Here is a 144,179-nt window from a genome sequence, read left to right as displayed (position 1 = left end):
AGGACTGCTTTTTTGGTTCAGAGGAGTCTTCTGGCTGAATGTGTATCCAGTTACTTCAGTTTACAAAGCCATATCAGAAATCTATAAGCAAATTCTCTAAGAATATTGACAGGTTTTCTACTTGCTTTCCAAAATGTCACTGGAAGGTAAAAATGGTATCTAGTAAGTGAACTTGATGACCTCATATGTCCTTCTGAGCCCCAAAACTGATGTTTTAGTATTCAAAACAAAAATAAAATAACAAAACAAAACAAAATAAAATAAAACCCAACTTTTTTTGACTGCCTAAGCTGAGCACAGCTATAAAGCCTGAACTCTTTCTCACAGAAGTAGGTTTTTCCTAATGCAGTAGCAAGTCAAGATTCAGGAAGACTGAGGGGGTCTCCAGAGACACTAAGCAGCCTGGGTGATGATGGCAGATGAAGTTCAGACCTGGCAAAGAGCATGGTGCCCTCTGGCAGAAGAGAAGAGTTTGAGTTACTTCATGATTCTTCCACAATCTCATCTGCCATCTGCCAAATTACCTGTAAACAAGGCCAGCCCTGGGTGAGTGGCAGTTAAGTAAGGCAGCTGACCGCTGGGTGTCCAGGAAAATGGCTGGTCATGTTGCTGTAGCGCTGCACCTTTGAAAACCAGGTCTAGCTGCTGCTGCAGCAAAAGTACTATGGGACAGCAGTTATCACTCTAAGGAGCTAGTCCCTCTTGGCAGAACTAACTGTCGAAGTCTTCTGTCTCATCTGCCATAAATGTCCTCCACTGTCACCAAAGTCAGCAGATGCTCAGCTACTCTTGCTGTCCCTGTCCCTGCACATCGGTGCTGGGCTGGTCCTGGTTCCCATCCGGGCTGCCTGCAGTGGTGAAGCTCCACTCAGTTCCCACTACAACACTCAGGAAGAAGATGTGGCTACACAAACGGCTGTACACATGACTCGTAAGTATGCATAAATAAGCAGATAGAAAAAGCAGAATTGTTTTAACATTTGAGGAAATTCTGTACCCTTGCCTGAAATATTGAATTCAGTTCTGCTCACATTATCTTTGTAAAGGTAAAAGCAAAATGATGGGATAGGTTAGTGTGTGTTGATTTTCTGTTGCCCTACTGTTCCATTGCTGCTGATGTTTACCTGGTGCAGGGAATTCACAGTGGGTGTAAATAATTTGATTAGATGTGTTTTGTACTTCCTTTTCAGTGTGTAGGGCAATACTGAATCAGCCCAGCTGATTTGGATGGCTAAAAGTGTACTCCTAAGAAAGGCTGACGCTTGTTCATCGGGCTTGGACAGGAGCTCAGACAGCAATCCTCCTGTTACAAAGCATCTTGTTCGTAAAAAAGTTTCATGAAAACTGAATGTTTTTTGTCAAAAGGCGATTGTGTGAACTTCTGTTCTTCCCAGTTCCATTTCTGATTTTTCTTCTATTTTCAAACAAAAAGCAGCCCAGATTATCTTTGCATGGATGCTGCAGGAAAACATGTTGCCTTTAAAATTTCCTGGAAAATATGTCCAGTGCTCAGACTTCAGCCCAGTTTTTAAACTTCTTAATAAAATGGGCTGAGGTATAACCTGGTCCGAAGCACAGCCTCCCAGGGAGCCTAGCTAGAATAAGGTGGTTGGGTTTTTTTTAAGCCAGATTGAGGTTTTAAAACTAGATTGGTTAATTTAAACTAGACTGGGACCAGCTTTTTGCCAGCCTCAGCAGTTCTGCCACACCTCAGGACCTTTTATCAAATCTGTGCCTCAGCAAATTTAAATGCTAGTTTAACTGCAGTTGTTAGTTAAATGACAGTTAATTACATTCTTGTAGCTCAGATTAATCGCTGTAGCATATGAGTACCTTACACATTGGACAGGATGTATCTGAATTGTCTCTGGAAAAGCTGAGTCAGAGCAGCAGGTTTTCTCTTCAATGTGGAACCACCTTTCTGTCCTACAAAGGGCAAATCTGACTCTCGAGTACCATCCTCAGCCTCAGAATGTGGATTAGCTGGGCTGGTCATTGGATTCCCAGGGGAAGGATCAAGAACTGCCTCATGACACACAGGAGTGAAGGCCACAAAAGTTGCTGAAGTAGCATTATTACATTAAAAAGGTGGGGTTTTTTACTATTATGATTGTGCCAGTTCCTCCCACAAGCACCAGACAGGAAGAACACCCAAATCGTCCTAGTCCCTGTGTAAACTCCAATCCACCTCCTAGAAAACTGCAACTTAAGAAAGTTTGCAGTTGAATTATATCAAGTGATTGCTATTTAATTTGAGTGTAATGGCTTTAGAGCAATTGCACTGAAAAACCATCTATGCAAACTATTAATTCATATTTTCATTTATTTCATTTGGCAGTTTGTTTTGCTGCCTTCTCCTCACCCAGATTTATCAGTAGTCTGTCGACCCTCAAAGAGCATTTGAGAAGTGGTACAGTTTTGGCAAGGGCTAAATCCTAACAGAAGACTTTCTGAAACTCACTGTAAATCTCTCCGTTCTGTTGCTCTACAGACCCAGCTTCACCATCTGCCTTGCGAATTGCATTTTAGTTGCGGTATTTCACAAGTTTTAAAATATGGTTATTACGATCCATAAACCGGCTTTCACAGAGATTATTAATTAAGTCCAAAATAATGTACCGACGTGCTTTGTGAAATATGGCTCAAAACATCACAGTACTGCTGCCATTATAACCCATCTGCATAATATTAGATTGGAGCGCTTAAAAGCTGTAAGTTTTCTGTTTGTTGCAGGGGGGAGGTTTGTTTTGTTTTCCCTTGTAGCAGTCCAAGAAGTAAAACCTGGAGCCTTAAAGTCAGGTGGATGAGATAAATTGAAACGGATCTTATTGCTCCCAAACACTCTCCTGGAAATAATGGCATCTTGACATTTTATCAGTCACTCATGCGGTCATTCTCAGCGGTATCAGCCAGAGCTTGAAGGATAGAGCCGTAAAGAAAGGATTGTCAGCCATAAACATTCCTCAAAACCATGAAAGCCACAAATGAAAGCTTAAGTAATGGAGGACGGAATACCCTTGATATTTCAACAATTACCTGCAACAACAGGCTTTGTTCAGAGCCCTGGCCATTTTTTCAGAAGCCTTTAGTTGTCATGGCCAGAATAGGATAGGGGAGGGAAAAAAAAAAAAACATGAAAAAAAAAAAAGAAAGAAAAAGAAAAAGAGAAGGATCGAAAGCTCTGATGTGAAAAGATAAACTTGAGTGGCTGCATATATAAGGAAGTCTATGGAAATTTTTCTTATTTTTTAAATCAAGATTTATTGCCAGATATTAGAATTATTAGGCTTGTAGTGAGATACTTTTTTTTTTTTTCATTTTTTCTCCAAGAGATCATTAGAAAGACATTCATGCTGCTGAGCTGTTACCTCTGTGGCCATTTCTGATGTCAAATTATGGAGGAAAAAAATGACACTTGCAAGCACATGGCAATTGAAGGAGCTTCAGTAACAGACAGAAGAGAGCAATTGGGAAAGCAAAAGTGAATTCAACTTCATTACACTTTGGAAAAGTATCATATTTTTGTGGAGGACAAAAAAAGAAGAAAAGGTAGTTTTAAGTAGTCTTTGTGCCATTATTTTAGGAATTTAGAGTTCATAGAAACTAAGTAAAATGTAGCGCTTGGTATCCAAGTCAGCCCAAACTCTGGAGGCAGCAAACATGAAAGGTTAAATGCTCTAGAAATTGCATTTGTAGAGTTTCTCAACTTAGGAGATTAATAGTTACTCAAAGCAATGGATAAATATTAGCAAAGGACCATTAGCAGAGAAAAACACATCAGTGAATCAGAGCTCCCCAGCTTATCAGATCAATTTTAAACAGGTTTATCTTGGACTTTTCTAGCACCTTAATGAGGAACAAATTGGTTTTTTACCCCTTTTTGTTTCCTGAGCCTTTGTTGACTTTTTGATGTTACCTACATACAACCATTAATATAAATGGGTCAGTGGCATAAGAGTGTTAATTCCCTCTCCCCCGCAGGTTCCTGCATACAGTCGTTTTATAAAAGCTCCCTTTTATTACTCTGCTCATGGTCACCTGAAGTTTAAGAACAAATGAGTTACTGTTGTTTAGTGATTCCTACTAAGGGAGAAGAAACGAAGCAATGAATGGGAATAAGACCAGAAACAGGAGGCCAGCGCTTTTTTTTTCCTTTTTTTAATATATATATATCTATGTAGGCAACAGTATGAACAGCTAAGTTAGAGCTTGTACACTAGTGTGAGTGAGCCTGTGGCCAGACAGAAAAGAATCACACCCTGTGTTTGCAAGCAAATAGCGAACACAAGCAATTAAATAGGAAAGCTCCATTTTACCTTTCGAACCTGCGGGGCGGGGGGGGACATAGGGACGGGAATGAAGGAAAAGTAAGAGATAGTGATATTTGAAATACAGTTCTTGTTAAAGCAAGAAAACACACTTATTGTACTTTATTAACGATCGAGAAGAGAGCAAAGCAAGGGCACTCTTTCTTAACTAAATTCACTTGCTTATGTGTAGAAATCCAAGTCCATTTGAAATACCCCAGGACATGCCCCTGGCCTCTCACTGCCATCTCAGAAAACTGCAGGTCCCCATAAATCCTTGACCATTTCTGGCACTGTGATGCAGATCTCTCAAACACCCAAGATTGTCTCAGATGATTCAAAGCACCCAGGGGAAAGAAACTAGATGAACTTGGAAAGCTAAACCTTCCAAGACACGCAAACACTTGCCTCTGGGCCAGGCATCTCATTGACTATTGACTTCTGTGGGCTTCAGATGACATTTGGCACCTAAATGCTTCTGTGGAACTCACTGTAGGATCCTTTTCCCTGGGGTACATCTGTCTGGAGTTCATATCATTGTTCTGCAAGCTCGGGGCTGGGTTTTGCTGCTGACCAACTGAATAAATCCTGACGATCCATTACCCACCTTTGCTTTCATTTGGCATTGTATGAGTCTGGTTTACTTAAATTGCTGTCTGCAAGGCTGAATTGTTCTATGTCACTGTTAACGGAGCCTCAGTCTTCTTTGGACACTACCAAATTCTGAAGTAACAAAAAGGTTTTCCATGCTTTTGGATGTTGAAATGCAGGTAGTCATTCTGGAAGGCTGATGGAAGCTCTTTATGCACTGAGGTGTCTGTGAGATGGAAAGTAGTTACTCCGTGGGCCTGTAAAGTCTCGTGGAAGAACATGGCTTCACCTCCATCAGCATTTGTATGTCTCTTAGATGAGGTACATCATGCAATCGCCTTCTACCCACGGACCTCACAGACTAGGGACATCTACTCATTCTCCTCCCTCGATCCACGGCTACAAAAACCTGGTAGGTTCCTGCAAAAATCTTATATTAGATGAAGTAGAATTCTTTTACCAAAAATTCCTCACAGTCTTTGACATCAGTAGTTGGTTTTATACATGATTTGGATGTACAAGTTCTAACAGGATAATGTAGGAAGCACTTTTTGCACCAATTGCAGCTGACAAGCTGATCCAGCTGCCCTTACACTTTTTTCTTATAATCGGAATTGTCTGAGTTCTGCAAATAATGATGACGGCAAGTTTAAAAAACTTCTTTTGGATTCATATATTCATCCCATTTTCATGACAAAACGAGGGCTTTTTGTGTGAATACTTCATGCTTTTATAGAGGAAAGAACAGAGTTACCATGAGGTTAAGTGTTGCAGTGTGGGTCTGAGCAAGTTGAAATACAGAATAACATTTCTACTTCCTCCAATGAAATATGCATTTTATCTTCTATGAAGACTTGTTTCTTGCTAGTCTCTGTCAGCAGGAGCCATCAACATAATAGTGTTTTGCTGACCTGTGAAAGAGCTTCTGGTAACCACTACTCAAGTGCTCCATTAAGACAGAATCATTTAAGCTGATTCCATAACAATGTGAAAGTTTTGTAAAATGAGGTTAGGAGGTTGATGCATTTTATATAACCAAATGCAACCATTTTGGGCCTGAACTTGTGAGCTGCTCTATACTTTCAACTCCCATTAATGTTATAGGCATGCTCAGCATTTTATGAGATCAATATCAATGAATCCTAAAATCTTAAGATAATGTTTTAGTTACAGTAATAACAATGAAAGTGCACAGGAATATGAAGACATTTTCAAAATAAAATAAACAAAACACACAGTATGTTTACTTGTTACTGATGACAGTTTCTAGTTAAATCCTTGCCTTGCTTTGCCTTGCCTCGCCTCGTTTTGCCTTGCTTTCCCTCCTCCTTAGTCTAGAATACCTCTTAGAGAACCTAGTGAAGTTAATCTGATTCATGACTTAATATATTTTTGACACTTTTCACCAACAATAGCCAAATATAGTATGTACTAATAATTACTGGGGAGCTCTAGTTTTTATTAAGTAAGTACAACACAACAAAGCCAGCCCATTAAACATAAATTTAAGGGCCAGTATCCAATGCAGATGAATGAGATCAGAAATCTAGCCTGGAAAGAATCCAGTACAGTTCTCTGTTTTCTCAGGAAAGTTTATAATTTAGTCCCACATATAAATGTACGGGACACTGTTTAAAGCCTTGTTGAGTCTAGGTGACTCCAAGAGGAGACAAGCTGCAGAACTATATTTCTGCAATAGATACAATTCTTATCTTTTCCAGGGTAAATACATTCATTTCTAGTTTGTCTCTATCAAAAAGATCTTGTTGATACTGGTAATGCCTATGACACCTGAACCCATACGGGTTTAGACTTCTTCTGGAAGATGTTCAAGATCATCCGTTCCTACTGACTGCAGCTGGCCTAGACAGACTCCACCAGCCACATCAGAACTAGGATGCCTTCAAAATTAAATTCCATCTGTGTAAGTAGAAACATCACTGCTAAGAAGCAAGTTAAGTAATAGTTTGTAAGAAGTTATAGACAATTTCCCAAACAAATTCACTCTCCTCTTGAAACTCCTAGGACTTGAACACACAAATCACTCCTCTTTCTCAGGCTATTTATCATTTTTAGAGGCTATAAATTATACACACCAAGCACCAATTTTATACACCAACAACCATAACAATGCAGTTGCAAAACAGAACACTCTGAAGGGTACGTTCCCCTTTCGAAAAGGAAGAGAAAGAATAATAATGGATGCCTAGGTCTGCAGTAACATTTTCCGAAGATCTCAAACTGGTTATAAAGGGGCCATTAACCTCATTAAACACCTGTGAGACAGGAATCTAGCCATTATCTTCATTGCTTTCCATGAAGGGGGGCGCAGGGGGGGAAACGTCTTAAGTTTGTATACCTTAAGGGGAAGTTTGCAAATGTTTTTCACTCTTGCTATGACTGGTTCAGCTTCAACAGTTTTAAGCAAATTCTGGAGCAATGTATTGATTGTTCTGAGCCAAGATAGATTACATGATATATAACATGCTGACAGCAATACTGGATCCTAACACTGATCGACTGACTGTTGTTAGTATTGCCATTAAGCTAATTCATAGGGTGGAAAGGTTATCCCACAGAAATCAAAAGTGTGTATCAACAGTTTCTTTCAAGCCAGGGATTCACTGATGGAGTTTGGGGTCTTACACTGCCTAGAAAAAAGTATGTTTGGCTCTTGGGAAATTTATCACACAAGTTGGAAGTGGGAAATCACCCTCAACCACATGACAAGGGGGACATCCTGAGTGAAGTGGGGCAACTCGCAAACTCAGGGATGGAAGCATGAAAGCTTGGAGACATGATCTGCATCTCAGTTTTCCTTTTGGCTATCTCTTGATGACTCCCACTTAGCCAAGAGCTATCTCCTGCTAGTCACTGAGCAGCTACTATGAGCTGGGATATATGTCAGGCCAGATATAAGCTTTCATGCTTGGCATCTAGCTAGAAATGCCTACCACTGAGCTTAGCAGCCTGAGTTTTCGTTATATTCAGTGGTGATTCAGACAGCAGCATAATGAGAACTATTCAACCCAACCCTAAAGTGGACAGTGCCATTTCCTTACCTGTAGCACACCACCAACAGCATCAGCTAGTTCAAGAACAGCTCTTAAGACCCCATTGACAGCACTGTAGCCACTGCAACAGACATATAGACCCACAGCACATACGGAAGTATTTACATCTAGGGGTCTGAATCTAGAGCTGAATCCCACCTTGGACTGGCACTCCTCTTGTCAGGTTTCTATTTTTTCAGATACTGTGATGCCAAAGTTAGCTGCCTGAGTCTTGTCCTGGGTGCTTGCAGTCTGTGTGACTTTTTGTCCCCTGGTTTTGCTTTATTAACAGCATTTTTTTACAATGTTTCCTGAACGAATTGGCCTAGGGAGGCTCAGCTGCTTACTCAAGGTCACCAGCACAGAAACAGATTCTGAATCTCCTGCATCTTCTGTCCCCAAATCACTAGGCAAAGCTCCTTCTCCTGGGGAAGAGATGTTTTCCATCAGAACTAGCTTATTTTACAGAGAAGCCTCCTCTGAAATCTCTCTCTGGTTGTCTACAGAGGCTGGTTTTCTCCATCTGAAAATCACTCAGCTCAACTCTGACACTGCCGCCTGCTCAGGGAGGTCATGCCATATTGCATCTTGCTTATCTTTCAACTTTGATGCTTTCTCTTTCTTTAGTACTACAAGTAGTTGGTTACAACTCCTTAGGAGGTCACAGATATGCTATATTCCCCTAGAAATACTTAAACTAATAAGCCATTTCCTAGATACCTGGACTTTAGGTAATATATAGGTTCAGACAGTACTTATGAGGAAATTTCCAGTTTTTGTTTTGCTTCATAACCATTATGAAGGTCAGCCTTTGTTCGCCCTTGTTACAAATTAAATTTCCTGATAAATGTCAAAATTGCAGCATACACAAATGTCTGTTGATTTGTTTCATCAGTTTGGAGCTCCAGAGATACATCCTACACGGAAAGGGTATTAAGGGAGTATGAATAGTGTTGACAGATGTGAGAGACTGGTTCCCCACACTCCAGCATAGCTGTGGTGGTAAGAGCTGTACATGCCATGAGTCAGAGCATCCCTGAAGTGCTAAACAGGCAAGCAAGACAAAAGACGAGAAAGGAAACGTCCACAGAGGCACTTGGCCAAAGTTATAGGATAGGTCAAGGGGAGAATGAAACACGGATCACAAATCTCTCAGCTTGTATTAAGTGTTCTTGCCACAAGGTGAAGTATGAAAAGGACTTGTTCATCTACCTTTACTATTTCAGTGCCTATGACTAGATGAGATTCTCCTACTCTTTGTCCAGACTAATTATACAGTTTTAAAGTTCCTGAGGTTTCTTTTGAACTTTCAGAAGTCAGAATGAGATGCAAAACAAAATGAACCAGGAGAAGGAAAAACCATTTGCTTTACCCTTACTGCAGAGATGTTCACAGGAAACATGTGTCACCCGCTGATTTTCCCCAGGGAAGGCTACATCATAGTTTTGCACTGTGTTCTTAAATAAAAATGAACCTGCAGCCTACACACTCTGGTTTTCTCCCTCCCACCCCTGAAATGCTTGTAAAACCCTAAAGTGTGTAGTTTTTGCTTTTTTAAAATGCTTACCTGGGATATGATTTCAAGTCTGAGCTGTGCTTTGCCTGATCTGGAACTCACTTTGCCAAAAGGATGCAAACAAGAACTTATAAGTGCTGACAGTTCTCCAAAGCCACTTCCACAAATCCTTCTCCAGGGACAGATAAATAATGAAACAACTCAATGGGAAATAACGCTGAAGCATCTCAGCCCACAGAACCACAGGATATGCACCAGACACACATGGGTGAAGGCAGAAACACTGAGAACATATAGTAACACAGATAGGACTTTGGGAATCCTCATGCTTGTCTAGGCTAACTGAAGCGTAAATCTGGAATAAATGGAGCAACAGTGATGGAAACTGTCACAACAGATTGAGAACTAGACTCAGAGCTCCTACCATCTACCTACATGATAGGAAAAATCTTTGTCATCTCTGTATCAAGGCACATTTCTTGATATTTCTCTTTCAAATGCCTACTCTGCCTGTTTTAGCAGTGCTGAAATGCAAAATACTCATATTTTCCACAGCTGACTCTCATTCTGTTAATTCAGTTATGCAAGACTTGACCCAAATGATTCCTCTCTCTTGATTTTTTTTTACTGCTTTGCTGATATTTGTAGGCAGTCTTTATGTCCGAGGCTGTCAGTGAACTGAGTTTGATCAGGCAAATTTTTACTCCCAAGACTGTGCTGCTGAATTAGAATGGTAGAGTGTGCTCTCAGCTAAGTGCATTAAGTAAAACAGCATAACAGCATGCAGCATTTTAGATTTGTAGCCTACAATTTCCCCTCCTGCCCAGAACTTATCAGGGAGATCTATTAACATCCTGCAAGCACAGGATTTTTCCATTCAGTTACCATTTCCTTTCCTATTCATTACTAACATGCTATTAACCATTTCAACCACTGCTGAGCATTGAGCTGATGTTTTCAGAGAACTATCTAAAATGGTTTGAAGACTGCCTTCATGACTGTTAAGTATTTTCTTAAATATCTTCATAACTACTATAAGAATAATTTTTTCCTTATTTAGTAGATAGTTTGGGCCCCTGCATTATAGAGGACCATAAACGGCCATGGACCCAGATATAATCTCTGGGACTTCTCAGACACATTAGGGTCTCCAAGACTGATTATTTAATGCTTGTGATTGACAGGATTGACTGCAGTTTTCCCTAAGCAAAAGACAACTGGAAGACCTTCAGTCTTGTGCTGCAGTCATTAAGTTGCTCATCCTCCTCTTCTCCCCATCCAAGAGTTGTCTGTTGACTGCACTCTTATCTTCTTAGCCAGGAACATGGCTCTGATTTGAGACAATGTCGTCAGTGGCCCAATTTTCTATCACTGGCTTGAGATGTCACACATCCCTCTTAGTTATCCAGTACCATTTTTTTTTCTCTCAGAATGGCTATGGAGCAAACTGTAGGTTTCTTTCTAACCTGATACCTGTTGTCCTTTGGGAGTTTTTCTGATTTTTATGCAAGACTGCAGTGTCCCGCTCAGATCCACTTTTAACAACAGGAAGTGGGAGAGGGTCTTAAACCTCTTAAAACCAGCTTAAAAGGGAAACGCTTTTCATATAGCAGCTCTTCAGTTTTCATATGGCTCTTGCTCATTGTGCTTTGATCCTATTGATGCTGAATGTTCTCTTGCTATACCTCAGTGTGATATAATGGAAGGCACGCCATGTGGTAGTCTGCAGAAAAGTCGATTAAACTAGCAGACATAAAACTGCAAACAGCTTTTACGCGTCACTAATGGACTGGGACCGCTTGGCTTTTATGATAGCTCAGAAAACCTTACACACCTGAGGTGCTGTAAAAATGAGTAACAGTTAAAAACAGGAAGAAATGTAAAGGACAAGGTGCAAAGCTAGATGGCTTTTGGCATATAGCTGTTCAACAATGTCAGACCATGGTCTGTTTACTGGTACAAACAAAATGAGCTCTCCTTCTCATGGGATAATTGCCTTTATCCCAAATGTACCCTGGAAACCCAGTGATCAAAAATTTTACTGTTAACGGAGTCCCTTTCCATCTGCTAAAAAGAGGGAATGGTTTTGGTCAACAGGGACATTTAAATTGTAGGTTCAATGTTTGGCTAACTAAGGATGTGATTTGGCACCTTCCTCCAAGTAAGCAGAAATTCTGGTCATTAAATAGTTCTCCACATCATGTTTAGTTCCGGCTAGTACTGTCTTTTGCTTTCAGACCCTCAAGGTTTTTGCCTCATCACCTTGTTGCCACATGTAAGATCTGCATGGTGCTGTTGTCCTTCTTAGGGTCCAGGACTCAGAAGGACAAAAGTTCTGCAAAATCCTTTTCTCCTATCCTCAACTGGCGTACGCATGGACTAACTCTCCAAGGTGAGCTTAACAAAGCAGTATCAGAGAAATGACAAATTGCTATAAATAATGCTGAATACTGCAAATCATATGCCTGAAAAATCTCTTGATCATTAAACAATAGAAGATGCCTTCTGTAAAATAAATAAACCATGAAAGGAGAAGGCAAATCTGCAATTTAAGATTAATATGGTCTGAACAGTTCAGGAAGATGTTGGCCAAACGTTAAGATATTCGGTGTGTCACAAACATTTGAAAGATCCTGTCCCCAAAGCAAAGCTGAAGTAAGGTCTGACACCTGACTCATACCAACAGGGAAGACAGAGAAATCTCCAATGCTGGCTCAACTAGGCAGCAGACAGCAGGGTTTTTTATGGCAAAATCTTTTGACTATCATAAATTTTCATGCTCTGTACCTGGATACCATGGTGAATGGCGATAGATTAGATCCATTTGTCATTTCTCCCTGAGTCATTGCATTAAAGGAACGTGACACTTAGCAATCTAGTCATGAAAAAATAAAAACTCTGTGATGTCTTATTAATATTCCTGCACATAGTTGGGGGAAAAAGTTAACTTGCAGATAGTACAGCTCAATTAAGTGGAAAACACACACCCAAAAGAAAACCCAACCGTAATTACATAGCCTTGACCTAAAATGAATCAGGTTTGATATTAAATGGTTGGGCACCAAAATATATATTCTATTATTTTTTATCTTGCTGTGGTAATTAATGTAAGAAATGTTTCATGCCAAGTTAGCTTTGCCTATAGTGTCCTCAGATTAAAGAAAAATGGAAATACCATCTCTATCAGAGTTGTTGCACAGTGTTCTCATCCCCTAAAGGAAACCTAAGCTTTGCTGACTAAGAAGACTTCAGCTTTTGATCATGAGTTATTGGATATTGACCCATCATTCAGTCAGGGCTGCAGACTGACTGTCCTGAACTGAAAGGGCTGGAATCAGATCACATCCATGGGGAACAGCTCTCCCAGCAAAATTTCCTTCCCATCTAAATCAAGCCTACAAATAGCAACTCACGTTTGTCAGACATTCATCAAATGTGACATGCTTCATGGAGCCAGGCCACAAAAACACAGGAACCTGTCATAATAACTTCATGCAAGACAGCAGACAGTCCTGATGCTGTATGACATGCCAGGTAGCAGATTATTGTGCTTCCCAAACAGGTGAATCTAAAACTCAATCTTGTAGAAGGAGAAATTGTCACTCATAAATTGAAAAAAAAGACTATTTGATCCAATTAAAATGTACATTGATTACTGTCAGGCTGTAGAAATGCTGACACACAGGGATTGATCCTGCTTGGGGATGTCGCATTAAGCAGCAAGCCCAAAAACTAGAAGTTATTGGTCTTTCCAAACCCACAAGGAGTAATTGCTAAACCCAGGCAAAAAAGTTCTCCAAAGTTAGATATCTCAGCCTATCACTTAGAAGCTCTACTGGTTTGGGCAATGATGATCACTATTTTTGTTATTTTTCAGTACAGCATGCTACAATTTAGATACTTCAGTACACTATCAGCCTAACTGATGATCCTTGTACAGTAAAGAGCAGTCTGCAAGAGCAGTCTGCAAGACTTGGGGCTACAGAAGGACCTCCTCCGTAAAAACACAGCAGACAAGATGTGATGAGCAGGGGTAGTCAGTGTCTATCCAAGACCAGCTTGCCTCAAGACTACAGCAGGACTGCAGGTCTTGAGAAGTAGCTGAAATCAACAGTGAAAGAAAAGTAAAATAAGACAGAATGTTTCAAAAAAAAAGGTGCTTTCAATAAAACTGCCTCCTTTTGAAAACTAGGGAATAGCTTTGGAGAAAACTATTTTCCCCCTAATTATTTTTTCCCTTTTTAAGTGGACATTTTCTCCCTCCAAGATTTTTTTATATCCTTCTCTTTTTAACTGTCCCATTTTTCCATAGAAGAGAGAAGAAATAAAATTAGGAAAATGAAGTTACAGCTGAACACTTTTAATAAAACTTCCATTAACAAAAATCTCAAATGAACAAAAAATAGTCTGATTTGGAAACTCAGAAATTTTAATGAAAATAAAATATTTTCTTTCTTGAGTAGATTTACTGGAAAACTCCCATATCCATTAACGTGTTCATTCATTTTCTTGTCCTAAAAGAAAAGAAAGATGAATGGTCTTAGTTGGATGTTGGCTGTTTTTTTAAAGCTTGTTTTCCTATATGCCCACGTGCCAACTTGATTATGTGTTGGGAGGAAAAGCCAAATAAGCATCTAAGTGTAGATAAGTCCAAAGTGTCTGTGCTGCTGAGGTAAAAATACAATAGATGAGGTCTCCCAGTGAGTGGTTCAGGTGCCCGGTTGAGTCTGGTAGTGTCACATATGTGGATGTTTCAGTGCCAAAGACAGTATAAAATGATACCTGCATTTAGGTACCTGAATGGCCCTGTTGGATACTACTCAGACTGTATCCCCTTAAGTAAAATTACATTGATTTTCCTTGTATCAGTTCATTCACCTTCACAAAAAGAATATTAATATCTCTTGTGCATCACTTGGAAAATTCTATTTAATCCATTGACAAAATTATAGACACAAAATATTAAAACACATTGACCTATCTATCTAATGTATTGATATATTTTAGATCAGTAGATGAAGCTATATACCAGGAAAATATTCCAATTGACTGGCCAGAAGGAAAGTAAAACTCAGCCTTCCCCTGGAAGAAATCATGACTGCTCAACTGTGTCTTATATTCTTTAGCACAATGGATAACTGCTATAGTAGGTAATAGTTTATAGTTGATTTTTCAGGTAAAACAATAGATGTCAGTAGTTTGCTGATAGAAATTTTTGCCCTTTTGATGGTCAGGTTGAAAATTACCGAGACAGACATTTCACTGACAATCTGCAACAGTACTATATGGCTAGAGACAGGTAACAGTGCCGTCCAGTTTATGTACACCTAGCAGTCTGTGAGCTAGAACTTACAAACCTTACAAAACTGCAAGTCACCTTGGAAAAAACTCCACGTAGAACTTCGCACAGGCACATTCTTCTTAATACAAGACATAAAAGACCTTCTATACTGTGACAAAAAATTAGTAAAAAACCCGCTGGATTATTGACAATTTGCAGCTGGAATGAGGTGCTTTATGATTAATGCCCTGTGAGGAGGGTGCTGTAAACAAAACATTACTTTGTATTGCAAATAAATGGGACTGCTAAGTACTGTGCAAATCCCCCCAGGTACCAACCGTCCCTAGCTCTGACAAAAATGCATTTGCAGAGCACTTAGTGTCAAGAAATCCCGTCTCTTGGTGCCAAAGGGTTAAGAGTCTCTCCAAATCAGAGGATAAACTCATTAAAATGGGCCATTACTGGAGGAAGAAGAAGCCCCAAGACTCCTTCCCCATTTCTTTGCTGGGTTAGCAGGAGGAACCAAAGAGCATAATACAAGTTTGAGTGCACATAAAACAATAGTAAGCTCTATGAGGAGTGAGGATTCCAAAGTAAATAGAATACTGAAAGTCAGCAGAGGCAAAAGTTAACTTAATATAAAATACTTGACCCTCAGGTAAGGCATTAAGATGCTGTTTTGGCAGCCAGAACTGATAGCAGACTTGCTGAAAGGGTATTGGCTTCAGAAAGAAGACAAATACAATCCTAATCCCTTTTTCCTGCCACATGCTGGAGATGAGTGAAACCCAAGGGGGAAATTCTTATTACAGCAAATAGGTGCAAGTCCAGAGGAAAAATTAAGTCAACTTGACAATTTACAAATTTCCTTTCAAGCATGAAAGGTGGATGAAAACAGAAGGTTATTTTTAAATCCAAACCACAGTATTTTGTATCTGTTAATATCACTGCCAAAGAATAAGGGACACAGGAAAAGAGTTCATAATGAACCCAAGCTTCATCTCACTGGAACGAAGCCAGGACAAAATAACTTTTGTCAGACAAGCAATATTAGAAAATCTAATACAAGGAAGAGACATTTTTCCTTCTTCCCATCAGGGGCAGTGAGACCTGGCAGTTTATCCACAGCTTTCTGGGTGCAGATGCAAACCAAGGTAAAATCTGCTTCTCCCTGACTTTTCCGGGGTAAGGAATACACAGCACAGTGCTCCTCAGAAAAAAAGGACATTCCTTTGCTGTTTGCTTAATGCCCCTCCTGATTTTTTCCCTTGCAGACAAAAGAGGATTAGGTATAATCAAAGTTTGCCATCAGCATACCTGCACTATTCCGCAAATGAAAGACCTTGAGCTTTGTGGAAAATACCCATACTGTTAGGTGGGCATCTGCCTAACTCTCGTGGACCTTTAACTTGTTTTGAAATGCTCAGGCATACCAGGACCTAGCAGTATTAAATCTTGCTTTGTAGGTGGAAAAATTGCTATCCATGCTGTATTACAGTGAAATGATTGTACAGATCAAATTATATCCTTTCCACTACATAGAGCTAGATACTCTCTGATCCTGAATGTTGGTCTCAAGTACTCCTATCTCCCCTCTGACACCCAGCAAGCTGCACTTCCACTGTTCATTTGGGGGTGGGAAATACCCCCCTTTCCAAATGCATCGTGGTTTAGGTTTACATCAACACAGGCATGATAGTGTCAGTGAGGATTATACCCAGGGCCAAAATAGCTAGTTTGGGGATGAAATGCAAACTTCTGAAATAATATCCTTTCTCAATGTTCAAACAAGTGGTTGCTTGATTTTTTTTCCCCTCATTGTAGAGCCAGATGCCTCTTCCTGCTAAGTGAGGAAATCAAAGCAGACCACTCTACTCAAGGGGCTGCATGAGCTCTAGGCACATATTGTTGCCACAAAAGTATGCTCTACAGTGAGAAAAGATCTGATGCTGAGGAGCAGAGAAATGCCGGAGGAAAAGAAACTGCATCTCAGGGACTGGAGGAAGGAGTTTTGCCCTTCCTTTGTAGACTGTAGAGGAGCTGAAGTCAGGTGGCAGATAAGGTGAGAGAATTGGTTTGGAAATCTGCTTTGTTGCTTCTTGCAGAGGTCACCCAGGTGGAGAAACATGCCCACTCCTAAGGGCAGTCTGTGAACTTAAGGCTGAAGCTGTGGAGAGTTTTGCAGAGATGATTGCCTGGAGGAGAGAACATCAATTAAAATTCTGAAATGGAAAACATCACGGAGGCTCATAAACAGACAACGTTTAAATGCCTCCATCAGCAGATATGCTGGATTATCATTTGCTACCTCAGATAGCAAAAGGATGGCCAGCCAATAAATACAATAAAAATATCATGCCCAACCACAACAAAATGTTACTGGAAATTTCCACCGCAAGAGAGGAGTCCATCTGGTGGTATATTTTAATGATTTTCCTCAATATGACTTACAGTTGACTTACAGCTGAATATAATACATATGTAGCTTAGCTAGCATGATGGAGTCCAGTGTTATATAGATAAAGTTAATTACATAATTGCGCTGTAATGCTATTAATGTACAGAAAGCAGTTGCAGGATTGGGGCCTAAACTGTTACCTCATGCAAACTTTCCCCAAATCCCAAATTATTCTATTTGAAATACTGCTTTTCTTTGACAGTATCTAATTAGAGAATTGCTTGGTGGAGAGATCTATATGAGTGTCTATATGACTATATAAATATTCATATAAATAAACATATAAATATCTACAGATGAATATATAAATATCTTTACATAGAGAGATTTGAATAAACATTAAAATACATCTTGGTTGCAGCAATGTCAACAAAATTTTAACTAGGATGCAGAACAAAATTCCAATTGGTTTGGTTTTTAAGATTTGTCAGCACAGATTCATCCACTCTAATTTTATATATTTAGTTAATAGCTGTAAATTAGGACTTGGTCACCCTTGAATTTCTCTATAGTTAAGAGAGAGAAAGAGAGGAATATACTCTTTGAGAAGGTGACTCTTTGGGGAAGAACCACCCTCTGGGGGGTGCCTATTTAATCCCCTGCCTAAGCAGCCTATGTAGGGTTACTTCTTGTTTAGCACACTGGCTAAAAAGCTGGAAGTTGAATGTGGTCCCTGGTTCCAAATTCCTCGATCAGCCAAATAAAACAATTCCTCTCCTTATATGGTGCAGATTAGTAGAAAGGTGTTTGAAGCCAGTGAACTTAGTCTGATTTGCACAGTGGTTAGCCTCATCTTAAGGCAGACATCCAAAGCTGCTGACATCAATTCTAGAGGTGTCAGGCTACCATGACTAGCCTCAGACATTAATGTTATAACTTTTTGACACCTGAAGTTATGTAGAATCATAGAATCATAGAATGGTTTGGGTTGGAAGGACCTTTAGAGGCCATCTACTCTAACACCCCTGCCATAAGCAGGGACATCTTCAACTCGATCAGGTTGCTCAGAGCCCTGTCCAGCCTGGCCTTGAATGCTTCCAGGGATGGGACATTAACCACCAATCTGGGCAACCTTGGCCAGTGCTTCACCACCCTCATAAAAAATGTCCTACTCATATCTAGTCTGAAACTATCCTCTTTTAGTTTAAAACCATTACGCCTTGTCCTATCACTACAGGCCCTGCTAAGAAGTTTGTCCCCACCTTTCTCATAAGTCCCCTTTAAGTACTGGAAGGCCGCAATAAGGTCGCCTCACACCCTTCTCTTCTCCAGGCTGAACAACCCCAACCCTCTCAGCCTGTCCTTGTGGGAGGGGTGCTTCAGCCCTTAGATAATTTTTGTGGCCTCCTCTGGGCCCGCTCCAACAGGTCCATGTCTTTCCTGAACTGAGGACTCCAGAGCTGGATACAGTACTCCAGGTGGGGAGAGATTACATGAGATGCTCCTCTCCCTCCTCTTTGCACTATATATATGTTTCCACTCATCTGGGTGGATCTCAGATTTCCTTGAAAAATCATCTATTAAAATTCAAGAACAGCTAGGATGAAACACAGTGTTTTTTATCAATTGCTAACAACACTGTATAGTTCAGGAGAGAAAATTACTTAAGCCTGAGCTAGACGCCTAGGCTCCATCACAGATAATAGGAAGAGGTAAACATCTTCAGAAGGCAATTAATCCGCAGGCTCAGTCTTGCTTTTGGTAAAATGGAAGTCATTTTGGAGTGGATATGAAATGTAGGACTGTCTTGCAACAGTGATAAACATAGGGAGAGGTGCTATGAGACAAGAAGAGTGAAGATAACAGTGCAGCTGCTAAACATCTGAGCTAGGAATGTACAGGCTAGAATTAATCTCATGCAACTTCATCCACTTAAAAGATCATCATCAGGTCCAAGTTAATTATCTAGGCTCCTTTCTAGTTGTTGGAGAAAGATGGAAAGACTTGAGGGTCTATCTACCTTGTATCCACTATTGGCAGGCTGAAACACCCATGGCTTTTGCCAGTGTGTGCCATCAACTTCAGTAAAAACCTTGATAACTAATTACCAGATGCCTTACTTTTAGTCAACTGAAGTGAGGTGAGAGGATTTCCATACCAGATATTTCCTATGGAGTAATCTTTGCTTAATTTAACTACTGAGTTGAGAATTGGCCACAGTCCCTTCAAAAATTCTTCTATTTTATAGGCTCAAGGAACGTAAGGCCTGGAAAAAGAGTATTAGCTCACCTAATCTAACCACTTCCATATCATCAGCTATTTACTGCCACACAATTATAACTGTACTAAACCCATGCACTTGGTTTTGCTTAAAAATCTGTATTTGACTATATTTACTTTTCAGTCTTGAACTGAAGGCATCAAAAGCAAGAGAATTCCCCTCATCTCTGTATTTTGTTCTAAGAGTTAATTCCCTTCTCCACTGCAAATCTGCACCTTTTTCCCCATTTGAATTTGCCTGGCTTCCAGCCACTGACTCTTGTTAAGACTTTATCTTCAAGATTCAAGATTCTTTTACAACCCAGCATATTTCCCTTAGGAGGCAACTTGCACATGGTCACAAAGGAAATATATAACAGAGCTAGGAACCAAACCTTAGACTTCGAAATCTCAGGATAATGCCCTGATCATCAGCTTATCCATGCTGTTGACAGCACTTTGGAGAATGGGGATGGATAATGGTTATTAATGCAGCATGCAGAAAGGGTTTACAGGTAAGACTGTGAGAAAGGACAGTGTTACCTCTGTCTTTTCCAGTCACGCACAGGCCACTGCGTTGCAGCCGGGGGACGACAGAAAAGACCTGGTTTTAAAGGACAGAAATTGCTCAGGAATTGCTCAGCTCTGTACGGCTCTGGCCCCTCACAAGGCAGACTGTTTCCTACATATCTGCTTCAACCTGTTGCTAATTAATAGCAAATGCTGCCTTGATTGTCCTCTGACTTTCATGGACCAGATGATGCTATCTGTAACATTGCAAGAACCAGGTGCCCATGAACCCAGCATCCCTCCTCCTCCTCCAGCTTCTGTTCCTGACACCCTGAGGTTATTGTGGCAAAGACCCATGAAAGCCCATGCAACTTTTATGGAAAGTGGCAAATTTCATTTATGAGACACCACCTTCCCCCTCCCTGGAACTTCACCTTGCTGTTATGAACTGAAGCTCTGCTCTCTGTCTGCTGCATCCCCACATAAAAAGAAAATTGTTTCTCATAAATTACTTCAGAAATGCACATTGCATGTTAATTGTAAAATAAACAGTTTAAATTCATTTCATTGAGCACAACATCAGAAAGAAAATGAGCCAACTGCAGTAGATTATTTTTGTTGGATAGGTTTCAATCATCTTTACTGGTGCCCTTCATTCTTCTCCTGATTACCATCACTAAAAACCCCCATAGCAAATTTCATCTGAGTATCTAAAAATAGAGATATTTATAACTTGGCTGTTTTTGTCTCACATCTCTCCTCCCCCTTTCCTCCTTGCATTTTTGATCAGACTTATTTCAGACCCTGGTTAAATATGTGAAACACCCACACAAGGACTATGTACGAGAGGGGAATCTGGGGGCTTCATGACCTTCCTTTCTATCTGTACTGTAGCTGGCTGAAGGAGTAGTCTCGGTCCATTCCCAGTTGCTCTGCCAGGGGTTGTCATCCCATGAGACTTACTCTCTCCACTGGTTATGCAAACACTGCCTACCATCATTCAGATTCAGCCAAGTTAGTAAACACTTCCTAATTAGAGCAGTTAAACTAACCTAGTTGGTTTTCTTTAAAGAGAGAGGGGAGCAGACAACACAGATACCTCATCCGGCAGGCCAGCAAGAGCCAGAGTGAAGAGATGGGGTTGAACAGGGAACAGCAACTTCTTCAGCTAGTGGCACTACGGCCACAGAGGTGTGTGATCAAGGTCTTCGTGCAAGTCCTCATTTGGAACAAAACTGGCATAGCTCTATTGACTTAACACTGACAAGGAGCCAGCTGATAAGGTGGATGCAAAAATAGCAAGTTTCACAAGTCTCAGAGATGGATGAATGTCACCTTTCTGAGTTTCTCTTTGATCTTTTGGTTGACATCCCAAAAATTAAACAATTCATACTGAAGCCAGGAGACTACACCTTGAGCCTACACGATCACTTTGTAGGATGTAAGTCATACCTTAAGGCACAAGATAACTTGAAACTTAGCCCAGGTTTGTTTAAAATTCAGCTCAGGTTCATAAAACTACAAACCTCAGTGAACCCTGTGAACTTGGCTCAATTTTAGGGTTTGAACAGTCCAGATCTAAACACATTTAAAATTTTTTTTTCTTTCAAAAAAGAGCCTGGGCAACAACTGAAAGCCTTGGGAAAAGTTTCTCTGCATAGGAAAATAGCTAATGCATCAAGTTATGGTTTCTTAATGGCATTCAATTAACACATCACCGTTGTTAGTTGATTAAAAATTAACTGTGAATACACATTTAACATTTAGTACTTACAAATGTTCCTTGATTTATTAAAATTGTCAGGAGTTAAGGAGTCTTGGGATAAGCAAGGAATATTTTCTTTGCCTATTTTGGTAACTCTGTAATGAAGCAAGCAGCTTTTAATAGAGAACTCAGACTTGTTGAAAACTTTTCTGTAAAGCACATTATAAATCATCCTTCACATATTAAATACTTACTTTGCTCAATCCATGTTGTTTGTGAAAGCAGGTATCAGCTAGCAGCAGTTGCACTAGACGAAACCCCCTTTTTCAGGAGTGCAGCTGAACTTCCACTTGTTTGTGTTTGCTAATAGGGAATCCTCCAAACAACACTCCCTTCTTTGGAACAACCTGATGCCTCATCCTGGGGCGGCATCAGCAGAATGCCACCATGGAGGTTTTCCACACTGACTTACTGGGTTGCAGTATGCCAGCAGATGCCACCACGGGCCTTTTGCTGCATGGCATCCCAGTGCCAGCGCTAAATCAACAGGGCACGTGACGACACCCCCAGCCTGTGGTCAGTGGCAAGCAGGAGGAAAGCCACGCTCAGGAGAAGCACAGCCACGTGCTGGACAGTGATGTGCATTCTCTGCACGGATGGTTTTTGAGAGACCGGCAATCCCACCCAACCTCAGATGTTACTTTCTGGACCACCTCTGGCAGACCTGTCAGTGCAGCCAGCCTGTATTCCCTATCATTTCACACCAGTGTAGTTCCTCCTCTTATGTGTGATCTTCCTAAATTTGGACAGGTTAGTGCTGATGCTGTATACAGAGCCGACTCTGACTGCACGTGCAGTTACTGCAATCACATGTTCAAATAGACATTTAAGCCTCTGAAGAAATATTTGTACTCTCAGATGTGGCTAATGTGTTTATTGAACCAGGTCCAGGCAATGACAGGCATGAGGACACTGCGGAAATAGAAACAGTCCAACCAAGAAGTAGCAATAGCAGTGCAAAGTGCTCACATTTCAGCTAAAGAAGTCGGGGGAAGATGACTTTCCTCCTACCTGAGCACTGACATTTCAGATCTGCCTGCTTTAGTCCCTGATTGTGCTTCTCTGATTAAGTGTGTGACATATGGATGCAGATCAGAAAAACAAGACCCCTACAACGTGAGCATTTGGTCATCCTGCTTGTGAGATGCTGACAAAAGTCTTTTAAACACAGAAGTTGGTTTCCAGCACTATAGTTTTCTGGCTTTGCCATCCCACATTGCTCTACCTTCAGTATAACACAGATACAGACAAGAAAATTTAAAAAAAAAAAAAAAAAAAAAAAAAAGAGAACCAAAAAACAAAGCTTGGAAGCACTTTATATCACGTCCCTCCCTGACTTGCTCCCAGGGAATGCAGCAGTGTTTTTCCCTAGTTCTGCACCTAATGAAATTCTTGTCGTGATGCAGGTATTAATCTGATTATTTATTATTTGCATTAGTATGATACCATCTGCCCTTCCCTCCCCTCTCCTCTCCTCTTCCCTGCATGATTAGGGATCTATTGTGTTGAGCAAGACTGGTACTGTGTTAAGAAAAGGTTGTTATCCCGGTTTCAAGGAAGGGAAGTGAGCTGGGGAGAATTTCATGATTTAGATGGAGTTTGCTGAAGCACAGTTGAAAGCATCTTATCCATTTCTGTGGGCTCTGGATCAGCCTCTAAGCATAAGCCTGCTCTGCATAAGACATCAATGTGAGATAGAGATTTAAATTGCCTCCAGAATAGCTGAGTGCCTGCACTGCAGTATTGCTGCCTGAAGAGATACTGGCTCTGGCTGCAGGAGCAGACTGGCCACCGTAGCTTGGTGCTGGTAAACTGAGGTCCTGCAGCCTCCTCATTCAGAGCTGGCTCAGTGTACAGCGCTCCAGGGTATATCGACCAAATATGACCACATATGCCCAGGATAACCTTCCTCAATTCACCCAGGAAGCAGTAAAATGAGAAGATAATGCTTCCATTCATAAACCCTACTTTACCACTGTCCAGTCTTAAAGTACATCTGCCACGCTGATAAAACAGGGTTCAGGATGAATCCCAAATCAAGGTATAGCTTCCGATTTTGCCTTTTCTCAAGTCTTCTGCCATGTTTCGTGTGTCTTTATTAATTTCTAAAGGTCCAGTTTGTCCAGTAATTATGTGACAAACCATTCCCTAGAAAAAGGATAAGCACCGCTTTATGATACCAACGGTATAACGCCTGAACGCTCTGGCAGAAACGTTCTTTAGTTCTCATTTTTAAAATGAAGAACTTTCTATCTAGAAGTTCTCAGATAAGTTTTTTAAGATATCTAGACACTTGAAGATACTAATTAGTGGTAACTTGGAGTTAAGGAAAGATGCTTATGTCCTGTTGCAGTTACGGGAATTAAATATGTAAAAACTTTTGAAAATCTTCCTTGGTATCTGCCGATCTTTCGTCTAAGCATCCTTGAAAACCTGAATCTTGTGTACGCTTAAAAATGAGATACCATTGTGCATGTCTGACACTCTTAACTGTGGGAGTACTTCGCTAGCATTACTTACAGCCTACGATGCCCCAAGAGAAAGCTAGCACTAATGTCTCCTGTTGCCAGGCAGGGATGTTGACTTATGGTTAAAAGTCCATAAGCTGATGACCAGACTGACGGAGCCTCTCCAGGTACACCCTACTCTGTTTACTAGACTGGTCTCATCTCACCATCTTCCTACATGAACCACATTTTTGCTGTTACCGGCATTTACTGCTTAAGTCTGAGCCTGACATTCTTCAAGAAAATGAAGGGAACGGGCTTACTCACCCCAATGCTCTTCATGTAACAAGTATGACAGAGCTTATATGCCTCGGAGACAGAGAAGGATCTACCCAGGCAACAAAAAAAATCTCACAGAGAAGCAGGTATTTGTCAGGTTGTGAGATAAAAGGCTCATCTCCACACACAGAGAGGAGCACAGGGCATAACAACGGGGAGGGGGGAACCCGACTAACTTCAGGGGAGAAACATGCCCCTTGCCTCTCCCAGGGCTGCCCCTGGAGACCATCACCCCACCTCTCTGGAGCAGCTCAGGGGAGGGATCAAGGTGGTTTGGGAGAGCGAAACATGGGAAAAATGAGGGAAAAGGGGATAAAACAGCCAGCTGTGTGTAAATAGGATTGGCCAGTGCCCTTGTCTGGATCCGTGGGGAGATGTGCGCGTGCGCATGTGTGAAGGGTGCGTGCCAGGTGTCTGTCCCCCTGTACAGCCCTGGAGTGAGGCTGTGGCCTCAGAGCCTCCCACGTCCAGCTGCCAGCAGTGTGGGGGAGGCTGGGACCCACAGGCAGCTCCTGGGCAGACTGAGTGTCTGAGGCCAGCTACTGGGGGATCCGTATTTTACACGTAAGTGTATATTTTGCACTGACAGACTTTCCCCCTGATCAGCCAGAGAGGGGACACGATGAGGCTGTTGGTGCTGATTGTTTGTGCAAGTGCTCGTGTCTGTGATCCGTATGGATTTAAATACATCTATACATAAATATGTATGCTGTATATGTGTGTGTGTGTGTGTATGCCTGTTGGGAATACATGCTGAGTCTCTCTCCTGGTTGGACCTGCGACGTGGGTCTGCAGCAGCCTTGGCTCTGTTGGGCTGCCAAATTCAGTCTTTCCCTAACAATATTCTCAAGCCACTAAAAAATGCAGGAGTGCCATATGCTAACCTGTAACAAATTCAGTGATCTCGGTATTCAGAGTCAGACTGTAGAGGTTTGGAGAGGCTACTATATCATACCGCTCAGTTTGATAAGCTTCACCAGCCAGATCCGAGGAAGGGAACGAGAAAAGGAGGTACCTTTGGACAGGCGTGCCAGGCAGATGGACAGGGGAGCCTTTCTTTTCAGCTGAATGATCCCAAGCACAATTGCATGGAACAGTTTATGGTGCAAAAGGAAAGATAATAAGAATCTAATGTGGAGGAAATTTTCAGATAACAACTGTCTTCTCTCTCTCTAGAGGCTGATATTGCTTGGTACTTTCATTTTCTGATACTTTTTACATCCAAGCTGACTGTGATCTCTCTTGATGAAGGCACCGAGACAAATAGCAGTTGGGTGCCTAAATATCTCTGAATATCTCTGTGGACCTAGCTCTGACGACCCTGAGCACTCGAAATTCAAAATGGGGTTAGATTCCTCCAGCTGCAGAACAATAACTTTTATAGCCCTTTTCCCCAGACAGTCTCAAAGTCTAGAGTTTGAGACTATAATGAGAAGTTTAGAGCCATTGAAGTCTCTTATTTCATATTCACCTGAATGAGGACAGCCTGGAACCTGGCATATCTCACTTTCTGGTTAAATAGCTAGACCTGTTTTATCTATGAAAGGGGCCTTGACTGAAGTAAGGCCTTGTGCTGAACTTGAAGGCATCAGGGATGGTTCAAGTTGTACCTTTCAGATTCAGAGGCTTAACTTTACCTAATTCCTGGATCTCACCAATATTTAGGCAGGAGTTAGCCACCCAATACACTGTTTAAATTTAAGGATGCCCAGAGTATGTTTTCAGGATAAAAGTATGGACACCCAGAGGGTTTATAATTCCCATGGATTAAGCAGTTGAAAGGACATGTGGTTTGGATGACAATTTGAGACTGTTTGGCACCAAAGTCCTTCTTCAGGACTGGTCCTGAGATGCATCTGTAAGCAACAGAGCAGTGAGCTTTGCAGGCAGTTTGCAATTAGAAAAATATTTCATCTCACCTAGTTTTTCCCATTTCACCGGGTAGCACTGAACCTGGAGTCACATGGAGTCACCTGGGTTCCCTCAAGTGACGGGGTAAGCAGTAGGGACCCTTCTTCTGTAACCTAATGCTTCTTCCCTCTCTTTACCCGATAAGAAGGAACCTGGATGTTCAGCTTAGACTAAGATAAGGGAAGGCAGAAAAGTTGACTCTTGCCTCACACAATGCTCTTTCTTCCCAGAGCCCTGTCCTAACCTGCACTGAGTTTAAACCAGAGAAAACTTTGGGAACTGACCACTCATCGCAAAATCTTACTGTATAATTGGAAGATGTTCACTGGAGCAATATAGCTTGTTAATTACGGAGCATTAAACATACGAGGCCAGATTTTGACATCTTGACAATGATGGCAATCTTGTATACAAATAGTCCTGTTGCAATAAATTGGACCATTTGTGCAATGGGATCTACCCAAGGCTACGAGTGACTCAGTGTGAATCCAAATCTGACATCTAATATTTATAACAGGGGACTAGATGACTCAGGGCTTCGTAACAAAACACAGAGTTTTTCAGCCTCCGGCTACCTTCTTTAATCTCACCGCTGTCAGCCGTGACAAAAAGTCAGCACCACATGACAGCTGTTCAGAGACATCCTAATGAGCGGGTGATGTTGGAGGTCCTGGTGGACATCACCCGGGAAAGCGGCGCTAAGCCCGGGCCTCCGCGCTGGCAGCCGCAGCAGAGGCGCGGCGGCCTCCAGGTCAGTGTCGGAGCATGTCGGGTGGCATAAAGAAACTGGCACCGCCGCAACTCCTGCAGCATCTGCTCGAGGAGAAAGGCACGTCTCGGCTCTCCGGGAGCGGTGAGGACAGAACACCCCATCAGCATGCACAACCAAAAACAATCCCCCCCCGACAACTTTGGCTCACCAGTGAGGCCTAAACCATGTATTCTACAGGGAGCGCAGCAAACCCGGAGACCATAATTAAAATATGTTAATCTATACTGGGCACTTACCCATGGATAAACACTTCCATTTGGCACAATTTCCCGCAATATCCTTCTGAGATTTGAGACTGATCTCAGAACCCCAATCCTTTCCCTTTTAACATTTTGGTCTTACTTTTGTGCCAAAAAAATGAGAAAATAGAAAAAATAAAAAAGAAAGAAAAAAGAGAGAAAGAAAAAAAAAAAAGACACTTGTTTTCATCATAAGCTTTGTAATTCTAGTTCATTTTTACTGGGGGTGGGGGAATGCTGTAGCTAAGCTATGTGTTCATTACAGCCAGGGGGGAAAAATGAGGTTGGCTCCCAGTTTTGCTTATGTTGTTAAAAGAGCCTCTGAAGCTGCAGTTCTGGAACAGGTCTCCTCTTTCTTTGAAAGCATGCTGTTTGATAGACTGTCATTTGTCCCCTCCTTTCAGAAGAGCCAGCTGGCAGCTAAGTGCTAAAGCCAGTGACTTGCATGTGTTTTTCTGACATTTAACAAATGGGAACAGCTTGCAAATCTGCATTAACTCACTCTGTCTCACAAATAATCATCGGCTACGCGGTGTAGACATTCGGAACATTAGCGCAAACACAAAAGGGAGCAGGAGTCTGTGGGAAAAAACAGTCAGCAAATAAAAGATGTTTTATTAAGGGACAGATACAGCTTTTTGGTTCAGGTGGAGCGTTTGGATATAGATACTGAAGGTGGGGGGGCGGGTGGAGGTACGAGAACGCGTGGTGAAGGGAACTAATCCTCTCCCTCTAACCGCAGGGGAAGCTATCGGATTTGCACCTGAAATGAGAGCTTCTTTCACCTACCATTCACAAGTGTTTATCAGTGGAGCATTTTCATTTTGCAGCCACCACCTGAGATAGTCTGAGGAAAATACAGAAAGTGCACCCAATGCCAAGTTGTTTCCTCATCAGTGCTTCTGTGTGGGAGCTTATGGATGTCCCCGAGTTTTACTCTTTGTAAATTAACATAAGGGTCTGTTACTAGGATAATGAATACTATGGGATGGTTCAGGTAATAAAGGAGCACAGATAAAACCAACATATGATCAGTTCTAAAAATACAGCAAGCAAAACATTTACCTTCTAGGCTTAGGTCAGAGATTTGGACTTTTCACTTGAAAAATAAATGGATATTTAATTCCTTTAGCCTTTCTGAAAACTATAGCCACAGCTTTTAGGGAGTGAAAGAAAAATCCAGCTGTTAATTCACCTTAACTACTCTTTTCTTCCCCTTTCTGGGGACTAGGAAAGGCACAACCCCAGGTAACAGTGTGGACTTTTTCCTCTGCTCTAAAAAACTCCCCTTCCTTGGTAGGTTCACAATTTTGTAGGTTATATGGGGAAGTGAAGTACACGTAAAATGATGGGAAAGCCTCATGTACAGGCTGTATCTGTTTGGGGTGATCACCTTCCTTTGTAATAGCACCCAGGCCAGGACTCCAGCATTTCGATCAAAAGACCTCTCTTGCCGAAGCTAAGGACCAAGTCCTGTGCCTGGGAGCTGTCACAGACTCATGGCACCTGCAGGCGCATCTCCTGAGGCTGTGAATAGTGAGCTGCAGCAATAGACTTGGTCCCCCTCCTAGTACAGAAGAAAACCACCACAGCTGAGTGGATGCTGAAGCAGGATATGTGATTTCCGGGCAACACCTGATGGATTTGAGTGCCATTAAAAATTGTTTTTCTAAGTGGGCAGGTACGGTACTGATAGCTATGAAGGAAACATGCCTTGGCTGCCTCCGTGTAGCACACTAACATTTCAGAAAATATCATTCAGTGTGAATGCATTCGTATTTCTGAGATAATTTGACCAAGAGGAAATAAACTATATACTGTAACACTTTGCCCCTGAGTTATCCTGCCCCAAGCTAGCTGCAATTTAAAATATTGACTATATGCAAGTTTTTAACTAATGCCAAATAAGCCTAGGATCAAACCTTGTGCCAGCTTTTCCAATAGGCAGGATTCAGCAGCCCATAAGACTCCATGAGGACACAGCCCTTCAGGAATGTGCCTGGCCTGTAGGCAAAGCCTTAGTGTACTCATGAAATTGTAGACAGCTGTACTCTTCTACTAGGAGCAAAAGCAGCCCCATACTCTCCTGGGTGTGCCCTGTGCAGCTTAAGTGCTTCTTGGTGTGCAAAACCTGTCTCAGAGAGAGCAGCAGAGTCATAGGTGCTGGCTGGCTCTATTTCTCCTCACCTGAACATCTGCAGGCATGCTTTTTGGCTTTGGGGGGGTTAAAGACAGTATTCTAGGCAAAGCAGAGTTATTTTTTATACTCAGCTTTGTTCCCCCCACCCTTCTCCCACCAAATATTTAGCGTACTCGTAAAAATCATCTGGTCATTCAAATCAACTACAGGAAGTTCAAGACCACGGATGATAAATTATACGCACCATCTCTAATTACTCTGTCATCTGTTTTCCCGTAAGTAGCGGGCAATTTCAGTGAAGCCTTAAGTAGGGAACTCAAGTCACACTTCCTTATCACATGTGCACTGTAGTGTGTTTGCCTCTCTGAAATATAAGAGCTGCCATTTTTCCTGTAGCATCAACATTTCTTTTCACTACATCCCTCTACCTCCTTCTCTCTTTCCCTCTCTCTCTCACAGCACTTGGCAAGTTTCTCCCTGACAAAATGTCCATCTGTAAAAAATAAACAGAACAATAACACCTCATAGGCATGATGTAAGTGTTGCTTGGGTTTTATTTTTGTACGGATATTTATATATTTAATTAAATACAGTCCTGGCAGCTTTGTAATTGCTTAAGAGTATTCTAACAAAAGCCTAACTGCTGAAGTGGGCAGAATTGTATGTTCCTTCATTTTTCTTGCTCTCCTTTAACGTATTCTGTGCAGTGCAGCAATGAGTGTATGATTTACTATTGTCCTGGAACAATCTCTGCAAAACCTTACCTTTGATTCCCCTCACCACCTCTGACTGTTCATATGCACAGCTACACATTTTGTATCTGGAGTGGTCTCTGGGGAAGATCGTGGATCAGATTCATCCCTTGTATATCTTCCCTGAAGTCAGTGAAGTTTCATCATCACAGACGAGTTTGGCCCCTTCAAGCAAAGCTCTGCAGTGGTTACAAGAGGTATATGAAACAACCCAAAAGGTATTCCCATCCAGACTGCGAAGCAGCAGATCAGACAGACAGATGGAGCAACAGACAGACAGGAGCACAGAGGATTTGCTCTGAGAGGAAGGAACGGTAAACACTTTCATGGTTGAGCTAGGAGCAATGCAGTTCTAGAAAAAATTTTGGAAAAGAATTTCAGGGACTGGGAGGCAAGTTGCAACTAATGAAATACAAGTTGGAAGAAAGAGCAAAGTGTTTTCAAGCATGCTTACATCAGGTCCTATGCCTTAATTCCCTTGATGTTAAGGAACACATCTGGCCAACAGATACCAGTGTGCAACTTCTGAAGACGCTGTAGTGCATCTTTATGAAACACCACAGAACAAAATAAAGACTGCCCAGACGTTTACTTCTGAACAACTTTGCCTCTAGAAAAATCAGTAATTCCCAGCCAGCAGCTAGTCAAACTCAGGAACTAGAGGGCAAAACTCACATTCAAAGGTTTTGCACATGGACTCATTGCCAAAGCCAAGTCCTTTGGTGCAAACCCATTACACAAGAGGAAATCTCAGTGATGAGATCAATGCCACAGCTATTCCTGAAACTCTGTTTTTGTGAAAAAAGTTCCTGCTCACAGGGGCTGCCATGCAGCTAATGAATGGGCTTTGTCCTCAGGAAGAAATTGTCCTGTGCCCAAGGAGCTTTGGATCAGGCCCAAAACTGTTAGTTTTGTCACAGATAAGCAGAGAATGATGAAGAAGCAGACAGAGGCTCACCTTTTCCTAAAGAAAAGCTAGACCTTGGTAACAAAGCCATTCCCTACTAACTCTCTGGTTGTTATAACATAATAACATTTTTAGAAGCACCTTTCCAACCTTAATATCATTCATGGTTGTTTGTATAAAGATATAGCAGGATTTTTTGCTCTTTTTTTTTGTTGGATACTCAGAGATACCAAACAAATATTTGGAGGTTTTAGAACTCAATGGCACAGAATACCTCTGAGACAAATCATCTGAGATACTTTTAGAATAGATCTAGTGGCATTATATATTTTTTTTTTTAAAGAATAAGAATCAGACTAACCATTTCATGTACATTAAGCAACAGTATTGATCTGCACACCTTCAGGGACAGTTTATAGGCAGAAGAGGTCAGGAAGAAATGCTCCCCATTGCATAGCCAGGGGTTCGATGGGAGGAACTACAGGGAGGTATTTCTTATTCAGTCTCCTGGAAACTCTCACTGACCTCTCCAGTGCTCCTCCTTGCTGTAAAAATTTACATAGGGAATGAACACAAACCACACAAGCCTGGGATGTAATGGGAGAGGTCACCCAGCACAGAGTGAATAACAGTTTTGAGTCTTAATGCTTCAAAGTTGGACTGAAAGTCCAAAATCTGCAGCCAAGGTACATTGTCAAATTTCCAGGTGTCCACAGCAATATCATTCCTATAGATGGAAAATTATCCCCTAGTCACTTTTGGAAATAGATTTGCCTTTCCAGAAGCTACAGCTGGAAAAAAGGAAGCAGCTGCAATTGAGCTATCTTTCCTCTAGATCCTGCTCCCTATCTCTTCCAGCCTTTCCCCCAGAAAACATAAAAATTGCAAAAAGTCAAAAAGAAACACACAGACATTTATTAGTGTGTGGGCATGTGTTTGCATGCATGTGAGAGAGATGGGGAGAGGATTCCTGCCCCAGAAGTGTGATTAAATCCAAGGAAGGTTGATAAAGGATCTACTGTACTAGGATGTATTAAAAAAGAGAGTTATTGTATCTTCCAAACTGATCAAGGTGATAAAGTAACTGATCACACAGAAGAACTGCTGGAACTGCACCCAATTCTACTCTATGAGTAAACAGAGTCCTGTGGCTCATTCAAGGGGCCATAAATTTAAGCATAGTATTTCAGGTCTATATCTAAAGAGTGACAGAACCTCATATCTCCTGATTCATCCAGAAAGAATGCATCATCTTTTTGTACCAATCTAATCAGGAACACTTTTGCCATGTCCATTTTTCTTTTTAAGTCAAAAAAGGCACAGAAGAGATTTAGTCTTTTTTTTCTTTCTTTTCTTTTCTTATTTTTTTTCCTCCTCGATATGGGGAAAATAAAACCAACCTCGACTTCGCTAAGCCTCTGACACAGGTACCCTGACTATACCCTGTGCTTTAAGTACCATCTAGTGGTTAGAAATATATTTGCATTTCTGTTGGAGGATCTTTGGATTCGGGTTTCTGCATCTTTTAGAGATGAACTAATCTCCTAATTTTCTGAAATGAAATAAAAAGAAACATTCTTCCAGTTATTACTCTTCCCCTCTTTTTAAAGAAAATAAAATCTTCATGTCTTTTTACCAACCTTGCCTCAGTTCAAATGGGAGCACTGCAATATATAGCAACTTCAGAGAGAAAAGGGCTCAAGAAAAATGTAGCTGTGGCTTTTTTTCTTTTACAGATAGAAAATAAATGTCAATGCATGATCCTTCATTTCCTTAAATTAAAAAAATCAATTCAGTAAGAGCTCAACACATACGTCTATGAATATGCATTTGAGAATTGGTCTTCAATTTGAACCATTTATTACTTTTGAAAGTATTGCTCCATCTATCTGTCTGTCTTAAATTAATATCTCTCTTTGTGTGTTCCCCTTTCCATATTGTCTGCCATCTGTTATATGATCGCTGAGAGATAATGCCTGGTTCTCTTGTTTGATGAGTTATCTTGCTTTCTGTTTCAGTGGACATTGGTTACATGTACCACAATGTTCCTCTCCTGATACCAGCAAAGTTACTCCATAAACAGGTAAAGGTGACCTCCTCCTTTCCACCAAATCTGTGTGATTCTTTCCTAGAATAAGGGTCCAAATGTTAGTTATGTAAGTCACAGCCAGTCACCTTAAAACAATCATTTGGGAGAAATTTGATTTTGTACCGTCCCAAATCAAGCATTTATGATAGATTAAGTGAAAATGTTGCTTAAGACACTTGTCTTCTCCCCTGATTACAGAGGGACCTCATCAGTGCAGGTCAGGTGAGGCCTCTGGACCATGATTGTGTTCCTTGCCATCAACCTCCAGCATTGGCTGAGCTCCCCCAGGCATGAAAGAGCCTTCAGGAGACCTGCCCTCTCCCTGACCAGCAGCCCAGGGCCAGAGGGTACTACCAGCAGCTCAGACAGCCTGAGGTCAGACAGCCTGAGTTGAGTCCTTGCGTGCCTAGGCTCTCCTTATGTGCAGGGGAGACCTGCCAGCGCATCCCATGGAGCCAGGGGACAATGCTGCTCACCCAACAGCAGGCATCAGGACTGCTCCAATAGCTCCCTAGGAGCCACCAAGGGAGGCTGACTAGCTCCTTACCAGCTACAAGGACAGCTTAAACACCAGCCTGGGCATAAACATCCCTAGGTGTCTAAATTCAAGTGTTTTACTTATGCACACTATCCCACTCAATACTTTGTCAGCTAAAATTTGTCAAGACAAATTCCTCCATGGAAGGTTACTAATTTCACCTTGTAAGTCTAACTGGCAAGTGATGTGAGAAAAATAAAGACAATAAAACATTTATCATTCTCACACTGCCTCAGCATGGGTTATTACCCTCTCAGAGTTTGTCCCCACAAACATTCAATTTGGTGTTTGTCACAAGTGATGGAGCAGGATCCCATAAAGAAGGTCCTGCTGCTGCTGGAAATGTTTCTGTCCCTGGTTCTCACTCCCAGCTACTTATTCTGTTTCCCCTACACTGGATATTTCCAGCCAGAACTGCATGTAGCCATAGACTAACGCTGGCGATGCCAAGAATGTGTGCATGGGAGGAATTCTTATATGACAGTTTAAAAGTCAGTTAAGTTCCTAACTCAGAAAGGCAAGAAACCTTTAACAACTTCCCATTTGACAAAACTCAGAGATTACGCCTTTTCCTGTTAGAATACTGCTCATGCTGCTTATATCATATATCATAAATTTCTGCCTAATGTTGAGCTGTGAAGTTTCATCCTAGAAATTCTGCTGGAGACATTTTGACATGAGCACAAGATTTATTGCTGGGCAGCTAGTGAATCCGATGTCTGTGATGACAGATATTCTTTTTTCAAATTAGTATAATGCCACCAAAAAAACCAGGATCAACCTTAACGTCCCCGAAGCCTTTTTCTGTGCGTTGCAGATGTACCCACACGCAGATTTCTGAGGAGTCCCCACCACCAGAAGCAGCACCATCACATAAGGTTATCAAGCAAGAGAAACGTACATGTTTGTTTTATCAGGCAAATGCATTTTGCCCGCAGGGGTGAAGGGCAGGAGGGTGTAGTGGAGTCCTGGACTGAAGCTAAACTACTGGGGAGATCTTGCTCTAACACTGGAAGATATTGCACATCTGTGCGCTAAAGCACATTTATGTTACGTTACCCAGAGCGGATAGTTTATTACGTATCATTACCTCTGAACAACAGATAATCAATTTGGATGTGTCCTTATTTACCTGGACAAACACTGGAAGGCTATGCAATTTAATGGCCTAACTGTTTGTTAGAACAAATAGACCTATTCAATTCTGATATCACAGTCAATCTGACGGTTTATAGCTGGTTGGTTTCTGCTTTCGAACTGTGAAACCCTGATTTGTTTTCAAGGTGTAAAATTAGCAGTAACATTTTCACATGCTAACGGATAAGTCCCTTATTGAAACATATGACTGCACTTGCTCATTGCAGAGTGAAAATAGCCTTGCTCAAAAACCCAGCACAAAGCCTGTGGCCTGCCTGAATTTCACATAAGCCCTGATGTGATGCCAGGTGTGAACTGCCCAGACACCGCCTGTCTGCACAAGAGTAAATTTCAACTATTAATTTACAGGATGAAGCGGGAGGTTTTCTGCTCATTATTAAATTATACTATTTGTATACAGCTCTGTAAAGCAGCAATGGGGTGCTTGAACCGAATGTGGGCATTTAAAACAGTAGTTCTTCACTTCATCTCTGAAATGATTAGCCATTGTAGATCATTCCAAACACTGAAAAGGAGTGTTAAATCACGTCCTCTCGGTTTAGCAATATATTCCACCTTGTAATCACACCACTGTAAATAAGCACAAGGTTAAAAATTAAAGAATATGAGATCTCAAACCTCTGCCTTTAGATCTTAGAAGGCAGAAGAGTCAGAGCAACGTATAAGGAAAGGAAAAGCAAGAAGAGGAGAAAATGCATTTTACCTTATTAATGTGTTGGTTATTCTTTCTGTTCAGCTGGGTAAGCCAGACTAAATCCTCAGAATTAGAAAGCCAAGCTAGATTTTGCAAATATCAAAGTGGACTTCAGTGAGAGATTTGAAGGTGGAGAAAGGAAAAGTCTGGCAAATGAAACAGGCTGCAGATGTGGCAGTTCCAGTGAAACGCGTCAGGCCTATAAATCTGCTTTTTGGCCAGCACAGAATGAGTTGCTGTTTCCAGTACAAACATCACCTTGTCCAGCAATATCCCAGTATTAATCTGCTTGAGAGACCTACCGGAGTTTGGACTTCCAAAGAAGATGCTTATTAGGACACACTGAAGTGTCCTAATGTGGAGTGTATGTGATAAGGAGATACTCCAGAATACATAGTGATGTTCGAAGAGGATGCTTCAAAGTGGCAGGCGGATACTTACAGCACTCTCCACCCAGAGTACCGCTGTACCCAGCTATGCAATTTATCTGTACTTACCTGCATTTTCCATTGTTTTTCTTTAGCTTGAGTATCTTCCTCCTTCCAGGGATTTCCCTCATGAGGAAAGGTAATTAAACACTAATAATGACGTGTAACAACCACCACCCTTTGGTTTAAAAGCCCAGGCTCTTTTAATCTCTCCACATAAAACAGGTTCTTCATTCCCCTGGTTATTTTAACAGTCCTTCTCTGTACCCACTCCATTTTGGATTTGTCTTTCTGTGGCCATTAGTGCCTCCAAGTTCCTGTTAGAAATTTTTTGTACTCACCTTTCCTTAGTTGCATCACTTCAGCCACAGACACCACACAACTTCTAGAAAGCCCAGGTCTTTCACATCTCAGTAATAACGGATGACCTCTCTATTCAAGTCAGAAATAGCTACATTAAAATTCCTCCAAAGCTTCTGAATGATATCACATAACTTGTTCAGAAGGGATCCTATCAGCAGCCTGAAGGAAAGATCCACACCTGACACGATGTTTTGATAAAAGTCCATCTACATCTTGGTTATCTTACCCTTGTCTATGCTGAGATGGATTACTTTTTATTTAATAAGTATTCCCACTTAAATCACAGAGATTGAACATAACAATTTGCTGAATTGTGTGTTACTTAATGATCAACCCGTAGAGAGCAGATGCCTTATTAGATATGTTGCATGCCCCTCAAGGAGGTTGCATGTGACAAGTAAAACTGCACAAGACACAAGGAACACAACACACCAGTAGCTCTGACTCACACAGGAGCATCCATGAACTTCATTGCCTTATTCAATTTCCAGTGATACCATTAACAACTCTGTTTAAAAGCCCCATCATCTAATAATACAGCTACTACACACTGACACTTAGATTTTTCCATCACAGAGCTTCAAAGCACTCTGAATCACGAGTATTTTGCTTACTCTACTAAAGCCTTAGTTTTTTTGTTTTCAGTTCCTGAGATAAGTGATCATATTTGTCAATCTTTTCTTGAATTTTCAATTGAGGGTTTTCATCTAACAGAAGACAAAAAATCCCACAGCTAATCCTCCTCCCTCTCATTGCCATTATATTGTATTCTATTCTATTATGTTATGTTATGTTGTATTTTTTAATTATCATTGTATTATATTTTCATTGTCATTACCCAACACAGATTCTTTAGCTCTTTTTACTAAGGCTTCTTGCTTCAGCATATCTGTGAGTGCCATAGGAAAGGCTTTTATTGGAGGTCCTGAATAAACTTCCAGAAACATTTTTGGACCGGGGTGCTATGAGGATTTATGTAGTTATTGCCAGGGATTCATCTTTAAATTAACTGTGCCTTTATAGTACTAAAATTCTGCTTTTTCATTAGTGACATAGCTTAATTGCTTCACAATCAGGGAAAAAAAATTAGAAAGAAGAAGAAGAAAGAAAAAAAGAAGAGTAGCAAATACCTGCCTGACTTAACCACATTAAGCAGCATGGTGCAGAATATAACTTAACAGTCCAGTGAACTGTCAGTGGCAGAAGTAATTGGAAATTGGTGGGATAGTTCTTCATGTGATTGGGATGGGAGTTTTTCATGCCTATTTTTAATGGGCAAATAGCTCTCAGGGCAGCTTCATATTCTGTCATTAATTTGTAAAGATCCTTTATAATGTAGAAAAGTTAAGATAGTAAAAAAAAAATTCCAATTACATGTTTAATGACTTGGCATTTGTGGTAATGCTATCTTGCACTAATTCACCTGTTAGAAAACAGTCTATCTTTTAGCCCCTGGGGTTAATAGAGTGCAAAAGCCTGGTCTTATCAGAGGGTGGGAGAAAAGTGATTAATTTTTTCCTACAAATAAGAAAGAAAAGCAAGAACGACAAAATTGATTATGAGCTTTCAACTTGCTTTTTGAGCTTAGACTATTTATTAAATATCTTTTTAAAGAAAATAACAAACTTCTAATTGCTGGTGTCCATCTGGCCCTCAGTATTTTGTAGAGAGGCATGGAGGACTTCACGCCCTTTGTATCCAACAGGAGCGACCACTGGAGTGAGGCATATACCCATATCGTGTCGTGGGGCTGCAGCAATGATGCCACACAGCCTGCCCTTGAGGTCAAGGCCTGCTTCATTTCTATATGGAAATAGGATCCATAATAAAAAATGTGGTTTTATCAGTGAATAGGTGGATGGGTGGATTTATCCTGTCCTCAGCTGCATACTCATAACTACACTGAAATCAACAGCAGACGCTTAAATGTAACTAAGAGCAGAATTCATTCCACAACAGCAAAGAAATACAGTTCATGCAAATGTCCACGTTCATTTACATGTCTGTCTTTACCAGCACTGCTGTATTTGCACCCTACTCTGGACAAAAGGCCTTCTAGGCTGTTGTAATGAACCATTCCATTTAAAACATTTAAATACTCTGTACTGTAAATTGCATATTCTAACTGACTGCCCTGGTGTGAATTTCTGAGTCCATTGAAAGGAAGAGAGGCAGCATTCATGGTGTTTTTGCAACATCTTCCTTTGCTTAACACCAGATTTGTCTGTGTCAAGGCTAAACCAGGATTAGCAGCAGAAATACTAAATGATGTTAGAATTCATGCATTCCTGTCTACCCTGTGTAGAACACGGGGATGCTGGCAATATCAAAAAAACCAAACCAAAACAAACAATTGTCATCAGTCCAATCTCTAAAACTAGGAGTTTCGCATTAAAGATAAGTGCTGTCTAATGGCTGGAAAACAAGCCCAGGAATCAAGGCTTATCTCCCCTGTTCCTAACACAGCTCGTGGTTCATCCGTCAGGAGCTAATGAAGGCTGAATACTGAGCATCCAGAATACTGAAATCCAGTGATTTCTTCCGGAATTCTGTAACCTTGGGTTTTCTGAGCAGTCAGCCCATACAACTTGCTCCTGAGCCCTTTAGGATTAATTATGGCTTTGTCATTAACTTCAGCTGGAGAAGAAAACACTGAGCCTTATATCCCCTGTACCTCAGCACCTCCCATCTGTGGCACAGAAGCAGCAAAACCCAGCACATCCTAAACATTTTGGGCATACCTGGTGGCTACAGAACTAACACTTGCAATGTGTCCTTTCATGATCTGGTGGTTAATGAGAAAACACATAAAACTCGTATTAGGGGTGGGATACACCTCATTTAATATTAGCTTATAAGGGCAGTGTTTAATATAAGTAGGTCATCTAGGATCCTTTTACAACTTTGTAGGAAAACAGGATTGCAAACAGTGGTACATCCCAGACTCACATAATTATTGAATGTAAGTGTGTTTATATTGCTCTTAAATGTTACTGTCTCCTTCCCTTGACTCTAAAGCAAGGTGAGGCTAGCTTAGACAAGGTAGAATAATTTACCCTACAATAACAATCTAGTGCTAAAGAAAACCATCTTTTGCTTACAGCTTGAGGCCTGATTTGTATTCAGATGCTCTGAAAATGGACTCCTCTGTAAGTGGATGGATGGATGGATGGATGGATGGATGGATGGATGGATGGATGGATGGATGGATGGATGGATGCATGGATGGGCTAAATTTTGCCTCTAGATGCATGGTCAAAACTCATGGTTTTGTGTTGTGTGTTTTTTTTTTTTTTTTTTAAAGTTCCTATTATTGTTGCTTCTTGTTTGGAACAACCTAAAAGAGATGTTCAGCTACTTTGGGGAAGCACAGGGTGCAGGTGAAGATATGACCCACTCTTATAAAAGAGTCAAAGTTGTTTTCCCTAAGTTAGTTGAAAGTGATGTGCCCTCATTCCCATGGCAAGGAACATTTCCTTTAGTGCAGCTGACAAGTTTTTCAAGGTGTTTCTGCACATCCTGTAGGGAAAGCAAATTGTCATCAAAATTGAAAATTCAGAATATGTTTTTTTTTTTTCCCCTGAAGGTCCTTAGGGCTCTTGAAATGCTAAGTAGAAAACTGAGCTCAATGCATATGGAGGAGATTTTCATATTTTAAAAGACAGACAGAGTGTCAGCCGGCAGACGCAGCAACTCCAAGAATCATCAAAAAGGCAGAAGCAGAAAAGTTTACTGCTTGTTCGGCGGACACATTATTTTAGCCTGTGTTCTGCAGATTGAGAGGCAGATTGCCTAGGGTCAGAGGGTGACCCTGCCCTGCAGCAGGAGTATTATTTCTTTTTTTTTTTAAAGTGCAAATTTACATTTGGCTGCAACCTGCCTCCTTAATGATGGATCAGCCTTTTGTGCAGGTATAAGCTCTGATTGATGGGGCATAGGGATAGGAGAGGAGAATGGAGAAAACAAGTTTATAAATTTGACATAAGATTTGAATCGCAGCAGGAACTCTGCCAGTCTCCTTAGGCATAAAATTGGACTGGCTGGAGATATGTACTGCATGTGTGATGTTTCAGCACTTATTGCTTTCATTATATCTTTACTTACTCGGTTAACAGACTACTGAACTTGCAAAATCTGTCAGACTGGATTTTTTTTAAACAAATTTTATGATGGGGGAGGGTGAGGAGGAGCTTGAAAAACCTGAAAATTACATACCAGATCTTCATCTGGTGTAATCCAATATCATTTAATTGATTTTGCTGGAGTTACACTGATTTTCTCTAGCTGATGACCTGACTCAGTATTTTTGTTTTGCTTTAGCTTTTTTTTCCCTTCTGAATAGGCTGTGTTGACATTTCATGTTTCCTATGATTATTATTCCTTCCCTATTTTTGTTTTGGGAATTATATGGCTTATTGACTAAACAGCATTAGAAAACTAAAGTTAATGGGCCAAACTCTTCCCTAGTGCAACTTTATTGAGTTCAAGTTATATAGGGATGAATGAGTTCAGGGACTCCTCCAAAGAGGGTTATTGCACAGGCTGATTCTATAATAAAAGGGAAGTCCACAGCTTTTTTGTCATTTCAATGGAAATTAAATGTTGCAAGAAGCCCGGTGCTTTCATCTTCAGCTGATGTGATGAAACCTGAGGGTACTGAGCACAAAAAGGTAAAATCATACCTCGTTTTAATGGATTAGAACAAATCCTTTTAATATTATCAAGAATGCATTTAATAATACTCCTGTTCATGTCTACCTATGCCCTGGAGCACTCTGAGTTGTATGGCCAACCAGAACGGCCACCTTCTCCACCATATCTCTATCAATGGCAGCTGAGGGAGGGGCCTACTGAGCGGTATGAAGTCTGTCCCAGGAGCAAGGTGACAGTCTAAAGATTTGACTCCTTAAAATAGCAGAAATGCAGCACCAGTCTGGATCAGGCTCAGTGAAAACAGACTCCTATGGACAGGACAGAAAAAGCAAGGTGTTTCCTAACCAGGAGCGTTTTGGGACAACCTTCTTGTGGTCTTAGTGTAGCTGAAACCCTTTTTGTTTGTAAAGTGGAACTTGGTGAGACAGAATGAAAGAGTTGGTGCTGGTAATAGTAAAAGATAGGACTGAATATGTGAAAAAATGCCTGCATGTCCTGGGTTTCTCTGAGCACAAAAATGATGCTGGTGTGCTTGGACATAAGGTTGGGGAAACAAGAACCTGAAAAGCTTCTTCAGTGGCAGTGTCACTTATTGAGAAAAGGCCTGACATGCACTAGAGAGAAAATATTGTACCTTTTACAGCAGTGTTTACGAGCTAAGTCCTGTAACAGCAAAGTGCAGTAGAAACGTAGAAGACTAATGACATCTTCCTCAAAGCACTCTATTCTAAAACTAACAGTCGTTAATTACAGAAAAATATAAAATCAACTGGGAAGTGAGTCTTGTTAGGTAAAACCTCATTGCATAAACCTAAGTTATTGGTGTTCTGAGTTTTCAAGTTGTGTTTTATGCATGGCTTTTTGTTATCTGGCCAAGCTTCCAGAGGGCCACCATTGTGAGAGCCTCAGCTCTCTACAGGGGTATATGCTGCCGGCTGAACATTCTCTGTTAGACTTTGGACATTTGCTCCCTGAACAATATGGTCTAGATGTGAATGTTTTCTGAGCATGTTAGAGGTACAGCTTTGTTCTGAGGCTATAATAGTGAGAAGTATCATGTTTTGGACCCAAATTATACTAATAGGTTTGAATTTAACTCCAAATTAATGTAGGTCATTTTATATCTAACTATTGTTTCACAAGGGGGCTTATAAAAAAGATGGGTACAAACCTTTTTGTAGGGCCTGTAGTGATAGGACAAGAGGTAATGGTTTTAAACTAAAAGAGGATAGTTTCAGACTAGATATGAGGAAGAAATTTTTTACGATGAGGGTGGTGAAAGACTGACATGTGTTGCCCAGAGAGGTGGTTGATGTCCCATCCCTAGAAACATTCAGAGTCAGGCTGGACGGGGCTCTGAGCATCCTGATCAAGTTGAAGATGCCCCTGCTCACTGCAGGGGGATTGGAGTAGGTGGCCTCTAAAGGCACCTTCCAACCCAAACCATTCTATGATTCTATGGATACTTCAAATTATTCAGTATCTGCAGTATATGAATCAGTGACATTTTAATGCAACTACAAATAAATGTAAAACATACATTTGGGGAAAGGAAAGTTGTTTGCTTTTGTTAAACCCCATTTGTATGCATTTTTAAAGGAAATAAGATAACCACTGTGTTAACCACCTCCCCATTGTGGTTCTGAAGACCTGCCTGCAATTGCAGTATCCTAACAGCAGAAACTCTCTTCTGTCTGTCTACCATGTAAAGTCTTTCTCAGGATATTACAAAACAAAAAAAGGCAGTTGCCAATTCAGTTTTGTTCCAGTTCTTTAGTGACTGAAAATCATTAACATCTGACAGATGTCTTAAGAGTTATGTATAGTTTTTCCTTGCTTCAGTCCGGTTTCTAGTGGACAGATGTCCACATTCACAAAAGGCGAAACAAAGTAAGTCTGACAACACAGCTACCTTCAGCAACTTTGCTGATAGTCTTTTTCCAAGAATGTGGGACCTGGCTGAAGATCTGAACTGATCAGTCCTCTTGCTTATCATGGTAGTCCCATTAGCAGAAAATAGATGGTGTGTGAGGAAGCAATGCTGTCCTCTGCAAGATGGTATGTATTCCTTATCAGGATTGAGAGGTTACATATTTCTCTGAGGCTATCAATCGAATAGGGACTGTGAATGATACTTTCACTTCAAAGCAAGAAAAATAGCTCCATTCCCTCCAAAGAGAATCATGTCAGCAGCAGAGTTCTCTACTGCTCCCACAGCTTGCTCGATGGTTCATCTCATCAGGCTTCTGGGACCTGACAAACTATCGGACTGAAAAACAGAAAAGAGATGGGAGAGATTTTAATGCATGAGCAATGCAATGAAGAGTGTCAATCCCATGATTGCTATAGGTTTTCCAATTATAACAAAGATAAAATATCAGAGACTAACTAAATCTAGATGCAGCTAGCCAGTTTCTTATACTCTTCATGAGAAAAAAACAGAATAGATTTCTCTTTGTGTACATGTATTGAAAAAGTTTGTAAATGCTTCTGTGTGCTGAGTTAAACTGATGTTTCAAGACCAAGCACTCAGGTAAATGTCAGGCACTACATGAATGTGTGTTTGGGCAGCGCTGTGGCAGAAAGCCAGGGCCTCTCCCACTGCCCCAGCCAGAGGGCAGGGCAGGCTGGGGGACAGCCAGGGTAGCCCCAGCCCTGGGCGTGAAGTAAACCCATGGGGATGGGCTGAAGCCAGGCCAGGACATCCGTCCAGGAGTGGGAGTCAGCTCAGTGGGGCCCATGGCTGGGCCAGGCAGGGTTGTGGTAGAGCAGGAGACAGATACCTGTGGTGTTGCTGAGGAATGAATTCCCCTAAAACAGGGTGCTGTGCCATAAGCAGGGGAAGCTGGTGACCATTAAGGCCTATTAGTCTGTCAGGTCCCTCTCAGCTTCCCAAGGGAGAGACAGATCCTCTTTTTCTGTTGGCACGATGAAGGTCAGAGTTCACTTCACAACGCAGTTGGAGCATCAGCAATCTTGACACTCTGGTTCACTTCCAGAACTTGTTCCTGCTATCACATATATGCAGTTGCCTGCGCACTGTGTATGCTAGTTTGCTCCCAGACTCCCTTCTGGAATGCACTAATTAGTCCCCTTAAAGAAGTAGAGTTGCCAGGATAGTTTGCTGCAGGGTGTGCTGCACATCACCAACACAAGAACAGACCTCCCTTGTTTGACACCCGGTGCTTGGAATAATCCTGCCCTACTTCAGCAGGCCACCAACACTCAACCACCACAACATGCCTGCATGCCATGCCCTAGATGTCACACTATAAAAACTTTCCATCAGAAGTTCCTGCAGACTGCAAAACAACCCTTACATTTTAGCAGGCACTTTGAGCTGGAAAACATACACAGAAATAACTGTCTTTTGGCCACAGGAATGGTCACTGAAGTTTAGAGAGGAGACGGACCAAATATTATTGCAGTTGGGATACAGACGGACCAGTGTGCAGCGGCCAAGTCAAGACAGGGTAGATGTGAGCTGTATGTGCTACTTAATTCATGGGCATCAGCCTGCGTCGGCTGGTTTTAGCAATATAGGTGTTGCCATGAATGCCGAGTGCCCTGAAGGATCCTCAGAAGTGGTAACAGAGAGTACATGGGATAATGCCCCCTTATCTAGCTCTGCATCTGGTCCGTACCAAATGGCTCTGTTCAGCTTTAATATGCTACCTCAGTTGTAGGAGTGTGGCATGTCCTACAGACGCTGCACCCGCTCAGACATCTGTCACCTCCGGCAAGATCTGTGTCAGCACTGTAGGCAATGATCGCCACACATGTATGGTATGTTCATCACTGCATTTTCAAAGTACTTTAGGACCCTTCAAGGTGAAAAATACTCTTTCCTCCTGCCTCTATGGCAGTATTAGAGAACTTATAAGGTTATTAATATGACAAAGTAGTATGAAGCCACGTTTTTGATTGAAATCGCATTTTTTACAATTTTATTGTAAAAAATGTCTTTCCTAAACATTTTTCTCCTCTTTTGACTCCCACAGACCTGATTTACTTCTTTAGTTAGACACACTGGTATCTGAGAAAGTTGGGAAATATACCACTTCAAAAACTTTTTTTAGTGCCAGTTTCAGAGGTCTTCTGTAATTTTTTCCCTTAGCTTCTTTTCTGATAAATAAACAAAACTTGAATAATGAATTTTTTAATTCATGTCTCTGTAATGGTGAAATCAATGGGGAGGTTATTTAACTGATACTAGTAATTCCATTAATTGAAAAAGGATCCAATTTTTCTGGGGACAAATAATACCAAAACAGGTACACACACATGAACGCACTTGCTGCTTACGTACACACAGAGATACACATTGCTTAGCTTTAAAACTGTGAGATTTATTTGTCTTTGAAATTTTTACAGTTTTATGTTTTACTTTTTTGCCACAGCCCAGAATAGCAATAAGTTTGTTTATCTTTGTTACAGAAAGCAGAGATTTTATGTAGAAAACTGGGCTGGAACCAAACTAACAAACAAACAGAAGCCATCAAAAATTACAAGGCAGGCAATAAATGAATGGCAGCTGCCAGAGCTGTAGAAACTATAAATGAGATCAAAAAGTGAAAAAAAATAGGATAGAAAAAGCTGGAGAAAAGATCACTTTTTTTTTTTTAAAAAAAAAAACCAACAAACAAAAGTTATCTTAACATCATCTGTGCAAAGGAATTTGTTAATTTAATTATGTTTAAATGACATTTTGCATTTGTGACATATGCCGGCTTGGCAGTGCTGGAAAGCAAAGACTTAATTTTAGTGATATATGGTTCTGCATCATGGCGTCTTCCAATTTCCCAGTTGTTTTGGAGAAACAGGAAAAAAAAGACCTCCTGGCCATAGTACCCAAGGGGGGAAAAATAGCATTGAGGTGAAATAGTCCTTCTTCCCTTAAAGAAGGGTTCTTTCCCTGCTTCGGCCTCTTTCCCCATTGCTGCTGAATTTCAAGGGAAGAGAACTAGCTGATGATGTGTCCTTCCACCCATTAATGGTTCTTGCTGTGAAAATGGAGGAGAACATGCTGGTTCCAAATGACAATTATATTTTTTTAATATGAGCAGCGCATGCTGGGCGAGAGCACCTATGTCTTGGCGCTTCCTCAGGACTAGTGTTAGTGTTTTGTACAGAGTTACACCAAAACAGCACTTTTTATACTTTTGTTCAGCAGAGGTGAGAAGTTCAGCAGCTGTGGTGGATCATAAAACACAAACCTCCTCTTTAGTTAGCCCCAGCTGCTTTGCCTACATAGACAGAGTAAGCGTAGGATAGTAATGACATGTATATTTTTGTTACTTAAAAGAGCCTGCAATCCTTATTAACCCTTGAAACACTAAGGATTGTCTATAATCATAGAGTTACTTACAATATGTAAGTTGTGGGTGATTTTCAGTTGCCTGTGTTACATGTCGTCCTTCTTTACTCACATTTTACAGTTTTGTTTTCTGTTAGGTGATTGTCACTGATCACCTACTGCTGTTGACAGCTCAGGCCTCAGGAAAAACATAACAAATGAGCAAAAAATGCTCCCAAAGTAAACGTGGTGAGACTCGAGATAAAATCACCACAATGAGTTCAGCAATCAACCTGCAGCGTCCATGTCCTGCACTGTTTGCTGCACGGTGGCAGAAGATGACTGCCATTTCTACCTGGTCTTCTTCAGAGCTGCCTACATAAAGCAATTATTAATTCTAAAATTACCCAGTGTGTGACCACCCCTGGAAAAACATAATCTATACAGTCCATAAACCTCACAGAAGTAGCACCCGCCTTCCAGGGCACGGAAGGGTTTTGGAGATGAGGGATTTGTCTGCTGCGTGGAGAACTACAGCCTGAGGAGATAGTGGGAAATCTGGGTAAACTGCTGGAAAACGGAGCAGGGGCCAGAGCCCTGACGCCGTCACACATATCACGCTGGAGGCTGCTCCCTCTCCACCCTCGGGGGTAAACCCGCCGCCATCTCGCACCCGACTGCGGCAGCGCCCATCTTGCTATGCCTCTCGCGGAAACAGCCATCTTACGTACTGTATCATGGCGGCAACCACGTCGGTTAGGGAAGACGTGGGCGCAGCCATCTTGGGGCCGCCCACTCGGATGATCTCAGGCTGACGGCCATTTTGGGAAAGGGCTCTTCAGTGTGCTGCGGTATCCCCAATCCTTCCTCCCTGAAGCGAGATGGCGGCGGCGGCGCATGCTCAGAGGGAGGCGGCGGCGCGGGCGGCGCTCATGCCCGCTGGGCCGGCTACTGTACTGGAGGGCTCGGGCGCCGCTGAGGGGGCGGGCGGGGAGCGGCGGCAGCCATGGGCGAGACCGAGAAGCTTTATTATGTTTATAGCTGCGACCTGGATATCAACGTGCAGCTCAAGATGTGAGTGAGGGCTCGCAGTGTCCCCCTCTCCCCCGCGAGCGGCCGGGGCTGTCCGTGAAGTGGCCCGGTCCCCTCCGGCGCGGGGGAGGCTGGGCCGCCCGCCCGCTCCCCGGATCTGCGCCGGGTCCGCACGCCCGGCTGCCCCGCGGGAGCCCTGTTGGGCGGCGGCGCTGGCGCTGTCCTCCCTCCCCGATAACACCGGGAGCTCCTGGATGCCGCCGCCGCTGGCCGCTTCCCTCGGGGCGGACGGGCGGAGGCGGCCTGAGGGCGCCCCCCGCCGCCAGGCCGGGCCGTGGGGCGGGGACGGGCAGGGGGCCGCAGGCCGGGGCTCTAAGCTCCTCTCTAAGCGTTTGTGGCCTGAGGTCCTGTAGTGCGGGCGGTGCTCCGAGGGAGGGAGGGTCAGATCGCCAGGTCAGCGTTAGTGTCTGTGACCAGCTGTCACCTGCAGATGTCAGAGCTCACCCCTCAGCGTTAGGGGAAGGAGATGAACCTGCACACTCGTTCCTACTTGTTTGCATGCTCCTTGGAAAGCAAGGTGCTCTTAGCGGGTTCTTTGTTGTAGGTAGATCAGGTGCTGCACCATGTTAGTAAGTTCCTAACTGGGTGTACGCAAGCACTCTGTTGAAGCTGGTGCTATCACGTGCTGGTGTATTGGTGGTTCGTTTTTTAATTTTTAAGTTTGGGATTGTTGTGCATCACAGCAATGGGGTGTTTACATTTGTGGAGGAGGGATGTGGCTGGCTGTAATATGTAGTATACCTAATGTTGCTACTTTAATGTATCTTGCACCTTTTTTGAAAATTGTGGATTCTTATTCAGGGATTGTTTAACCTCTGAATGAAAGATGTTGTTTGAAGTCAGATGCATGTGTCCTCGTTGCCAATTCATTCTGCCTAACAAAAATGTAACTAGTGTCTTTTTGTGCATCAGAGTGTATGTCATCCTGGAATGTGCTATGCTAGTTTCTTGCAATAAACTTGTCCATCTACTCTGAAGTGTTTTTGTGGTACTGATAGATTTATGTTTGCTGGAAGATTGATCTGACATGTTTTTCCATCAGCACCACAATTCCTTTTTTGTTTTCACATGTACATCCACAGTCAGAGATTTAATGTAAATGATTGTTCTAATTGTGTTCTAGCTGAGCCTGGAGAAGTGCCATTGATTTTCTCTAAAACTAGCATCCTGCAAATTGTTGCAGGGATTTAATCAAGTTTGATTTGGATAGTCTGCTTAGTTGGGCTTTGATTTATTGTTGATTTGAGAGATGACTCTCAGCCAAAGCCAGTCATATGCTTTACTTTTCATACAGCTTAAAAATAAGTCTTTCACATCATAGTTGGTTTGTTTGTGGTTTTTTTTTCTTGTTCTGATTTTTTTTAAATAGTATTTGAAGCACATGTAGTCTGATGTTTGTTTTGGTTTTTTAATGTTAGCAGCATATGTCATCTCAGTCCTGCCCTGCTTGGGGTACCTCATTTGATGCTCTCTGAGAATCTACAGGTTGTACTCGAAGAAATTAACTACACTGAAAATGTAAACAAGTAATTTTTCCCTGCTCTTCTTCCCCCATACCTAAATCAGTATTTGTTCATCACTTCACATCCTGAGTTCCTCTCTGGTATTTGGATTTCACTACCAGCCAGTAATGCAAACAGGATAGTTGTAATACTAGGTAATCTAAATATAAGCTATGGAAATACAATAGGATTAAAATAAATATTTGTTTATTTATTTTTTCTCCTCCCCTCCCTTCTTTTTTTTGACTCCCTACATAGAGGCAGTCTGGAAGGTAAAAGAGAACAGAAGAGTTACAAAGCTCTCTTAGAAGATCCAATGCTGAAGTTCTCGGGACTGTATCAAGAAACTTGCTCTGACTTGTATGTAACTTGTCAGGTGTTTGCAGAAGGGAAGCCTCTTGCTCTTCCAGTTAGGACTTCCTACAAAGCTTTTAGCACTAGGTGGAAGTAAGTGGCTGCCGCTTGATTCATGTTCCTCCCAGTTACTGGGGCATCATGTTATATAAATAAATGTATGTTTATTTTTATTTGTGTCAAAAAGATTTGTTTTCTATTGTTTACTTAAGGTCTCTGTGTAGTTATCAAGTGTTGTCCTGTCAGCACAGTCCCAACCTTTTTATGTAATGGGTAGATAATAGAATTGTGATTTTTATCTAACATGGCTCACTACTTAAAAACCTAGGGCCTGGACTAGCGCACTTTCATACTGTTTACTGGACAGACTGATCTTTGGTATTTAGTCGTCAAACTAGGGTATTTTTACTTTGGTCTCTAGCCTTTTAATCATGCTCAAGACAAGTATTTGAATGGTTAAAGCCCAGAGGAAAATAAATAGCCAATCTGCCCATAGAAATTCATACTCTAAGGAGAATTTGGGCTGTATAAACTAATACAGAGTAACTTGAATTCTGAAGCTTTATAATTAATAAAAGGTGTTTCTCTGCAGCTGGAATGAATGGCTGAAACTGCCTGTGAAGTATCCAGACTTGCCTCGCAATGCACAGGTGGCTCTGACCATCTGGGATGTGTACGGACCTGGTAAAGCAGTTCCTGTGGGAGGAACAACCGTCTCACTCTTTGGGAAATATGGGTATACTGCTTCTTTTTCCGTGGTGCATATTTGAAGCTCCCTTGTGAATAGTAAGGCGACAGTGGTTGTTAGAGGTTTTTTTGTGTTTGGTTTCTTTTAAATTTTTTGTAAACCAGGTTAACAGTTCCATGTTTGAAAAATCAGATACGTGGATGGTTTATGCTACTTCTTCCTGAGTGTAACTTCATACATGCTACAGTGTTGTAAAAATAAGACTTCTCTTGTATAACGCTAAAATGTAGGCTTTTTTTTAGATCTGTAAGTTTGGGTTTTAAGGTAGGAAATGCTGAAATCGCTTCATATTTATGTTTTTGTAATGCATGGGTGCCAGTACTGATTACTTATCATATTGATTTAATTGGCTTGCAATTGGGCTGTTAGTGCAATATTATTTATTAGGAATAAAGTGTAACTCAGTAAATAAGGAATTTTGAAAATTCATAATCTGTGGTCCAGTAGAAGCAGTTTAGTAAAACTGTGTGTGAACACTAAGGTGGGAAGGATAACAAGTGTGCTGGAAGGTGACAACACATAAAAATGATCTTGACTAAGTGCAGAGGAGACTAAAGGAAAAATAGAATGCAGTTTAAGGAAAAGTATGAAGTGCTGGTACTTCTTGTACTTTTTGGTTGTAGTTAGATACAGAATGGGGAGCAGCTGCCCAGAAAAACAGAATAGGTTTGGGTTTTAGAGGGAATTTTAAGTTTTGCAAGATGCAGCATCGTGATACTGTTGTGAAATGTGCCAGCAACATTGAATATATGCATAGTCTACAGGTGTGTGTATCAGGGACAATGTTGTATCCTCCTCCTCCATACTTGTCCACTATGCTCAGTTCTATATAACTGACTTTAAGCAAGTTGCTGACTAATGGCAGCTTAAGAGACTCCATATCACTGAACGTCTAGGAAATAGGTGCGATGGAGGAGGAGTAAGGACTAGTGCAACTGAAGAAAAGACCGTAGAAACACCTTTCTAGTACATGGGTAGCATTTTAAAATGGGAAGAAAGAGTCTTTTCTTGTCTTGTCAGTGGATGAGAAGTAATAAGGCTAAACTGAAGTGCAGGGAAAGTTTAGGTTAGCATTAGGAAAGCTGTTCTAGTGACACTCGAATGCAGAAAATGACTGTAGAGAGAGGTTGTGTCTGTCACTGAAGATATTGCTTTGACAAAAAGATTGACATTGCCTTAGGGCAGAAAATTGAAATGGATCAATTGGACTGTGCCCCAAAGACTGCTGGTAGTTTTTAAAGTGGTAGAGTATAGTTCCTGGAAAAAGATAAAATTTTCAAATGAAATTTACTTTTTTCCAGATTGTGTGGCCTGGGGGAAATAGACAGAAAGCAACTAATAATTTCAAAAAATTTTTATTTACTTGTAAATGGAAACACTTGTAATAGTATTCCACAAAGTGATGTGTAAATTCAAGGTCAGATGGTTCTTCTAATCAGTATTTCTCATTTTTATTGGTTGAATTTTTAAAGTGTTCCTTCCAGGTGTATTTACCAGAAGTTGTTAGAGTTAAGTGATCACCTCTTACGGGCAAAACTAATGCACTTGATTTCCTGGGGCATCTTTCCTAGGTAGATCAGCACAAATATGCAGGAAAGCAGAGATTTGCAGAGAAAAGGTGTGGTCAGTTACCCTGTGAAGTTCTGTTCATTGCACAGTTTCAATTAACAATTCAATTTCAAGCACAGATAGAGAAAATGGTGTGTTGTGGGTGTGTTTTTTGTTGTTGTTTATTTTTTTTTGCATTTTTTTTCTATTTTTGTCAGCTCAGAAGGCTGTTTTTTATCAGTTGACCTTCAAAGAAAACTTAGGTAGTTTTTTAGTTGAATTTTTTCAGACTGGCAGACCTAAAGTCAATATTCTAAATTGCAAGTCAGGAGGGATACTTTCTGCTTTATTACAAATAATAAAAAAATGAAGGGCAAGCTCTGTCCTCAGTTTGTGTTTGTACCACCCCACTGACCTTGGGAATTACCCATTTTTCTTCCACTTGCCAAATAAGTTATCTCAGACTTACTAATATTCTTCTAAAACCCATGTGCCAATAAAGGTGAAAGCCATAAAGGGCACAAGGTGGAGTGCACTTCTGCAGTTCAGTTAAGTTATGCATGGCAGTGCATGTTTAGGTTTCGCAAAGGAAGCTACTTCATTTTCTTGAAGCTGCTGCTGTACTTCGATTCCTGACAGTTGTATTATTTTGTATTTACTGAACTGATTCTGCATTTTTTTCCCTGTAGTATGTTTCGTCAAGGAATGCATGATTTGAAAGTCTGGCCCAATGTAGAAGCTGATGGCTCGGAGCCCACCAAAACACCTGGGAGAACCAGCAGCACAGTCTCTGAAGATCAAATGAGCCGCTTGGCAAAGGTGATGGAATAGCAAGTAACATTTAAGGCATATGTGAAAAGCTTGCACTTTCACTGGAGTGAAATGAAGACAGGCTTCTCATGTTGTTTTCTCATGTGAAAGCTGTCTTCCTTTGATTGGTTAGATGTTCCACAGGATTTATACAAATAAGTAAACTAGACCATACTCATTTGCTTCTGAAGTATTTTTCAAAAGGGGACATACAAATACTTTTTAATATATATGGCATTTTGTTGTAAAAATGTAACATCCTAATTCTTTGTAAAGGAGGAAAATGTGAATAAGCTTTGAAGGTGCTTGAAGCCAAAATTCCGTCAGGTTCAGTAAGCTCAGCTCCTAAGAGTAACTTGTGCGGACAGCCTAGTTTCTTTCAGTAGCCATCCTTTAGATTTAAGGCTGTCTGGTGTAGTGTTCAGTTGTGTATGACATACATCTGCATTAGAAAGAATTTGAGTAGAACTGCAAAAATTATCCCAAGTTTGTCATTTAAGCTCATGAATATGTGTGTATATTAGTATTTTCTTCTACCAGCTTGATGGCAGAGCATATTTTTGCCATGAGAGCTACTTCTGTAACTGATCAGTGGATGTTAGTTCTTGAACAGTTTTACTAGCTAATCTCTCTCATTCTTCAAGTCAGCTTACCCCAAGCTTGCCAAATCGCTCAACCCACTTATTTGGTGTACTTTCTAATGGTGTACTGTCACCTAATTTTCATCCTCACCTTTCTGCAACTCCCAGTGAAAGATAGGTCCAGTGCCATAAATATGTCCGTTTTCTCATCTAGAGATTTATCACAGCAATAAACTAACTTTCATTTAGAGTGTCTCTTTTATTAGTGTAGTTCACCTTGAATTTATAATAGAAAACTTAAAGCTTTCTGCCTGTGGTGGTGCCCCATTTCTTGGTCATAGTAGAATAAATCCCCTCTAGCCTGAGGAAGCTTTGCAGACACTAAATATCAAGGCTTGTTTATAGGTTGTCGAATGGTTGCATGGTTCAGGCAGCGGGTCTCTGAGAAAAGATATTAGGCCGTGGGCCTTCCCTTTCATGTTAGTTCTGTTATGCAAACATGACCATACCCTGCCAGTGTTTTTTTTTCTCCTTATCCCTTTGCTCCCTTATGCTCCCTAGCTCAAGAAATAGAAATAATGTAGAGTATTTCTTAAAAATGCCTGGGTCCGTTCTAGACTCTTCTTTTGGCTTATGGGAGACGAGGGCTCAAAGCCTCTGAGGAAAGGGAGGGAATTCTCCTTTCGCATATCAGTTGAGAGTTCTAGTTAATGGCTGATAAAAAGCTAATAACATTTCAGAAGAGAAGAATGGTGGCAGTAAGCTTTTTTGGGAGATACTAATTTCTGAAAGGTGAGAGTGTTTATACTGATACTTTGTTGTGTTCATTTATAAAAACATCTTACCATCAGATGCTAGCAAAGTGAATAGGGTTTCTGGGTAGTGTGTCTGGGAAAGCTTTCATTTGCACAGCTGTTTACATGGGAGATGAGGTTTTTGTGATGTATTGTTCCTGAATAGCTATTGTTTGAGTACAGTCAGCTTCAGTTTTCTATGACTTACTCACCAGCTGCTGAATGCCTTCTGATGCTACTGTATGTGAAGATATAGAGATAGGTAAGAGGAGTAGGACTAATTAAATACGAGTTTGTGTGGACTTTGTTCTTCTTTGTTTGGTTTTTATTCTGTCTATAGGACAGACGTATCATTTATATGTGTAATGATATTGACTGATGTCTGATAGTAGAGGCCAGATCAGAGCCCAGCAGATCACAGAATCCCAGGTTGGAAGGGACCTCAGGGATCATCTAGTCCAACCTTTCTAGGAAGAGCCGAGCCTAGACAAGATGACCCAACACCCTGTCCAGCCGAATCTTAAAAGTGTCCAATATGGCCATGTCAACCACCTCCCTGGGGAGATAAGTAGCTTTTGAGAAGAGTTTGCTAAAGGACATGTTCTCCACCTAAAGGAACTTTCTTGACACACTTCTGAGTTAGTGTGTGTGTATGTGTGGTATTTATTATTGTAGGGAATTTCTGTAAAATCAATGACTGGCTGCTGGAGGAGTTGCGTCCTTTTACCTTAAATAATTGATACTGTGGCAAGTCTCATTCCATGTTGAGGTGCCATATGGTTGTGCTTTTAGAAGACACATGAATGTTGCTTGTAAAATTGCCACTGATTAAAAAGCCATGGCTTTGCATCCTGGGAATCATTGTGAATGCAGATTTTTCCTGTACTAGGGAATATTAATGGGAAGAGCATGGTATACCTTAGCACGCTCAAATATTAATGACATTAAGATGTTTCTCCCATGAGTGGTCTGTTTAATTTATTCTACTTAAACAAAAAGTACTCTTAAGCTCTTTTTGATCCATTAATTTCCCTCACACCTTTGCTGGCTGGATGCAATTAGATAATAACAGTGGTGAGATGGTATCTAAAGGGATGTCTTTTATTCAGTAGCAGATGATGAATGCTTCTTTCCCTGAAGGGAATGCACTAGCTCCTCTCTTATTTTAGTCTTTAAATATTAATCCAAGAGAACAGGTCTTCATGTGTGTATATATGTCTACGGACCTTCTGGGTCTTGTATGGAGGCCTAACTAGTTGCCATATTATGACTCTTTTCCTTTGTGTAAGAGAGGTTTGCAGGTATAAGAGATGAGTAGTTTAAAATATACAGAGTGACTTTTTTCTTTATTCTCAGTGCAGTGAACAAGAAAATGAGTTAAGATTTCGAACCAAGGTATCCAGATAACTTCTTTTGCCAAGGCTCTGATAAGTGCTATCCTAAATCTGTGTATCAATGCTGGATGTGAATATGTGGTATTATGAAAACTTTGATGCATTAGTTTGAGGTAGTGGAAATAAGAGTAGAAATATTTTTGTTAGATTAAAAAGGAGTAGGGAATAATTTAGAAGCGGCTAAAACAGTGGACATGTAAGAGTAAGGAATTTCTTTATTGCTGAGAATGAGAATACCTTTTCTGTGAACTAGGTAGGAGATTTGTGAATGCATTAAGTGATGACGTTATCTCGAAAAGCGGGTTCGTTCGCCTGGTGTGCAAAACGCCAAGCTACACACAGAGCAGAGGTATTTTATTTAATTCATTTTTGTGCAAAGATGGGTGCTAAATGGTAACCCACAAAGCTAGCACACTGCACTGGGAAACTACATGGCGTTTATACAGTTAAATATGTCAGTCACGGCTAATATTCACATGCCTCAGCTAATAATTAGTTAATTTCTTTCTTGCTTGGATGTAACAGTACGGTTCACTTTTAATTTTCCATGCATGCTCATAGGATAAGGAGCTTAATAGAGGAGGGGAAAATTTCTGACCTATGGGCCTGATTTTCAGTAGTATAAGGAGGATGTTTCCTCTGCTGGGCACTTTGTTTTAGTTCTTATCAACAGCCCAATTAGTTGTTCTCCTTGACTATACACTTTATCAGCCTGTTCTCAGTGGCTTCTGAGGTGGGATGTTTGCTCTTATCCATCTCTCAGCTCTTCTCAAGGTTAGAGTCATAAACCAAGTGCTTCTTTATCTCTCAGTTTCTGCCTCTGCCCCTCAACTCCTGTTTTGCCAGGCTCGCATAGTTCATTGTTGTCTTTAGTGAACAGTTCCAGAAATTCCATTTTCTTAGGGATATCAGTGATGCCCAGCCTGCCTGAAACAGTATCTTGGGTTATAACAGGTCCGCATGCTGCTAGTTTTGAAATACTTTATGAAGTTACATGAGGCAAAGGCCAAGTCTTGTATTATCCTTTTAGTACAGTCCTGGCACAATTTGTCTTTGTAATATTGCGGAGATAATATTCTGCAGCCAGTTCATCAAATTCTGCATAACCAAAAAATATTACTATATTGTGCTCCTGTTTACAGTCCTTCTGGTAAGTTGAAACATCCCAAAGAGCGGGTTCCTGTGCTTTGGTTATGTCCAGCATCCTGAAATGTTACTAAGGATTATACTCCCCCCGCCCCCCCGCTCTTCCCTTTCCTTTTGTACTGTTAAATTTCTGAAGTTTATTAAAGCTAATCTGAATATTAGCTATTCCAGAGTTTACTGGAGATAAAACAAATGTAAAAAATCCCCTACTTATATACTGAATGGAGTTAATCAATTCTTAGAAGTTGCGATGGTCTCCTGAAGTTTGTGTCAAAATCTTATTATTTCTGTCAAGATATACTGCGGTCTAGAGTTTAAAGAAATATTAGGTAAATCAGCTGTTTTAAGCAAACAATCTCATAGTCGTTACAGGATTATGATTTTGTGTTTCACAGAACAAGTTCACAACAAAGGGGATCAGATGCTCATGGCTGATTTACTATTTAGTGCTTCTTGAAGTGGCCAGTTCCTAGCAAATCTGAAAATAAGTTGTTTGTTTGTTTTTTTTTAAGAGCAGGACTTTCTTCCCAACTGAATAGCTTTTTGACTGCTTTTTAAATTGTGCCTGCTTTTGAATAGTCCTTTACTTTGGTAGAGCCAATAGTTAACTATACAATAGTTAACTAATATTCAGTGAAAGATTTTATACCTTATCTCTACTAGACTTAGTAGGAACAAAGAATCAGAAAAGCTGAATTATGTAGCATATTTGTGAAGAGCTAAATGTCATGCTTGCTTTCATAAGTAAGCTGCCTTAAAATTTAATTCAGATCTTGAGAGGGCGCAGAGGCTACGTTGTGGGCTGTAGTGTGTTTCAGCTCTTTCTGTCATAAATTGTTTCCAAGAAGACTAAATTAATTGGGAGTTGTTTCCTGCTTACAGGTAGGAACAATATCCAAAATGTTAGAGCATAACACCAAATTAAACTCTGGGGAGGTGAATGGGGGACGGGCGGACGGACCACAATGAAATTGTCTTAAACAGCAAGATGCTCTGTTGTTGGATATGAAGGGCAGTTGATCAAGGTATTAAAAGACAAGGATAAATGCTTACCAGCTAATCTTTGACAGATCTGTTCCACTAATAAAAGAACACCTGTAGGGAGACTGCAGGACACTGAAATTTCATTTAATTAATGGTTTTAATGGCTGTTTACAGTCTTCTGCAGTCTAGACAATTATTTGACTCTTAGTCAGCATTGCTTCTAAGAGATACAAAAAGCTATTTGATTCTGAGTTTGTCATAATCTACTCTCCAGATCAGTCAGCGTCTGTACCTGAACATGAAGCTCATGCTCTTTTCAGAGTCCATCATGATGGGGTTTGCATTTAGCCCAGGTCATCCGTGGCATGTAATGATACTTGTGCCCATAGTGCTAGGATATCAATTTACTGGGCATTTGCATGAGAATAATGAAACAGTGCTACTGGTGCAAACTCTTAACCTTTTCTTCACAGTGATTTTTTTGTACCTATAGGGGCAAGCTACTGAAAAGTGAAGTGCGGGTATCTGACCAACTGTGCAACTTATACAACTCCCAGCATAATGCAAGTCTTATGTGTCTTTTTTTTATAGTAACCTCATCTCCAGATCTATATGGAAGAAGTAGGCTGCTGTTGTGTATCCTGTGTGCTACATACAATATGTTCCACTCATATGCTGTCCTAGTACTCTTTGTGTATTACCTGTCCCATTGTTGTCAGCTAGGCAAGAAATGGCACCTGGTGTGCCATTGTTCAGATTGAAGTGCTCATGGGTGGGCTGGTTGACCACAGAAAAAAGCTGATGAAGTAGTAGTTGTAACCCCTTAATAGGAATAATTTTGAGGGTCTCTTCACTAGCCATTTTTAGACAGATACTGGTTTCTTTGAAACATGAAAGAACTTGATGTCTTCTAATCCCTTTTCATGTCTTCTTGCATGCTGCAAGAATTACTAATTTCTTGAGGAGTGCTTGTGATTTCTTAGGAGCTGAAAGGATGATTCTTGCTCATATTGGTGTGGTCTTCTGCTGAATTACTGACAAACTATTGTCAGTCGGTGCTTCTGAAACTACAGGTACTATGGCTTATAGCTTACTTATCTTCTCTTCCACTCTTCTGTTAGGTAGTCCTTTAAACAACTCCAATTCCTTGCTATCTTTACAGCAACATGTAGATGTAGGAGTAAAACTTGAACTACTTTTCAGATGACTAAAAAGAAGGTGAGAACAAGCTGTGACTTGCTGTGAGTAAGTCTTTGGCTGACCTTTTGCAATGCGAAGTTCCCCTCAAAGAACCAAGATGATCAAAGGACTGGGAAGCTGCCATATGAAGATAGGCTGGGAGAACTGATTTTGTTCAGCCTTGAGAAAAGGAGGCTTAGAGGGGATCTCATCACCATGTACTAGTACTTAAGGGGTAGCTACAAAGAAGATGGAGACTCCCTTTTAACACGGAGTCACATGGAGAGGACAAGGGGGAATGGAGACAAGTTGCTCTTGGGGAGATTCTGATTGGACAGGAGAGGGAAATTTTTCACACTGAGGACAGTCACCCATTGGAATAATCTCCCCAGGGAAGGGGTGGACTCGGCCACATTGGACACTTTTAAGATTCGGCTGGACAGGGTGTTGGGCCATCTTGCCTAGACTGGGCTCTTCCTAGAAAGGTTGGACTAGATGATCCCTGAGGTCCCTTCCAACCTGGGATTCTGTGATTAACTTATTTTGGTAAGGCTGACAAGGGCAGAGTTATTAAATTTGAATATTTTTTGAAATATCTTCATTTTGTTTGACTTGGCGAGTTTTATTATATGAAACATAGCAACAGAAAAAAATATTTTTATGTGACTTTGCTTAAAAAATAGGTTCCTATTTTTAATGTGTTAATTCGGTGGTGAAGTGCATGGAACATGGTTTTGGTTTCTGACGTGATTGATGTTTTAGACAGTAGAATTATTTTTATAGCACTGTTTTCCCAAAAGGTGAGTTAGTTTGCCTGGTGTGCAAAATGCCAAACTACCACAGAGCGGAGGTATTTTATTAATTTCATTTTTGCACAAACATGGGTGGTAGGTGGTAAGTCCACAAAGCTAGCATGCTGCACTGAGAAACTACAAGATGTTTATACAGTTAAATGTGTCAATACAGCTAATACTCACATGCCTCAGCTAATAATTAGTTATTTTCTTTTTCATTTCAACTTAAAGGTACTACTTCCTTTAAATTTTCCATGCATGCTCAGAGAATAAGGGGCTCATTTGAGTAGGGGGTTTTCTGGTCTATGGGCTTGAATTTTAGTACTATAACGAGGATAGTTCAGCTAAAGCACACTTAGTTTTAGTTCTTACCAACATCCCAATAGTTGTTGTCCTTGACATTCCTTCCTCAGCAGCTGCTGAGGTGGGATGTTCCCTTTTATCAGTCTCTCAGCTTTCCTCAAAGATATAGTCATAAAACAAGTGCTTCTTTATCTCTCAGTTCCCATCTGTGGCTGCCAAATTCTGTTTTGCCAGGTTCACATGGTTCGTTGTTATTACGTAGCAGAAAATTCCATTTTCTTTGGGGTATTGGCATGGCTTAGCTGTTTACAAGGATCTACTACGTGTGTACTGTTCAAGCATGTTTTGCAGTTCCTTTATTTTTCCCCCTGATTTTATGTTAGTGTCTCTGTAAAATTATAGCTTTGATATTCTTTTTCTTGTTCCCACCAATTTAAGTATTATCGTTGTGTGTTTTCATGCAGCTCACAAAGTCTCATCGACAGGGTCATATGGTGAAAGTGGACTGGCTGGACAGACTGACCTTTAGAGAAATAGAAATGATCAATGAGGTAGGCCATGGTACATCAGATTTGTAATGTTTTTTGGGATCTCGCTAATATGGAACCTTTGCTTGCTTAGGAGACTAACTCAGAGCACTTGTCCTAGTTTTCTTCAACCACCGGTGTATATGACAAAAGGAAAAAAAAATTCTTTAATTTTCCAAAGTTGATTTTACTTTGGCAATAACGAGAATAGATGTCTGTCCTATCAGTTGTCAGCTTCAAGTGAACCTGAACACAGAAGAGAAAATTTATTAATAACTTGGAATAGCTTGGAACAGATACTGCTAGGTATAACTTAACTCTAGGATTTAGATTGTGATGGGAAGCTTTTTTGGATGTACAGGCCATACCTTGGTTTTAGACCTGGTCAGCTTTACTGGTTCTGCTTTTGCATGCTAAGGAAAAACACTTGTAAAATTTGAATAAATATTAGAAAAAACAAAAATGGGGGGAGGGGGAACCAACCAAACAAAAAAAACCCCCAACAAAACCCCACCAAAAACTAGTAGTTAACTGAATGAGGTGTTAACCCTCAGTGAGCAAAATTGACCCAAAACTGTTAAGTAATTATATTCATCTTAACAGAACTCCTTTGTTTTCTTAGTGCTGAGATTTTTGTTGTCCTGTTTATAATTAGTCTTTGGGGTGAGTCTTCTTGAACTTAAATTTTTGTTTTTATAAACCCTATGGCATTTTTTTGAGAACTCAGCCTATCCACCCCCTTCCTTTTCTGTAAAAATACAGAAAACTAAAAATTCCTGATTCCTAGAGCTGTGCCTTAAATGCAGAACTGCTTTGCCTATGCTAGAAATTCAGTCCATTATTAATGAATGAAACTTGAGCTTCTCATTATTAAAGGAGATACTTACTTTTTTTATTAAATATATGTTCCTGGTAGCAGTTATGTATAACTTCTTTCTTGTTTCCCACATATATTTTAAAATTCTAAGCACTTTTTCTAGGTAAAGCATTTAAAAAATGCATACATGAGCAAAACTTTGTCTGAAAGTGAATGAGCTGCAAATGTAATCTTGCAGTCCAAGTTTAATTTGTTTCTTTCATGGTTTTATCTGAAACAGTGATTTTTTTTTTTTTTTTCCTTCCCCCCCCCCCATCTTTTTGACTCTGACATGCATAATTGTGTGGCATGATTTGGAAGAAAAAATCCCACACAAAACCCAACTGTCAGCTGCTTATCTTTCATTGCCTTTTTGCAGACTTTTAGTCCACAGTTGTAAGCCGCTGATGAAAGCAGTGAGATTTTTCTGTTACATGTGGATGTTTATCATGAAGTGGGAATGTAAGGAAGTAAGAGTGGCAGGAGGTAGGTGATACAGTCTCAAGTAGTGCTATGGAATGATTACCTGAATAATTGCTACAACAACTGATAATCCAATTAATCAGTTACAGCACAGAGGAAGTAGGGTAATTGCTGCACCGAGAATGCTGAAGATTGATGCACTTTAATATGTGATACACATCTGTGGTGGTTCTCTTCTCAGAGGGAAAAACGAAGTTCTAATTTTATGTACCTGATGATTGAATTCCGTTGTGTCAAGTGTGATGATAAAGAATATGGAATAGTTTACTACGAAAAGGTATGTGCCTTACAGGTTTTATGCTCTTCTTTAAAAAGCAAGATATGCACCTGAAATGGATAGGTTTTTCTGCTGAGGTGAAATATTCTTTGGCAGGATAGCAGCAGACAGCTGTCAGTGGCACCTGTTTATGTACATACAAATCAAATAGTATAGATGCAACAAGATTGCAGAAGTCAATCATTCAGGTAATACAGTTCAAGATTACAGAATGTAATAAGTGTGAGTGATTAAAAACTTTTTGATTTATGGTTCCTTTCATCATCCAGCAGTACTTTCGGAGTAGCTGTATGTAAAATTCTGTCTTACATCAGGAAGAAATGTGCCTGTATTGATTGGTAACTTTATAAAACATAAGTTATTAAAACATTGTGCAGGAGCTTTGCTGGTGAACACTTTCCCTAAAATGAACAAATATAAAAGTTTAGTCTTTCATGCTGAAAACGCTTTGGAAATCATTACGTAGAAGACTTCTGGATTGGAAAGTCTTGCATCTTTTCTGTTTACTAAACAGATCTCCAAAGCCATGGCTCCAGTGGTTTTTTTTACGAGTTCAAATTTATTGGAGCGAAGGACTGGCAGACATCAGTGTGGCACTGGAAGGCATCAGTACTTTTATGGACCTCTGTATTGTGGAAAGACCCACTGAAATAGAAGAAGCACTATACCTATAATCTGGTTTCAGAAAATCTTGTCAGTAATTGCCTTTTAAACCTTTCAGTATGCTTAGTTTCACAAGAAGTCAAAAGTTACTGAATAATACAGCTTTTATGGGAAAGAGAAAGAAGGCAGAAAAGGAGACTCCAGTCCTGTTGAGATCAAAAGCACTAACTTTAAGCAACATCTGTTTTGAGAATTTACAAGAATCTGTAATTCAGTACACAAAAAGTTAATGCAATGGGAAATAGATTACAAGTATTTCTATGTATGTGACATTACCAGTTGATCTGGACAGAACAACTGTGACCTAACTTAAGATTCTTGAAGAAGGTAGTGAAAATTATAGTAATAAGTTGCAAAAAGCAGGATTCCACACAAAAAAATTCAGAGAAGGCACAGATCAGAGTCTGCCTTAACTGTGTGATCTGTCCCAAGTTGAAGCTTGTGAATATTTGAAAAACGAGCTGCTTTAATGCTATTAATGTAGCCCTTAACAGAGATGTCATTGTAGAAGAAGCTCTAAGGTTATTTTTCAAATTGGTATAGTCATAACAAAAAAAAGTGGATGTTTAAGAAGTTGTCTAAGTCCTTGCTAAAGCTGTGTCATGCAGATGTGCTAGAAAAATAATTAATGTGGATGCCCACATTCTGTGCACATATCCCATATAGTGGTGGCAGCTTTTGTAATGCTTCTGGAGGAAGTGGTTCCACTTGTCACTTAGTGTTTCCTCACACAGCCTGGGGCAAATATGTCGGGCGTGTTGGGGCAAGCGGGCGGGGGTGTTGCATTTCGCGATTTTTTTTTTTTGGTGTGTGTTATTTCCCCCCCCCCCCCCGATGTGTTGGGTTTATTGTTGTTGTTTGATTGGTTCTGGGTTTTTTTTCTTTGATTATTTGGGGTTTTGGGGCGGTTGTTCATTGGTGGTTTTTTTGTGGGTTTTTTTGGGGTGTGAGTTTGGTGGTTTTTTAGTTTGGGCTGTGGTGGGCTTCTTGTGGGCTTTTTTTGTTGTAGTTATTGTGGGTTGTTTTGGTAAATTTGGTGAAACTGTGCCTTATGCAGATGTCTAAGTTAGATGTTTAGCATTTCTTTTTGTGGACTGTAGCTTACAGTGGAACCTCTCCCTAACCTTCCAAGTCTTTGCCTTCAGATACCTTGTTTCAAAGTTCTTTTATACACTTATCTTAGAACCAGCTTTTGTAGAGGACCTTACTATTAAAAAACTCCCTTGTGTTACAAATCGGAATGAAACCTACAATGTGTCAGATGCCTCCATAAAATAAAATACAGTTATTTACTTCTGTGGAAATCAAGGAAATATTCTTCTGGAGGGCATAGTAGAATATGATCAAAATATTGAAACATTTTACTAACCTTTAGCTTTTTACATTAGAATGTGCTGTACTTGTCACAGGTGCAAACAGATGAGCATGGCTGCTGGGAAGCTTTGTGTCTTCTGGCTCTTTTATTTTTATAGTTGAATGTGACATTCCTAAAAATGATTTATCTCCCGCACCTCCAGAAACCTACTATTGTAGTTGAATTATTCCTGACTTACACACACAACTTTTTTTGTCATTGTTACGGTTTTACAGATGTGTGAAGTGCTGGGAAGAAGATTCAGACTTCAAGCATGCATCTTTCTTTTAACAGATATTTCTGAAGCATATTAAAAGTGCGTGGAACAAAATAACTATGAATTGGCTGCTGTTGTGGCAATAAAGTAACTGAATGTGTAATAGTACATGTTAAAGCTATAACTAACTGAAGTTTGAGGGATTTGTTGCTATGAAGTAGCTTTTCAACAAATTCTTGACCCTCTTCTGGCAGCAGTGGGAAACAGTACATAAATTAGTGCCTGTCTTCTCAGTTTTGTCATCCTTCCAATTACAGTGTACAGTATACATATCCAGCATCACCAATCCAGTATATTGAGTCTAATGAAAGCAGCTTCTGTTGTCACCTGCCTGTGACCGATCGTCAAAGTGGAGATTACTTGTCGCAGTTTTGTTGATAAATTTGCTTTTAAGTGTTTACAAAGAAGTAGGCTGTTAAACAGTGGCTGATGGAATTTGAGATTCTTTGACTCAACATTCAGTTACAGTGAAGTGAAGTGGCAGTGGCTCTTTCCATGTTCTGTTAACTTTATTTTAATACAGCATTCAAGGCATGAAGGATAGCAGTGTGCTAGTAACAAGAGCATCACTTCTGAGTCTTCATTTAGGCAAAAATTTGGTGTGTCTTTCAAGTGCAAATAACACCAGCATTTAACATTAATGTGTTTTTGTGCAGTTTTCAAGTGAAAACTTTGTTTGAATAAATAAATAGATTGTACGGCTGCATCCAGTTTATTTAAATCAAACTACTTTTTTCTTTATCAGAGCCTTTTTCATGGCTTGAAAGAAGTGTCTACAGCATTGTGTGTCCATTTACTTTTTGTCTGGGAGATGTTGGATCCCATTGGTGTTACTTGAAATGGTGTTTTGACTAAAGAATAAGATGAATACAACCTCCTTTTTTACTGATCTTGTGAAACTGATTTTTCAGTCAGCAAGGTGTTTAAAAATCATTCTTTTAACACAAATCTTGGAAAAATCCTGAATCTTGGTTTTAAAGGGTGTTGTAAACATTTTTATGTTAGTCCTGGAAGGCTTTGTGCCATTTTTTACTGTAGTTTTATAAGGAAGCAAATTTTAGGGAATTGGGCTTTTCTCATTCTCCTAAGTTCTGAGTTGGTAGTAGCTGTCACTGGCTTTTGATTGTGGGGTGAGTGCTCCATTTTTACCAGCCTAAAATCTCTGTCAGATTCTTCCCTTTTACAACTATTTTATCTGAATATTTTCATGGAGAGAAAGATGCAGCAGCATGGGTATTATTACTGCTTATCCATAGAGAATTCACATGGGATATGGATGTTTTAAATGCTTTAGCAGGAGTCTGAACGTTTATTAGTTGCTAGTGAATCCATTCCTGTGTCAAGTTTTTCCTATAGCGCTTTTATGTGAAGGGACAAAACAGAGTGGAGACTTGTCTCTAGGGGATTGGTAATCCTTTGTTTTATAAATGTCAAGTCAGATTGCAGATAGTAGATAGAAATTGGTCTGTCATCAGATGTGTTTCTTTTCAGAAAGATTCCCCCGCCCCCCAACAATTTGATTGTTTTTTATATAATTTGACCTTATAAGACTAGTGTAAAATAATCTGAAAGTTCTGTCTGATGAGATGGCAGAGATTTTAGTGCTGATCTCTCAGGGCTGATCTGTCAGTGTGACTCAAAGTTCAGTCTACCGTTACAGTGATACAGTAGTATTTTGTTATAATAGAAATACTTTGGAAATAGTATTAATTCTATATGATTAGATAAGTTCAGTATTTAGGCAGTATAGTTTTAGAATGAAGAAACTTGTAATCAAATGTCCTCTTTGACCTCCCCAGCACTTGCATGCATACTTTTTTTTAAAGACTAATGGAAAGAGCAATCCTCCTTATGTTCTGGGATCATCACTGGCCACAGCCAGGTCTTTGTGTATTTCCCTTAACTAGGAAGAATGTGTGTGTAGTTACTGTCATTACTTTGACTGTAAAATTATTACTTCATAAAGGCACAGGAAACTAAATAATATTATAGAAGTGTCTTCCTGAACATGCATTTTAGTAATAAGAGATTTTTTTTACTGTAGTCAGCTGCACAAAATTTATGGAGCTAGAAAAAAATGGTTCTCCTGAAATGTTAATGGCAGTTTTAACCCTTCTCTCTTGTTGACTTCTTATGGTTGTTTTTTTTTTCCTGGGGTAGAGTTTTTCTTCAAGGTAGCTGGTGCAGTGCTGTGTTTTGGACTTAGTATGAGAATAATATTGATAACACACCGATGTTTTAGTTGTTGCTGGGTAATGCTTGTACTAGTCAAGGACTTTCCCAGCTTCCCACGTTCTGCCAGGTGCACAGGAAGCCGGTAGGGGAGGGGGCACAGCCAAGGCAGCTGATCCAAACTGGCCAAAGGGATATTCCATATCATGTGACATCATGCCCAGTATATTAACTGGGGGCAGCTGGCCACGGGAAGCAGCAGCTGCAGCTCAGGGACCAGCACCATCAGTTTGAGGGTGGTAAGCAGTTGTATCTCTTCTTGTGTGGTTTTCTTTTTCCCTTCTCCTGAGGTTTCACCTCTCGTTTGCTCTTGTTATTTTCCGTTTCATCATACTATTACTACTACTACTATTATAATTATTAAGCTGTTCTTATTTAAACCCAGGAGTTTTCTTACTTTCACCCTCTGATTCTCTCCCCTATCCCACTGGGGTGGGGGAGTGAGCGAGTGGCTGTGGGGCGCTTAGTTGCTGACTGGGGCTGAACCATGATATTTGTTTGTCCACTGATACGAGCTCCTCACTTATTTGAAAGTTACCCCTAAAAAGTATGAAAGCAAAGCTATCCCAAAAGGCATATGTGATTGCAAAAGCAGGAGGAAAAAAGGAGGAGGGTGGAGGCAGAAGCAAACCAGAGCCAGTTATTTCAAAATTTACAATAGGGGAAATATTGACATATCAACAAGAACTTTATGCTGAGCTGAAATTTACTCCAAAATAAATGAGAACAAACTAAGTATAAATGTAGCATAGCACATACTATGCTGGAATTGTCTTGTTTTCTGTTTTCATTTAAAAGACAGTATAAAACAGTAAATGTTTATCCGTTACACTCCTAAGGTAAAAAAAAAAAACAAAACCAAATGGCTGGAAGAGAGAAATAGAATTGCTGTTTCTGTGATGTGGTGACAGGCTTTGTATTTTTTCCTTATGCCTGGTTCCAACAGAAAACTTCTAGCTTCACCTTTCCGTTGTTTATGCAGCAGCAGGTTAGACTTCTCTAAGGAAGACTAGCAGGCTACCGTTGTACTGCTTCAGAGCAGCACAGCATGAACTTCTAGAACAGACTGTCATGCTCCATATGCCGTAGATAGATGCACGTATATTTTCATAAATTTGTGTTTCACGGAGCCTGTATGTTGAATTATTAGATATTTTCTGCAACATAGTTGTTACTTCCAGGAAATTTTTTTTTTTTTGGTGGAAATACATACCCCGATTTGGTTTCTCTTTGTGCTTCCAGAGGGGACATGTAAAGAAAATGGCAAATTGCTCCACTTACCTGTGTGCCAGCATGGTAGTGAGTTGCCAAACTGTTCCTCCTTGGGTGAACTTCCATCTGTCTTGCCACCTTGTTTATCTTCTGGCAAAAACTAACATGAAAAAGAATCTATTTCTTACTTCCTGTTTTCCCCTTTATAACTATCAAAAGTCATCAAGCTGCAGTTGCATCATTATTTCACTGTTGTCTAACTCACAATATATTAATATGACATGTTGCTTTTATCCTAAAACTTGATGTTTAATACGCTTTTAACTTTTTGTCATTCAGGATGGTGACGAGTCATCTCAAATTTTAACAAGTTCTGAAATTGTTAAGATTCCAGATCCCCAGATGTCTGTGGTAAGCAATGCTCTATGCAATGCAGTCTGTATTATAGTATTTTTGTTGAAGTTTTCATAAATAGATATAAAGTTTACCTATATTACCTATATAGTTTACCTATATTGCTGTCTTCAATATTTAAAATTTCCAGTGGAAAGGTGTATTTGACCAGTTGAGAAATATCAGTGGGCTTCCTGTATTTTTTTTCCTGCTTCTAGATTAAAATATAAGAATTGATTTAATGCTGCTTCTTTCCATACTGAATGCACTTGCTTCTGAGGTGTAGGAAAGCAGACAAGGGAGATTGTTGGCAAAAGAGGTCAGAGGGTGGGAATATAAGGTAAGAGGGAGCTGAAGAACAGAAATTTAGCAGAAGGTGCAGTAACTCTTGGTCACTTCATCTGTTAAAATATTTTCTCCCTACACTCTCTTGTATGTTGTCTTTCATGTAGACAGTGCCTAAGTACAGTTCTAGAAAAGATTTCCATTATTGTGGATGCCAATTCAGTGGGACTGGTATTGGCAGCTTTGGGAACCTTAATGTAAGTGGGCTTCTACTGGCAACACTGTTTGAGCACTGTGTAATCTAACACTGCAAGAGCAAGTCTGACAATGCTGAAAACTGCCTTGGCTGCTGAAATCTCGTTGACACTATGGCTCCTTTTGTGGCTCCTACAGTTGCTAACATGGTATTAACAGTGGGAAAACTTTTTGAGAAGTTTTTCTTGCATACAAAGCTTTATACTGCAAACATCCTGAAAATGTTTATAAAGTGGCTAGCACGTTTGAGTGCTAAGTCACAGATCTGTTGATTGAAGCGCTTGCGTTTTGCAGCAATTCACCAAAAGGCAAGTTAGGGCTTATAAATTCTGTGAAGTAAAAAATGCAAAACCTCAAAATCCCCAACAAGCCTCCACGTATTATTGAAGGAGTTTCTTCTAAAGCTACAACAACAACAAAAAAAAAAATCCAGAAGATGCTGTAGTTCTAGATGTGAATTTTAATTATCATGCATTATACAAGATACTGGTGAGTCTTTGCTAGATGGTTTCATTTTAGAAGTAATTTTCTCTGGAGTTTAACTATTTGTAAATACTGACTTACCCTCTGCGTTTAGGAGAACTTAGTAGAAAGCAAGCATCACAAGCTTGCAAGAAGTTTAAGAAGTGGACCTTCTGATCATGACCTGAAGCCTAATGCAGCTACACGAGATCAGCTTAATGTAAGTCAATCACATGATGGCTAAGTTCAATTTTATTAGGTAGTTTGGAATTAATAAGTGGTGACAATTTAAAGGAATTACAGTTCTTTTAAATTTAAAGAAGTAATTAACGAAGCAATATTGTTAAGTGTTTCTTACAAGTCTAGTTAGACAAGTCTAACTCAGAAGGCGGAAGGTACTCGGTTTTTTTTTTTTGTAAAAGTTTTGGGGGGATAAGAATGCATGTTGTGCACTTACCATGTAGGTGTTAAGGGTAGTCTTACAGTAACTGTGCATGTTTGCCTATGCTGCCAGTTCAATGAACCACATAGCTGAGGAGCATCACCTTGATAGCATGAGAACTTTGTGGTGTTGGAAAGCTTTTTTTTCTCCCTAGCTATTTATGTGTTTTGTCAGTGTGGTCATTGTCACTGTGTAGTCTGTTAAGTTGTCGATTATGCCTGTTAATGTTTTTAAACTCACTTTCTGACTGTGTATCTAATAGGTCATAGTGAGTTATCCACCAACAAAGCAGCTAACGTATGAGGAACAGGACCTAGTTTGGAAATTCAGATATTACCTTACTCATCAGGAGAAGGTAAGTTTAATGATTTGACAGGACTTATTAATGCAAGAGGTGCTTCATCTGTCACTCGTTCTACAACATTATGTCCTTGCAGAGATACACAGCTTCACTGTCTTAAAAGCTAGTCAAGATTATTTTAACTTTTTCTACAATGTTACTGATGTAGAAATTGTTGCCTGTAATTTTCTCTTAAATCATACAAACTGGCTATTACTACAGCAGTCTTTCTACATGCACTGTCTGTCAGCTTAAAATACCAGTGTTGCCAATTTTGTCTTCAGCAATGAAAAATTATTAAAGAGGAGCTGCTTCATCCCTTTAGACAAGGGCTAGCGTTAACAGAATAAGTAGCAGCACACCAAAAATCCAAAGTAAGCTAAATAACTAAATAATCCCCCAGCTGTGGGCATTTTTTATGTAGTGGTAATTGTGATAGAGCAGTAACTCTTGACTTTACATTTTACTTGGAAGACAACCCAGCTGTGGGGTGTGGTTTTTTTTTTTTGACATACTAAAACAACCTAATCTTGTTTTTAACTTACATCAGTAAGGTTTCTCAGGTCTGTGCTTATGTAAATGTAGTCTGAATTTAGCTCTACCTTAATGTGAAACAGCATCCTTCTGGACAAATTGTCTAACTGTGGGATAAGCATATTCATGGTGTGCTGGGCAAAGAACTGGTTGAAGAGCAGAGCTCAGAAGGTTGCAGCAAATGGGGCTGCATCTGGCTGGTGACCGATCACCGGCGGTGTTCCTCAGGGTTCAATTCTAGGGCCACTTCCCTTCAATATATTTATCAATGATCTGGATGCAGGAGTTGAATGCACCGCTACCGAACTGGAAGGTGCAGTTGACTCTCTTGAGGGACAAGAGGACTTGCAGAGAGGTCTAGATAGACTGGAGCACTGGGCTATGATTAACGGGATAAAATCTAACAAGTCCAAATGCCGGATTCTGCACGTAGGATGGAGTAATGCTGGGCACAAGTGTAAACTGGGAGAGGAGTGGCTGGCGAGCAGCCCTGCAGAAAGGGATCTGGGGGTGCTGGATGGCAGCAGGCTCAACATGAGTCAGCAGCATGCCCTGGCAGCCCAGAGGGCAAACGGCATCCTGGGGTGCATCAAACACAGTAGAACCAGCCAGTCAAAAGGGGTGATTATCGTCCTGTATTTGGCGTTGGTGCAGCTTCACCTTGAGCACTGTGTGCAGCTCTGGGCCCCAAAATTTAAGAAGGCTGTGAAGGTCCTTGACTGTGTCCAGAGGAGGGCAACAAAGCTGCTGGTGAAAGGACTGGAAGGCATGTCCTATGAGGAAGGCATGAGCTAAGGACTTTGAATTTGTCTACTTTGGAGAAAAGGAGGCTGGGGAGCGACCTCATTGCTCTCTACAGCTTTCTAAGGAGTGGAAGAGGAGAGGGCAGTGCTGAGCTCTTCTCCCTGGGATCCAGTGATATGTAATGGTTCAAAGCTGCACCAGGGGAGGTTTAGACTGGACATTAGGAAGCATTTCTTTACTGAGAGTGTGGTCAAACCCTGAAACAGGCTTCCTAGAGAGGTGATCGATGCCTCAAGCCTGTCAATGTGTAAGAGGCATTTGGAAAATGCCCTTAACATTTGGTCAGCCCAGAATTGGTTGAGCAGTTGGACAGTTGTGACTTTCAACTGAAATAGTCTATATTCTGTTATAAATCATTTGGTTAGCCTGGCTTTTCACTGATGAATTGTCCAATCTCTTTCTGTTTAGGCCTTGACAAAATTCTTAAAATGTGTCAACTGGGACCTACCACAAGAGGCAAAGCAAGCACTGGAGCTGCTGGGCAAGTGGAAGCCCATGGATGTGGAAGACTCTCTAGAACTTCTGTCATCTCACTTCACCAACCCAACAGTTCGGCGCTATGCTGTTGCCAGGCTTCAGCAGGCTGATGATGAGGTATTCATTGTTCTGTGGGTACATGTGAAAGTTAGCTCATCTCAGGATTTTTAGTCTAATTGAGTACTTGAAATGTTTGCTACTTCTTAAGGCATTTAAGTGAATAATAGTGATGGGGAAAAAAAGGGAAATTTACTGTCATGCTATGTAGTATAAGCTCTTTATGGAGCAAAGTCTTCACATTATTAAGTGGCAGTCATTGGTAACTGCCCTACTGTGAACAGCCAGTGATAGTTGGTTTTGTCAAACTAGGTGAAACAACCATGTATTTTCCCCAGAAATCAGTGATAAATTTTGAATGTCAATCTGCATAGAACTTAAGTAGTCGACTAAAAGATTTCCAACAAATCTTACTAGTAATCAAAGCAGAATATTATCATAATCTTTTGCTAAAGAGAGTAGAGAAGCATCTGTGGAAATAAGGTGTTTCTAATTGTATACTGATTAGAATATTGATGAGCCGTGATTTGTGAGTAGAGCCCACTTAATAGATGCTAATCTGTTAAAATTTATTTATATATTTTATTTTATTTTGACAGTAAAAAAAATACTTTGAATGTGTTACCATAACTCTTGAATCCGTGATAATCAATAGAGTTTAAATAGGGAGCATAAATATATCATATTTTTTAAGCCCACCTCAGTAGTCAAAGTCGTAGTGCTTTGACTTCAAAAATATACTTTTTATGAAACATTTGAAAGCAGCTAAACAGAGCAAGTTGAATAGTAGAGATAAGAAATTATAAACAAAAAGTTATTAAAATTCATTTCTTCAGTCTAAAATAGATCAGATACATTGCTTTTTTTTGGATTCCCAGCTACAAAGGGATCAAAAAAAAAAAAAAAGGTTGTGCATACAAGAGTAGAGAACCTGAATACCTGGTACCGTGCTCCAGATTTTATGCTTGAATTTCTTCCGGGGAGCGACGGACTGAAAGGTTTTTTTGTGGATGCTGGAACAAGTAGGGCAGCTTAAGTAAAGAGCACTTCAAAATAGTAATTATACTTAAATATTTACTTAATTAGCACTTACTACCTTTGAGTAACAAAACATTAGTAGTGTGATAACTCAGTATCTTTTATGAGTCAAATTGCATCCCACACCAATTTTTCTATTGATATTGCTTGCTAGGGAGACCCCAATTTCCATTTCTCACTAAATCCTGACTAAGTTTTTCTAAAAATATGGAGTCCTAGTCAGCTTTGGACCCTCAATTAACTTTCTTTTTTTATCTCCATGAGGATTTGCTGATGTATCTACTACAGTTAGTCCAGGCATTGAAATATGAAAACTTTGATGACATAAAGAATGGACTGGAACCTAGCAAGAGGGACAGTCAAGGTTCAATGGCAGAAAGCATGACAACATCTGGAAGTAATGGTGCAGAATTAGACAGGTAAGAAGCTTAGATTTCTGTTAGAAAAGTAGAAAAATGTAACACTGTAAGCCCTCATATTCTTCCTCATTTTTAGGGACCATTGCATATTCAACATCCTATTTTATAATCTGAAGTGGTGACATTAAAAAAAAAAAACAACAAAAAAAAAAACACCACACCCAGAACTAACCCTCAAGGTTTCACATAATATATTTCCTGACTACAAATAGTTTACAGAGCCTTTGATAACTTCTGGAGAACAAGAAAAACACTGGCATTGCTTCCTTTAGTCCTTGCAAAAGTTGGGATGTCTTCAATGAATTTGGTGCAAGAGGTTCCACTTCCCACTTTCATCAAAGAATATGAATCTAAAAGTCTGGAATGGAAAGAAATTTCTTCCTGTTCCTGCAGAAGAAGGTGTAGGGAGAGTTGTGTGAATGTAAAGAAGCTGGAGGAGAACACTTATTCTTGCAGGAATCCAAAAGAAGGGCTGAAATACCTAATTAATATGATGTTAAGCAAGGTGCAAACAAACCTGGTTAACCGAAGTCTTCTTTGAATATTTAATACAAATTTTCAGGATTTTTAGTCTTAAGCTTCAATGTCTAATCACTTGTGTCACTAGGGTGTAATTCTCATATTACAAGAGTACTGCTTTTCCTTCATCTTGCTGCTAAGCTGTAGAGTGGGTGTCTTGGGATGTATGGTATATTTTGAGGCTGCAGTGACACTCAGACATTAATAGAGCTGTTGATTACTTCCTTTCAGGTAAATCTACTGTCTGATAGTTTTGCTTTGCAAGCATTGGGTTTGTCTGTTCTGCTATGAGTAACTGTGTTGCAGACAAGTGCTTGCAGGTGTTGTGTGTTAGCAATTTCATCTTGAACATTTTAAAAAAAGCTTATCCTGAAAATGTAGATCTGCTAAATTGCCATCCATGTCTGCTTATTTTTTATGGAAGGTGAAACAAAATCTAAGTGCATGTCCTTCGCAGCGATAAACTGTACAGCTATCCAGGCACAGATTTTTGCTGTTTTCAGGAACTGCAGTTGTTAAAGTTGCTGTTCATGTGGTTTGTTCTGAAACAGGGTTGAGGTACTGTCTTCAAAGATGCTTCTCTTCCAGTTTTCTGAATTTATTTTGCTGTGGAAGTGAAATGTGTTACTATTTCCATGCATGCCCGCTACCCCTCCCCAAGCAAGAACTCTGAATCATGCCAATTACATGCTTTCCTTTATGCAGTTCCCAGATCATGAGTCCCATTCCACCCGTTTCCTCACCGCCTCTTACTTCCAAGACAAAGGAGCTTGCAGATAATGAGAGCCTTGATGTAAGTCAAATTGTATTTTTGGTCCTTGAACCTTTTTAGTGACCTGATACTGTTTTTAGGTTTTGTGAATATTTGAATCTTTCTACTGTATCTTGCTGAGAAGAATAAATGCTAAGAAAACAGCAATAGCTTAACTGAGTTTTTTGGAGGCCATCTATTTATGTACATGGTCACATAATCCAAAACGGGGGGACTGGGCAGTGAATTCTTCATAAAATTGAAGTACTCTGTTTAAAGGAGAAAATTACTGCAAAGGCTATCACATGCTGATTAGATACTGACAATTGTATGTGTTTGAGGTGTTTTAAAGCAGGGTTTTTAATGGAAAACAGTTATCCAAATGTTTTAATCTCCGGAGTCTGTTCTTCCTGTAGCCATATTCTTTAGCATGGGTGTCATCGCGTTGGACCTAAGTGAGACACTGTGTTGATTTACGTCTGCCATGGATTATACTCAATTTACGCCACAAGTAGAAGAGTAATAAAAATGGGTCTTAAGGGAGGGAAAGGCAAAAGGTAGAGACAGTTTGAGGGAGCCTGATTTTAATCTGATGTGCGGTTAATTCGTCTTTGAACTAAAGGTCCATTCCCTGTTGCAAATCTTCCCTTTTGGGTCGAAGTACTGCATAGAAAATAAGCCTTATTGAGCATATCAGTAAACACATGCAGATTTCTTTTGGGCTGGAATATTAAACTTTGAAAAAGCAGCTAAATGCTGTGTATCCTCTGCAGATCTTTTTCTTTATGTTTAAAATGTAGAACATCTTAATGAATTTTAGATGTTCCGGATGCAAAACAGGGTAGCACATCCCTTTCAGAGTTGAATCTTAGGTGAGGGGTAGTCCTTTAGGAAGAAAGTGTAATATATTATAAATAGAAACTTTTAAGGTAAAGTTTATTGTTGTACTTTTTGACATGTTAGTGATACATTCCTTTAGTAGCAGACCTGTTTTTACTTGTAATGTTTTTGCTGGATTTGGAGTAATATTAAAACCAATATGATTTAAATATTAATTTGTATCTCTTAAAACACCCTGCAATTATTTGGGGTTTTGCCCCTAACTTCGTCTCTCTCTCAAGTGCTTAGACTTCTCTGTATTTTAATTTTACTTTTCTTAAATCCCTTCCAGCAAGACCTCTGCACTTTCTTGATTTCACGAGCATGCAAAAATTCGACGTTGGCAAACTACTTATATTGGTATGTTAGAAACTATTTATTCATACTATATCAATGTCTATTTGAAATCAAAACTATAATGCCCAGAAGGATGCATAGCAAAAGATGACCTTTCTTGAGAACTTGAGAATCTCAGTTTCTGTCAGGATGCATTTGAACAGAATAATGAGTAAAAGGAGTGCTGGTTTTTGAAATGCTCAAACATGTTTTACTGTTAGACAAAGGAAGGTCATTTGCAGGACATTAAATACAGTGCCAGAAAAAAAAAAACACCTAACTATAGTTCGTTTATGGTGGTAGGAAGGAGATAAAGTTCATCTTCTGCTCTGCTTTTCTGTTTGGTTTGTGTTTATAGTTTTGGGCAGTATTGACCAGAATATTACTTTAGCGTTAATCAAGAGTGTACTATATGAAGGTTCATAAATCACTAATTTTTTTGTGCTAAGCTAATTAACTTTTAGATTCCATCTGTGGTTATGCTATGAGCACAAACAGTATCATTGTAGATGTGTGCTTTCTTAAGGGGGAACCTGATCTGTGAATAGTTCATCTAGGTAGTGGAGAGGTAGGATTACTCAGCTAAGAATCCTCTCTCACTTTAGCAGTTCAAGAATTAAATTAGATGTCTAAACCTAGTCATCTGCATGCCTTCTGAGTAAGCATTTGCAGATAGAATTATGTCACTCGTGGAAAGCTGAGGTGAATAGAGCTGTATTAGGAAAGTGTGTGTATGTATTAATGCATATACGTATATGCTATGCATATACACACATACTTAGCACGTACAGCTATTTACTTGTATATGCACATATTTTAAAATAGAGAGCTTAGATGCCTCTTACATGGCTAAATTTAAGTCAAATGATTCTTATTTATGTCCTTTGTAGAGGTATCTAATAATTAAAAAACACTTAATATTCATAGCACATTAACATATGATAATGTGTCTTAACTACAGATAAGCCGTAGATTAGGAACAGTGTGATATGTCATGTAAACATACTAAACTGTTCTTCTAAAATTTTTACAAGAATCCTAACCTACCCCGAGAGTGACTCCATTTGTAAATGTCTTTAAGTTTTAGTATTTTACTGCTTTTGCAGTATCTCAAACTTAAAATATGTAAGTGCATGACTTAACTGCAGTTCATTAGTGTACATACTGTGTTGCAGTGGCCAAAGATAATGTTTGGATTAAGAAAAAAGTGCTATTAAATTTAAATGATTAAAATAGTTGCAGGTCTAATTGATGTGGGCAGAAGCCAAATGCTTGACCTAATCAAGTATTCCTCATTTCATATAAGTGTTAGTAGGTTAACTTATTTCTATCACATTGATAGAACCTGATAGAAACATTTCAGCAACATCTCAGACATTCAGTCTATGGGAAGTTCAGAGCATCCAGAACTCTGAAGTTTTAGGACTTAAAAAACAACAATAACAACAAAACAAAAACAAACGAACACAAAACCCCAACCCAGTCAGTTTATTCTTTGTTTTCTTTCCAGACATCTCAGTTTCTCAGTGACAAAATACAAATGTTGCAGCTACTGTTTGAGCTGAGGTAGCCGTAAATCCTCTTGGCTGCTGATCAATTACTTGTTTCAACTATCCAGACACAGCACGCACCTGAAATAATCAATGGAAAAAGTACAGTAACCCTTGAAAATCAAACCTCCCTGCTTGGTCACTTGTCACTGTAAAGCTGTCCTGTCCTTCAGCACTGGCTGCAGAACTCAGTGCTATTGCTATTTTTTCTGCTTTGGACATATGAGACACTTCTCCAAGTATGAAGCATTACTCTTACTCCTTGTTTCAAGGTAGCTTTGAGAAACTGTCTAGGGCTTTTTAAGAAATAAAGATGAAGATGGGATGTTCCAATTCGTTACATCTGGTTTTCCCTGAAGTTTTGGTGCACAGACTTTGTAATTACGGGCTTATTTTTATACACATTACTGCAATCTAATTTTGTCATTTTAGTGAGGGAACAGTGTAGAGCAATGTTTTTACAAAGTTCTAGAAATAATCTCTAGTTATAGATTTCATTAAGAAAATACTAATGGAATAAGTTAAATATGCCTTATTTTAATGTATACTATATATTGTGTATTTATAAATAAGACTAGTCAAATCTGATCAGCTACAAATGACAGACCTTTAATCTTGTCCCGTAACCATTCAGCTGCAAAGAGATGCTGCACAAGTGCATAAAGAATGGGTAATTCTAGCTGCCAGTGTAAAGTGCAAGTGTGTTTGAATGCATGGAGTCACTTTTTAATTCAAATGCAGTATTTGAAAATTGACTGACTTGCTAATTTCTTCCTTTTTTTAATAGTAGGATTATGTTTTTACTGGGTAATATTAGGAGATGTATTGGTTAACAGAAAGAAGACCTGTGCATAGCTGCTTCTTGCTTGTCAGTGCTGTGAATAGAAATAAGCACAAAAGCTTTCCAAACAACTGCTTAACATAAATTAAATTTTCAGTATACCTGTTTCAAATTCTACTGTTTAAATCTTGTACTTGAATCATAATTTTAGAAATGAAAACTTATTTTGGAACATAGACTTTGCAGAGCTGCTTCAGGACCAATACTGTCTCTTCCACCACGGCTAACGGTAAAATAGGGAGCAGGAAGGGTGAGATTCTTCTTGTTTTTGCAGGTATACCTGAATAGCAAGTTTGCAGCCACTACGTTATGTAGAGGGTAGCATCACAGTGGAATGCCCACTCCTCCCACATGCACTGCTTAGTTGGGGTGTTCATATGATTTGGACTTCAGACTTGTCCTGTCTGAGTTTTAAGTGAAGGATCTCAAACTTTGATAGGCTGTCCTGATCCAAGTGGGAGTTTGACTATGCAGTTTAGAGGAGCTCACCTGTTGGCTTATATCTCATTCAAAAATCAACTTTATTTTTAGTTCCAGACTTACAATACAGGGCTGCTGTATTTCACTCAAATTGCGTAGCTCCAGAGTACAGCATAACTTGGGTTGTTTTTATGCTGCAGGTATGTAATAGTGGAGTGTGAAGACCAAGATACTCAGCAGAGGGACCCAAAGACTCACGAAATGTACTTAAATGTGATGAGAAGATTTAGTCAGGCTTTGCTGAAGGTAATGCCTCTGTGTAAGAAAATATATAGTGTTTTGGGACAGTCATTCCTTGATAAGGCACAGGTGTCTAGAAGGAGGATGGTTTTCTATGTCATATGTATTGGAATCTTAAAAAAAGCTTCTGCTTGAATTTTGAGTTTGGTAAACCAAAGAAACTAGTGAAAAAGAAAATAAGTATTGAGAACTTTTTCCTTCATTGTATTGCTTGTTCCTGTTAGTAGTATGCTGGTCCTAAAATCCTCTGCCTTGTGTAATCAGTCTGTTTTATTTGCTTGCTTTATTGAAAGCGCTTGTCCTTGCAGTGCAAATTGAGATATGAGACATCTTGCATTCACAAAGCGTTGTTCTGGGCGTCAGCAGTAGAGGGTGCTAGACCAGCAGGAAAAAAACACTTTTGTGAATTGCTGTCTGCTTTTGTGAATATTGTGCTATTGTGAATCTGCTATAATTTATAGCAGATGTGCATTCTTTCCTGATTTTAGTGTATCTCATACTTCGTATTAATTAGCACTTTAGGGATGTTATACAAATCTGACTCTTAGGCTTCATAAGAATATTCCATATGCTTATCCTTACTAACTTATTTTGGTTGTGTGAATAGGTTTGTCATGCATGACTGTTCACCACTGAAATTGTTAATGCAAATTTAAGTGCACAGATAGGTCAGATAATTGATTGCCAGCTACAGTGATTCTGATTGTGTTTCACTGAAAATACCTTTTGAATTTATAGGAAGTTGAACTTTATTCACTTACCTCTTAAAAGCCTAAAGGTCTTAGAACAAAGGAATAGTTTCTAGATAAAATAGTTACAGAATGAAGAACTAATTTTCTTTCTTTTAATTCACTTAGGGTGATAAGTCTGTCAGAGTCATGCGTTCGTTGTTGGCAGCCCAGCAGACATTTGTAGATCGTCTGGTTCATGTAATGAAAGCAGTGCAGCGTGAAAGTGGGAATCGTAAGAAGAAGGTAACTAAAGGATTGGAAAACTTATCTGTGGCTAGAATGTGACAACAGGAATGTTAGCTTTTCACTAAAAATTCTTAGCACTGAGATCTGTAACAGATGTCTGCCTGTCCTGTAATAATTTTAGCAAACTTCAAACAAACTTAGGAGAGGTTTAGATGAGTCAAAGTTCAAAAATATTGTGACAGTTTGTAGATGAAAAAGACAAGAAGCCCTTGAGAAGAATCTCGGGACATTCTAGCAAAAGGAAGACATGAGAATAATTGCGTAGCTGATGATATACTAGTGAACATGTTGTGGGGGACATAGGAAGGGAGCAGAGGTTACTGTGGTGTGAGAATTTTGCCAGGATAGATAATGAAATCTGACTGGCAGCAAGGTTGCATATATTCCAATAGCAACAAACCTTTAGCAGAACTTTGCCTTCTCTGAGACACACCTTATATAAGAATAGTTATCTCTTGCATCTTGAGGAAAAGGATTTCTATTGGGTGCATTTTAAGAAGCTTTGTCCTTCTTAGCTAAAATATTTCATGTAAACTTGACAGACAGGGATGAGGAGGAGGCAGGAATACCAAGGGAAGTTTTAAGCATGGATTTTTTTAGTGTAATAATTCTTTTCACCTTCTTTTTTTTTCAATCTGTGGGGTATATTTGTGTGGGGAAAATGAAACACTTAAGCATTGTGTTTATGAAATTTTGTGAATGTGCTATGTATCAGTAATAAAGGTGTAATTACTGAAAGAGAAGGAGGGTTTTTCTGTTTGTAAGAATGTATTTCCTGATTGTGCAGTGCACTGATAACATTCTGTCAAATGTTGTTTTATAATTGCTATGATATTTCTGTAAAACTAAGAAACACATGGCTTTGATTTTTGAATTAAAATCTAGCTAGCAGCATTTAAGGAACAGAAGCATTCCTGACAGTAGAGGGCTATCTTGCTGCTTGTCTGCGTTTATGCCTGTTACATTCGGCTGGGGAAAAGACTAGAGACTTCTATGTACTAGACCTTTATTTTGTAGGACAACAAGTGTAAAGAACTCAAAAACTGGCTAGTGTTGTATTTCTGGTAACTACAGATGTAGGAATGTAGAGCAAGCTCTGAAATAACACCTATGCAAGCTGTTGGCAGCTCGGTTCGTTCGTGGTAGGGATCTCCTTGAGCTCAGTGTTTTAAAGGATCAGAGCTGAAGACTTGAATCAAGTTTCTGAAACAACTAACATTTGATACTGGTATAGAAAGTAAATAATCCTGCTACTTGTGCAGGCAATTTAGATATACATTGTTATAAGACTGTTATACCTGACACTTATAGAATTGCTTTACTCAGACTATTTTCTTATTCATATTACTGCAAATGGAGAAATTTTTTTTGCTGGATTTTAAGAGTGAAATCTTAATTCTTCGGGATATTAAAGAATTTAATAAATTGGATATTTACTAATACATCCTTTTTAACTGTTCATATATACCTAGTGTGTATTTTGTATTCTTTTAAACAAGTTTTTATTCTTTTATTCTATTAGAATGAGCGGCTTCAGGCATTGTTAGCCGATAATGAAAAGATGAATTTAGCAGATATGGAACTTATTCCACTTCCTCTGGAACCTCAGGTGAAAATTAAAGGGATAATCCCTGAAAAAGCCACACTCTTCAAGGTAAATGAGGTCTTCTGAATAGCTGAAATACAAACAAATCTTATGAGCACTAAGCTTAGAAACATCAGATGAAAGATTTAAAGGGGCTGACATAGTTGAGCAAAATGTAACTATAATGTGCTCTTAAAGTGGTTAAACAACTCTATTTTCTTTGTGAAACACTCTTTCAAGTTAACGTGCAAAGCTGAAAGTACCTTGTATAAGACTGGTACAGTTCATAAAGTTTATGAAGTCCCCAAGCTGAAGGAATGCTTCCTAGTCCAGAATCTCTCTGAAGGTTAGTTGGACTGCGTTCAACAGGTGTTGCATCTCAGCAGTTGTATGTCTATTCCATTGCAAAATAAAACTGTTAGATTGGTAGAGACTGGAAAGCAATAAGGTGGCTCATCCCGTGCAGTTGCTGTGGACTGACAGGTAGATCCTATCTGTAGCACTTGCTTCTGATCATATGGCAAGCTCTTAATCTAGCCAATAAATAGTCAATGTGCTGTTGGAAGAGCTGGGATTTTTTACTTCCTGTACTACTTGGAGTGTAAGTTATTACCACTGTCCAGTGATGTAGGACCCCTTTATAAATTTACTTTCAACTCATACAGGTGACTGTGAACTAATTTTAAGATGACCAAAATGAGCTTTACCAGTCAGGCCTATGTCCAGGAGGCATTCTCTGTCAATTAAAAAAATGATCAAGCTGCTGTGGCAACTCCTGGTGATCATCGTTTCTACTATGTCACAAATGTATTTTACCCAGTAGTTTCAAACTTTGACAGGCTGCTTGTTGACTGTGATATAATTTGTGTTTACTTAGTCAGAGATGAATATTTTTGCATAGTCTTCTAGCTTAACGCTGGAACCAGGAGACGGTGGCTTGCTTCTTTATCTATCAGTTAGTCTCTCAAGAGTACACTTCATTTCCGTGCTGCTGCACCTCAGGTGGAGGCAACATTGGAAAGATCTTGTAATGAGAACAGGGTTTTGCAAACTTGAGTCAACTTTTAGACTCAGTATGATTTAAGGATCAGGGGAAGAATGTTGACAAAAAGACTGCTGGAACAGTTTCTAAATATTTCCTATCAAGAATAATAGCTCAACTTGATCAGGACAAAGTCAGAGTGTCTTCTACACATTGGTCTTAAGTAGCAGTGTAGAACACTTAGGTCCAAAAGTATAAGATGTAACTTGTATCAAAATCAGAGGTGGCTTCAATCCTGATTCTGAAGGTAATATATCTCTATTTAATCTTTGATTATGTACTACGGGATAAACAACAGACAAACCCGAAGAGGGAAGAATGACTAATTTTTGGTGCTCTGGGACATCACATGGCAGCTTTTGTGGGAGTATCTAAATAATTTTTCCTTTATTTATGGAACATAGTAATTTTGAAACATTCATTGTATATGAAAATCTGCTCAAATATTAAACTCTATCTTTTTATTTTTCTTTGTTTTGGTTTTGAGGGAAGTGTGTTGGCCAGTTGCAATAGATTAAATCATTCATGTAGGTAATTGATCCCCTTCAACCCATTTTATGCAGACAAATTGCAAACAATTAAATTGGCTTTCTCTAACAACAATGTAAAAAGGCATTTTTGCTTTTACTAAATAGATTAAAGAAGCAATTAATTGTTTAAGATGTCTTGCCCCTAGCATTTCTTTGATGTTTATCCTATAATTGTGTCTCTCTTTGATCTGGTCAGTTTAAATTTGTTTTGTTGTGACCTTTTGCATAATGCTTCTATGTTATTTGAAATTACATGCCTACAAACAAAATTTGAATCCTTCTGTCATTTCCTCTTCTGCTCCTGGGTGGGGGGGTGTCATGGGAAGAATGTATCTATCCTTCATATTCCTTGCTAAAAAAAGGAGGAAAGCCTTAAGATTTTTTTTAAAAACATGCCGAGATCACACTTTTGGTAAGTGGAAAATGGTATGTTCTAGACAGTGAGTAACTGCTTTTAGAAGCTTTAGAATTGCTTCTTTTCTACCAAGCTTGAGGAACATGAAGAGACTGCTGGTGCTCACTGCCATGCTGTTTGTATTCAGATGGGACTATTCTAAATTTTTTTTCCAGACTGAACTTGATACTTGAATCCTGTGACCTGATAGTTGCTTAATTCACTTCTGATTTACAGTGCAGTAAGCAAGGATTTATATTTCAGAAGTCCACTGTATCAACATGTTAAGATGAAAATTGCTGTGAACCAGCTTAGTAGAATAAATTTCCTTTTCCAGAGTGCCTTAATGCCTGCTCAGTTATTCTTCAAGACAGAAGATGGAGGCAAATATCCTGTAATTTTTAAGCACGGTGATGATTTACGTCAAGATCAACTTATTCTTCAGATTATTTCACTCATGGATAAGGTGAGAGTTATTAATCCCTGTTCTTGTCCTTCTGTGTTCTTGATTCTCCTTGTTGAGAGCAAGACTGTTGAAAACTGTTAATGCAGCTTATGTTGCTAATACATTCCTGGGTTCTCAGGTCTTAAGTGGCTTTTTTTCCTTTCTTTATAGACAGGGAGTGATGCTGTGTAGATTTAAAAAATAAAAATAATAAATCAGCAAACAGGCTTTCACTCATTACTAATTTCAGTGAAGAACAGTGGAGAACAATGTCCAGTACACATTCCTTTTAGAAATAGAAGCTGCATTCTGTTGCATTAATCTTTGGCTTCTTTTTTTTTTTTTTGTGGTGTTCTTTCCAGCTGTTAAGAAAAGAGAATCTGGATTTGAAGCTGACACCCTATAAAGTGCTGGCAACTAGTACAAAACATGGTATGTATACTTTTATTTCCTAAAAATGCAGTATTGGGTGGAATTTTCTCCCTCTGTTCATAGACTGTTGTGACACGCTATTTTCATGAGAGACGTTTTGCTTAGTCCAGTGTTCTAAAAATTCTTCAAATGTGTGAGAAAACCTTGTTGCAATGTAAGTCATGGAAGTAAACAACTTGGGTGACCACAGCATTTCACAGGTGACTCAAAATATCTTCATAAAAGAGGCCCAGTCTGGGTTTCAGAGTATGTGACAGTCAGTAGTGTGATCCTTGCCACTAGTGTGCTGTATAGTTTCAGGCAAATAATTTTTAACACCCCAGTCGATAGATCTTTGCATGAAATGGGGGAAAAAGAAAAAAGCCAAAACAAAATCAAACTTGGCTATGCTTTTAGGTACATTCTGGATAAATATTTAGAAAGCTGTTGGTTTATCTTTCTCAGGAAAACTTGGAACAACAGACCTTTTGCAAGCTAGTTTGATGTTAATAACTAGTTGTTTTGAAATGACTGAAGGAAGAAAATGGGGGCAAAACATGTTTTTTTGGTGATGAGAAGCAGTCAAATGAAAATGTGTATTAGTGTTGCCCTTTAATAAGCATCCAATATAGAGGAGTTTGAAAGTTCTGTGCATTGGAGATTTTTGTTTGTTTGTTTTCTGTGACAGGCTTTATGCAGTTTATTCAATCAGTACCAGTTGCAGAAGTTCTTGCAACAGAGGAAAGCATACAGGTATGTTATGGGGGAATTTTAAGTCTTCAGATCAAACAGTATATATTGGTGGTTTAGATCTTATGCAAAAGTCTTTAGTCTCTCAGCTGATTTTTCTGTGTGTTGTTAGAAGACAAATTACAGCTTGAAACACTTACAGCAGATGTTTTGCTTTAAAAAAAGCATTTATTGCTTTATAAAACATTATTTACAGTGGATTTTTTGCTTTAAAAAAATATAAATCACCACATTAGTGTCTCACGTCCTAAAAACACTACCATTTATTTAGTTGTGATATTGAAATTCTGGCTTTGCTGTAATGATGAATGGAAGATGCATGATACTTTTCTGTACAGTTTTGTTTTAAAGTGTTTCTGTCTTTCATTCAGTAGTTTTGGCTTGATACCTTGTTAAAGTATGTTTTAATTATGTCTTTTTTTTTTTTTTTTTTTTTGTTAAATGGAACAACTAACTAGTTTGTCCATATAATTCCTTAAGTCTGTTTCTCTGCTATGGTGGATGTATAGAAAACTGTGATTTTTTTTTTTTTTTTTTTCTTGGCAGGCTTCCTGTAACTGTTGTGGAATTGAGTAGGGATACATAATTGAATAGTGACACACAAAAGGCATGTTGATTTCAAACACAGCACACAAACCAGTTAGCAGACCTCAGCTGGTTGAGATAAATATAGTTAGATAAAAACATACCCAATTTTTGTATAAGATATATAGCTAATAAGTTTTTTAATGAAGACACAGCATGGTTGTGTTGGATTCAATTTGTCACAGGACCTTTCTTCCCTTTTTTTGTAGTTGTTACTGAAGTTTACACTTGTTCATAGCTCAATACCTGGGAGCCAAAGCCAATAGCTCCCAGCTGCTATAAATTATATCTATTAAAAATATGGAGATTAAAAATGCTTATCATTTGTCATTATCATTTGCTTAACAAATCAGCATATCAAATGCTTATCCTTTATAAAAAATGCTTATCATTAATTAATGACCAGCAACAAGTTGCATAAGTGTTTTGAGCTTTCTGTTCTGTACAGATTGTGATAAGCTATAGCTACACATGCAATAATCATACAGTTTATAAAGTGTTTCTTCACAGTACATGTTGGAAATGTACTATTGATATTCTAGTCCGTTATATGTTTTTATAAAATAATATATTTAGAAATGCTTATGAAATTGTCATTTTGCAATTACTTACAATATTCCAATCTAACATAGGTGTCCCACTGTTTTATTTGCTGTGCAGACATAAGGCACAATTCTTCCTGTGAAGAATTTCTAATCTAAATAGACAAGACACCAAAAGAATGTGATCTAAGATTACTACACAGATCAATGGCAAAATGCATTATAGAGCCCAGACTTCCTGTGCCAAAGCATGATAAAATAGCTGGGCATTGTAGGCCATTGTAGGTAGGAAATAAAAACAAAAAGAAGATCTTTAGGTGTTGTGAAAGTTTGGTTTATTCTTTTTGTAAATGTTCATTTTGGGTGTCACAACTGCATTAATAAAGACGGGGACTGTATTGAAATATTAACGGATGTTTAACTTATGAAAAATTTTAAAGCAAGTAATCTAATACTGGCTGGTATTACATATCTGCAGGACAGAAAAGATGTTTTGATGTTTGCATGTTACCTTCTATCAACAGTCTTGAAATTACAGTTCATGTTTTGGAGATATTTCTGTTCTACACTCTACAGTTTAGCGTTTGGATGGTCTGCAGTCTGTTTGTATTTGGGTTTTTGGTTTTCTTAGGGTTTTCTTGTTTGTTTGTGATTTTGGTGGTGGGGTTTTTTTTGTTTGTGGTTTTTTTTTCCTTCCATCATGTAAAATTTTGGAGCGCTGAAAGTAGATCTCTCTAGTACCCTGTTAACCAGTTAAAACTTACCTTCCACATTTTGCTTAGGGATTTCATTTAACAGACTCTCTGTACTGTCAGCTTTTTTAACATACCTCAGAAGGACATGTTCCTGTGTAAGGAAAGATAATGAAAACTTTCTCCAGTTCTTAAAACTCTGATGCATGTTACAACAGGACTGCTTTTCGAGCAAAACTTTCCTAAATATCCTGCAGGTACCTTCCTTCAGTACCTTCTTTTCTTTTTTATGATTCCCTTTAATTTTTTCATTAGGATTTTAGTCACTTATATCATCCGGATGCTTGTGAAACTTCTCGTCCAGTGCTTGCTTACCTTTGCTTGCTGGAAGAAACTTGTACTTAATCTTGGATATAATTTACCCATCTTGTGTCTCAGTCAAGAAAAACCCAGTTTTCTTCTGAGTAGTAGGAAGGGCTGTTTTGGCCCTGTCCACATTTCACAGAAAATGTGAAATTTCCATTTGATGTCATTAAATTTTCCTTTAAAAGTCAGTAGCAGTTGGTTGTATTGAGGAATATGGAGACACATAATTATGATAACCTTGTAAGAGCGTGTGTCCCAAATGTAGTTACAAATCTGAACTGTTAGTCCTGTTCCAGTTTTTGCTGATCTGGCATAAACAGTTTCCTGTGGAAGTATTTTGCATGCATGGTTATTAACTTGTTAATTTTTTTAAGCTGTCAATAAAGAAAACTGATTTTCAATTTGAACTTCACATCTGTTTCTGTTGAGTATAAACATGTGATGATTAAGACAGAAAATAAAGTGATACAAAATTAAATTAGATCTTACTAGGTTTTTGGAAGTGACTGTTAGTTCAGCAGACTGGAATAATGGCCATTTATGGTCTTGATTTAAATCTTTTTTTTTTTTACCAGTTCTAAAGATCTGTTCAGATCATGTGGAATAACTAAATATGTTGATGATTTCTCCTCCAGAACTTCTTCAGAAAACATGCACCTAGTGAGACTGGGCCTCATGGAATAAGTGCAGAGGTGATGGACACATATATTAAAAGCTGTGGTAAGTTACAGTCTTAGAGTTGGTAACTTCACATCTGAACTATAAAGGACAGGGTAGATGAGATATTAAGACATCTGAAGTTTAGATGACTGTAGATAGAGCATTGTGCATGTACTTGCTGTCAGAATCCTTGAGAAGATGATAGTTTTGAGCCTGGCATGTCTTAGACAATTCCTCCCCTCAGCCCTTTTTTTGTTCCCCTTAAAGGAGACTAGACATTAAATGCTCTTTGCTTTCGAACAATAATCTTACCTCTGCCCTCTCCACATCACGAGTTGGGGTCTTTATAATTCATGGAGTTGTAGAGCATTTCTATAATAAAAAATAATCTGTATTTGTAGTAGAAAATTTTAATTTGTTCTTAAAACATCGAGGATTTTTTGGGGTCAGGCTACGTACAACTTCTTGTTCCATTTGGATGACAAGAAAAACTGGTAGTCTAATTCTTGGTCAGTAAACTGATGCTTATGTTAACATATTACATTTGCTGCCCATTGCATTAAAAGCAATTCCAGTTTACAAAAAAAAAAAGACTTCAGTTATTGCTCCGCAGTATCTTCTTTCCCATTCTCTTTCTCATGGTGCAGTCTTTAGAACTACTTCAAACTGGTTAGTGGGTGAAAGTAAGAATTAAAACAGATTGCAGTAGTTTGAATTTACTTTATCACTGCCTGGCCCACTGCTTAGCTTGCAAATGCTGCAGATGTATATGTTCAGATTCATATCAATGTCTAATGCTTGCTTACAGTTGTCCTAAAATACTTTAAGTTCAAAATGTGTACATTCATTTTGCTTAAAATACTTCATCTTCCTTTGAAGTATCTTAATCCCAATATTGAATTAATTTAGGCTTTTAGTGTTAAGCATATTATTGTGTTGTAAGAAGTTAAAATCTAGGCAGTACTGAGTAAACTTTGGAGTTTCATTACTTCGAATGTTCTTCATACTGCTGATAATCTTGATTATTTCTTACCAGCACCACCCCTCCCTGCAGTCTCTCTGGTATATTTATTACTTGTGAGTAAGAGCTAAGATCATGTCATATGCTGTTGAATTTTGTGGAACCTGTTGCCCTCCAAGAAAGGTACTTATATTGATGTTCACAATGTACTTGTTACAGCTGGTTACTGTGTAATTACATACATCCTTGGAGTTGGAGATAGACATCTGGATAATCTTCTGCTCACAAAAACAGGTAATTCTTTTTAGCAGTATAATTTTGTAACAGCAGTTTAATTTCTAATGTGTTGGTACTGTTTTGCTACATTTTCCTTCTGAGTATAACTTGCTGAGTATTGTAGATCAGAATATATTTTTAAATGTAAAGTTATATTGCCTCATCTAAGGTAATAATTGATCCAGTGAATCAAAGATAAGGTTTAAACTGTTAGTAGTGTGAAGTGGCAGTTAAAGAATAAGAAACCAAGTACATTAATTTCTCTCTAAACACATTAGTAGGCGAGATATAATGTATATCTGATATGTGCCTTTGATGTCAGTTTAAGAGCCATTTGTAGGTAATGGAAGTCTAACTTCACTTAATCACAGACATATTTATAAACACTGAGGTTTTTGTATAGTTTTCAGTTGACTTATTTTAAATGTGTTCTACCGTAACATTTTTTACACTGAAAGCTGGACCTGTAAGTTGTTTCTTGTTAAACGCAAGAATTTTCTTGAGTGGTGCTATCTCTTTTGAAAGTAGTATAGTCGTCATATATGGTAAAATTTTACTACCTTTACCCAAGACCAAGAAACATTTCACTCTTACCTTAACCTTGGCTAAAATCATTACATTGTTTTTTTCAGAGCTATTGGTCCAAAGCTGGAAAAAAGGATGCATTAAAAATACTTGTAAAATTACTTCAACCCCAAGTATCTAACTGTTCTTTATCAAACCATTTAATTTTTCATTAAATTGTTACATCCCTATTTAACAGCTTTTTTAACATGCTATCAGAAAGCAAATTCAATATCTACTAGTTGGGTGCCAGTTGTATTTTAATAGTTCTCAAAAAATTCTGCTTTTTTTATGTATGCTATTTCAAATACAATAGATGTTTAGGCAAGTATTATCAGTAGTCATATGGAATTAGGTATAATCTTGTCGATTTCACTGATATGTCCATGTGAATTCTTGTCTCAGATTTTAATTTCTTTATAAGCAAAGTGGTTCTCTGAGCTCTCCAGGTCTGTATATTTTTCTAAGAAATTTATGTGATATGTCCCAGAAATGGGAATATTACATGAGATATGTCAGAGCAGGATTCACTTCAGCATTTTCTATTCCCTGTGAATCTTGCCTTCTTGATGAAACCAAACCACTGTACAGCAAAAATCGAAGTGTTTCATCATCACCCTAACTGAGCTGGCTGGACCATTCACAGAATTAGAGAATCCCAGAATGGTGGGGGTTGGAAGGGACCTCTGGAGATCATCCTGTCCAACCCCCTGCTTGAGCAAGCACACCGAGAGCAGGGGCACAGGGCCACGTCCAGGCGGGGGGTGAATGTCTCCAGGGAAGGGACCCCACAGCCTCTCTGGGCAGCCTGTGCCCCTGCTCTGGCACCCGCACAGGGAAGGAGATTTTCTTCATAATCAGGTGGAACTTCCTGTGTTCCAGCATGTGCCCATCACCCTTGTCCCGTCATTGACACTGTTGGAATGAGTCTGGCTCCATCCTCTTGACACCCACCTTTAAGGTATTAATAAGCATTGGTAAGATCCTCCCTCAGCCTTCTCTTCTCCAGGCTGAGCAAACCCAGGTCACTCACCCTTTCCTCATAAGAGATGCTCCAGTCCCTGATCATCTCGGTAGCTCTCAGCTCCAGTTGAGATTATATATATTTTTTTAAGCCTTCTCTGAAGAAGGAAATAGGCTCTTCAGTGCCCTGCTCATTACAAATTCACGGTTAGGGGAGAGGAAGTAATAGAAGTTACTGTTTAACCAAGTACATCCTCTAGTTTTCATCAAAACCTGCGTGCCTTGAAAGTTCAAAATAGCAGATAGGCATTTTGATTCTCCCGAACTTGTTTTAACTTTTTAAATGGTATGGGGTTTTTTCTTGTTGCCATTTCTATGGATTAATAACAGACCAGGTAGAGTGAATAATTCCAGTGATTCTAGATAAATAAAAGATTTCTCTAATAGAGGAAATGAAAGGTTTGAAAATAAAGCTACTTTCAACTACTATAGTCAGTGCCTTGGAGTTGGGGGAAATTCAAGTGATTTCATTGAAAATGAGTTTGTATGTAGCTACATGACCTTCACAAAGTTTTAACAAATGAAAACAGTTTCTGTAGGGGAAAAAATTTTTGGAGTGGTTTTGTTGGGTGTTTTCTTTTTTATTTGCTTACTTTTCAACTACAGCTTCCCACGGGAGTTCTGGTGTCTTGAATACCTTAATTACATAGTGATGAAGAGTTAGGAGTTGTGGTTATGTGTTTATAGTAAAGTGAAAAGTTTATTGAATGAGAAACATAAATAAAAAGTCTTATTTGAAGAAGAGATACACGTGAAAGGCTTGTTAGCTTACAGATAAGGCTGAAGCATATATTACTTTGAATTAGCATATTCTGTATGAAGTAGCGGAAGATTAACCATTGGGCCTTGATTAGGGTAAAAGGTCTTGCTCTAAGCAAATGGGAGAACAGTTCCAGTGTATTTTTCCTTATCTGCTTGGAAATATACAAATGGGCATTGAAAAAATCTGTCTTAGTGGTCTCTGTCGTTTGTTTAAGGTGACAGGTATAAATCTTTCCACAGCAGGCACTGCTTGCATGCTCAGAGTAGTAATATTTTAGTGTTTTGATTTGGGGTAAAGTATATCTTACCTGTCTATGTTAAAAAGTAACAGCACAATGGCTGTTGGGCTTGGTGGAAGGTTTTAAGCCGTACAGCAGAGGGCAGCGCACATCCACAGTACGTTCTGAGTCTGAAATTGTTTTTATACGCTGCCTATACTCTGTCACATACTGAGGGAGGTTTTTTGAGCTATCAAAGAGAAATTGTCATGTTCCAAATACAACAAAGGCTTGCTGCAAAGGCTTGTTTCTTGTTACTGAGAATCCTTTAGGCTTAAGCTGGAAAAAGCTAAATTCATTCATTCATTAAGTACCTTTCTTCAAAATTTTGTGAATATATATGCATCTTTTCTTGATGATTTGAATTCTTGATGAATCGACACTTTCCAGTAGGTCAAAGAACACTGAGTACCAGCTGTGGGTTCACATACTTTGCTTGGATTTATGTGGCAATATATATCGTTACCTTTTTCAGCTCTACCTTTTAGTTTGGTGAATGTAGCTACATATGTGTTGGGCTCCTTCAAATAGAATTGTTGCATCATCTTCTAACATACAGACATCTATGTTTATAATAGATATAGTATAATTTAAATATTAAGCAGTAAGGACTGAAGTTCATAAAAACAAATTGTTTCCCACTCAGTGTTAGAACCATTTGGGTTTGGGTTGTTTTTTTTTTGCACTATAGGATGAGAATGTCTGTTATCTGGGTGAAATGATTTCTTCTGTCTTTCATTACTGTTTTATGCCTCGAATTCTAGAAATAGGATGACTTTTTTATAAGTAGGCTTAAACAAGAAATCTAGATTTTCATATTTTTAAATGCTGTACCGTTATACTTCAGGGGCAGCTGTAGAAGTTAGTTTGGAAAGAGATAATAGGGAACCTTCAGTCAAAACATTCTCATCCATCAGTAACGTGAAAAATTACAATAGTTGCATCAGTTTCACCAACGTGCCTTAGCTTGTAACCTGAATGTCACATTATTTATTTTCTCCGAGAAATTTCATCTTCCTACTTCTCTTGGAGATGAAGTATGTTATCAGTTGCAATATGTTTTAATTTCTTGTTTCCAGACCTATAACAACAGATATTACTGTGACTTGCAAAACAGTGTCTTGTTATTTACAGCTCAATACCCAGCATTAACTAACATCAGTGCCTTGTAGGATTACAGACTGATTCATATATTAATGCCAGTGTCTGACTTACCACCTAATGTGCCCTTTTTGCCATGGAATGAAGAGCGGGATGATTGTGAAGCTGATCGTGATAACAAGATGTTGCATGTTCAGTTAACTTCCATGTAATATGCATTATGTTAGTGTTTCAATTATGTCACACCTTCCCTGGAAAATACTTTCTTCTGGATTTGTTCAACACTCTGTTTTTGACTGTAGAGTTGGGATGTAGCTACTGATGTTACACCCAGATACAGATGTCTTCATGTTTGCTAAGCCTTTTAAAGTCTTAAGACAGTCAGTACAGTCATCATTAGAGCTTAGGTAGTATTTCAGCTATGATAGACAAGTGAAGTCTCCTGTCCCATATGAGGTCTTAACATCAAGTTGCTTTATAGACAAAGGTTTCACAAAGGTCTTCTCCTATCTGCAGGCTAGGTGTAGTATTTTAGGATATTCTGAGACATTCAGATGGCATTCTTGAGTAGCATTGCATGTGTGTCTGAGCAACTAATTCTCCCCCTAGTGAGTGGCCAGCTTAATCTTTCAATAACCTTTAGGGACCTGTATGTAAATCCAAGTTCCCATTATAGGTTCCCTAAATGCAGGTGCTTTGATCTGAACTCTACACCTGAAATTGCTCTGTATCAGTAGAGCAAATTGCGACGTGGGTAAAATTACATTATTAATATCTGACGGCTCAGAACTTGAAAACCACATTTGCTTTTAGCATCATGGGTAAACAGCTGAAAGAACTGGACTGTCTTCTCATGCAATGCTGAGAGGCAGGGCTGTAGGCAGTTGGTGCACTTCACGCTGAAGATGGACGTCTGATTTATTCTTCAGTGTCAGTTAGAAATAGTTGCAGGTAAGATAGCAAAGATCGGGACAGTTCCACGTGTGAGATGACACCATGTACTTTCAGTTAAAAACCATCCATCCAAAAGCAGGTCTGCAGATGACAAAAGTGGAAAAACTATAGGATTCAAACCCTCCTTCTCTGTCAGTTCTTAAATCAGTACATTGGAAAACACAGTTACTAATGTTGCAAAATTCTATAGTTTGTAAAATGCAGTGGAATTTTAAAGTAGTTTTTTAATATTTCTGGTCTTGATAGAGGAACATCCTTTAAAAAAAAAGAAAACCAAACGAAAACTAAAAAACCCCAAAACTAACCCATACTGTTATCCTTTAGATTTCTCTCTGCAACTCAAATTTCCTTGATGTGTATGAAAGAGACTATAAATTTCTAGCTGTTGGTCTGCTAAAACATTTTTTCTTATAGGTATTTTGAACAATATTTCTCCTTTAACTATCCACCTTTTAATCTCTTGTAATACGCCTGCATGGACTGTATTTTGAGAATGGAGAACTTGAAGTGTGAGGGGGGAAAAATTGCAATGCTTAGCACAAGCTGGGCCCTTATCCATTTTATGGTCGTGATGATAAACTTCACCTCCAGCTGTTGCTGCATACTGAGTTTAAAATCTGTATCCTGAGTAAGTCCTTAATAATTCATACTACCTTCTTCCTTTTTTGTGTAGTCTTAGAAAAGTTAAACATGTAGCTGATGAAAATAATGACAATGAATTAAGCACTCTGATTTTTTTCACCATGGCAGTGCTCCAAAGGAGAAATTTTGATGTTAGCATCAGAATTTGCTGGGAAAGCATCCATCCATCCAGATGGTTTCATCACAGGAATTTTTATCATATTGCTCCAAATTTAAAACAGGAATTCAGTGAAAATAGTTGGTAAATTGTGGGTTTTCTATACAAGCCAGGTGAAAATAATACTGGCAGTTGCAGTTCACAGGAAATATATTGAAATTTAGTTTCAGAGGTTTCCTGTGTTGGTTGGGGTATGCCCCTTCCCCCCCCTCCTCTCCCCCCCCCCCCCCCCCCCAAGTGGGAACAGATGAGTTCGGAATAATTTGTAAGGCTTTCTTACCTGTTGAAAGACAACTGCCACCAGACTTACTTGATTTTTAGTAATTGAATCTAACTTGCTTTGGCTTCCACATTTTGTTTGAGTTCTGTGCAGGTTTTCAGTTACTTTTCCTAAGAGTCTCTGGTGAAATAAAACAATTTCTGTGCCGCTATATGGGAACTTTCTCCTGTACTAAAATCTAGGCATTAGCAGTAAAAGTGATGGACAAATTGTCCTCCTTGGCTGCAGTCAGATGTTATTGGCTATTGCAAGCACCAGATACCAATTTTTAGTCTCCACAAGTCCATGCTTCACTTAATCAAAGATCACTTTACTCTCAAGGCTGAAAGGAACTCAGATGGACTTTCAAATCCCTCATGCCCTGACAGGTAGTCAGGGAAACTTTCCATGTTTGCTGCCATTTCTTGAACTCTCCAAGGGCCTGTCCTCTTTATTCCATATGTTAGAAAACCAGGTGTTTAGTAGAAAAATGTAGTCAACCTCATAAAATTAAAAATAAAAAAAATCTTAAAAGTACACAACAGTATCAGCTTTTAGGTTTTGAACAGAATAATTCTGTGTGTGCATGCTGCATTATTGTATATTCCTGGAAACACCTCATTCTCTTCTAGTCAGTAAATGCTTTGTGTCTTGCTGTTTCTAAAGTAATTAAATAGGGAGCAGAAAGTGATTATTAGGGCACTGTTTTTTAAGATGAGAGACTCTTTGAAGTCTTTCCAGCAGAGGTCTTTCCTGCTTCCTGAAAAAGTGCTAATGTCATCTTTTAGACTTCAAGGACTCAGCTACTTTCAACACCAGAAATGTTTGTCTGAAGCTGTGTATCTTGAACTATAGGTAGGTGTCTACATCTAGTCCTGCTCCTATCCTCTAAACAGGGCGTGAAGTTCCTGCATGCTTGTCTGTGGTCTTGAGGAATTTCCTGAATTGTTACGTTGTGTTTTCTCAGATGCCTAAAATTCTGCATTTTGATAAGGAACTCAGAGTTCTAAGTAGATGTAAGGTTCCAGTGTCTAAATACTAGAAATTCAAGGTCTTTATATCTAGCCTTACAAGAATGTAAGAGGCTTGGAGGATGAAATCTGTTTCAACTGTTGTCTTAAGTAACTTATCTTTTAGTTTGAAACATGACTCAAACAAAAACCCCTCACCCGTATGATTTATCAGTCATTCAGGAACAGCAATAAACCAAAATGAAAAGTCCAGTTTTGTCTTTAATTTATAAGCATGTATGTCTAATAATTAAGAGCCCTTCAAATTAAGATGTAATAATTCTCAAGAAGATGGATTAGAAGCTGAGGTTAAAAACATGATGGTCTAAGATCAATGTGTGTGTGTGTGTCATGGCACTGACACTGTATATTGAAGGAAGGAAGTGTAATTGTTTTATGAAACATAGAAGTTCAAAGCCTTTAGAAAAAGTAATGTTACACGAAGTTTACAAGCAATCTAATTTACTGGGAGGATAGATGATAACTGTATATAAATATCATGCTATGAATATAAACTGCTGCTTATAATGAGGGTGACAGAGCACTGACCCAGCTTGCCCAGAGAGGTCCTGGAGTCTCCATTCTTGGAGATACTCAGAAACTGTCTGGACATGGTCCTGGGCAAGGCAGCTGGCTCTTGGTGGTCCTGCTCAACCAGGAGGTTGGACCAGATGTTCTGCAGAGGTCCCTTCCAACCTCAACCATTCTGTGAAATAAATGTATAAGAGTCATCTTCTAAATTCAGTTGAGAAAGCATGCTTCTTATCAACTAAATTACATAACTTTCAGGAGCTTTGAAACACAACTTGTGTGACATTCCAGAACTGAAAAACTTGCTCAACACCTGCCCAAATAAGATGCTGATTCTCCTGTAGGCTGTTTTTCAGCTGTGGTTACTAGACAAGGTTATTTTTTAAGTATTGTCATGCCTGAGGCTGACAAATTTCAAATGAATAGTGTTTTGAGAAGCTGTGCTCTTGAAAAAAAAACATGTTTATGTTGACGAAAAGAAAATTCATAACTTGTTATCAGCAGCTTTTGCCTCCATCCTTACAGAGGTGAATCAAGAGTGATGGGTGTGTTAGGAGACCACATGCTGTTCACAGTAAAAGTCAATTCTTACAAAATAAAAATTATGATTAAATAAATTTTGTCCTCTTAAAATTATGTCTTCAATACAGTAATTTCTAGACCAAAGTGATATTTTTTGTTTGATGTTCACATGATGTACCACAGTTGCTTTATAGAGAGCTGGAGTGTTCAAGTTCCTAGTTTTATCCTCCTCTCTCTGCTACTACTAGTATTCTCTGGCACTACAGCTTCCAAATAGGTACCAGAAACTTTCTCTAGCCTTGTTCTTGTAATCGAGCTTATACTAAGTGATAGTCTAATGATTGCATTCATTAAACGCGTGAAAGGGGGATGTTCGGTGTTGTACCCTGATACAAATTTAACTTGGATTGATCACTTGAGATACTTGTAGCCTTTTATCTTAGCATTAAAAGATTTCAAATTATCATGTTTATTAACTTGATAAATGTATTAACAACATAATATAAGCTTCACCTAATTTTCAGTATTAAATATACAACCAATTTCATTTGTCCAAAGCAGACTTGTTCTTTATTTGTTCCAGTTGTAGTTAAGTCCTCAAGGAGAACATAAATCAGGCTTCTCTAGTAAGCTCTAAAACCGCAGTACTCCCTTAGTTTGGCTGGTTGGTTTTTACTGGTGTAGTGGCTTCAGGCAGGCACCAAGGGGAGCCTTCTCCCTGTATCCTGTAATATGGTATGCTGGCTTAATTGATCTTTGAGGAGCTGCACGAATGAAAATGAGTAAAGTCTGTGTTTAGTACATGGATTTGAAAAATATTAAATATATCTTTAATGTATCTAAATGAAAGCGTTTGACATACATTGAGTCAGCCTAAAAAACTGCTGAATTTTGAAGTACAGCTAGGAAATGTTAATGCAGGATGGTATCATACCTTCTTTTACATTTCATTCCTAAAAGTGAGTAAGTAAACTATTTGATATCTAATTAACTTACATGAACTTATATCACTTGGTTGTTAACATGTTTTTGAATCTTTAAGATGCATTTTTGTTACCAATTTATTGTTGCCTCTTATTCCTTATCTCCAGAGCAAACTAAAAAAAAAGGTTTAAATACTGCTACAGGAGTTACTGTTTTATTCAAAATGTTGTCTCTTGACTCTTCGAGGTGACAGGTTTGAATAAATGAACAGAAAACAGACCTTCTAAACTTTTTAATTAATTTTTTTTTTTGTAACTTAATGGTGGTGGATGTGTATATATCAAAGTGCCTACTTCAAAAAGTATACAAAACTGAGCTGTAAAAGTAACTCCTGTAAAAGCTTGAAAAAACTATTAAGGGAGTTGCTTATTTAGCAAAATTTAGGTGTGCAAAATATAGTGGTTGTGCCATTTATCAGCTGGTGAATACGTTGCCTGCTTATTGAGCATCTTTATGGTCTTCCTTAGAAAACTGATGGAATTTGTTTCTTGGGTTGAAGAGTGCTTATGACAGGTCTCAAGCAGCCTTCTCTGATGACAGAACATTATTATTCAATGAAATGGTTAGAGGGGTGACTAGTTGAAAAATACTGTCTGTTCCATTTTTTTCAGGAGTGCTGATCACCTAAGCTTATGAAAGTATTAAAAGAAATAGAGATGCTGCAGGTTAAAATACCCCTTGGCAAACAGATCTCTGTCCATAATGCTATTCAATTCCAAACTTAGAAGCAAGACTCTGTATGTGTCCTGTGCTTTATGTGACTGTTTAGATAATGGTCATGCTAGTAATTTTCTACCTTCTTGTTTAAAAGATCTTCCATCTTGTTTCTACATTTCATTCTCTTCTACAAATTAGTCATGTAAGACTTAAAGCTACCCCGTGACATTATTATATTTGCTTTGGATGCAAAACTTAACTTAGTGAGCCATTCAAACGCACATAACGTTTTTGTACTTCTTAATTTACTTCCTGATTCCTCATTACTGCAGAGGTCAGGAAGATGGATTCTCTCTGTCCTAAGGAAAACACTTATCAGATTTCATTTTTATATAAATGTTTCTTGGCGTTTCTGAATTCTTACCATCTTTTTGTGATACAGCTGTGGTTTGACTCAAGTCATTGTTTAAATTTGTTTGCAGAACATTTTCAAAAAATTTATTGCTTTATAAGGTCAGTATTTTCCACTTAAGTGAGTGAATAACGTTCCTAAGAACTATGAATTGTGCGATTTTGATTTCTGTTGACAATAATATTTAATCTCCAGATCATCTAAATGTTTTACTAGGATTTTTTTTAAGTTGCTAGTGTTTCAGTTGTTCATTTTGCCACCTATTGCATCTCATATACAGTTCAGTACTGTTGAAAGGGAATGCAGTGAATATTCCCCGGTAAAGGTCTCAGCAGTATTGTAAACAACATGGCTGCACACAAGGCCTTGAAAGGAAGGTAAATTGCCTTGTGCAATTGAAGCAAGAGGTGTATGTGGTTTTTGTCAAGTTAATTCTGCAGAAACATTTTAAGTGTAGTCCGTTGATCTGAGAAGGGAAAGGTAGTGATCAGGTGGTGTAACTCTTGCATTTTAGTACTGAAAAAGTGAAAGACTTTGGCACATTTGAAATACCATTTCAGATATGGAATTTTAGTGATGTTTCTTTATTTGACAACTGTTTGTAAATTTTAACTTTACTCAAACAACTCTGAAAGACTTTTAAAGCAGCTTTGAAATCTCCAGTATTTAGTGGCTTCAGAAGGTCTTTCTTAGGATGGTGAGTCTTATTTTCCCTTTGGTAAATTTAACAAACAACTAAAATACAATATTTGATGCCACAGCAACCAAATGTAATGTGTGTATTAATATCTTAATTTGCTAAAAAATTAGAATCTAAAGAAGGCGCACAGTATTAGTAGTATCTGTTATATAACTGTTAATTTAATATCTAATCTTAAATTTTTAAATTTTAGAATTTAAAATCCATTTTCAACATGGAATCAGTCTTTGTGAATATATCCCATATTTTTTTTTAGAGGTAGAAAACTACATCTTGTTTGTTAATACTCTTAATGAATTTAAAAATAGGTTTACTTTTTTTAAACCCATACTTTCAAATTGGCAGCTGAACCTATAAATTGCAGTTATAAGCTTTACAGAAAATAGTCAATTGCTTTTTTTTTTTTTTGAGAGCTGCTTGGCATCTTCTAGAGATTGCATTTAAAGATTTTTTTTTCCCCCCCCAAGTTTTGTATCAAGATTTGATACTATGTGAGGTGTTGAAATAAGTGATTATGTTTGCCTTTCCTTCTTCTACAGGTAAACTATTCCACATTGACTTTGGTTATATTTTGGGACGGGACCCTAAGCCTCTACCTCCCCCAATGAAGCTGAATAAGGAGATGGTGGAAGGTATGGGAGGCACGCAGAGTGAACAGTACCAGGAGTTCCGTAAGCAGTGCTACACAGCCTTTCTCCATCTCCGCAGGTAATAACACTATTTTGATGCTAAAATTTATTAGAGCCACCATAAAGCAGGAGGGAAGAGGAGTAAATGATTCAGAGGAAATACTTCTGTTGAAAATTCAAAACTTGTCTGAATGTAGACACAAGAATTTGTACAAAACAAAGTGAAAACATCACAGCATTGGTGTAATGTGGGGCTTGAATATAGTTGTCCTTCAAGTTAAGTTCCCCAATTTTGTTTGTTTAATAACCTAAACAGCTTTTTTCATAACTCTTGTGGGATATTAATTTACATCTTGCTTTTTGGATATGTTTTTGCCCTTGAGGAACTTCCTCTGATTACTGATGATCAATTAACTTCCCTTATAACTCTAAGTCATTACTCATTTGCTGATTTATTATTAGTGATATGATAAGTGATGATCAGATTCTTTGGCTTGAAGATGGCATATATAAACTTAGTTGGGTTCAGGTCCTGCGGGACAAAAATTAGCTACTTCTAGTGACAATCAAGTATGTTAGTAGTTTCCGTAGATACCCAAAATTGTGACAGCTAAAACCTCTTCAGACTCTGATTATTAGACTTTGAATCAGCTTCATTATTTTGCAGTGACCATGTCACTTACCGTCAGCTTTCTGAGCCCAGTAGCTCAGCTTTGTTCTGTTTGAACAGAACGCAGGTAAGCTGTCTTGGTCTGTCCAGTGATTGATTTAGTACATCTTCCATGGAGATGTAAGATATTCACTTTGATATCAAGATTACATAATGTATACCTCCAAATATGGGGGAAAAAAATTAGTAAGCTGAAAAGCATACGGGAGAAAAGTACATGTAGTATGAAAAGCAGGCAGTGATTCAAAATAAAAATGCTACATGTAGTTCTTTCCCTGTTAAAAGGAGAAAGAGTAAGGAGTTGGTTTATGAACTGACATTATTAATGGGCTAAAAGCAATTCAGCAGCATGAAAAAATAACACTGTGTTATCAGTAAACAATATTCATGACTTCAGAGAACAATCAGGAAGGTTAATATACCATGTTGTAAATCTTGCTTAAAACTGTTTCATAATAATGTATTTCTTATTTGTGAAGTACTTAAGTTATTTTTAATGTATAAACCTATCTGTTTCGATGGGAAGGTCTGTTGTGTCAGTGAAGGATTATCTATTGCATTAATTTATGTAATGATTTGCTACAAAGATCGTCATTAAATTTGGAGTATAGCAGTAATTTGGGTGTAAAACTAAACTGTAAATCAAGATGGTTTCATTTTTAATGTCTGGGATTGTAGTTGTAATTATAGTCTCTCCAATATTTGTTCAGTTTAATAGGAAAGTATTTTTAAATGGTTCTGGATAAATATCTTTTAGGCTTTCAACACAGATAGCGTAGGATAATATTAGTATTACTGTAACTATTACTTTAAGCAGCTAGTACTAAAAATTATTATGATTACTTGCTAATTGAAAAAAAGAATAATAGAGGTGGAATGGCTTAGTTCTAACAGTTCTTTATGTTGACACAAAGCTGTTCACAGATACTTCTTCCGGCCAAGTAGTGTGAAATCATAACCTGTGATTGCTAAGACAAGATGCAAACTCTGTCAACTCTGTCAATTTGTGTTTCATTCTTTCTTACTTATTTCACTGCATTATAGACAATTCTCTACACATTTAAAGTGCTGTATCTCAGTGTTTCAGGATTCCTGGTGAAATGGGTGTGGCATAGTGAGAACAAATGAAAACAATTGGAAAAACAGTTTTGTTTGTCTTAGGTTGGACGCAGTTTGGCATATGATCATTGGTATGCAGTTTCTTGTTCGGATTGGGGTTGTTTTTTGGGGGGTGGGGGAGGTGCTTTCCACTTTTTAAAAAAGAAATAATCATTTGCGTGTGTTTGTCAACAGTTCTGTAATAAAGGAGCAGCGTCTCCATTCTGAGTGTTGCAGGGCAAATTGTGGCTGGCAGCACAACTTGCACCCTCGTTTGGGCTGTAGCAGCCTCTTAGACCTTCATTATATACACTGAGCCTGTTGTAAGAGGACCTGAACATCTTTAGTGTCTGCATTTCCCTTACTCCAAGAATTCCCAGTTTACACATCCTCTGCAGGATCCAACAGAGAAGAATCCAGCATCAACATCTGAAAGTTTTTTCCAGAGTGAGGTTCTGGATTTTAAGGATTTCACCTGTGTTACTGATGTGAAAAGACTGACGTTCAGTTTGTGTTAGTAGGCGTTATGTAGGGACAAAGGATTGGGAAGTAACAGGAGACAGAAGCTGTAGTTTGGGCTGAGATACTTGCTCTGTATGACTGGGATATCCAGGACTAAAGCCCCCATAATCCAGAAGGAAGTCGTTTGTGATCTACTGTTCCACCTGGATACTTACAAGTCTATGGGGTCAGATGGGATCCACCCAAGGGTACTGAGGGAGCTGGCAGCCCTGGTTAGCAGCAGAGGCCCGAGTTGGCTGGAGGTTAGCAAATATAACACCCATCTACAAGAAGGGCTGGAAGGAGTATCCAGGGAACTAAAGGCCTGCCAGCCTGACCTTGGTGCCAGGCAAGGTTATGGAGGACATCATCTTGAGTGCTATCATGTTGCACGTACAGGACAGCCATGGGATCAGGCCCAGCCAGCATGGGTTTATGAAAGGCAGGTCCTGCCTGACCAGCCTGATCTCCTCCTACAACTAGGTGACCTGCTTAGTGGATGAGGGAAAGGCTGTGGATGTTGTCTACCTGGAATTTAGTAAAACCTTCCACACTGTCTCCCACAGCATCCTCCTAGAGAAGCTGGCAGCTCATGGCTTGGATGGGTAAAAAACTGGCTGGATGGCTGAGCCCAGAGAGTTGTGGTGCATGGAGCTAAATCCAATTGGTGGCCGGTCACAAGTGGTGTTCCCCAGAGCTCTGTATCAAGTCTAGTCTTCTTTAATATCTTTATCAATGATCTGGATGAGGGGATTAAGTGATCAAGTGCCCCCTCATTAAGTTTGCAGATGACACCAAGCTGAGCAGGAGTGTTGACCTGCTCGTGGGTAGGCAGGCTCTGCAGAGGGATCTGGACAGGCTGGATTGATGGGCCGAGGCCAGCTGTATGAGATTTAACTAAGCCAAGTGCCAGGTCCTGCCCATAGGTCATAACAACCCCAGGCAACGCCCCAGGCCTGGGGCAGAGGGGCTGGAAAGTGCCTGGCGGAGAAGGCCCTGGGGGTGCTGGCTGACAGCCGGCTGGGCATGAGCCAGCAGTGCCCGGGTGGCCAAGGAGGCCACCAGCCCCCGGGCTTGTGTCAGCCCTGATGTGGCCAGCAGGGGCCGGGCAGGGATGGGGCCCCTGTGCTCGGCCCTGGGGAGGCCCCACCTCGAATGCTGGGCTCAGGTTTGGGCCCCTCGGGACAAAAAGGCCTTGAGGGGCTGGAGCGTGTCCAGAGAACGGCAAGGAAGCTGGTGAAGAGTTTGGAGAGCACATCTTACGAGGAGAGGTTGAGGGAACTGGGATTGTTTAACCTGGAGCAGAAGAGGCTGAGAGGAGACATCAGCGCTCTGTATGTGAAAGGAGGCTGTAGTGAGGTGGGTGTTGGTCTTTTCTCCCAGGTAACTAGTGATAGACAGGAAACTGCCTCAAGCTGTGTCAGGGGAGGTTTAGATTGGATATTAGGAAAAACTTCTTTACTGAAAGAGTGGTGAGGCATTGGAAGAGGCTGCCCAGAGAGGTGGTGGAGTCACCATCCCTGGGGTTGTTCAAAAGAACATGTAGATGTGGCACTTCAGAACATGGTTTAGGAGGCTATACGGGGTGGTGTTGGGCTGACAGTTGGATTTGATGATCCTAGAGGTCTTTTCTAACCTTAATAATTATATGATTCTATGACTCTAACTCGGGTGTTTTGGGAAAATGTCTAGTCTTAGGATGAATTTGGGCTCTCTTTTCACCAGCTGTTAACATCTTGGCATATTTGCCAAGGATGTTGCCTGTGAAAGGATAACAGCCAACTGTCTGTAAAGTAGGAAGCTCTTACCTCTTCTGTCAAGCCCCGTTTTTTGAACAAGTTTTCTAAAACTCTGTGAAATGTTATAAGGATCCTATAGGCAGCTAACAAATTTACTTTTTTTTTCTTTCTTATACTGCCATGTAGTTGATTACTGAGTTAAAAAAAGTGTTGGCATGAAGGGCAGAGGAGAGAACTGCAGATAGTATAGTGAGCAGCTCTGTCTGAATTTTTATCTCATCCCATTCCATATTCCCCCAAATTTACCTTTTCTTTGTTTTTTTTTAAATGAGGTTCTTAAGATGATCTTATGCTTCCAGTGCTTTTACTTTAAGCACCAAAACCCAAAAGATTTCATTGTATGGAACAGAGCCACCTCATAGCTGGCATCTAGCAATGATGCCTAGACCTTTGAAATCTGTTACAAACCTTTGTCACTTAAATAACCCCAGTAACCTGTAGTGCTCATAGCTTTTATCCTCTGAGTGGTTCAAGACCAAAAGGGACTCTGAAACTCTGGACTCCTGTGTCAATTCAAAGGGAAAACTACCAATGGAAGCTACCAATGACCTAGGAAGAGTCTTAAGAGAATGTAGCTCTAAGAGTTAAGTATGTTTAATGTGAGATTTGCTTGTTTTAGGCAAGTAGAAAAAATTTTCATTAAAACCTGTGGTGTCTGTTCCTGGCACCAAAGCAACTTGACTGCCAGATTTCTTAGCCAGGTCTGAAACAAAATGGTAGCATAAATTTTCTTTCTTTTAATCTGTATTAATTTTCCTGATTCTAGTCCCTTTCCCAAGGAAAGTGAAGCAGAACATAGAATTATAGAATGTCCTGAGTTAGAAGGGAACAGCTGAAACAAGTTAGACAGTGAAGTTTTCTGCCCAGTTTATTTAAAAGGTTTGTGTTATAAAGAGTTAAAACTTATATTGGAATGTGTTAGGTAGTGCTAGTTCCAGGTAATAACGACGTGTCGAGTTTTTGGTGGAATTACGCTTTTCTAGAGATATTTTTTTATTGAGCAGTATTTACTTTGTAAAATATGGCTATGAAGCAGTCCTCCTCTGTAGTTAAAATACTTTGTACTCCTTGCAATTGTCAGCTTATATATATTCAGCAGCTTGCTAATAAACAAGTTTTGCTGCTAAGAATTCATTTTTCTATCATCTATGAAGCTTCTAGTGCCCTTAGCAAAGCAATATTTCAGATTTTGAAGTCAGTCACATACTTTGCCTCTGAAAGGGGACTGGATCTCTTTACAGAGGAAGAGAAGTTCCAGTTTATGTTGAACAGCTTGAAAATTATCCTTTCAAAAGCAACTTACAGCTAATTTCCTGCAAGGGCAAAATGTTGTTCTTCAAAAGATTCGCGAGTACTTCCAACACCATGTTAAAACTGAAAACTATGCTCTGTCCTGTCTTTTTTAATGATTATAAATGACATTTGTACTTTTTAAATATAGCATGTCTACCACTGTTACGGCAGCTGAACTGAGCAACTGCAGGCTGAGATCTGTTTAAATCACTTATATTTAACTTGTTATGGCAAAAGCCCTTGCAGCAACTTGAAAAATAATTTCTTGTAATTGTGAAGACTTCAGCTGTTGGAGTGCTAATTTATATAATACCGCTGCATCACTGATACCCTTTTTAATAAAAATAACCTTTGAATCAATACTCTAGCATATGTTTTTCCTACTAGAGGTAAAAATGGCATTAAATCTTACAATATATGAAATCACAGTTTATATTTGATGTGTCTCTGGATCAATTTTCTGACAATTTTTAGAAAATTATAACAAATCTGTACTGGTCTGTTCAGTTTTGGCAGTTTGAGGCAATCTGAGGTTAAACTTTCACTGCTAATATCAGGTATCTGTTTTTAAGATAAGTATGCTCAACTAAAGTGTTATGAATGCATCTCCTCTGAAGCATTACCAATTCATAATAAGACAATAATGTGTTCTTAAATGAAGTTGTTTACAAAATGTCTTTTGTACAGTGTACAAAGTGTTTTACTTGATTTGCTCTTCTGCTTAGGTATTCCAACTTGATCTTGAACTTATTTTCTCTCATGGTGGATGCCAACATTCCAGATATTGCTCTTGAACCTGACAAGACTGTCAAAAAGGTAACTGGAAAGTTTTCCTTGTCTTTCAGTAACCCAAGTCATCATGTAATGAAATTCTGAGTCACTTGTGTTGACTTATCTATAACTGATCTGAAAATACTTGCTCCTGTTTCATAAGTTTTGAACAATTTCTGGAATAATTGAAGTTAAAAATAGAATATACTTTCGAGATCACTTGGCGTACATGCCCATAAATACAGAATTGCTCTTCATCTTCCATGCAGTAGAGCACAGTTTGCTCTATCACTCTGTTCCAAGAGGGTTTTTAGCATTGTGCTAAGAACAGTGATCCCACCTTATGAAAGTTTTTGTAAGTTACTTTATCATGAAAGATTTGTTCCATCTAATCTAGAATCCATAGTCACGGGTGTATGCAGGAATTATGAGGACCGTATAAAACCAGTCTACTAGTAGATAAAAAAAACCAGTCTGCTGAAGATGTAAAACTAGTGGACTGGTATATCTTCATCACCAATAAATTTTTGTTTGTTGTGAAAACAAACTCATGTCCCATAATTCTGACTTTGATTCAGGCTGGTACAAAGGGACATTCTTCTCCATTTGATGTTTCAACATCAGTTGACATCAAAATACTGGACAAATGCTCATGTAGATTTCATTACACTTACATTTTAGGCAAATGTTGGCTTTTTGTATAACCTGATTTATGGTGAAGGGAGCTCTGTTTTAATTCCACAAAAGACTTTGTGGAGCCTGTGTATCCAGTGGAAATCTGTTCAGTGTAATTTTTATTTGAGCAGTGCATTTTCTCTGAAATAGGCTGTTCTTCAGTGTTTTCAATAAACTGTGAAAGCAGAGGTTCAGAATCTTGAATATTTCATGTTCTAGAACAATTCCCTTAAAAAAAAACAAACCTCAATTGTGACTCCAGCCATTTCTTTCCTTTTGCCTTCAAGAATTTGAGCATTTCTGTTCAGAGTTGTTTGGTTTCAAATTGTTACAAAGAGTTCATGTAGCTATTCAGTTTCATTTCCAGGAAGGCTGGCCTAGCCAAAAGTGCTGTATTTTGTGGTAAAGATGACAGCCCTCCCTCCACTAGGTTGTTTTGCTGAGAAACTGGCAGATAATTCTTTTTCCATATCAATATTTGAACCTCACCTCTGTCCCTAAATGCCCTGCAAAGATTGAATAGTTTACTTATGTAGAACATGGGGGAGAAAGGCTTAAAGTAGAAAACCAAAACAGTTCAGTACCTACCAAGTTTCAGTGGAGTGACTACATCAATGGACAAGGGAAGAACTGTGGATGTTGCCTTTCTGGACTTCTCTAAGGCCTGTGGCACTGTCCCCCAAAGCATCCTTCTCTCTAAACTGGAGAGATAAGGATTTGATGGGTGGACTATTTGGTTGGAAGGGAACTTATAAGAAAGATGAGGACAAAGTTCTTAGCAGGGCTTGTAGCAATAGGGCAAGGGTTGATGGCTTTAAACTAAAAGGGTGGATTCAGACTGGTTACTAGGAAGACCTTTTTTACCATAAGAGTGGTGAAACTCTGGCCCAGGTTACCCAGAGAGGTTGTTGATGCCCCATCCCTGGAAACATTCAAGGTTAGGCTGGACTGGGACTGTGAGTAGCCTGGTCTAGTTGAAGATGTCCTTGATCATTGCTGTGGGGTTGGACTAGATGACCTTGAAAGGTCTCTTCCAACCCAAACTAGTCTTTGATTCTATGATTCTGAGTTGTAGGTAATGGTAGTAACTACATTTTTGTAGAGACACCTTCTTTTGGAGGAAGAGGCCTTCTGAACAGAAGGTTTTTTGCGCACAGAGAAGGACTTTTGGGCAATGTGATGGCTGAAGGCCATCTTGGGCATAGCGATCATGAAATGACAGAGTTCTCGGTTCTCGGAGAAGTAAGGATGGGGATCAGCAGAACTGACTTTGGCTTTTTTAGGGGCCTGGTTGACAGACTCCCTTGTAAGGTAATCCTGAAGGGCAAAGGAGCCCAGGAAGGCTGGGCATTCTTCAAGAAGGAAATCTTAAAGGTGCAGGTGCAGGAGCAGGTTGTCCCCATGTTTCAAAAGATGAGGTGGTAGGGAAGACAACCTGTCTGGTTGAACAGAGAGCTTTGGCTGGAACTCGGGGTAAAAAGTTTTTTTTTTTAAAAAAAAAAACAAACAAAAAACAAAAAACAACACCAAAAAACAAAAGAGAGAGTTTATGACCTCTGGAAGAATGGGCAGGCAAGTCAGGAAGACTACAAAGGTGTAGCGAGGTTATGCAGGGATGAAATTAGAAGGGCCAAAGCCCAGCTAAATGTCCATCTGGCTACTGCCATAAAATACAATAAAATGTTTATATAAATACATTAGCAATAAAAAAAGGGCTAAGGAGAATCTCCATCCTTTGTTAGATGTGGGTGGAAACATAGTGACAAAGGAAAAGGCTGAGGTACTTAATGCCGCCTTTACCTCAGTCTTTAATAGTCAGACCAGTTGTTCTCTGGGTACCCCGTCCCCTGAGATGGAGCAGGGATGGGGATCAGAAGGAAGCCCCATAATCTAAGGCGAAATGGTTAGCAACCTGCCGCACTGCCTGGACACTCACAAGTCTATGGTTCAGATGGGATCCAGCTGGGATTCAGCTGGCAGAAGTGCTTATCAAGCCACTTTCCATCATTTATCAGCAGTCCTGGCTAACCGGGAGGTCCAAGTTGGCTTGAGGTTAGCAAATGTGACATCCATCTACAAGAAGGGCCAGAAGGAGGATCTGGGGATCTATAGGCCTCTTGGCCTGACCTTGGTGCTGGGCAGGGTTATGGAGGACATTATCTTGAGGCCCATCACACAGCACATACAGGACAACCAGGGGATTAGTCCCAGCCAGCATGGGTTTATGAAAGGCAGGTCCTGCTTGACCAAACTGATCTCCTTCTGTGACAAGGTGACAACTTTATGGATGAGAGAAGAGCTCTGAATGTTATCTACTTAGACTTCAGTAAAGCTTTTGACACCATTTCCCATGGCATTCTCCTAGAGAAGCTGGCTGCTCATGGCTTAGATTGGATATTGGGAAAAATTTCTTTACAGAAAGGCTTGTAAAAGCACTGGAACAGGCTGCCCAGGAAAGTGGTTGAGTCACCATCCCTGGAGGTATTTTAAAAGACACGTAGATGTGGTGCTTAGGGACATGGTTTAGTGGTGGACTTGGCAGTGCTGGGTTTGTGGTTAGTCCTGATGGTCTTAAAGATCTTTTCCAACCTAAATGATCCGATGATTCTAACAGTATGCTTTCAATACATATATATGAATTTCATCTTTATAAAGATGACATTTGGTTCTTGCCACCTGTTGGGAAAATGGGAAGAGGTACTTCCCCCCCCCCCCACCCCCCCCCAAAGTCTACAAATACAAGCAGAATAAATCCTGGGAGGATTGGAAGTATGTTTCTACAGGGAGTGCAAGGGCTAATTTTGGCAAGTTTGTTATTGACTCAAATAGTCATCACGAGATGAAACTGATGGTTTCGTTTAATTCCAGAAATGCTCATTCTTACATGTTCGCAACAAGTTTGAGACTTGATGCATATTTTAATCTTGCTCATCTCAGTCCAGAGTTCACTGTTGCTTGACACGATAGTGATCATTCTTGTCTTGAATGCTCTTCTCTGAGCTCTGACTTTTTTATCAAACTGAGTCTCCCAGTGTTCGCTGCCAATTAACATGCACCATCCTTGTTTCTTATTAGTATCTTGGCATCAATTTTGTGTTGGTAAACTCTGTAGAAGCATTGTCCAAGGGTATATTGCTTTCTGTAATTAATGGTAATAGGATACCAGATTCTGTAAAATATTTGTAAAGTATTGTTTTAATGTAGCAATATTTGCATATTTCAGACACTTCTTACTCTCTAAATTTCCCATATAATTTTACTGAAATAATGAATTAGGTACAGAATTGAAAGCCAACAAGTCTTTTCTACAGCTCTAAGTATGTTACAGTTCACTGATGTACAGTAGTTAAAAATCAAGATTATGTAAAGCAGGATTGTATTGTATCCAATTGGAGATGGAAGCAAGATCTAAAAGGAAGTTGTAAGAGCTATGGATTAATTAGATCACTGTGGTTACTTCTAAATTACCTTACGAAGTATAAATAATAGTGCCTTCTTTGCATGAAAAGAACATAAACTTAGTTGTTTTATGATAGATCGCTATTAAATCAAACGCAGCAATTAGTTATTGGGATACTGAGCTCTGACAATGCTGCAGCTTTGTGAACCGTGGCTTCTGCCTTCACGGTAGGTTCAAGTATGTCTATTCACAAAGGCTTTGAAATGTGAAGAACTAGAACTGAACGAGTAAGGCAAGTATTTCTGGTGGGGTATGCAAATCACACATATTCAAATGTTTTGAGAGGAAAAGATTTTACGTTCCCAGGTCTGTAAGTTCATTTACAGTGTGCTTGTTCCTTTAAAAAACAAAACCCACACAATAAGGTTTTATCAGGAAGATAACCAAATTGTTTAGGTTGTTCATTAATATTTTCTTTGTAATTTGTAGACTTTTCAGCCCTCTCCCAAGGACTGTTGTTTTAAATAAACTGTCATTTTTTTCTGACAGCTCAGTTGTTTCTAACTTCTGTTAACTGTTCAGGTTTAGTCTTTTTGGTTCAAAAATTGTCCTTTGAATATACTCCTGGAATTTGTGCAAAGATAAGACATCATAATGGGATCTCTAAAGAGTAGGTGAACAGAGGACCCTTCCATAAAGCAGTTGTTGACATTATGATCTACTGGATGCATACAACCATGTCCAAAGCTGCTATGACAGTAATTGTTTTCTTTAGTTCTCAATTTTTTTGGTTTTACTTTTTTTGCTTTGAAAAAGCATTTAGCAAATCAGCTGTAAATGAACTAGGATCAGAATCATCATAACACATTACAGAATGTTGAATAGGTCATTTATTTTTTTTTTAAATGCTCAGAAAACTTGTTTTGGGTATTAACACTCGTTAGACTCTCTCAAATCAGTTTTAAGCTTTGTTAGTACTAATAAAAAAAGGAACAAGGTGCCTTGCATTTGTTGGGCTGAGTGGCAAGTTTGTTCAGTCATTTAACAAGATAATACTGTACCTTGTTGTAAGAAAATTGAATAAATGCCTTCAGCATCTCAATTGATTTTTTTTTTTCTTAAAGCTTTAAACAAAAAATCCATATATATTTCAACAGACTCAAATTAGCTAAAGATCCATTTTGGACTGACCTGTAAAATTAAATTACCTTTGATGTGTGAGTCAAGTCAATAGCCATTTCAACCATGATATCGCTTTCATGGAAGGCAGAGGTGAATGTTTCTGTATCTAAGAAGGTATCCCCATTAATAGTGTAGGTGGAAGTTCATAGCCAGTATTTTCCTTATTGGTGCTGTAGTAAATACTCATTCTCTGTTTTGTAGAGGCCTCATTTTTGCTTTAGGGGTCCAGTGACCCAGTGACGTGCTGGCCTCACAGAGATGACTAGGTGGGTTACCTTTATCTAAATCTGGTGGTAGATCAGAATACTAGTTTATGATTAAACTACAGGGAAAATTATATAGGAGGGAAAAAATAGAACTTTCTTGGTTTTAAACAAAGGGATGTTTACTGAAGGGAGTATGATACTCTCTTGGTGAACAATTCGTTTGGCGTAGACATCTTTGATATTGGAATGTTTTTCATAGGTGCAGCTATACTGCTGTGACCAATAAGGCGTGAATTATTGTAAAGATTATTTCTAAAGAGAGAACTTTAATGGTCACAGTTTTGATTCCTCAAAGCATTGTGACGTTAGATGGTATAGCTCAAGTTCCAGTGTAATCTTTAGCTTCACAAAGCGACATAATCCGTCCTCCTCACCTCTGATAGGCATGGAGGTGCTCTGTGTTGCAGGAGATATCTGCCCACTGGTGAAAAATACAGCAAAAATATGCTAGCAAGTAAAGCCACCTTTAGAAATATTTTTGGTGTTCCCCTTTTCTAAATTTTCAGGGAGTGAACTACTGAGTTTTCAGAGACAGAATGAGGGTTTAATTTTTGTAAGCATATAGATATTCTAAATAAAAATAAAATTTGCTTATATTGTGTGATAATGATGGCTAGAGAAGAATAAATTGAAACAGACTAAAGAATAGTACTGTCATTTTGTATGGCTTGATTTCTTGTCCTCTCTTGTCACTTGATGTGATATATATGTGTATTATAACAGAATGCTCACTAGTTAGACTGAGAAGATAGTTGGAAGTCAGTAATCCTTGGACTTTCTTATGTTCAGAAAATCAGGAAACAAAGTAAGGTCATGAAAGACATGTCCTCTTCACATCTACACCATCATGGAACCTGTCCTCTTCAATGAGGCATTGGATGACTTGAATTGCGATTTTTTTGTAAAAAAAAAAAATTAAGAATTTCAGGCTGGTATGTTAAATGAAACTTATCAAAAATATCATCTACCTTCTAGCCACAGTGTTAGATCCCAAGGAGCTAACTAGCAGAATTAATTGTATTAACAAGCTTAAAATCTAACTGAAAGCATATTGTCCAGATGTCATTACTGTCCAATAGTTGTGAAGTGTCTTCACATGTACCAATGTGAAGTATGTAATATGTACCAATTCAAGGCAAAGTTGAAACAGCAGCTTGTGTCATGTACAACTTTCTGTAAGAATAAGTATAGATTATACCTGTTTGACACGGTTTATGGCACACGATGGTGTGAGCAGAGCTGGGTGCGCGGTTCCTGTCAACTGTGAAGGTACTTTTACATTTTTCTTGTTCAAAAGAGAACAAGCACTACACAAACTGATTTGATTTATCAAAGAAGGATGACAATGTGGGTATTTTCTTTCTGTTAGTGTGAAAAGAACCAGAAACTCCCAATGACTTCATTGACCAATGCAGATTTAGAGCATACCAAGATTTGACAGTACTTTCTTATTTGCTTTGCGTAACACTTGTTTTCAGAAATTAAATCAGTGCTGACCTTAATGATGTGTTCTCACACCTAAAATTTGACTGAAAATTAGCTAGTTTTCTTTGGCCTGAAAACAAAAAAAAGCTCTTTGAAGTTTCACAAATTTTTTTTTAGCCAGCTATCTGTTTTCAGCATGTATATCCAATATTACTACCTAAATTGCCTACTACCTTTCTATTGTAAGAAAAGCTTACTTTTGTGACTCTCCTCCTTCACTCCAGCTTTGATCACTGCTTTTCACCATAGAAAAACCCAGAAAACAGTGATTACCAACCACACAGAATTGTCCCCATCCTCAAAACCATAGGAACCCTCTTGAAATTGGTGTTTTGTTTAACAGTAAAACATTTGTCAATTTTTGACCAAGAAAACGTAGCTGCAGAGCTTGAAATTAGTTATCTTTTTGATCCTTTCTTCTCCTTTTGTCCTCTCCATACTATTTATAAAGAAAACTGTCAGTCTGGTGTGCTTTGCCTCATAGTTCATGACAACATCTCCTACTGCCACCATCTGATTTAGGCTTTTCTGAAAACCCACTGTTTCTCAAAAATGTCACAAAACGAAATTAAATTGAAAAGTAGTGGAAGATTCTCCTCAACTTGCCTCTCCCTCTACTGTGGCCTCTGGAGTAATAGCCTTTAAATTTTCCACTCTTCACTCTTTTCCACTTCTCAGCTTTCAGGAAAAGGGCTGGGCTGAAATCTCTTTATGTTGACTTGACAATGTGCAACTGATAATAAAATGAAGATTTCACACACTCACTTTTTTTTTCCCCCTGCCAGTGCTATTTCCTTTTTTATTTCCAGCACAGCTGCAACACTAATTGCTAATTGTTGGGCTTTTAAAATTATCCGCTGCTATAAATTTAAGTAGTAATGACTAAAATCTGGAGTCAATTATATAGCTAGCTTTGCGTAAGGAAGAGGTAGACCATCACTCTTCACGTGTAGCTAATGTGTTCAGCATTGTCACCTCCTAACAAAAAAAAGCTTTTGATTTTCCTATAGGACAGCCAGATGGTTTCTATCTGTCCTTCATAGCAGTTCTGACCTTTAAATTAGAAAACATCAGGGACCAGTGATTCATTGGTGCACAAAGAACTCAGCAGGCGTTAGAGGACGGTGTCCTGATTGACAGAGCTGTGTTTCGGATGCTCGTTGATAAAAGATGGTGCTGCAAAGATGCTGCAACTGTTGCATTTACACGCGAGGTTATTGTGAACAGCACAAGTACCTGGCTTCCAGCAAGCAGTAGGTAACTGCTGTTTGTACAAGTAGCCCTGTTTAGTTTTGATAGCACCTTTGGGTATACACAGGAAAAGGCTAGATTCAAACCATGCAGCAGAGTGGAGAATTTTCTTCTTACGGCGTGTAACACTGAGTTACTGTGTGTTTCTAAGTCTGTGCAAACATTGACCAGGGCTCATCCCCCCTTGATAACAAAAAGAATAGTATAAAAGTTTGGAAACTAGCAAGAAGAGGGAGCAGACATCTTTTCTTCCTTTTACATTAAACATGTAAAAGTAAAATTATTCTTGTTCTACAGGTAGAAAAGCTGAAGCAGAGATACAATGCAACTCGAGATACTGAAAGAGTTTCTGAGCTAGCTTTTTTTCTAAGAATGAGCTAACTTTGCCAGTTTCTTCATCTGGTTTGTAATGAAACTCCCTGTGCTCTTTCACCTTCCTCTGTCCTTTCCAGGAGTCAGTGGACACCTCAGAGTTAAGTTCACAAATTATTGAAATGGAAAGGACTTGTCGTTGGGTGCTTGACTGGCCTTTTTAGGCAGTGGTTATGTCTCCCTTTTCACCTGACTGAAAATGCAAGCATTTGTTAGGAATGTTTCCTAGCTCCACCTTTTGAGATTTATTAATGCCAAGAAGTTGTTTACTTTTATCGGAGAAATAAACTCAAGTTTTCCTTGGTCAGAGTCTGTTTGTTTCAGTATTAATATTTGCTTGCTGCTCTGGGGAGTCTTATTCTTTACAAAAGTGACACATTGACATGGAGCTTATGTTGCATAGGCAGATGTTCATCTTTCTGCCCATTTGGGTAATGACACTGCAGCTGCACACCCATCTTTTCTGTTTCTAGGCTGTTGATTTTGCATGTATATTAATTCATTTTGAAATTTTAAAAAAAAAGCCTCAAAATCAATACATGAACTGAGTGTGAGAATGTTCCTGTGCTCCTGTTGCTTTGTAACATGCAGTCTATTTGAGTGGAAGTTTTTGGCCAATATGATGAAATTCTGAGCTGGAACAGTGTCATCTTTGTGTACTGCAGCAGCTGAAACCCTTAATTTCATGGAAGTTCAATTTAGAGATGTTCACTAACATCTTTACTGGCTTCTATTTTAAAAAAAAAACAATTAGAGAAGCCTACACAGGCTTGTTTAGAAACTGCAGTTTGTTCAAACCAAAGCTGTGAAAACAAAAGCTATTGTCGGAATAGTTTTTCAGCTAAAATTGTTCATGCAAATGAAGTATGTAAATAGTTTGTACAGTGAGTTGTTTGGACTGCAAGCAAAAGGGAAAACAGGAAAGTCTTTTGCTGAAAAAGATCAAATGTGTTAAGGGTTAAGCCAAGAACTTAATGCCAATTTCTACTACATGAACACTGAAAGGTGACTGATGGTAACAATTATAAGGCAAAATATTAAAAATATTAATGAAAACCCCCACTAAATATTATTGTTTTCTTTTTTGGCTATCAATTTATTTTCATCTGAGGTTTTAGTAGTTAGGGTGCTTACATCCAACACATATTATGACACAGTGAAACAGGACACTGAAGTTTCTCTTTAAGTAGCTGACTTTGCAATGAGCAATTCCATATTGGAGTGATAAAACTATGTAGCTAGTAGTCATAGAAAAGACAGGCATTCCTGCTTAATGTAGCTGGAAGAATAAATATTAGAGCAGCCATCACTCTTCAGAATGGCTGACTTGCAAATAGTCTGAAAAGTAAATAGAACTGAGAAAGGGTTCTCATATGCGATGTTACCTCAATGTATCACTACCTTCCTCAGTAAGTATGAGAAACACAGGTGCACACATGTTCATGATGTATGGATTTGGATACTGTCCTGAAGTTTATAAAAACTTCCTCAGAATTTATAAAAAGTCCAAATTAACCTTGAGCCTTAAGTACCTAATCCATTTTAGGTAATGTTTTAGCAGTGAGAAGATTCTTGGTAGTAAAAAAGGAAAATTCCTGATTTTAATACAAAGATAATTATGGCCTATACTGTAAAGTAGGTGAAACTTGAGGACAACAACAACAACAAACCCCACAAACAAACCAACAAAACAAAAAATCCATTCTTTGGTGAGAGGAAAAGGGCAATCTTGTGGTTAAGGAGCAAAAAGCATAAGTGAAAGTCTTGGATCTTTGCCATGGAGTGCACATACCTGCAGTAGCACTATTCCCAACTTAGGTTTGTGTGTGATTTCTCAATCCTAAGCCTGTCACACTTCTAAGAATACAAAATACCAAAAGGGAGATGGATAAACCTGGAGCTTCAGTCAACTGAATGAAGACACAGGCCTGCCATTATCTCAGACCTTTAACTGCAATTTTTAGTATGATGTTTAGGGTTTTCTTGAGTATTTCTTCTTCTCTTTATTGCCATTTAGATTTTTATACTGCATGCAGCTCTGTGGGCCAGACTGGAAGTTTTCTATGAAAACAGCTTCATACGACCTGTTTGATACCATTTTGAAAACAGTAGTCTTTTTAGTTCTCCTTGAAGATGCTTCCAGCAAAAATGAAGTGGGAGTTTACCAGCAATTAATACTGCCCATGAGTCTTGTAGATATTATGCTCTTTCCTGCTCAGTTAACTTTACATCTTCGCTTTTTCCAGTGAGATGCCGCATCAGGTGTAAATATACACAAAGTATATACATAAAGGTGTAAATATACATAAAGTTTACAGGTTTAGAAATTTTATCTCTTTAAAACAGTTTTTCTTTGGTGTTTAGCTAGGGTTTTCTTTGGTGGGAAATATCAGTGTTTTCCATTAAATAGTTTAATTTCTACTGCTGTCTTATTTCTCATGATGTTCTGCTTCCCCATAACAACACTTGGGGTATGGGACTTCCTTTACTTACACCAGAGTTTAAGATGTGGGATTGTAGTTAACATTCGCTCTGATCAGGCTATGTTATCATAGGATAAACAGGTGGATAAAGTGACCACTTGGTTTTGAGTTGAAGTGTTTGGTTTGGTTTTGGCAGGTAGAGGAAGAAAGGGAGTTAATTCTACTTTTGAGTGGGGTCTTACAGGGTGTTTGTGTTTCAGTTTTTTTGGGGGGTTTTAGTGGTTTTGTTTGTTTAGCTTTTTCAGCAAAAGTTTAGTCAAAACTGATGCCTGTTTTTGTTATTTCACCCTCCTCTCTCCCCTGTCTTAGTGCCTCCATCCTTACGTTTAAACTATTCTAGAAAGCATAATAATGTATCTGCAAACTGTGGCCAGGCTATAAATGAGTAATTGCAGCTTTAGACCATATTAAAAATGTGCTGTATAAGTTCATCTTTGCATTAAAAAAGGAAGATCCTTCAGTTAATGCTTTAATCTGCAATCTCTCCGTATACTGAGAAATTCTTTGCATGGGGCAGCAGTAATGGAATGTGTGAAGGCCTTTGGTATATGTCAGTTACAGAAAAACAAACACACACCACCAAAACCCCACTGTACCTGTTACTGTATTGTTTTTGCACACTGATGAAAGGTGAGGGAGCTAGTAAGTACCCAGTTCCTCCTCTTGTGTGCTTTTCTGTTGAGTCAGTTTCAGCTGTAGTTGATAAACTGTCATTTAGATGGGATAACCGTGGTGCAAAGTAGTGTTGCTTGAAAGTTCCCATCCTCTGTGTGATTCTGCAGCAATTGATGATCGGCCTTTTTTCTGTTCTCATCAGTTCAGCTCCAAGTAATTTACACTTAAATGCTTCTCCCTTCACTCTCACCCCCTGTATTTTCCTCTGAATTGTCCCTTGTGGTTTATCTTTATGGCCTCTTCCCATTTTGATTTTTCTTTGAAAACTAAGCTCTGTCGTAACTGACAGTAGCTTTCTTACAGGATACTTCAAATTTAACCAAATTATAATAAAATTTCTAGTCATGCAGATTTGTATAACTATGGATTCCTGCTCTTTTATGCTTTATTACTAAGCTATCCACTGTGCGGGGATATAGGAAGTGGACACCTTGGAACCTTGACGTTGAATGTCAGTATATTCATGGACTCTTATTTCTTTATCCAGCCTTTTCATCCTTAAACCTTCAAATTCTGTTGTTGAGACCTGATGTTCAAAAGCAATGTGTGTGTATACTGTGGGGTTTAAAGCTTCCCTTTCTAGAAACAAAACAGAAGTTTAACCAGATTGATCAATTTTGTTTCTTTTCTCTTTGATAAATACTAATGCCTAAATTAACAAGATGCACTTAATTTAAATGCCAAAGTGAGAACTCTTAAGTAATTCAGGTGGGACATTTTTGATGCCTTTATGGCAGCCATTCTTCTTAAGTGTGCAGAATGAGTGTATTCATCAGTATATGACCCTCCCCAAATGCAGTGTTTTCTTCTTTTTACACCATGCAGAAGTGTGTGCCTAACTGCACCTGCTCTGTGAGAAACTACTGGCTTTCAGAATACATGGTTTGCTTTGGAACTCAGAGACTTCAAATAAGAATTACTATTGGTTTTGTTATAAGAACCATAAGTCAGTGTATATTAATCTTGTTGCTGCTGTTGCAGCTCAAGAGGTAATTTGTCATCTTGCCATATTTCTTCTTGGCTAGGTTGCAGTCAGTTTTAATTGCAGTGCTGAAAAACTTTCCCGCATAGATCTAGTGCTCGGCAGCATTTGATCCTGCTGTTAATTGCAAACAGATTTTGAGGTCTAACTGGGTAAATTTCTTTCCACATATATCAGTGTGCCATTCTGCTCCTGGAGAAGGTGGGAAGTAGATTTAAATAGTCAATAATTCCTTAGAATGAAGCTGCAACTTGACATCGCTATCTATAAGACTTTCTGAGAAGTTCTACGAACAAATTAGAAGATCGCTGAAGTGCATGATTACTAGACTTGTGTAGAAGACCATTACAGTAATACTTCTTTTTTTTGAAACTGCAGTTAGCAATTCTCATTACATCACCTTTTCTGTAAGCATGTAAATAGATCTAATAGAAGTCTGTGGTCTAATTTGCGGAGGTATTTAAGCTTTTGCATAATTGCGAACATCTAAATAGTCCATTAAATTCAGTTGGATTCTACTGTGTGCTTCATTGGCTGTCAGACTTCTAATATGTCTTCAGGAGATAATAAATTTGCGTCTCATCATGTTTGTTATGAAGATAAAAGTTAGAAGATATTTCAGGCTAATATTATATAAGTCTTTCCCTGGTACTTGGTTCCTTGAGAGTTTGAACTTCTTTGGCTTAATGTATTCTTTCAACTTCTTACCCTCAAAAAGAAGTTTGTTGAGAAGTTGAGGAAAAACTCACTTTATGCTTGCTTCAGACGTATCAGCCACAGAATTACAGCAGTATTTGGAGTGAAGCAGCATTACTTTCTCATATGGTTTTTATCGTACCACTGAAGGGAACTATTCTTGAACAGGTTGCCTTTGAAAAGAATGCAGAGTAATACTAAAATGAAATCTCTGAGTATCTTCCTGTCGTTAAGAGGGTGGTTCCATATGCAGTATCCTTGGTGCATAGGAAAAATACAAAAAGGGAAGAGAAGGTAGTTATCTCACAAATATTACCTTATCGTTGAAATAATTTGGCTCATATATTTGTCATCACATTAAAAAAATGTGAATGTGTGGAAAATATTCAGGAAAGGCTTGATTCTGTCTTACAGCCAGTTTCCTAAGTCATACCTAGGAGAAGGTTAAGAAGCAACTTACATCATTTGATATTTGCCTGCATGAGAAGGATTTCTGATAGACAGTTTTTAATGTAAAAAGTTTTAATGAGCTCAACTGTTTGAGATTGAAATTGGACAAATTCAGATAACAAATAAGTTACACTTGTTAAATAGGGCAATTAATCATTGAAACAATTTACCTGGTATGTGATACGTTCTGTCTCCATATAAACTCCATAAAATAGATTCCCTCAGATAAACTGGAAGTTACGTGCTTGATGCAAAAATTGTTTGATACAATTTTACCTAGCTCATTATGCACCAGACTGAAATAGATTAATATGGTGGTCTCCACAAGAGCTCGCATCTTTTGACATTTACCTTTATGAGAATAAAGCATGTGATTACGTGGCAGCAGTTACTGTGTAAGTAATGTGAATTTGCTGGGCAATTTTAATATTGTGATCAGCACTACATTGCAAGGTAACCAGTAGTTTTAAACTTTGGGGATAGGATTGATTAGAATGCTGGGATCTTACACTCCTTATTTCTGAGAGCTCATGGACTCACTAGGAGGTCTTAAACAGCACAAATGGTTTCCCAAATTGAGCACCTAAAGTTAGCATTGTTATCCAAAAATATGTGGTGAGTTGTGGGGTTTTTTTAAGAAAGAATCTGAACAATTGCCATTCCTATATTCAGACCTCGCTGCATAGCCAGCACTTCAGAAAACTTAGAAAATATTTTGATATCTGTAGCGCTTCGTCAGATCCATCCATCAGATTGTTCGAGCTCATCCAAAATGCTTATTTATGCATCTGTGTCTCATAAATGTTGTGAGGGATAAGGCATGTCTTCAAAATTTACTTGGCTCCTGTAAAGCAAAATATTTTTCTTTTTTTTTTTCTTCCACCCTGCTAAAGATCTGCTTAAGCTCTTGCCAGTTCTATGTACAGAGGTTTTATGAGTTTTGCCAAAGGAATGTCTGTGGTAACCGTGCTTGTGAGATCTTGCCATCTGGAGCAGTCCTGAACGATTGCCATGGAATTAGCTGGAATTCATAGAAAGGCATCCACTGCACCTTTGTAAATATTCATGGGTTAAGGCTTTGCCAAGGTTGAAATAGGAAAGTAGAGATGTTATTGCTCTATTCTTAATTATAGTGCTTTCAGCTTTTAATTCATGTACAAATTGGAAGTACTAAGCAAAATGCATTATTGGTACAACAGTTAAAATACGTTGCTGTCAAAAGAAAAAAAAATCAGTGTAAGGGGTAGCAGTGTCTCCAACCAACTGAATGGGGATGGTAGAAATGATCAAAGTTAATGAAATTCTCAATTGCCATATAAAGGTCGGTTTTAACAGGGTTGGTTGGCTTGCCCCTTCGTTTGATTCTGTATTCTTGACTTAGTTGTGTTACAGTTCCTGAAAGACAGTTTTATCTGAAAGTAAGCTTAAAATAAGTGAGTGTTTAGATACTTTAAAAATTTGTTAGGATCATCCAGACTGTTCCAACTTTGTATTTAATATGCAAAGCTGTGTATTTTTTCTCAAGTGGCATTTCATTCCTGTTTAGTAAGTGTTGAGTATTTTATCTTCTTCTCATAGCATTTTAGTTCTGTTTAAACTCTTACGTCCAGGCGCTTCTCTTTGACTTTCTGGCCTTGAACTTTGAAATTACTAGTTGGGGGAATGAAGTGCAGGGGGCTGTTTCTAGCTTACTGAAATACTCATTTTTATGAAACAGTTACAAACAGGCATTGTATGTATCGTTGTAAACTTCCAGTTATCCGCTGTAACTATAAGTAAAAGAGAGATTCTGTGCTAAACTTTCATACTGAAATAATTGTCTGCTACTGTATAGTTCAGATAGAATACTGTATGCTTTAACTGTTAAGTTGAATTAAATTGTCATCTCCACCCCTATTCCAGGTGCAGGACAAATTTCGTTTGGACCTGTCTGATGAAGAAGCTGTCCATTATATGCAGAGTCTAATTGATGAAAGTGTCCATGCCCTCTTTGCAGCTGTGGTGGAGCAGATACACAAGTTTGCACAGGTGAGATACCTTCTCGGGGATATCTTGTGAAAGCTGTCTAAGGTGAGAGGTTGTGAGCAGTAAGTTCAAGACTTCACTTCCTTGTTTATGATCGTTTAGTTCATTTTCCAACAAGTTAAAAGTGTGTTCTTGCTGCCAGGACTGAAAAGCAAGCTCTTAGTGTCCTAGAAAATTCTTTAAAGCACTTTAGCAAACATGCTAAGTGGGATGTAGCTCGTTGTATTACCAAGGGGAAGAACTGCCAACTGGAAAGCTGGAGTTCGGGAAGGATCCAGAACTTCCTTAGCTTTCATTCCCAAAGTAAATCAGTGAGGATAAACTTCCTTTCTTTCCTACCTTTGCTAGACTTCCTGAACTGTGCATTGCAGCTAGTTATTTGAATCATTAACAGACAGAGCAGCTGGCACAGCAGGGTGTGCAGAAGGGGCCAGGAACTCTGCTCATAATTGGCATCCGCATCCTCTGCAGTGTTGACAGCATACCACAGAACATGGTCCCCAGCAGCTACCTGAGCAGCTATCCCCTATGTGAGAGGCCCCAGCACAGATGGAATTCCTGAGGGAGAATGCAGTTTTTCAGATCGGGGGCTGTAGGGATGGCTGAGACCTCGTTCTGGGGCAATGGGAGTTGGGGTCCCTGCTTGCAGCAGGTGTGCAGCAGTGGGTTGTCTACATCACCAAGTAAAGGAGCTGTGGGAGGAGGTCAGCAAACTGCACAGTATCGGTGCTGCCAAGAATGAGATTGACCAGATCTTCCCCAGAACCTTGGAGGTAGGAGAGCCTGAACCTCCAGCTGCATTGAAGGAGGAGCAAGAATGCATTGTGCTCGTTGTGTTAGGAGATAAAAGCTTCCAGTATGGTGATGGCTGGAACCATGCAACTTCTGGTATTAGGAGGGATGGCTTCTGTACCTGCAGAATACATTCAAGGTGATGGAGAGCACTCAGCGTGGATTTACAAAAAGGTACTCATGCCGGACCAGCCTGATAGCTGCCTAAGGTAAAATTGCTAGTTCAGTGGACTGGCTGAGAGCTGTAGGTATTCTTTACCTTGACTTTCACAAGGCTTTGACTCTGTCTTCCGTAATACCCTCATAAACAAACCAGAGTAATACAGACTAGAGAAATGGATACTGGCATGGATTGGAAACTGGCCAGTGTGCTGGGATTAGAAGGTTGTGATCAGTGTCACAAACTCCAACTGGAGGCCAGTTGCTAATGGTGTACTCCAAAGGCTGATACTGAGGCCAAAACATCTTCGTTAATGGCCTGGATGATGGGGCGAACTGCACCCTCAGTAAGTTTGCAGACAATGCCAAACTGGGAGGGGTAGCTGATACACCAGAATTGTTTGCTGCCATTCACAGGGACGTTGACAGGCTGGGGAAACGACCATACCTGATGAAGTTCACCAGAGGGAAATGCCAAGTACTGCACCTGGTGCAGACTAACCCCATGCACCAGCATGGGCAAGGAGGGCACGTGGTGAGGTGGGAAGCAGCTTTTCAGAGAAACCTGTGAAGGTTCTGGTGGACGAGTTGCACATGACGCAGCAGCGTGATCTTGTGGCGAAGAAGGGTCACCAGCTTAGCTGACCACATTAGGCAGTGTTGCTGGCAGGTGGGGGGAGGTTGATCCTTCCCTTCTGCTGAGTGCTATGTGAGATGCACCTGGAGTGCAGTGTCCTTTTTGGGCTCCCTGGTACAGGAGAGACATGGGCATGCTGGAGCGAGTCCAGCAAAGGGCTGCAAAGGTAATTAAGCACTTGGAGCAACTGTCATACAAGAAGGTGAGAGGGCTGGGACTGTTCAGCCTGGAGAAGAGAAGGCTCAGGGGCATCTCTTCAGTGCATATAAATACTTGATGGAAAGGAGTAAAGAAGATGGAGTCAGACTGTTGTCAGTGGTACCCAGTGGCAGGACAAGAGACAGTGGTCACAAACTGAAAGACAGGAAACTTCATCTAAACATCAAGAACGGTTTTTTTTACTGTGAGAGTAACCAGACACTGGGACAGGTTTCCCAGAAAGGCAGCAATCCCCATCTGTGGAGATACTTAAAATCCAACAGCACAGTGTCCTGAGCAACTGGTTGTTTTTTATCCTGCTTGAGCAGCAGGGTTGGACTAAATGATCTCCAGAGGTCCCATCCACCCTCACGTACTATCTGGTTCTTGCTAATGGTGTTGGGTGGCGATAGATTATTGTCTTCGCTATTTTTATTAAAATTTACCCTTGCTGTACTATGCAGAATGAGATGTTTAACCACATGTATGTGTGCTGTCTTACTAAAAGCCACAGTAAGACAAGAAAATGTTTAATCTCATGTTGAGTAAAACTGTATTCACAAAAGCATTTCTTCTTTGAATTTACAATGTTTTTTTCCTTAGAGCCATCTGACATATTTAGTTTGTGTTTATCAGGGACTTAAGATATTACACTGTTTCCCTTAAGTATTAGACTCCTGACAAGAAATGTAATTGAGAGGAAAAATGAAACTGATCTGAAAAGCCAGTCGGTATCCCAGGTTTTTTTTTATTGATTCTTTCTTCAAAAGACTGATCAAATTCTGCCAGAAACTAGGGAGAACTATTCTTATGGCTATCCATTTTGCTAAAGGTATTCCAACTAACTCATTGTTTCCTGCAAACCTAATTTTTATTTTGAAGAATTGCACTATAATGCAGGGTAAGAAGCAAAAATGTCATTTCCATCTGCATATATATTTAATAAAGGTGATCTCTTACATGATGCGAAAAACAGGAGTGTCATATGAAAATGTCGCAAAATTTGTTGTCATTCATTATGGATTACTTTGATCATAGGATGGAGGATGGTGATTTCATAAGACAAAGTGAAAAAACACCTAGCATCTACCTTGGGGGTTCCAAAAAAAAAAAAAAAAAAGAAAAAGCCATTAAAAGATTCAAGATTAAAATTTTAAGTGCCTCCAATATGTGTGTAGACCTTTCAATCACATACTGACAGTCACCTTTTTTTAAGACATGTTTTTTTACTTCATCGGTTTTAGGTGACTGCCAGACTCTCCCAGATAATTTTTATTGCATTTGTGAAGCTATATTAGTAAGTCAGAGTTTACAGGTTCAATTTAGGTGACCTTTTCTTTTTCCATTCAGACTTGTTCTTGCTTGACCTTTCTTCAGCACTTACAACTGCTTTTAAAATCACAGGGCATATTTGTTCAAAATATTTAAAAGTACCCAAGGATTTGAACCCCGGGCTTCTGGCTCCCAGGGTTGGTGTTCTAAGCAACGGGCTGACACATACAGCAGGAGGCACAGATTGCATCTTCCATTCCCATTTTGGGAGTTAAAAAGCAAGCCCCCCATGTGCATTGCACTCTGGGTACCAGATAAGCAGATGTGACAGCCACTAATGCAGGACTGCTCCCGTTGTCTCACTTCGGGGTTTTTACCTCTCCGGCTGGCTGATGATGGGTTCCAGCGTGGAGATTTTTGGGCTGTTTTTCCTGAGGCCCCTGAGCTCTCTTCATGCACTGCTGCAGCTAGCTACGTATGTGCTTTATCTTTCCTTTCTGCTTTTGGGATTGGCTGGCTGCCTAAAATGAAAACAGTCACGTGTTACTCTGTAAGTGTTTAAGGCATCTCTTGGCTCCATGTGATGTAAGATTGATTCTTCCTCTAGTTTTGGAGTTGAGAGTAGTGCTTTCATTCATGTTGTGTAAATAATTACACTTGCAGGCTTCCCCCTGCAAGAATACTGGACGCTTTTAAGTATGAGGAAGAGACAAAAAGAATAGTCACATATTAAATAGCAGTTACAAGTCTTAGGAATCTGAGCTCTATTTATATATTTTTCAAAAAAAAAAAACTTACCCAAAAAATCCCTGAAAATAAAATGTAATGAATATCTATTCTTTTTATATTACAAGTGAGGTATGACAATTTTTACTGATATTTAGTACTTCATTCGTCAAAATCATTATCTTGCCTTTTTGTCTGAGGCAGTCTTAAGAATTTGCTGCTAGCCTTCACAGAGTCTGTAAATTGTTGAACAAATGAACAATTAATGCATCATTGAACTTGCTGTAAAGGGGTCCTACTGCACAATGGCCAGTTGAAGCTTTCAATGTGTTCATGTATAATGCTGCATTGAATTTCCAGTAGCCTTGCTCTTAATAGTAATATGTATAAAGAAAAAAAAAAAAACTTACACAGGTATTATGACACAGGCTTAAGCAGCAGATTTTAGCCTAATGCCACGCACTTTTTCGATGTAAATGCCCTTCAGCTTATTTTCTTGTTTATCGATAGATACTTATTTTCTTACTACCTCCAAAATAGGCCAACAAGGAATCTGTGCTGTCTGCTGCAGCAGTTAAGAGCTTTTTAATAAGGTTGGTTATTACAGTACCTGTTGTGTATCAGCTCTCTGTGTCACTCAGCGGTAAGTAAAGCTCTTGGATAAAGCAATCTAGATACTTTGGCTTCAGCTTGGTATTGTTCTATTGTAATAATACTGTAAATTGAGTTCAGCTCAAAGCTGTGTTATGAAGCCTTTAGTTTAGTTTGTAATGCATCTCATCTATTAACAAATATTTTACAGACCTTTTTAAGTAGTACTTGTCTTAACAGTTATCAGAAAACTGTTGTCTCAAAAGTAAACAAATTTCATATTTAGAGTAAATTAATGGTGTTGTACAATAGTGATCAAGAGGAGAAAAAGTACCTACTAATTTTAGTTGATACTAATGAAGACTGGATAGCCATTTCTGTCTGGAGAGTCATTTTCATTTTAGCAGCATTATTTATTTCTGCAGAGGAAGGAAACAATCTCCAGTTGAAGTGACTAATTTCACATTTTATTTCCCTTATAAATTTATGGGTCAAGTAAGTTGCATTCAGGGCTCATGTTAAGCAGTGATTAAAAAAGTAAAAGCCTGGGGGATGAGAAGCGTCCCACCTAAAAGGTAGCTGTACAGTTTGGGGTTGTACTAATGGTTGGCTGCTCTCTGTTCAGGAATAAACTCAAACTGAGCTGTAAGTGTTAAGTGGCTCTAGGATATCTCCAAGCTGTGGTCCCAGTGCCACTGCATCCCAGAATGCAGCTGTAGTTCCTCTCCCTCAAGACAGGGCTTCTGTTTTCCTCCTGTTGGATGCCAAAATAAAATAGGGAACATCTACCAGCAGGGCTGTGTACATTGGATTAAACCATTTGTCAAGGGGCAGATTTGGTTTCCATGCTGTTTGTTCTCCTGCAGGGTTGTGAAAACCGCCTGCCTTTAGGCATTTATCATATTTTTAACAGCACAGTTCAACTTCGGCATAAGTTCTGTTCTTTGAGAGTAAACCAAGTTGGATAAATGCTGTGCTGTGTGTGTTTTTGTTTCTTTTAGTACTGGAGAAAATAAGTCTTTTGCCTGCCTGCCTTGGAAACAAGTAAATGTTCAAGAAAGAAACTTTCTCAAGCCCTTGTGGACTTCACGCAACAATTTTGGAAGGCAAAAGCTATGGGTTTGGCAGTACGGAGAATTGAGAGCTCAAGAAGTAGAGAACCTTTTTGAGAGTCCATTCGCTGAAGGCTGTTCTATCCTTGGGGCTTAGATGCTGTAACATTTCTTTCCAGTGAAAATATTTGAGGCTCAAAGTTTTGTAAGCAACTTACTCTCAAGCCAAAGATAACTGAAGGAGGGTGGATTTGATGGTAAATTCTTGTACCTGTTAATATATTTTCTTATTTAGCAAAAGAAATCGTTGCTATGCTGAGCATGAATATGTATTAAGTTACAACAGCGAGGCTACAGTTCCTTGGTGCAGAAAAAAAACACAAAATTATGGTCATCTCTTCCCACCAGCGTTGTTTTTTGAGTAAGTTTGAAATGCAATTTGTATGTCCTTTATTCCCCACCTTGGGCAATGGTATCATTTAGAAAGGAAAATAATTTCTTACCCGCTTACAATAATATCTTCAAGTGCTGATCAGTTAGCCAGCTGACAGCTGCCAGTTAAGCCATCACTAACAGGCTCAGCAACTGGAACGCACAGTGAGCAGTTCAGTATTTCACACTTTAACTCGAAAGGTTTTCTGTATGGTGATAATATATTCTTCAATCTAATAAACTCTCTGTTCTTGCAGTCTTGAGGTGTTGTTTTGTCTTTTTAATCTTACCTGCCGAGACATGGCATGCTAGAGGATTATCTTCATACCTCTCAGCTTTTTGCAAGGATTTTCACTCCTCAGTTCACTTGATGCAGGAATAAGGCCACTCATAAAATGACTTTTGTGCCACATGTTGAGTTCATAATGAATCTGTTTTGAATGATCAACACAATGTAATTAGCTCTTCATAAACGTGTGGATCTCTTCAAAGGTGCCCTTATACTACTGTATTTTTTTGATAATAATTTAAGTCAAAGAAATCCTTCCCAATTATAAAGATAAGGAGGACTGATTTGAATCTGGATATGAATGGTATTTGTAAGTCAGTCTTTCTTTGTGCTTCTTTTGCTAGCAAACCCCAGAAGAGCTTTGATGGAGGAAAGTCCACTAGGGCTGTGATGGGCCCTTTGTTATTTCAGCATATTACCCAAATTTGCTAGTTAAGTACAACATTGATTCAGCCCTTCTTTTTCCCGTGCATGTATGGCTTAGAGGAACTGTATTACCCTAATTACTTAGTGCTTATGTTAGCTGGCAAAACATAATGCCCCAGAGGAGCCACAACAGTACCTCTTATCTTTAGTTTACTCTTTTTTTTGAGAAATAGCAATTATTTCTTCCTTACAGGTTTTTTTTTGGTCTTGCTTCATCTGGCAAAAATACGTATTTCTCTACTGCCTCCATTTCCCATGAATTTCTCTATACAGTACTTTGTGTTATCTTACAAGGATATTTTTGAAAGCATGGAAAATTCTGCCAAAAAAATATTATTTTTTAATTTGTTTTGAAAGGGCATCCTAGGTACTCTCACAACTTTCTGCTTTGTATGTTTTAGCCACACTTCATTTGGCTAAGTTCTTCAGTCCTGATCCCCAGTCCTTTCCGCTATACGTATTCTAGGACTTTCCCTCCAGTTATTTTGAAAAAAACTCTTCCCCTTGCCCAAGACTAATTATGAAGAATATGAGCACGAGCTGCTCTGCACCAGTTGACCAGACAAGGCAAGGATAACTCCTTGTTAAAACCCGAAAGACATAATCAACCTGATCCTACAGCACATTCCACTTTGCAGAGAGGTTTATAAAGTGTTAAATGTAACTTTTATGAACACATTACAAATGAATGGATGGTTGTTCACTATGTGGTTTGAAATTAATATAATAACTTGTTCATATGCTGGACTACACAACAACCTATTAAAAGTATACACTACGTCAGTTATAAATCTGAGCATGTGAACCCAAATGGAATCCGAGTGTGATACATAAGGCTTAGGAAGACCCTGACTTCACTGTAAATCACTGACCACTTTATATATGGAGAACCTCAAGCACAGAAAAGGAAAAGCTTGCCTGAGTCAGTGGAACATAATCTAACCAATGTGTTCATCTGCGTTTCTGCTTGTTGAGTGACCTTGCATATTTTTTCAGTGTATCTTCCAAATAATTTTGTAGAACATGTACAAGCTGAATGCTGGCAGGCTGGATATGTTTCTGATTGAACTAGTGACTGGTTTGGGGATGATCTGCATATTCTGTTCCCAGCTCCTATGAACCCTTACGGCGTGAAGAACAGGACAGCACTGGGACTGCCAAAAGGTACTAGATGTAAGTAAAGTTATTACTTTAAAACTAAATACCAAATATTGTTGAAAATGGTTCTTAGAACTCCACGTATCAATAGTTTGTTTTTTGTGTTTTTTTTTAAATCCTAGTATACAAAATAAGTTCTGACTCTATATTCTAAAATCTGATGGCTCTTAGCACTTCGTGCAGCATCATCTATTTAAAGTAAAACAAAACTGGGGGAATAAGCGGTTTTGTTTTTAATGAAAGGTTTTCTTTCCTGATATGTTAGTCTGAAGCTTTGACTAACTGCAGTAAGACTGTTTAATAGGTTTCCTATCACAGCTTGATATCTCTATGCAGTCAATATTGAGCATATTATGTGACTGTCTCTAGTCACATCCCTTGAATAACTGCTACAAATTTTGACTTCAGGGGTATAAATCTTAAAGGTGAATTTCCTACGTATCTCGCAAAGGTAGATCCCCAGTCAGAAGAAGGTCCCTAGGGAATGTCAGACAGCAGGTTTACCCTGCACATGTTTGCGTGTATGCTTACACGGGGGGCACATACACACACAAAATTCTACGTAGAGTGAGGCTGTGAGCTCCATCATGTGTATCAAAGCATGATGCAGTAGTTGGTAGAAAATGAAGCTGTACCAGTTGTGTCACAGAATGTCTTGTCAAAAGTCATCCTGTTAAGTCTCTCCAGGAAGCACTGCAGACAAAAAGAAAGAGAATAGTCAAAAATAGTTTTGCCATGGGCTTTTTGGACCCAGCAGTTGTATTTTCTATAACTAGAGATAAAAAGCACTATAAATCCAGCTTGTGGGAGCTTTATTTGCCTTTCAACATCTTGGTTTCATCCTGATTTTTTTTTTTTTTCTGGAACATCTGGTCATCTTCCTCTTAGGATTGAGGGTGAGGGAGGCAAAAGATATTTTTCCATCTTTTTTTTCCTTTTTCTCCCTGACCTGTACACTGTCATTGGTTGCTTTCAACTGCCAGTGCTTCAGGAGCAGAAAGTGGCATAGTTATCTTTTTTCCTTTTTTAGGCAAGAAGCAGTAATTGCCAGAATAGTATTGGGAGTGCGGGAAATGGGGTGGGAGAGAGGGATGGATGGGTTCTTCGCTTGAATATAAAAGGCAGATATCCTTTTGGCAAGAAATGCTCCTGTTACAGAGTTACCTGGCTTTGTTCTTGCGTGCAATCTGAAATAAAAAGTACTTTTGCATGGCTTTGGGGGGGATAATGGCTTTGGAAAAGAGAAGGAGGAACAGAGAATGGGAATCTGAACACCTCGCAGAGCGGGGTAGCAGCAAAGAGGTAGTACAGCTAAACGTCCGCCCTTTTGTAGTCAGCAAAGGTTTTACTCACAAGACCTGGTATTGTCAGTGGATAGTAAAATACCATGGTTATTATGAGGTGTCTGTAGTGTGTACATTTAAGGAGTCTTAAGGGAGTAATTGAAAACAGATTGCAGGTGGATTGTGTTAAAATAGATTTTTGTGACCTCTTCAGCTGATATGATGATTCTTGGTAATGGTGAAGCTACTTAAAGTGCAGTATTGGTATCCTCATATCCTTCCAAGCATCTGTGAGTTAGAAGGAACACAGCTGGGGGAGAAGAAATTTCACTTTGGAGGGCAAAATTTACTTTACTTTGGAGGGTAAAATACCTTACCTCCCTTGCTTCTATGGTATTGAGCAGGGAAGTGATTCACCTGCATGGGTTCAAACCTGAAATGGCAGGAATGTTCCTTGGAGAGGAATTCATAGCTCATCTGCACGTAGGCATTAATCAGTTAAGGTGTGTGGGGGTTGGTGCTTTCCAAAGTGGGTTAAGTTATATCACAGGCAGGTACTAAAATTCTGAATAAAACCTCTCCGCAATTAGATGTTGTGCAAATTTAACAGAGCCACTTTGAATTCCTTCCCTTGACAGAAACATGTTTATCCTACTTTTTCCCCATCCCGCTCATCAGTGGTGAGGGATCACAAGATGACAATTTTAAGGGCAAAGAGGATGTTCAATTCATAAACTGCAGTGCAGGGAAAGTAAAGCTGTGTGAAGGGGTGGCCTGAGCCAATGTGGGGACTCTGGGGAGCTCTGGGATCAGTTCTTCCATGGGTGAGCCATTCTGTTTGCTCCAGCCTGTAGCACTCACAGTGACAGCCGGATGATGGCATTTTCCTCATCTTGCTAGGTGCTTAGACATTAACTGGAATATGTAATGGGTAAATCATACAGAAACACATTCTACAGTGTCAAACAAACTGCTTCATCTGTCCTTGATCTATAAAACAGGAAGACTTTCTGTGTAGTCCTTTCGCCAGTGTGTCTTCTTTCACTGGGAATCAGATTGTGAAGTTAATTGTATCCAAAGGCTTTTCTCTCCCATGTCTGTTTAATATAACATCTCTTGCTGATCAGACACTGAAGAACCCATACCGCAAAAGAAAAATTATTTTTTTTAATAGGTTTCTTTTCCGGCACAGTGATATATAAAGAGTTTTCTAGCTGAGAAAGATGGGAATTAATTAGGGAAAATCTCTGCTGTTAACAAACCATTCACAAACTGCTTCCCTTTGAACTTTAGGTGGAATAAAAAGCTCCATGTCTGCATGCAGGTATAGAGACATGCCTACTTATCTTGCCTAGCTGGTGCTGTAGTGCCCCTTGACAGGGGCACTGTATCCCCAGGACAGGGGCAGAGCTTTTTATTTCTTCCAGTAAATACTACATTGTTTTTTTCCCCTATATCTGGTGATGTCAGCTGTACTGTTTCACTCCAGTCAGCTGTCTGCCACCTTTCTAACGCTGTATCATCATCGACTGACATACCTGGGAGACACTTCTGATGAAAGCACAACTGGTCTAGTGGCAGTGTCTGTTCCCTGAGATAGGCAGTTTCCATTTCAGCTTAAACTTGGGCGCTTTTTTTCCCATTTGGCTGCCCCTGCTGGGAGCCGTTTTTGTGTGGATAACTGCTTCCCTTCTGACACTCAGGTCTGATGATGCAGTGACTGACTGATACTAAGGTTTCTGACCCAGCAGAGGTGAAGGGGAGATCTTTGATGCTTTAATGATTATGATTCATTCACCAAACTCAAGAGTGAGGACAGCAGCATGCATGGCAGGAAGCTATTGAGGGGAGTGATTCAGCTGAGGTCTCTGACCAGGTTCTCCCAAGGCAACATTAAACTGGAAGTTAATTCGGGGAATTTCCAAGGGAAAACACAGCAGCAGATCTTGGGATGAGGTAGTTTTAAAAAGGAAATACATGGTGGAGAGCTGGCTACCGCAAGAGCTGTACTTGTTGAAATCCTGAATGGACAAAAACAATGTGGTTATGTAGTTAGGAGGTATTTTGTGTGGTTAGTCCACACAATTTACTAAAACCTGTAGGTGGTATCTTTTCAAGGATATTGGGCCATACTGCATTTATCTTTTCCAAGTTGCAAACAACATGACCATAACAAGGTGTTGAGTGGCATCGTACCCTGCAAACAAGAGATGACAGGTCTTAGCTCCCATTCTGTTTCTAATTTGACAGACGCTACTTCTGAAATAATGGCCGAGACGCTCAGTGTTACAGTCCTGTCTGTGGCTTTTTTTGTCCACTGCCCTTGAAGATTTTTCACTTTTCAACTCCCATTTCCCTCCCAGCTCTGTAATCGCAGTGGTGCAGGACCCGTTTTTAACTTGTCTCACACAAGAAGTACCGTAGCTTGGGGCTTTAATTTCAGATGTATTTGGGAAATGACATTGTAATCTGCCAAACTGCGGTGCATTTTGATTGCATTTTGCATTCAGCCTGGGTTTGTTGGCTTGTATTTGTTCCATATGTTACAGTTGAAAGATGCCTGAAGAAATGTACTTGCTGGAACTCCTATTCCTGTCAAACACTGTTCTGGCAGTTCTCTCCATCCTTCTGTCTTAGAAAACTAGTAAAAATAGGGAGAATGAAAATGTTTCTTTCCTTTCATTAACTAATTCTATAGTCCTGTACATACAAAAAGAAAGCTTAACTGAAACATAGCAAAATAAGATGATCAGTTTCTCAGCTTCAGCAAGCAAGAGCCACAAGACACATTGTCCAGCCTTTTTGTCAGGGTCCATGTTTTCTGCATCCATGTCATCTGGCTTAATGGGTACCTGATCCTAATTTAATATGCTGCAAAAGATAAACTAGTTTATTCAATGAAGCAATATAGCCATAAGGTAGCTAAAAGCTGTACCTTTTTTTCTAGTTTAACACCATATGGATTGTAAATGGTTGTCTACAATAACAACTGAGAATTATGAGTTCCAGAGATTATTTTCTCATTTACAGTTAGAGCTATATAATAAGCAGGAAGACCAACTCATTTAAGACTAGTAAAACAGCGTAAATCAGAACAGTCTTACATCACCATTATGTATGTATGTAAAAGTCTTACTTAGCATATATTTTACCACCATTTCATAGTTTTGCTGCCCTTGCTAATACCCCTGGTTATGTACCTACTAGTGCTCCTCAATAGCTGTTTTAGTTCAGTCATAACGATTGTTCTTTTTGTAGCTCAGCTTTTTGCATATCCAGTTCTAGTGCACTACTATCGTAGCTTGCCATTTTTCAGTCACGGTGTTGGCAGTAGTACAAAGGTTGGTAGTAGGCAAGCACAAGCATGGTGGTAGGGTGACCAGCTATCCTAATTTTTGTGACTGCAGAGTGTCAACCTTGGACTAGAATGTATCTGAAGATGCAGTCACGGCTCAAATACTTCCTACAGTTTACACAATGTACTCTACTGTAATACGGGAGCATGAAAAGGGGACCTGGGACCACTGCAGTTGGTACCACACAGACACAGATCTGGGGCAATTAATCCTACTATATTAAAGCTGCCAGGTGTATGCATGTTCTAATCCTGTAGATTGCAGTATCTACAGGATCCTGTTCAGTTCCTTGTTTCCCTTGATTAACTACTGAGTAATCTCTTCCTTCCCATTTGTCTTGCCAGGCAAGCAGGTAAGGATCAGCAGCCTTATCTTTATATTGTGATATTTGGATCACAGGTTAGGATTTCTGAAGGAAGTTTGTTTAAGGTAGGTCCACATCTAACCAGTATTCCTCCTGGACTGTAGTTATTGCTCTAGAAGAGTTTGGGTCACCCCAGGTGACCCATGATTCCATGTTATATCTGCCAGCCTGCCTTGGAGGTCTTGGCTACCCCAGGCCATTTCAAATGGCACTGTGTGCTTAGTTTTAGCCAGATTGAATCAGGGCTTACGTGCCTACTTTAGGATGAGCTGGCTTTGAAATTACTAGATTTCACTGACTGGACTGAGTAGGCTTCCATGGACCATGCTGGAAGCTTAGGTGCAGGTATTTACAGGTATGGCAGTTCTGTTTTCCAGTACTGCCATGTTCTTTGCAAGGGCCAAACAGAGGGCATCCCTAGCTGGGTCTCCCAGTCACAGGAAGTTTGGATAATTTTAAGGGAGTCTGAGGTCCTACTCATTGGCAGGGGAGAGGTTCAAGGCACTAGACCATCTCCTCTAAGAGGAGGTCACAGCCATTGGCATACAGACACTATGCTGCTCTCCAAGCAGTGGAATTCACTGTGAGATGTGGATTAAGTGTGCAACAAAATCACATTTAGGCTTTAATTTGTTTGACTGCATGGTCATACATTTGTTTTCTGATAGGAGTCATAGGTACGGGAATGTTCAGAGAAAGCATTAATCCCATCATGTTTTCATCCAGCTGGTTGCCTTGAAAAGATTGTTTCCGTGATCCCAACTCCTGCAGAAGTTCAGAGCTTCACATATAGTAAAGCACTAGGAGTACAGCCCTGTCACTGAACACTGAGATACTTTTCCGAATTCAAATGCCCATAAACTTAACTAGAATGAGAGGTCTCACCGCAGAGCCTCAGGAGGTGGTGGTGTCCCAAGAAGACAGGCTGCTTTTACCTACATTCATTAGTGGATGATGTTGCAGCAGAGTACCACCCTTCAGAAATGCTGTCTTCCTGGAAGCTGGAGCAGAGTCAAATGTATATCACACAACTACGCACATGAACCAAGCTTAAATCATAGGGTGGATAATTACGTTGCCCTAGGAAATCAACTAGCTGTTCTGTTATGCCCAGCTTTGGGCTCTAAATCTTCGTGTAGCATCCTCTTGCCTTGGTAGTTAGGCTTCAGATGTGCTTGCTCTGATCCCTATTCTTTAACTGCTTTCAGGTGTTTTGTGAAGCTTAAAATAGTGGTATACCAGTGGTATTCCCTGGTAGTGGAAAGATGCTACTTTTTAAAGGTAGAGATTTGCATGAATTATCTGAAGTTAAACATGAATTTATCCTGATATTGCAGTTTTCAAATGTCTCTTGAGGATCTTATTGATTATTCCCCTCTTATTTTGTTTAATTTCATGAAATCCAGCATGATTGAGGGTGGGAAGGAGGCTACTTTCTTTTTATTTATTCATTTATTTTCAATCTAAATAATATAAGAAAGGAGCTTTACTTGAATTTGAAATCATTACAGTGAATTTCTGCTGGCACAGTGAAGGAGACTTGATCCCAGTGCTCCATAGGTATCATGCCAGCTGTTTGCCGTTTTGTATGTATGAACAGTTTATCCAGTCTCCTTTAAATCCTATATATCTAGCTTCAGGGATCCAAGTGTTTTGTATTTCATCTGCTGCATCCATCTGTATTGTCTTCTCCTGACCTTTTAAATTTGGAAGCTCTTCTGAGCAAGGATCATATTGTTATGTTTGCACAGTGATCTAGAATCTCTGAGCATTCCTATAATATAAATAATTATGGAAGAAACCAGCAATCCAAACCCAAATGAAAAGGCACATGTAAGTAATATACCTGGATCTTGATAGTTAAATTAACTGTAAAATGGGAAGAGACATTAGATTGCTGCATAGAAGACAAGAGAAGCCCTCTGTAAAGGGGTATACCTCTGAAGGGTATGTCTTCTGCTAGAAATAACTCATCCATTTTTCACTTTGGTCAACCCGAAAATATCAGAAATAAATGAGGGTTTTGTTTTCTAAATGAAAGTAAGAAGAACTGTCAACTATTGTTAAATCAAACTCTATAAGCACCCAATGAAATTCTTCAAGTCAGCCTGCTAGACTGCAGCAGATAACTTCTGGAGGAGAACAAAACAGTTAAGATACTCAGATAGCTTACCATTATGTAGGACAGAGTTGGAAAGAAATGTCTTGTCTAAACTTCAGTCAGAAAAAATGTTATTGTTAAGGTGACAGTAGTGCACCCCTGTGAATTTCTGACTCCACACCATGAAGCCATGTGCTGGATTGCAAAAAACAGATAGCCAAGCTTTGTCAGTAACAAAATCATAGAATCACAGAATGGTTTGGGTTGGAAGGGCCTTTAAAGGTCATCTAGTCCAACCCCCCTGCCATGAGCAGGGACACCTTCCACTAGATCAGGTTGCTCAGAGCCCCGTCCAGCCTGACCTTGGATGTTTCCAGGGCTGAGGTATCTACCACCTCTCTGGGTATCCTGGGCCAGAGTTTCACCACCCTCATTGTAAAAATTGTCTTCTTATATCTAGTCTGAACCTACCCTCATTTAGTTTAAAACCATTATGCCTTGTCCTATCGCTACAGGTCCTGCTAAGAAGTTTGTCCCCATCTTTCTTGTAAGCCCCTTTAAGTACTGGAAGGCTGCAATAAGGTCTCCTCACACCTTTCTCTTCTGTAGGCTGAACAATCCCAGCTCTCTCAGCCTTTCTTCATGGGAGAGGTGTTCCATCCCTCTGATTACTAAATAGTTTGGCCCCAAGTGTTTTTTGAGTGCTTCTTATCCATTTAGAATGAAATCCTAAAATACTCCCAAATTCCTGCCTTGTTCATAGTGTGACACACCTCTCTGCCCCTGAACAAATAGCTGTTTCTCATCAAATCCCATGGGGGGTTACATCTACTAATCTGCATATCAGAAGTTAAACATGACTTTATTGGAAATGTAAAAAGAAAGAAAACAATGCAGATATTTACCATAGAGCAGTCTCTATGCATGTCTGTTTTGTACAAGGAGATGCAACTTCTTCAGACCCCTCCAAGCATTTAGTCATAGGTCGTGGTAGCCAATGTAGCTTTGAAAAGTGAATTACGTAGCAGAAGTAGGTAGTGAAAGCATGGCTGTTCTGCTTCCTTCTCCATTTCACAAGCTGCAACCCCTTCAGCTCTCGGGCTGCTTGCTTTACGTATGTCTAAAATTGTGCCCACAATGTTGATAAAGTAATTGGAATTCTGTCATTGCATAGACCAGCATGTAAAAGCATTCCCGTAAGCTCAGCTGCAACCATCTCACAAAGAAAATCACTTGTAGGATCGATACATTACTTCAGTATTCCATCTTTATACATACATTTCTACCCTTTTTGTCCTTCTCTTTTTTCCCCTTTTCATTCACTTTTCTGTTTTGCCATAGGAAAATAATTGAAAGCGGGCAAAAACACTAATGCAAAATAAATTATTTTTTTTGGTTTTTGTTTAAGAAAGCAAAGCAATAACTAAGGAAGAATAGCAGGAAGCATTTGGAAGTCATTCTAATAATAAAAATAACAATAATACCATAAGGAAAAACTGGCATTATACAACCCCATCTGTTAAAAGGCTTATTCAGGAAAGAGATCTCAGAGTTCTACTACGTAGTTTTAGGAAAACATCTTCTCATGCTCAGTAACAGTCAAAGAGCAACTGAATATTAGGAGTTGTTAGAAAAGGAATAGAGAATGTACAGAAAACGTCCTCATGCCACTGCGTGTGTGTATGCGCATCCACACAGTGAATGCAAGCAAAGCTGTTTGTCCCATCCCAAAATGGATATATTGGACCTAGAGGATATGAAGATAAGTAAAAAGGATAAGCAAGGGAACAAAATTACTCCCAACACAGGACCGGTAGCTGGACTGGGATGCTTCAGTCTAGAAGACAGATGGCTGAAAACAACTGTGAAAGAGGTCTCTAAATTCTGCAGTATGTGTCCAGTTCTGGGCTGCCCGGTACATGAAAGATACAGACTTGTCGAAGCAAGTCCACAAAGGGCTGCAAAGATGATTAAGTGGCTGGTGAATCTTTCCTATGAGGAGAGGCTGAGAGAGCTGGGACTGTTCAGTCTGGAGAAGGGAAGGCTTGGGAGGGACTTAGGAATGTCTATAAATACCTGGGGGTGAAGAATGAAGAAGGTCATGTCAGACTCCTCTTGGTAGTTCCCAGTGACAGGACAAGAGGGGATGGCACAAACTGAAACACAGGAAATTCAATCTGAAAACAAGGAAACTTTTTTTTGTTGTTTTTTTTTTCTTCATTTTTTTTTTCTTTATTGTGAAGGTAGTCAAATTTGGAGACAGATTCCCAGAGAAGTCTCCATCCGTGGAGATGCATGAAACCCAACTGGACAACACCTGCTACAGGTGACCTTGCAGGAGGGTTGAACTGGGTGGTCTCAATAGGCCCCTTCTATCCTAAGCTATTCTGTGGAAAATCCTGAGCAATATGGAAAAAAAAATGAACAAGAAAGGATTTTTTTTTTTCTCTTTCTTAATGAACAGATGGTATCAAAAGGAAATTAGCAAGGGAAAGGTTTGAAACAAAGAAAAGGAAGTGCTTTCTACACACAGAATAATTGAACTATGGAGCTCCTTATCATAGTGTTTTGTGGATGCTAAATAATAATTAGAAAAATGCATGGAAGAAACATTCATCAAGGTCAGTTAAACACAGTATTACCCACAGTTCTTGAATTCCCTGAACCTACAAGTCATTGAAAACTGAGAGAATACAACAGAGAAATATTAATATATTCTTACCCGCTCCTCACTCTTCTTTTGTCTTTTGTTACTGGTCACAGTTGAAGATGTGACACAAGACAGCTGTCCTTGGATAGTTGGTCATATGTTTAGTAGTGTAATACATGTGCCCTTGGTGATCCATTTCATTGCAAATGCTCTGTGAAAAGATTGAGAGAAGTGGGTGGCTATCTTAGAGAAAGAAAATATCTCTTGAACAGATAAATTATTTGCATAGAGGGCAGATTAGCTGAGCAGGAAAGTTCCAACCTCATGTCTGCTTTTGATGACTACTGTATTTTAAGACTTTTTTTAAAAATTATATTTGATATATAGTACTGAAAGCTATTCAAACATAAGTGAAAAATTGATATGCTTTACAGTCTTTGTGTAATTCTGAGGTATATAAGTATAAATACAATTGCTTAAATGCCTTAGAGTCAAATGGGATTTAGGAAATCTGTTCCTTTTGCAAAGCACAGGAGTATAGCTGTGTATTAGGAGACTGAAGAATTTCCCATACTTAAAAAGCAAATCATACAGTTTTAGGAAAATCTGGAGCATATGCTGAAGAAATTGTTCATCATAATTAATTCATAGGCAAAATAGTGAAGAACTTGATTTGCACAAGCCAGAAAACTGACAATATAATGGACTAAAATTGAGGAGACTGAGCCCTGGGGGTTATTTTTGGTTTTGATTATGACAAATAAAGCAAATCAAAAAGCAACTATGGTCTTGTCTTGCAGTGCAGGGAAGGAAAGGTCTGGATAAGAGAGTTTTCTTATTTCCTTTTTGGCTGAAGGCCTGTACATTCAAAATGAGAAGAAAGAACAAGTGGAGGTGACAGGATTTTGTGCAAAGAATCTTACAAGGTTGAAAATGTTGAAAAATTAGACAGCATAGGGATTAATTGAAGTCTGGGCAAGAAAGTTCTCTCTTGAAGATGAGAGCAGCTGAAGCTGCCTTTGAACTGATGTCAGTGGGACACTGTGATTAAATACATCTTGTTTTTAAAGCACTGCCGGTCCCTGCGGAGCAGTGATTAGGAACACAGATCAATTATATGTCGGTATTAGTTTAAGACTGCTTTTTTCCTGCTGTTGCCTGCTTTGCAAAACTTTGGTGTGAGATGGTAAAAAGGAGGAACTCCAGGTTACTAACCTGGAAAGGCTGGTAGTTTTGTTTGGGTAGGAAAAGCCCCATGGAATATCACATCTATTTCTTGCTCTAAGTTCACTTAGGATAGTCCAGCTTTTTTTTTTTCCCTTTTTATTTTTTTCCACATTTGCCCTGGGTGAGCACTGACCTGCTGTGGCTGGCAGCTGAGCCTGGTGCTTGCTGTGCCTTCAAGCTGTCATGAGCTTCATCTGGAGAGCTGAACGCAGCTGTAAATGCTCTAAGTCCCTTTGTCTATAGTTTGATTGCTTTGATAATATTCTTCCATCGTGTGTGATGACAATTAAAGAACATTTAAAACATCAGACACAAAAGAAACATGAAGGAGTAGTGGTGGATGCAGGAAAAAAATGCTTCCATTTGAATAGTGAGGTCTTAGGGGAACTGAGTACTTAAAAGGCGCTTAAAAGGAGGAACCTGCATGATTAAAATGGCTTTTATGCAGACTTTGTGTGTCTGTAGTGCTGACACAGCCCACTGAATCAGACAGGACTTTGACAAATCTCTCAATTGCTCTCTTTGACCTTAAAGTTCGTGCCTCAGGGTAGGCACAGTGCCTGTTTTTCTAGGTTTAAACAACACTGAAACTTAAATCAGGACTCTTAGAGCGGGTGACCCTCTCAGTTTGTGGCTGGCTCAATCTGATGGATTTACTCCAAGGAGATACAAAATGTGCCCTTCAGGAAACTCAGACGTCATGGCGAGGCACAGCAGCCACATCACAACAGTCGCCCGCTACTGATAAAAACTTTCCAAGAAGAAGGAGGGCCAAAGGCTGTGTCCTCCCTGGGCTCCGGGCAGCAAACCAGGGGCTGGCATCCTCTCCCTGAGCACCGCTGGTTGCCGTAGGCTGTTCTGTGTATTTCCCTCAGGGAGCTCTCTACTGGATGACTATGTGAAGGTCCACCGTTACTGCAGGGGCCAGGGCAAGGAACGGCCAGGACCCGCCGTGTGGCATGATCCACCAAGCTGCCGGACTCCTTGGTAATTAGAGCTCACAAAAGCAGCTAGGTCTGATGACCGATTGATATTAATTACCTTCAGGATATAATCCCTCCTGTCTCTGACTATTCAAATACTTGTCTGAAAAGTCAAGAGAGAAAAGAGGAGAAATCCCCTCTTGGAAACTGCGTCCATATCCATTATTCTTAGTCCATTGGCTGCTAATTATTCACTGCGTGTGAGCTCACATTATCGTACATTGTAGAAAATGCAGTATTCAAGATGTTACAGATGGCATAACACAAAGAGCTTTGAAAAAACACTTCTGGTCCATAACAGTTAAGTCAAGCCTACACTCCAGTGAGTCAAATGCCTCTCACACAATTTGGACAGACTTTTCTAAAACTCGGCATATAGTGATTTTGTTCTCTTTAATCATTCTTCAGTGGAGGGACTTGCTATGAAAGCAAACCCTGGCCATGCTGACAAATGGAATTGAGGGTGTTAGCGTTTTTTCCTTTTCCAGAAATAAGTCAAAACTATAGATATATTGGTACATGTATATTTAGTTCAGGTTTGTTTTCAGAACAATATTTTCAACTGGTGGAGCTGTCCTGTTCAGCAGACAAACTATAGTAAACAGAAATGATATATGCCCCAGGAAGAAGCCCAGACTAACGCAGTGGTACATGAGAGGATGCTCTGGAAGGAATAGTTTCCCCCTGAAGGTGGTAGACCGCATTCTAGGATTCCGCTATAACGATATGCTGTGGTCTCTCAGTATGTAAACGAGACCACTGTCAAAAGAAAATTACTGTCTGCAGGTCACATGGTCTGAGAGACATGAAAAATGGTGTGCTACTTCCAGAAGAAATGATTTACTGGCTCAGCACAGCGGCCGAAGAAAATGGCCTTATTTATTTCTGTTTCTTCCTGAAGGATGAGGAGCAGACACGTGTTGTGACTCAGGACACCTATTTCAAATCTTACTCATAGTATTTCTCTAGCAACAGAACCAGTTTAGCCTTTTCTTTCCATTGTCCCAAGGGCTTATTCTCCTCTGTGTGTGATACTGTGCCGCTCCTTCAGCTGAGCCAGTTTGTGTGTGATGAAATCGTCTGAATTAACAAAAAGCACAATAAAAAAATCCAGGAGTCTTCCAAATGAAGAAAGGGTGACAGAGGAATGGATAAAGAAATGGGATGAGGGAAGAATTTAACTCAGAGAGGTGAGGAACGTAGTCAAAGTACTTAGAACCAAAAGGAAGATATGCCTTATTAGCATTTAAAGACACAGAAATCAATTCCTATACACTGCTTCGAGCCCAAAGAAGGCTGTGATACGAGTCAAGAAAGCTCCCTGCATGGCAAGGAATGCAGGTACCCGCCAAGCAGTACTATGGGAGGAAAGGGAGACTCCAGAGCTCCTCCGTCCCAGCCCTTGGGGAATGTCTCTCTGCTTTGGAAGTGTGTAGCTGTTCCGGTCACGCATTGCTTCTCAGCAATAATAAGGACGTGTCTGCTCTTGCCGTACAGCAGCCCGCAAGCATCTGCTGTCCGTTGTGCCCCGTCCCCGAAGAGCACCATTGCTTGAGTTGTCCCTGTTAGTGCAGATGTAATTGAATGCAGCAATGCGGTGCTTCCCTCCTCTAACGACAGCCGAGTTCTCCCTTTCCAAACCAGTCCAGTTCTTTCTCCATTATCCTGATGCCTTCTAAGGGCTTTATGGCAGTAGCTGAAATGCTTTGCAGAAATTCCATTGTGGGCTGAAGGTGGTTTAGAAGATTGGCTCCCATTCAGTTTGATACTTAGTCATTTAGTTTTAATAACCAAATCATCCAGTGGGAGAAATCAAAGGCCTTTAATGAGGTGGATTAAACTTATTGGAAACAAGGGGTTTAATAGCCGTTAAAAACCATTAGACTTCTCTATTTGCTTCAGGCATGCCAGCAAAGTTATAGCAGATTGCTCTAGCATTTGAATTTGGTGAACTAAAGCTGTTTTCTAGGAGACCTGAACACGTGAAGAAAGGTAAGAAAAATACCACAGAATTGGGCACAAAAAGGAAAAAAAGGGACAGAATAAAAAGCAACCCAAACAGAGCTTTTGGGTTAAATTCTGAGCTCAAGAGGCCTGTTTTGCATAAGCAACTCGATTTCTGTTTTGTGGAAGAGGACGCTTGATGTGTTTTTTGTGGATGAGAAGCAATAAAACAGTCACGATAGAAGAAGATGGCCACAAGAAGAAAAATGAATCAACAACAGTAAACCTGAAGACTTATTCTAGCATCGTCATCTTTTTCTTCTAAGAATAGGAGCAAATATGCCTAGGACACTTCATGTGACCTCAAAGTTTAGCTACATCTAAAAGGAGTCACCATTTAGAAACTAGGTGATAGCACGTTTAATGCTGATTCTTGGTGAACCTAT

The 144,179-nt window shown here is 39.3% G+C and overlaps 1 protein-coding gene across 1 annotated transcript; it reads left to right on the top strand.

The window, feature by feature from the left end:
* The first annotated feature begins 47,354 nt into the window (after positions 1 to 47,354).
* Positions 47,355 to 128,208, top strand: PIK3C3 (phosphatidylinositol 3-kinase catalytic subunit type 3). Its single transcript, XM_064437727.1, has 25 exons — positions 47,355 to 47,480; positions 49,259 to 49,447; positions 49,947 to 50,090; positions 52,340 to 52,469; positions 60,100 to 60,186; positions 61,683 to 61,778; positions 67,856 to 67,927; positions 69,027 to 69,131; positions 69,616 to 69,708; positions 71,440 to 71,625; positions 72,868 to 73,022; positions 74,247 to 74,334; positions 75,464 to 75,531; positions 78,519 to 78,624; positions 79,476 to 79,592; positions 81,118 to 81,249; positions 83,484 to 83,612; positions 83,954 to 84,023; positions 84,691 to 84,755; positions 87,573 to 87,657; positions 88,778 to 88,852; positions 99,930 to 100,098; positions 106,106 to 106,196; positions 121,971 to 122,096; positions 127,470 to 128,208. Exons 1-25 carry the CDS (start codon positions 47,413 to 47,415, stop codon positions 127,482 to 127,484), a joined length of 2,661 nt encoding a protein of 886 aa, XP_064293797.1. The 5' UTR covers positions 47,355 to 47,412; the 3' UTR covers positions 127,485 to 128,208.
* The last annotated feature ends 15,971 nt before the right edge of the window (positions 128,209 to 144,179 follow it).

This window comes from Phalacrocorax carbo, chromosome Z, assembly GCF_963921805.1.
Source record: "Phalacrocorax carbo chromosome Z, bPhaCar2.1, whole genome shotgun sequence".
Taxonomy (NCBI): Eukaryota; Metazoa; Chordata; class Aves; order Suliformes; family Phalacrocoracidae; genus Phalacrocorax; species Phalacrocorax carbo.
The sequence above is the reverse complement of the archived record's forward strand: the minus strand, read 5'-3'. Positions and strand labels throughout refer to the sequence as shown.

Coding starts and splice junctions, on each gene's coding strand:
- PIK3C3 (XM_064437727.1), top strand. CDS start 47,413: ATGGGCGAGACCGAGAAGCTTTATTATGTTTATAGCTGCGACCTGGAT. Junction 74,335..75,463: donor CAGATAATGAGAGCCTTGAT/GTAAGTCAAATT, acceptor AATCCCTTCCAG/CAAGACCTCTGCACTTTCTT. Junction 100,099..106,105: donor GCCTTTCTCCATCTCCGCAG/GTAATAACACTA, acceptor TCTTCTGCTTAG/GTATTCCAACTTGATCTTGA.